General features: G+C 39.8%; 2 protein-coding genes across 2 annotated transcripts; one reads left to right on the top strand and one right to left on the bottom strand.

Moving 5' to 3' along the window:
* Positions 1-44194: 44194 nt before the first annotated feature.
* On the bottom strand, positions 44195-103913 carry TRRAP (transformation/transcription domain associated protein). Its single transcript, XM_053470894.1, has 71 exons — positions 103755-103913; positions 101024-101169; positions 99619-99668; positions 99122-99232; positions 98909-99013; positions 98632-98715; positions 98396-98452; positions 98086-98211; positions 97372-97449; positions 97091-97179; positions 96833-96929; positions 96603-96741; positions 95997-96075; positions 95619-95853; positions 94972-95290; positions 94779-94876; positions 94433-94627; positions 93692-93883; positions 93214-93379; positions 92871-93127; positions 92286-92486; positions 91835-91986; positions 89956-90155; positions 88960-89177; positions 88098-88295; positions 87156-87416; positions 86896-87057; positions 86135-86231; positions 85619-85740; positions 85136-85306; positions 84614-84682; positions 82818-82937; positions 82606-82725; positions 81874-82038; positions 81374-81555; positions 80691-80889; positions 79965-80093; positions 79453-79719; positions 79078-79284; positions 78437-78592; positions 78214-78348; positions 77981-78091; positions 77440-77586; positions 76227-76440; positions 75147-75272; positions 73576-73722; positions 73177-73379; positions 72473-72594; positions 72137-72350; positions 71318-71497; positions 70154-70300; positions 69929-70048; positions 69376-69663; positions 68795-68932; positions 68211-68323; positions 67058-67193; positions 63428-63619; positions 61811-62006; positions 61288-61553; positions 60178-60278; positions 57777-57978; positions 57448-57612; positions 54476-54566; positions 53773-53972; positions 53353-53614; positions 50446-50671; positions 49561-49778; positions 47498-47682; positions 46427-46630; positions 45643-45837; positions 44195-44788 (listed from the first exon to the last, which is right to left on the bottom strand). The coding sequence occupies exons 2-71, from the start codon at positions 101121-101123 to the stop codon at positions 44504-44506; spliced, it is 11502 nt and encodes a 3833-aa protein (XP_053326869.1). The 5' UTR covers positions 101124-101169; positions 103755-103913; the 3' UTR covers positions 44195-44503.
* Positions 103914-105637: 1724 nt separating this feature from the next.
* On the top strand, positions 105638-115701 carry TMEM130 (transmembrane protein 130). The gene is made up of 8 exons (XM_053472004.1): positions 105638-105710; positions 106008-106313; positions 107203-107374; positions 107903-108063; positions 108329-108413; positions 110395-110597; positions 111245-111366; positions 115331-115701. The coding sequence occupies exons 1-8, from the start codon at positions 105638-105640 to the stop codon at positions 115520-115522; spliced, it is 1314 nt and encodes a 437-aa protein (XP_053327979.1). The 3' UTR covers positions 115523-115701.
* The last annotated feature ends 28478 nt before the right edge of the window (positions 115702-144179 follow it).

The following is a 144179-nucleotide window of genomic DNA, read 5'->3' as shown; positions in this document are numbered from 1 at the left end:
AGAAGACATAACAGAAATGTACATAGAGCACTTAATCATCTCCCATAGTCCCAAAGTCAAAAGCACTGCGTAAATGATGGCACTATTAAAAGAAAATAAAACAATAAAAAGTACATAGTGTGTTGGTTAGCGTATCGGATTTTCGATATATAACATGCTAAAACATATCAGTAACATTTACTCACGTACATATGTTTGAACTCTATTCAATTATTTGTATCTTTAAGTAATGAGAAGGCAAGGTTTCCATGAGCACAGGTATTAGAGTCATTTTGTAACACATCTTTATGTCTACTAGCACCAGATCAGCAAACATACCTTAGAGTTCTTGCAGTGCATGAATGTATGAGTTCATAAAGCAGTACTGAATTCATCTTAAAGCACCATTGAAGACGGATATTACCCGCTCTAAAAGGCATTAGGCAGCGTTTCACATTCAGTAACAGATATGATGTCATATCTCGACGCTCCTTGTTGTAAAGCGCCTTTTAATACAGTCTACGGAGGCTGTGCCGATATAAATGGGCCAGTTGAAGAGATCAGAAATTTCCTCTGTAACTGGTCCATTGAGCAAAATCAGAAGAGCATCATCACCCAAGAGACCGGGGGGCTGTCTTCCCCCTAGACCTGTTGTCATAGGGCCAAGGCGGCCTGGGGCAGAAGACATCTTTGGTGATAATAATACATGAGATATGGAAATAAAAGAAGATAGTGGAAATGCCAAATAGGAAATGTGCAATGTAGAGAGGACACTGAGCCGTGGGCAATGAGAAAATTCAAAGACGTTTCTGTCATCAGGAGAAAACTGGAGCAATTTGGGTGCAAAGTACAAACTTAAGAGCAATCTCTCAAGGACGTGCCTCTAGTTTTTTATGTAATGATTGTAGTGGTTTTCCCGCTATGCTATATGTAATGGATTAAAATGTAAGTATAATAATATGCAAGTCAATGATATTGTGTTGTAAAAAGCGCACTTTGAACATTTAATTATAGTACTTTATCAAGAAACAAAGGCATTTCAGGTAATGTTCATACATATTAAAAAGTATCAGTTCAATGGAAGAGTAATTCTAAGAACTACTGTCAGAACACAACGTACACATCAATAATTCATTGACTTATGGACATAATTCATACTCAAAACCTTCCCCTGACCTGTTCATCTGACTATCCTCTGAATATTAATGGAGAAGGATATTCCGGGCGAGGTCCCGGCTTTTACAATATGTGCCGTATGCTATGTCACGGGATGTTAGGAAGTGACTACAATCTCTAACCTACTGAAGAATTTAAACTGGATAGGAAAAAAGTATGGTGACTTTATTATGTAGCCCTTACTTTTAGAACCAGGGCTCTTGGCAACTTGCGCTATGTTGAAGGCCCTGTCCTACACCCATGTCGCATCCATTCTGGAATTGGAGGAGTGTGCATAGGCACCGCCATAGGGTGGCTAAGTGTTACCTTTACCATATTGTTAAGTGTATTGGCTTGTAAGGATAATGGTAAGTGAGGAGAAGGCATCCCTTGATTGCCCATAAGGTACAACGGGTAAATGTCTGGTGGAACAGCCCCCAATGGTGCCTCCCATGTACCTTCATTTCTCAGAAGATCCAATGCTTTAGTGTATCCAGCAGGCAACCACAAGCACATTTATCAGACGTTATATTATTAAAAGGTATTTAGCTAAGGTACCCTTTGGGTAATAACAAGTAAGGACTCCATTGTCTCGCAATGGGCTTGAGACGTTATGATCCAGCGAGCACAGCTTTACCGCAGAGTTACAATTGATTCCAGACCCCCATGAAGGAGATGGGGTTATTCAAGTAAACTATCTCGACCCAGGCTCGTCATATGAGAAAAGGGTGAGTAGCAAGAAGCCAGAAAACTTCTTTCAAAAACTGCACAGCTAGTAATCCATGAAATTCCAGAATCAGCACAAACATCAACAAGAAGATTTCTACAAATTGGCAATTTTTTATGTCACCCTGAGATAACAGGGTTTGGAGTGGATGTATTACAGTAGATTCAGGGGCATTGGACAAGGTCATCGTAACCAAAGGAAATTAGCACACCGGTCAGAATAAAATGTGACAGTTGGAACATATTAACCTTTTTTTCCTGCAAAGAAGACGATGAACGGATCGATGGAGAGACATTTTACTTCTCACTGACATGACAAATATCCTATTTATTTTAAGTTCCGGAATTGAAGGCGCTATTATTTTTTAACAAACACAAATTGTTTGGGATTGAGAACTTACAAGCAATCAACTGTAAAACATTTTCAACTCTATTAACGGGGTGACAACGGTTCTAACATTAATTGGGATAACTACTACTCCCCATAACTCAATACGTTTGTACCTTATAAATAAACAACAATCAGATAATATTTCCTTTTATTGTTTTTTATTATTTTATATATATGTATCATGTCAACAATAAACATTGATTTACGCCATAAACTGTAGAGTTCTCAACAACTAACAACTATTGTCAATGAACTAGAAGGTGTTTGATGCCAGCAAATGAATTCTTGTGAAAATGGAAAAATATTATTTAAAAAAAACCTACATTGGACTATTCAGTTTTTTTTTTTTAAATAACGGTTATTTTTTAAGTAAGTATAAGAATAAATACTGTATGATTGGATGTTTTTGCCAGTTTTTCCATTTCTACTTTATAATGGTAATTGGTTAGTGGCGATATGTTTTCTCAGCTCGGCAGACATGGCACTACCATAGACATGAAGAAGAAAGCCATATCATAATGGATGGGGATGTGTAAAGTATATGGGAGCAACAAGCAAGGTACAATTTGTGTATTTTTAAGATTTTAAGATTATTTTATGTTTGGATACAAAGAAGCACTTCCTTGCCTTACACAAAGGCTCATAGTCACACCCGTGATCTCTTCCAGTTTGCCTTGATGCCAAGCACCAGAAACCATGGCTCACCATTGCTGGAAAGATGCCACTTTTAGTAATACATGAAATTGTATATAATTATCTGTCTACATCATCACTGTTATGCTTTACTCCCTAACCTGTTTTTGGGGGGCATATTACAAATTATGAATGTCAATGTAATAGATCCAAGAGTATTATGGACCACAATGTTCAAATAATGCTATTGTATAATAATAATTGTATTGTTTTTACTTAAAATGTGTTTTTATTGATCCACCTTTTGAAAACGCAATTTCCACTAAATAGAAAAAAAAATAAATTTTTAGGCCATTAGCAGATCATGAATGATTGATTGGCCTAATATGACACCTTTTTGTCTTTGTCTATTTCATTAAAATGTATCATGTCCTGTATTCTTCTTAGATAAATAGCACATCTAATTGCTTCCTTCATTTTGCAGCACAGTTATCAGTGATCCTAAAAAAACAAATATTGAATATTGAAGGGAACAGATACTGAGGCTTTGAAAAGCAAATATTGATGCGTTGAAAAGAAACAGAATGAATGTTGTGCCTCCCGAAATCTGTTGGGCCGTGTAAACCTAACTTGTATCAGTGCCAAGCCATTCAGAACACTGGGGGAAATAATATTTTATTAGAAGACATCTCTTATCCCACATAGCATGTAAACCGAGATCCTGTTGTCAGACAGAAATAATTGACTGATTTGCATGTGCGACCAAGAAGTATATCACTGTTCAAGTGACAAAGTGCAGAGAACTTTCTCAAGAGAGATGTCTAATTGAGACAACATTGTTACGGCTAAGAAGTTATTAGCCACCAAGGCAAATAAAAAGCCTCAACGTACAGATGTTCGTCCAATTATCCAGTGAATGTATTCAAGAGGGATCATTCTTTATATGAATAGTCCTGCTGGAACGTGAATCATTTGAGGTGTAAGAGGATACAAGGAACAGCCTTTTAGACGTAGTGAATAATAGACGGTGTTTTGTTGAAAGTGACAATTAAGTGTCCCACATGCATTCTTTAATATGCATTCTTCAACCTAAATAGGACAAAAATACTCCGGAACCGCAGCGTTCTGTGCCTTCCGTGGTCCCATTGTAGCATTACTCGTATTGTAAGTATTGGGGCTCATTTGAAACCATGGAACTCTCCCACAAGCCAATGTTCACATATTTGAGACACCTGCTATCGTGACAATCATAACGCCGCCTTCTGGGAAACAATAGAATGGCTTTGTCTTGGAAGTATAAAGAGGACAGGACTTAATCAAACAAACAGGACTTCATTAGCCTAGCCATAAAGCAATAACTCAATGTGGTGCTTACAAGAGGGACCTACTGGTCTGCATATCATTTGTTTTTAGGACTAATTAAAGAAGATCTTTTAATACTCAACGTCATCACTTTATACAATACTGTATTTACTGCTCAAAGGAAAATATTCATTTATCGGCGGGACCTCCCTTCAAGCAAACATAGCATAAGCATTCAAGTGTCACTTATGACGCACATGATAGGAAGCCGATCACTAGGTACACAACACTCAGGTGCTTCTAGGAATAGCCGTGTGTATTCTGCTGGTAAAATCACGCAGTTCTCATTGATGTATTATGACAGTTACACGGTTCACGTATACGGCCTTCCCAACGGCCTGCAGACATGATAAAGATTTATTTTTCCCAGCAGTATACTACTTGTCACATTATTTGAGTATGTAATCATGCAAATTGACATTTACTGCATTTTGGAGACGTGCTACTAGAAATGTTCCGTAACCAAATCAAACGAGAACCATTGATTACGATCAACACTGATGATGAAGACGTGACTACAAGTTACAAATAATCGTTGAGTTTCCATTGCCTGGCAAAATGCATTGAATCACTCAACACGAGAGAGTGGTGTGAACTTTACACTGATGTGAATGCCGTGAGATGGAAAACGTGAAGCATCTGCACACGTCGTATTCTTTCCATCACTAATTATTGTCTCTAGGTTAGTGAATTAACGCTGCATCAAAGGGATGACCTGGTGCTTTGCCGATGTGGAAAAAGCAGAGAAGAAGAAGCGGATCGGTGGAGAGAATGAGAGAGAGAGAGAGGGTGGGTGACAACGAATTTATCCCCCCCCCCAAAAAAAAAGCCCTCTGAATTTCATCCGAAAGGGCAGAAAACAAAATTAATTTTCCGAAAACGAATGGACCCAAAAAGAAACCAAAAAATCGTCTGAATTGTTCATCATGTCTATTTTTTGATCCATGTCTTTTAGGTACACAATTTCCTCTGTTTCCATACACATTATTGTGACTTTTAGGGCTCTAAACTTAGGGTATCTACACTGTGATATCCTCATACCCAGCAAATATTCTGAGCTCCTAGAAAAGAGGGCTATCGGGGGGGAAAAGGGACAACATGTTTGGGTCCAAAGAAGGACTATCCATCCTAAACAGGTGGTATGTGTAAATGAGGTTAACGTGACCTTAAACACCCTCACCAAGAAAAGCACACAATATCCTATATTAATAGTTTTAATAGTTTTTTTCCAAGTAGTCTATCCCCTCAACATGCACCTCTTAATTAATAACTGTAATATGCAATTGTTGAATAAACGTTTAAAGCCTCAAACCCGGGAATTGGAGCTGAATTAATATGTTCCATTTCAGTGATTTTAATGAATCCTGAGGATTTTGTCTTTTTTTTTAATTTTTTTTTAAAGCATCCTATATGGCTCATCTTTATAACATGACATTGAAAAGCCATGGAAACTAAAAGCTATTAATGAGGGAAAAAAACGTAAGCTTTAAGGATAAAAAAGGATCTCTGTTTATTTCCTTAATAAATAACAAAAACATAATTTAGAAATGAACGCATCATGCAAGAAAAACATATGTAATCTGCCATATGTATTACAAGACGCCACAGCTCTGCATAGACGGATTACCGAAAGAGGCGTTTGAAGTGATATTATAAATTATTAATATGCGTTTCTTGTAAATTAATAATACCAATTTAAAGCTTAAGGAACAGCTGACATAATTAAATATTTTTTTCTGTGAAAAGGAGAAATTAGTCAAAAACCTGAATTATTTTTCTCCTTTTATATAAAAGAAGATTTTATGTATTATGAAGTGTAGAATTTTTTTGGTCTATGGGCATTATAAATGCAGACGTGTTTGGACTGTTGACTGTCCAAGTAAAACTATGATTCTATTGTTATAATGTTTTATTTAAACTATTTATGCACTGCTTCTTACAGTCCATGCATTGAAGAATATGACAAAACTAGAATTGACAGAGTAAATTTACAGGTTAGACCCAATTCTAGAACCTCAAAATCATCCACAGCACCACTGTAAGCACTTACAGTTCATATGATTTTCTTTTTATGTCGGTGTTGGGAAGGTTAATAAGACAGAGAACATTATGCTTCTTCCAATGCTGGATTCCATTACAATCGTCTCTATGGAGATCTACCGACTCCTTCACCCTCCTTCTCCGAGAACTTGTGAAATAAATAAATAAATTGTTCTTCGGGTGGTGTGTAGGCTCGGGCTGAGTGAAACATTCTTATAATGTGGGCATTCGTTCAAACCTGGTGGATCAGAGATGGAACGGCATTGACACAGAGACACCTCGCATTATTGTCTCACTCTGGTAAAGAGTTACTGTCTTGACCTCATATCCTCATAAAAGTGGGCTCCAGTGGCAAGTCTTACCAAACCAAGTGATATTAGTAGCATATTTGCTCTAATATCACCTTTTTCCCGTATCGGTGCCCATATTCACAGCCTTCTCTTTCAAATACAATAAGTTTTAATTGTTAGTTATCATTAGTTGCGGCTTAGCTACGCCTTTAATGTCTAGTGTGTGATTTATTGCTATTATTATTTAGTATTCCTGACATTGCTTTGCCACTATCTGTCCTGATTTTGGATAGTCTTTATAGACTATAATTTTAGAACTATTCTTTGGGTTGGAGGGGGAGTCACTTTATCGGTAAAGACCACCATTACAGATCTTTAGCATCCCTTTCTGCATTGTAGTTGATAATACATGTTGTGCTTCTATGTAATTTCCAACCAGCTCCAACTCTTGTGTATTAGAGTGTCTAGCAGGGCTGTTGCAAGGATTTTTGCCACCCTAGGCAAAACATAATTTTGCCGCCCCCTGGCTCCACCCCCACAAGCCCCTCCCGCTCCTTCCCATAGTGACCGCGAGCCGCGGGCGCCTATTTTGCCTATGGGTAGCGCCGGCCCTGGTGTCTAGGACAGGGCTAGCCATTTTACATATAACATTGGAGAGATGTACATGCACCAGACATATTATTAATGTACCATTTACGTGTAGGTCTTAGTTGATTGGCTATTTTAGCACCAAGGCTGTAAATTCCCATTCTAATGTTGAATAAAAAGCAAAGTCCTCATCAAGATGTATAAATTGATTTATTTCTTGAAACATGCTTTGATTGGCACAGAATATCCAAATGTGATTAAGCAAGTCAAAACAAATCGAAGGGGATATTGTTCAACAAAATAATCCATTACATCATCTTTGCTGTGCCCTTTCGGTAGTGTATAATCCAATTTAAGGATTATTTTTTTTTTCTTCTTTTGTTTGAAAAGTTCATAGGAGCAAAGAGACCTATACAGTTCCTTAACTGAGGGAAGTAATCAAATTCTAAATTACAGAGTACTCAGCATAGCCAATGTCGTCAAGGTGAAACTGGATTAACATTTAGATGCTTTTATGTTTTGGAAAAACAATATCGTTTCACTGCTATTAGAGCCGGTTTGGAATATGTATGAGCTGATCAGTCATGTTGCTAGAATCGGGTGAGCCAGGGTGGGCTTGAAAAAGAAAAAAATATAGCGTTTCCCGGCTATTCAGAAATGTTAAAGCGCAAGCCAAAGTGGGCAAAACATCTCCACCTCTGTCTTTTCAGGACCGGCGTCTCTCGGGGGGTCATGTTAAATATATTGTCACTCGCTGTATCTAATGTTAAGTTTTTAATGTATGCTGTTTTTTTTATGAAATATGGCTTTTTTCTTGAAAGAAACAGACAGTATTGAGTTCTAGTGTGCCTTTAAAAGCCAACATAGTATATAGCGTAAAGCACTAAGTAATATGGTTAAGAACTATATATATAGGTAAGCTTTGAACGATACTTTATTGTCTAAAATGTGAGTCACTGCGGCTTCCAGTCCTCCTTTGTTGGCAGGTCGGATATTTAACTAATTTGTCTGCTACTAAAACTAAAAACTCTTGGATTAAACATATCAGACTGGACTCTGCTGTGAGCAGATGGAGCTTCCTTTTCCCATTGCGGTATCAATCTATTTTTGCGTGAATGGATTATTGGGAATAAAGTTTTACTACTTTGAATACGTCTATCTAACAGATGTGCCAAGAGCTGTGCTTTGTTAAAAGGTTGCAAAGATTCAAAAGTTACAGCGTGTACAAATTCCCCTCATAAATATGTTCTGTATGGGAGAAAAATAATAATATTACTTTTATAAATAGAAAATAATTTATATAAACAGAATCAATCATCACACCGTGGTGACCGATACTTTTTTGTATCACAATATACTTCACATTCCCACCACATTTTTACTTTACTGAGATGGTGGTAGAAAGAACAGCTTCCCAACAGAAGTGGTAAAGGCTAACAAAACCATTTAAACATGCATCGGGTAGGCATATGGCTATTCTGAATGTAGGACTAATTCAGTGTTTATTGCGGGAAAAATGAGAAAACCATATGGGCCGAATGGGTCTTATCTGCTGGCAAATTCTATGTTACCTGTAAAAAAACCCCACATTATTCCCAATTAACTATTTATCATTATTTTTATATTCTATGTCGCTAAGCAATTATATTAAGGGCTGGCGATACAAGGCAGCGCTGGCACTTTAAGGCCAGAGGCCACCTGGTTACCTTTTTATGCTCACAAAGTGTGCGGCCAGGCATCTGTGTGTCAGGTGGCCGGTCCGGGCCTGCTTGGTGTCTGCTTATAGTTAAAAAGCTAGACAAAGACAGAAAGTCTTCTCATTTAAAGGATTTTGTAAATCGTTTTATACTTTCCTTTTCTTACAAGAATCTGCAAGTTTTTGTCTTCATTATAACCTTCCTTCCATTTATCTTATTTGCCAAAACAAAATGTTTCATTCAGAAAAAAGTATTGAAGCAACATAACATTTTGTTTTTACCATAGCTCTGAATATGAAAAATAAAAAGCGGCCAAAAAAAAATATTTAAGAAAATAAAAATTTGAGCCAAGAAAATGCAAAAATCGCAAGTTCATAGATTGTGGACTTGTGATTTTTGCATTTTCTTGGCTCAAATTTTTATTTTCTTAAAAACAAAAAGAGACAGCAGCACGTAAAAAGATGATAGATTAAACGCATCATGTCCTTTTTATTTTTGTTGAAAGTCTTCCAGAATTTTAATAACTTTCAAGGTTTCTTCTGAGATTTCAAAAGTAAGTCAAAAGTGTTTCTTTCATGAGAATTTCTGAAAGATGAATGCCGAAATTCTAAAGAGCTCACAGTGTCAGGGAAATCTATTTCTGGTGGGTATGTTTACAACGTTTCAAAAATAAAAAACAATATAACCACTTCACAAAGGCGAAATAAATGAATATAACACTTAGGGATAAAAGATCCGTAAGAACTGGTCAAATTCCGGTCACGCAAATGATATGTGTTTCTCGAGAAATCGGCTCTGATTTACATAAGAAAGATGACTGTAAATACTTGGCTATTCACTGTTAACGTTAATAAGCATTTACGAAACTGTGACTCACATCATCATTATTCATTTTTCATATATTCGCCACACAGCGAAACCCAGTTCTATGTTACAATTCCCTAAAGACAAGTTCTGTATTTTTACCAAAGGAGGAGAAATTGGACAAAAGGTCATTGTCTAAAACTTCACTTTCACTTCGAGGGTAGTAGATATATAGATTAACCTCCTTACAAAGGTTTAATACAATGAGGTCCAGTACATATAGAATGCAGCTATGTAATTTTGTGGACAGATCTGCGATGCACGATGCGAAGGTCTACAGGTACTCTTTATGGATTTGGACTACGAGCAATAATTTCCTTCATCATTATATTACATTTATTAATAGAGCACCAGCAGATATTGTACCGCTATCTGTTTGGAGGTTAAAAGTAAATGCTACAGGAGACGAGGGACTGCTTCTTTAAGGATAGCTTGATTGTAGTGAGAAAGCCCCCCCCCCCAGATGGTTATGAAAGAGGTAGTTGACTCCTAACATTGGTGGGTGCAACAATGTCATAGATCTGCAGGGGTTAAAAGGTGGCTGAGGAAAGGGTCATACTTATTTTTGCCTGGCTTCTTCCGGACAGGAATTGCCACCCACCCCGTTATTGTTTGTTTATGTATTATTGTTGCTGTTTTCCGCCTCTTATCATTATGTTATAATAGCAGAGGAGATCCCGCTTGGCCAGCGTGTGATGGAGGGTACCTGTAAGCAGCAGCCAACAGGGCTAGGGCAGGCAGGCAGGCCCATGGCACTTGCTGGGACAGGGCTCTTGGAAGTTAGTGGTAGAACCGCCTGCTGGGCATGGCTGAGCAGCTAGCCGGTCGTTTTATGGTTTTACCCACATATCGGGGTCATGTCGTTATGATAGGAATCTGTTAAGGGGTTAGGATGCAGGGCTCTAGACCTAGGCAGTTATGATATAGAGACATCAGTGGCCTGGACATCCCAAAGGTGAGGATAATGGATGGTTTGTTGCAGGTTGAGGGGTATGGAGGATACTTTGCAAGCTTCCGTGAATAGATGTTCCGTGAGTAGTGAACGTTTCATGTTAGAAGTCTCCGTGTAAGAGTAGATTTTCTGAAGGTTATCCACCACTGTGGTTTAAAACTAAGAGTACAATATAACTGTATTCCCACCAGGGTTACGTGTATTAAAATCTTTATACTCTCTATAAAGTGTCTTTCATTCAAAGTGTTAAAAACACAGAATATAATGATTTTATATTACTTACTTATTGCTTTACTTCCTCTTAAACACATTTTCAGGCTATAAAATTGTTTTAGATCGATATTGATGCAATAACCTATTTTATAGCCCAAACACATCCATTCTGGGCCGTATTTCTTGTTAAGATATACAATCTCTTTTATTTTGTAGAATAAATAAATAAATAAATCAAACCTTATTTTACTGCAATGTCTGGTTGCATCCAGAAAACATCTTGATAGTTAGACGTGGGATTTATTTGCTAAAGCACAAATTTGCAGGTACATTAAAGCTTTTGAACTGACACACGGAGGTGGGTGAAAACTTTCAGCCATGCTCTAAAAGTAATGGCACATAGCACTTTCCACCTCACTCCCTAGAAACTTTTGCAGCTGTTTACTTCATCGCCTATGCAATAAATAGACATTGTGTGTATGACCTCATCCAATGGCCTCATCACAGGTGTCGGCATTCTTGCTAGAGTTACGGCGGAATAAGGTAATTGATATTCCTGGTAACCCGTGAACAAAATCTCGTTTTTATACCTGGGAACTTTCTAAATGAGCTGAGATTCTTTAAATATTAACTCTTTGATGGCCACTAATACCTGACCTAATACTAAAACTTAACTTGCCATAATTTAAAGATACACTTAATTGACCAAAATGCAGTTAAACAGGGATATCCACCATGTTAGTAGCAAAAATGGCTGGTTAGGAGTCTCATATATCATCAGATCAATGTATATGAGTATGGGTCAGCTCCAGACTGTGTGACCCTGACATTGGAGCCAAAACCCTGACATTGGAGCCAAAACCCGTTGGGGCCAAACTCCAACCCTGAGAGTTCTCAAGTATGCTCATTATCCACCCAGCTCTACTCATGAACATGATCGCTCATTAGAAGGGAGAGCTCTAGCCAGATTCTCGTTCAATAAAGACCAAGCTGTTCCTTTATAATATTTTTATTGTAGAACATCCAATATATAAATGTGCAATACACAAGATGGTCTTTCTTTAACAAATAAATCTTCTGGATATCCCGTGAAACATTTTTTTTTATAAAAAGGCAGTTGTTATTTGAATGGCTGTAACACATGCTGAGCTAAGATGAATCCTTTCTGCTGTCACTTGAAATACTTTTAGTTGCTTTATAACCTTAGAGACTATTTGACCCTTCACATTCAGTATCATACATCCTAACTTTCAACTCATGCATCTCCAAACTCCTTCTAGGTGAATATGAGAAAATGCCATATTACTGAAATTGTTCTGGCTTTATACAAAAGCCCTTCAGGTCGACCTAGTTAAAACCCGTGGGACATTCTGACAGCTGGGGAAAGAGGAACAATGGAGATAGGAAAGCTCATATACCAGTGCAGTACATCCATCAAAATGATGTTGCATTAAGGCATCCCTTCAGCCTCGGCTAGCAGAGTGGATGGAAGTATTCTGTTTCAGAAAAAATGAATACTCTGCAACACGTCCAATGTGCTAAGAAAGACTTTCTATCTGATATTAAATGAATATAGAGTCACATTCAGTGGGATATAGTTTCCACTTCAATTGGAACTTTCAATGTCCCAAATCCTACAATTTGGTACGCTTAGCTAAACAAAATAAGGATATTTACAGATTAAAATTAGCACTATGTGTATTAGATGCCTACCCTTACACCGTGATTTTCTTCTCCCCCTATTGAGTTAATCATGGCCATCCACTTAACAAGCTTTGCTCAAATCAGCTCATTAGGAAGGGAAGAACTTTTGCAGGACACTAGGTGGCTTAAAATAAAACCATACCCCTCTTTGGGTCCTCCACCTTATTTTGCTTAGTCAAAGTTTGACTCACGCTGACTCATCCTCCTCAAACCAAAAACAGAAGGCTACATTATACAGATTGTGTTAAGATGGCCCAGATCATGATATTATGTGTTCTAGATACATAAAATGGAGACAACACTGGCTACATTGTGTTTCCTCTTGACCCCAGACTTGCATGGTTTCACCTGTCTTCATATGCTTAGGTCTGGGCTCTCCAAAAGCCCTACTTGGCTTTGAGACAAACATGTATCTGTTAGAAGTGACTCTGGCAATCCCTGCACATACAGGTCACACGTGTGACCTTGTTTTTTCCCCTCCTTTTCCAATTATACCCTACAAAGTTGCGTGAATTTTACACAAAGTGGAAGAGTGGCAGTAGTTGTGCTCTTTGGGGCAATTGTGGATATAAAACCAGCCTCAAACCATTTGTGCTAACACAGTCATTCTCCTGTTTGTCTCGATTGTTTCAGTGACGCTGTAAATTCCACTTAAAATGCCTGTTATTAGACACCCTCTTTGAGGGTAGCCTAGCATTTTCCAATGCCCCCATACTCTCCTAGTCAGCCTTTCTATATTAGATCCTCTGTTACAAGTAATTTGTGTTGCACCAGACAGAAAACAACTTGTTTTGTTCCTAATTGTCTTAAAAAAAGTAATCCTGAGAAAGCCAAATTTTAATTAAGACACCAATCCTCAAATAACAAATAATTACTATTTTAAAGCTGACAATGTGCAAAGTATTTATTTTTATTTAAAATTTTAAGTCATGTATTTTCTGAGATGCCTACAGGGAATTGAGGGGATTAAATTAGATCATTCATTAAAATTATAAAATTAGAGTCCAAATATAAATATGTTTAAGTATATACATGCATATGTATATACCTACTATATATATATATATATATATATATATATATGTATATATATATATATATATATGTATATATATATATATATATAATAGCTACAGTATCGTTCAACTTTGAGGTCACTTAGCTGTTTTCAAGAAGATTTGTAGCTAATAATAACAGAATTACAAAAGGGTCTTCTAACAATCAATTAGCTTTTTAACTTAAACTTGGATTAGCAAACACAACGTGCCATTATTTAATAAAAATCTTGTTCTCTACCTTTCTACACTCCATCTTGCAAAGGCTGCATGAACTAATCAACAAGAAAACAATACATTTAACGAGGAGGAATAATCAGAGAACACGAAGCTGAGAAGGCTGGTCCCAGAAAAGGTGATTTTGTCTATGTATGTATAAATATATATATATATATACACAGTATATATATATATATCGCTTATATATGTCGCCAAGTAACATGAGTTAATTTAGTGTACAGAACTATAAAATGTAGAATGTGTTAACTTTCCCCTATGTTAATGGATCCTCACCAGTGACAACTGGTGGGGCGGAATAACTCCAATAGAAAGCTAAAATAATTATAGTCACATACAATATAATAAGGGGCATTGTCCATGTAGACATATTTGGTCAGTCTCATAAAAGAGGGATTAGCATAAAACCCAGTGATATTTCTAAGCAGTTAATCTTTTAATAGTTTATTCGATTGGAACGGAAAACGCGAGACAAACCTTCCTTTTTATCACTGTTTTTCTCCCTTACATTATTACAATTAAGCTGATTATTCTTTTTGGATCGTTGCTATGTCAGTCCTGGCATTCTTTAGTATTTTCTAATATTTATAACCTTTATGGTAATATTAGAAGCAGTGGCTTATGAAAGTCGATTCTTCTCAAAATAGTGATTTCACATGGCGGAAATCTGTACGCCCCCCGTTCACAATGTCCTGGTGGCCCGTGTGCAATATTTAATAACATTTGCAAATGGTCTCATAAACACACATGCATTGGTGGTCCTACGTATGCGATAGCAACATACGCGAGCACAAATTAGCTTTTCCCCCCTCTGCGGCCATGTCTTAAATCCATGCAGCCCCTTTTAACGCTCGGCACCCCCTGCATAGCATAAACGGGCCTCTTGGGGAGATCAGAGACCCCATTAAGCACCATTACACAGTGGCCTCGATAACCTATGTTTTCGTGCTGATCCCACAGACCACTAATTAATTTTGGACCAAAAAAAAAAGACCCCCCCCACACCAAAACTTCATAGTGATTTAATTTGGTATTTTTTCTGCAGTAAAAGAGATGATTTATAGCATAAGGAAATGCAGCATTTAATTAATCAACAATTATCTTTCAGTCATTTGCAACTAATTACGGACAAATTAATCAGGATCGAAACACTGATAAATGCGGTTTTGTGCATAATGTTTAAGCAGTAGACGATGAGATATTGAGCAAATGATAAAAAACACTTTATTTCCAATTATTTTAAGACTTTTTCTTCTGTTCATTGTGAACAAGTAGAGAAGGGCTGGCACCTTTTGACCTGGGGGGGGGCAAGAAAAGCCCAAGTAGCCAAGTATCATCATGCTAAAACATATGATAGTGTTATTTTGCGACTTATTGTACTTTCTTTTTACTTGGAAAAGCCTTGTTTTGATTCATTTGATACAGACGATGTTTTATGAGTGCTTTGAGATGCATGCTGTGTAAGATATCACTCATGCAAACACAATGTTACTCTGACGGTCTCCTAAGTGATAGAAGTTCCCAAAAGTGTTTAATAATCATTAACATCTATGATGTAGAACTGGGATTACAGTCCCATCTGTATATCAACTGCCGCAGCACATAAAGTATCCTTTTCTATAATTATGCAATAGCAACATGCTGTTTATCATGCTAGATGGAGAAAAACAAACTACCATAAGGTGCTTATTTGTCATTACAGACATACCATTCACATCCTCCTTGGAGAGTTGACCCATTCCACCCAATTTAACATAGATATCTCCCACATTCCCCACGCGCAGAATTCAAGCAACCATTCGCATTTAGCTCACAGCAGAAACCAGATTCCTGTGGATTTGGGGTTTTGTATTTGAATATTTTGATGATGAGTGCCACGCTGTTTTCCCAGGGTAATACTTTCCTGTGGTTGGAGCAGTCAGCAAGACTTGACGTTAAAGATAAAGCTCCCTGATCGACATTTCCTAGAAACTAAGATTTTGATACTTGCAATTAATTCCCATGCTGTGCTACTGATGCATAAGCTGATCATGAGAATGCTACAGAAGGCTTTAATTTCGGTCTCAGGCTTCTGCTGTTCAATAGAAGACTCCGTGCATCAACAAGGAGCTAAATGAGTTCAACTCAATATTTTAAATCGACCTGGTCTTCATTAGGAGATACCTAAATGTTTTTTGCTGCTGGTAACATCTGAGAGTTAATGGATCACGGGTACATGTTCACACAATGATAAAGTAGATTATTATTTTAAATTCTACTTACGGAACATTGTGATACATTTTTTGAGAGATAATTTTAAATGATTATCTGGTTCTGCTGCCATAATAAGACAACTTTTTTGTTTGAGTCACTGATATTTTTTGCACTGAAAACGCCACCATAGAATTGGGTACGCAAAGACTCTTTTGGTGTGTGTGTGTGGAGGGGGGTCATGCCTTTTGGCCATCATCTCAAGACATCTTTGAGTCCCCTTTTTGGGGAGGGGGCCTTAGAAGGATTGCCATCCCTTGGTTTCAGCCATGGAGGGAAGGAGGGGGCTACATATAAGGGGGTGCAGCCCCAGAGGAATTAGATTGGGGACCACGATTCATCGTAAACCAATATATAAGCCAATCAGAATCTCCATATGAAAGTCTAACCATACATTTTAATATTTTCCTATGAGCCAGCATAAATAATGAAATAAATAGATCCATACAGTACATTAATATGTATGTCAAAAATATAAAACATGGGGTGCACATTATAGCATGTCTACAATAGATACATTATTACATCTACATTCTTATTACAAATACCTATAGACTGTAGGGTGAAAAAAGAAAGAAGAGGGCCACAAAACCAGTCCTATAGCAAATTCAATGTACCTGAACTTGGAGTTACATAGACTTGTTATTTACCACACCACATTCATTCTCCATAAGGATGGCTTCTTTCATATTCATGACAATATTTGACACATAAATGTAATTGATTGATACCAATTATTATCATCTGCAAAAGTTTTTTTAAAAAAAAACCTGTACCACACTGGCTATAATGAGCTTCTGCAGTGGCAACACCTTGAAATAAAATCAATTAAGGCTTTGGATGCAGAATAAGTGTGTGTTGTGTTGTAATAATGAGATAGCTTAGTTAAATGGATACATGCGTTGAGCAATTAGTAATCTTTTTTTGTGCCCCGCGAGTCAAATTTGTTACTCATGAATATGGTTTTATTCTGTAATCTTCATTTTCAGCAAAATCCTAACTGTGTGACTGATCATTGAAATAAGTCTGTTGACTTTAAATAATTTACTAAAAAAAAAACACTTTATTTAGACATTTCATCAAAGTCATAAATTCTCACAGACTCCTCAATCTCAATTCTCGGTTGCAGCCAGGTCTCTGGGACATTCTTTCAATCTCTGAATGGAGGAATGGCTCGTATGTCCGTTCAGAATTGCTTATGTAGTCATTTACAGAGCAGCAGAAATCAATAAATATTTAAATTACCTAAAAATCTTTCTGTTTAACAATAATATACGCAACTCATAACAATTATGTAAATTATACCATATAAAAATATGCAATGATTCTAAATATTTTATTTAAGTGTTAATAAATTAGTAGCAAATAAAAACATTGATGATTCAGCTCTGCAATGGACATGTACAAGAAAAAAAAGAAGAGGAAGAGGTGTATTTTTAAATCTATATGATAGGCGCCTATGGTTTAATAAAAAAATAAGCCTCCGGGGAGTTTTATGGTTTTGAGTATTAGATTGTATCTGGGCACTTGGAGACCCTGTGTAATTATTCATTGTTATGAGTGGAAGTCATATCACAGATATATAGAAGTAAATTTAGAAAGATCATTTTTCTCCACTGTTGTATATCAAATTGCTTTCCAATGAGAATCCATCTCCCGAAAATGAAATACTATAGATATGGCTACCTTTTTTTTTTTGCTCTGGTTAGTATATTTTTGGAAAACACTTATAAAGAAAGGAATCCTTTGAATGTTAGTATTTTCCATTTTTTTGCCAAAATATTATTGCAAACATACTTGTCATTAAAGCCAGAATCATACAGCTTTCTTGTACCTTAAGGAAAAATGTTTCTAATGTTAGCAAATCAAGTGATAATAGAAGCTTATATATCTCACACACATAAGGCTAGCTGGGCATCAATAGAGTTTTCTTCTTCGGGCAAATACGGTATTATCGATTAGTTGTTGTAGTGCTAAACAGGATGTACACTATTGTATACAGTTGTCACACAGACACGCACACTTGAATGGGAGAATATTTTGTGTTACATTGCTCAAAAGGTATTAATAGTAGAAACAGAAAATCCGTGTTATGTGTGCAGTGTGTGTTATTTGTTACACATGGTAAATGAGGATATCTACTTCTACACGTGTTAAAGGAGAACAGTCACTTACATGCAGGTTCGGACTGGGGGTGAAAAGTAGGCCTAGCCACTTTAAGGCCCACGGCCAAGCGACGTATATGTGGCCATACGTTTTACGCTCTTACAGTATGCAAATGTAGCTCTCCGCTCCCTGTTGCCATAGAGACAGGTCAATCTATGGATGGGATAGAGTTAGCCTTCAATGAGTTGAAGATCCCTGGTCAAGGGCCAGCGATGTTTTTCTCACAAGCCTTACTCCCCATTATACCCCACCATCTAAGAGATGGATAAACAATAACATCACAATATAACAAGGTTCTCTTTCCTCGGTAAAGCTGAATGCCTGGATTTCTATAAAGACATTTTCCGTTCCTTCGATAAGATGCTTTCTGTTACAGAGCGCTGACTTTTGCTCCCATTGGGGGAGAATCATTTTCTGCTCAGAAGTTTACAAGAATATTATCAATGCAATTGGGTTGGCACATAGAGTTTCCTTTTTAAAAGCATCTACTTCTTCATGTTGCGAGCGAAGGCCGTGATACACAGAGAGAAGGCCAGAGCCTACGGGCTGCTCAGCTTCCTAATTAGAAATGATTGTGTATGCAGATTGAATTCAAGGGCAATACAAGTACACAACCATACGTAAACTCTGTAACAAAGCAGAGAAAAGAACATTATCATGACAAATGTGAATTGTATTTCATTTTCTACATGCAAACTAAGTGCTAAGTGAAGATCACACTATAAAATTCAGGTCTATTTAGAAATAGGTATGGATGAAAATACACGAGGGTGTTTTCTTGGCCCCTCAACCATTTATATTTTATGAACTGACTTTTCTGTGCTTCCTTTTGTTAATACTACTCAAGGCCGCCATCAGAAATCTTGGGGCTCAATACATGCTTAGCACCTGGGTCCTTATGCCACTCCCATCAGCCAGCCCGATGTCCATTAAACTTTCCCACTTGTCCCATCGCTCCCCCTTAAGATCTTCCCGTAAGCACGCCTTATGAGAACAGGGGTAAGCCTAGGGTAAGTGACGGCTGGGTGCAGTATTTCTTCAAGGCCCCTATAACTAACACACATACATACTAATACATAACACTCACTTACTCTACCACTGTACACTTACATACACACACACATTCTCTCCTCTAATCCTCTCCTCCCCCCTTCCAGGTGCCACTAACCACTAACTCTAGGCTCACCCCCGACACTCCAACACCATATGCTCGTGCACAAACTCATGATAACATCTTATGCTGACACCCACATACACATTCGAACACCAAATACTAACAGACATAAGCTCATGCTAACACCATGCCGTTACAGGTACACTCATGCACACGCATGCTAACCTCATACAACAATACATACACACTCTCACACTACATGGGGAGATACACAGTAATGATAATGCCATACAGAAACACACACAACACCCTCTTATATACATGCCCACACTATACAACAACATACACTAACACACACCCACTGACCCTAGCACTATACACACACTTATATAGTATATATATATATATATATCTACCATATTATGGCTGTCACTAGTCATATATCCATAGCCAGATTTCTCATCCTACTAATAATCCACCCATCTCAGTGGCTACTTCCCAGGTTGAAGGATTATATTAAGATTATTGCTACCACTGTCTAGAGGCTAGATTCCCCGCAAGAAAAATAAGGTCATGGCTTGGTCCAATCTTCACTTCACACCTATATTCCTACCTGCAAAGTCTTACTTTTTAGGTAATATGGGGGATTTCATAATTCCTGTATTTGGGATGAAGAAACAGATCTAAAGTGCCTTCAACAGAGGAGCCTCTGAAGGCCACTTCCCAATTCCCATCCATAGTTCCAGTCCTGTGATTTTTGGCAACTAAGTATATTACATAAATTATAGTGGTTTTGTGTTGTACAAAAAGTATATATATTTGTCATAATATTTAAAAATAAAAAACACGTACCCCATGATACAGGGGCCTGATTGTACTTTCTTTGGGAGAAGAAATAAAATTATTTTATACCAAAATACTCTTTCTTAAAAATATGACATTTTTATATAGGGAAAGGATATGTTACAGTTGACATGCATCCATTCATAAAGATCACCTGTACAAGGATATTAAATAAGTCATCGAGACTCTGTCCCTCTCTACGGTAGATATTCTTCTAAGTTATTATGAACCACAAAGCAATTTTTCACCTGTGTCACAGACCTGATTATCTAGAAGAAAGTTAAACGGGTTCTTTGCCTTTAGCCACAAGCTAGTCACATAAAATTGGCTAATATTTTTTAATGTAATTTATTTTACTGAATAGGAGAACATTTTGTGTCAAATTATTCCTTCTTCTTTATGACTTTGCCTCCTGCTTTCTTAAGAGCACCCGGTGCTCTAAGTTATATATATAATCATGCAAGAATTATATTACTGGAAGCTCGCACTGGGAAGAAATTTAAAATAGGTTTAAAATGACATTGCTGGTTTCAGCAGTGATTGAGTTATAACAAGGTATGATAGAGAGAAATTGCAACTAATATCACCTTCGGTAACGGGGGATTCCAGTGACTTCACTTAAATGTTTAGCAGAAACTCATTGTATTGAGTAATATAATATTGCTTAGTGTTCTAGCATTTTATTTCTCCTACATAATGTTCCGGTTCTATGTTTTGATCTATATAATTTAGAGAGAACCTTCCTTTGAATAATAATAAGAAAATTGTTGGGTTCTCTGGGGACTTTCTCTTTTAAGGGAATTTTTGCCCTTACGCATCTATGAATTTGTCGTAGGACTACGTGTGTTGCAGCAAACATTAACAATTTACACTCTCAGGAGTAAAAAATATGCTGTAAAGTAAGAATGCTTTAAAAAAATAGACATGTTAATAGATTATTTCTATTATTTAACAAAATGCAAAGTGAATGAACAGAAGAAAAATCTAAATCAGAGCGAGATTTGGTATGACCACCCTTTCCTTTAAAACAGCATCAATTATTCTAGGCTTACTTGCAGACGATGTTTTAAGGAACTCGACAGGTAGGTTGTTCCTTCTCCTGCCCAAATGGCAAATGATTTAAGCAAATTAGAAGAATGATTGAGAGTGTGGCAGCTGCAGTTTATGATTGATAAATGTAAGATAATGCACTTGGGATGTAAAAAACCAATGGCAGAATATAGTGGCAACAAGAGAGAGAGAGAAAGAGACTTAGGAACAATAATGTTTTTGTTATTTTTGAGTATTTTGACTTAAAGCTAAACAGACATTAAATAAAGGGTGGAAAAAGCTAACAGAGTGATGGGTTGTATTGCTAGAGGAATTTGTAGAGGTGGTTTGGCCACTTCACAGATTTCCGGCCAGACTTCACTTAGCGCGTTCTGTTGGTATTGGATACCCAATAGGCTCCCTGTTATATGGAAGAATACGCCACTGAATGGAGATGTTGATATCTACACCCAATAGCTCAGGTGTTTCCTTCTTAATAGCCACCCTTAAAAATAAAGAGGCCAACGCTTGCGAATTTGAATTCTAATCAGAACTCAAGCTTGACTAAAGGTTTACTGCCGCACAGACCTCCAACCCAGCTTACAGGTGGCCACCTTGTGATCCTCTGAAGCTGAGCACTGCGAGGTGGCGCTTGCCTAAAGGCAGGCTGATGACCACGTCTGGCCTGTCCATTTCTGTGACTGACACGGCAGGGGCAGGGGCAGGGTCATCCTCATCCTTCAACACAGATGTCCCAATTTCTTAAACGAATGCTTTAGCTCCCTGTAACCTGAGGACTCCTTAGGGGAAGGAATTCAAAGAACACTTTCTAAGAATTTGCGCGCTGAAATATGAGTGTCATATTATTCCCCATTCTACCTGCTTCAACTCATTAAGGATTTTATGTTAAAAAAAGACATTTGATGCCAGTGTTACGAGCAGAGTCATAATGACATAATGATTTTAGAATTACATATTGACACGTTTGACAGTTTAAGTTCTAAATATAGAACCTGCAGCAGATTTTTTTTTTTTGGGCAAGGAAATGATTTGGATTGCTGAGAAAAAATGTAAGTGCATAATCACTCAAACTGTTCTCTTCTAGTTAGTCAAATGATTTACAAAAAAATGTATGAAGCCGTAAAGAAAGAACATTAAATCATATAAGAGCTGCTAAAATGGTGAATAGATTACAGCATAAAATTTTCCATAAAAGATTGAAACGCTTTAAGACGCTCCTTGCGCGTTAAAAGAAAGAAAGATGAGTAAGTTAAACGAAAATGTCTTCCTTGTTTACATTCCTTAAAGAGGCAGTAACAAGTTTAATAAATTTGCCATTTTTGACTTTATTATGTGCAAAACTAGTTTAATGCTTTGAATAGCATTTTTTACTTTATTACTTTTTTATGTTTATCCATTTTAAGATGAACAGGAGATTTAGTTATTGCATCCAAAATGTTACCGTTTCATAGCCCCAAAATACAGCATACCTCCAAAGCCTAGGAAGGATGGTATCTGTTTGGGACCCAGGTCCCTCTGGCCCTGGATGATTGTGAGGATGGATTATTTGAGAGCAATTTGTTCTGGACTGGCCAATTGGCACACTCTACAAATGCCAGGTGGGCCACTGGCCAACAGAGCCACACACTTACCCGATATACTCCAGCAGCAGATTGGGCTGGACGTGCCTGCCCGCATACTACATGAGCATAAAGACGTAGCATGCGGCCGTACATATCCAACTCTCGGCCGAATTCATGCCATCGGGCAGCCCTGATAGCAATATATGGTTTTACTTATTGAAATCATTAATAAAATATAGATTGGGGGAGAAACATTTTCCATCCCTACTGTCAAAATAAGATATATCTATGTCTTGTATGGGACATGGTGCCAGTCAAATAATGTATCTTCCAGGAATTCCGTTTCCTTCACATTTTTTTCAGAGATTTATTGCTATCTGTGCTTTAAATCAAATACTTGCATGTTACAAAATGTTCTCTTTCCTTTTCCTTTATGTACTTATTTCTGCCAAAGGCCATTTTAAAAAGCTATTAATGTGGTATAGGCATTTTTTTTCTACCTCATTTTGACACTCTGACACTCTTATTCTTGGAAGGAGTGGAGCGAGTTGCGTCTGCAGAACTTGGAAGATTTTAAGGACTGCAAGCTGGATCCACCCTAAAATAAATTGAATGCCTGTCATTGTTTAATCGCTTTGGCAAAAGTCCAATATAGGTTTGAACATTCAATTGAAGATCTTTCATGATGTAGAACCAGTAGACCTTTTTCAACAATCCAAGAGGGACCTATAGCTTTATGACAATGGGTTAAAGGCATAAGTTATGTTTGGGACATTGCCTACATATATTTATCACAAGAAAGCATAAATAGATACATTTGAGGAGTGTAGAAAAGGGACGGACCAGTCCTGGCAGTGGAGAAGCCTGACCACTTGCCCACCTTGCCCAAATGGCTACCTTATGACGCTAGCACATACCTCTATTGCTTTTTCACCTCCTTGGGTGAGCCAGAGGAACTCAGAGGATCTCCCCATCTTTCTGGGACAGTGAGACACTGCCTGAAAATCACAAGAGCCAGGACTGTGGGGAAGAATGTATTCCCCTTCCCAAAATAAGTTTGAAAGCAACTATTCCATAAATGTCCCTTGTATTTATATATATTTACCATAGGCTTTCTTACATCTTCTACAGTATAATAACACACAGTTTACAAAGTATCATGAGATGGGTTTTTTCCAGTTAAAGCTGCAGGGACCTATGCTATATAAAAGCATTGTACTTCAAAACATCATTCACCTTATATTTATCCCCACACGTTTTATTCCATTTTTGCTATGTTGACTGTTGTTGTTGTTTGATGTTTTTACTTCTTTGGATCCAAAATAAAGCTAACTCATAAATATAAGTTTTCCACATTATGAGTCAGGTAACCCACCAGCCCACTGAAAACCTTTAATGAGCTCATACACTGCATTCTTTCAACCAACATTAAATTTAATGAGAAATCATCCCACTTCCGTGTCTATTAAAACATATATATATATAGCTTCGCTTCTTGTTTTTTTGCATTTTTCTTTCTTCGTGTTCTTAACATCTTTACCTTTCTACTCCAGTGATCCACATCACCATGGCCACCTGGATACCTTCCAGATCAGGGTGGAGCCTAATTTTTAATGACATTTGCATATTTTGTCAATTTCTACGAATCTCTGAAAATGAGACAAGACCCCCACAAATCATACACTCATTCATGCTCTCTCACACTCTCATTCACTCACGCTCTCTGACTGTCTCCTTACCTTTGCCAACCATTTCCATCTTTCTTGATCTGCGTCCCTGTAGCTGCACCCTCCCGGGCTCTCACTTGAAGCTTTGTCATTTTGGGTAGAGTTTCTGGTGACGTTCTTTTCCCCCATTAGAGGGTTCACCAGACGCCCAGTCTGTTTTTGCAGAAGTTCACTGGGAGGTCAAGTCTGCAGAGATGTGGATGAAGAAGGAAGACAGAAGAGAAAAAAACAAGAATATATAAAGAGGATGCATAAAAAACAAATGAATGGGTAGGGAACAGAATCCATTGTCTGAAAATAAATGGGCCAACAAACCAAAATATTTGACTGAAAAGTTTTTGATCCATTTGTACGTCTGTGAAAAAAATAGCAAAAAAAAAAAAGTACTGTAATGTTAACCTCACACATCTATACATAATTAAGATCATAGCAGGTCATGCAGGTCAGGCGTCATGAACAAATGGGAAAATAAAATGTACAAATTTTGCATAGAAAGGTGTGGGGATGAATCATTTACACGTCACAGACAGAATCGTAGGAAAACCACAAATATAAGCAATAACAGTAAACTTGTTTTTCTCTTTTGGTTACAGAAGTAACCACCATAAAAACCTCAAATTACTGTTTTCATGAGCCTCTTTTCTTCAGGGCAAAACAGGGTGGCAACGGAAACTGTGGGAAGAGTTATATCTGGGGGGAAACAATTAAGTTTGAGTATATAAGATTATTTCTGATGACACTTTTTTATTAGACATATATTTCTTATGGACACAGTACACTTCCTGCTCTCTGAAAGACGTACAGTATAAAAAATAGCAAATATATATATTCTATGTAAATACTTGTTATCTTGTTATCTAGTTAGTTAAAGTTGCGCAAACAACTTAAATAGCTTTATTTACCCCCTAAGCACCATTTGTCAATGCATGCATTACAGCAAGCAGTAGGACTTCTAGAATAAGCTATCCCAGTGTATATTGTCTTTTTTTACATGTCCGTATCTATGGTCATTGGGGAGGATTCAAAGAATGCCTCTGATTTCACATATCAATCTACAAAAGCACTAACCAGTTCTTGTGTATATCTATGGGGGAAACTACATAGAAAAGGCTTATGCAAATGTCATGTATTCTGGACTGCCCTTTTGGGTGGGACTGATATGCAGATGAAGATTTTTACTGTGTAACGTCAGAAGAGAGCTAAAGATGCTGAGATGCTCCCAAGCTGGAATGCACAATAAGAGAGGCTAAGAAGTGGCTGTCATGTTCTTTATGCATGGCATTTCACCCTTGGGGGGGGAATCTCTTGGGGTTCAGCCCAAGTATAAAGGTGAGTGTAGACTTTCTTGGTCTTTCCAACATGCAGGTATTCCAACCGTACTCTACTCAAAAGGCCAATGATTGAGGGTCTGTATGTTTCAGCCTCTCATAGGACTCGTTGGAATGTTATGGGTGGTATCTGTCTAGGTGTGCCCCAAATAACCCAAGGTCTTGGGTGAGTCTCCCATTTAGTTTTTTTTCTCACCTTAGGTTATTCAGGGTGTGCCTAGATGTGGTTATTTGGCTCACAGCACCTAGAGATGCTACCCATGCTATGTTGATAGGGCCTATGAGAGGCTGAGATGTATGTTTGTGGTATATGTGCTCTTTGCACAGATGAGGCATTCTGTGTATTTAGGTTCTGGACTGCCCTTATGGTTGGGATCCGTCTCAAATGCTAATGGGAACTGTAATAATATCTCTGTAGTGGTGTAACAGGCCAGGATATTTCAGAAATGTCTGTTCTGGGATGGTGCTACCATTTTGGGGTTTTTACCTTAGGTCCTAGGGGAGACCTTATTGCCCCAGAGGAGCACCTTTACTCTAAGAACTAGAGTGGTTGCCAATCTTGTAGCCACTATTAGGAAGGCAGCACCGACAGACAGAGATGTCTCAAAGATCACCTGGATCCCGTTACAGGTCCCTTTAAAACATGTTGATTAGGATATATTTTTTTTATTAAAACTATTGACCCACTGTGGCAAGATGGTTTATTTCCAAACATTTCAAATTACCAAAAAATGAAAATGTCAAGGAAAATGTTGAATAATCCGATACTTTTTTGTGTAATAGGGAACACTTGTAACAATACCTGCAATAAATCACTCTAAAAAAAATGACACTCTGGGTGGAAGCATACAAAAGGAAAATAATATGAAATTGCTATGTCGTTCCTGTATGTTCAGTAAAAGAATGATTCTTTTATACTTTTTACATAAAGTACAGATTTGAATTGGGAATAGAACTTTCATTACTCGGAAGTGGAAAGGTGACTTTGCTTTCACTGAAGGTCAGTGTCAGCTCTTCTGATAAAATGCCTGTACCTTGCATCTGTCTTGTCTGTCTTTTCAATTTGGATTACTCAGCCTATTGAAAATGACAAGGCTTAGTTAAAACGCCATACGGTAGAGTTTAAGATGAAGCAAAGTTTGTTGCATGAAGTAGCTCCATTTGGGGTGCAGAAATGGTCCTTCAATGAATACATTTCAATAAAAAAATTCCAAACGAAAAATGCTTGGGTTACATTGTGGTGGGGTATGAAACTAAGACAGATAATATGGATGGGGTGGGTGATAGGGAAAACTGAACCAGGTACCCTGAAAAATGTAGGTTCCGTATGTGCACGTGAGAAAATAAGCTTCCATAAGAGAATGACTACATTGGGATTTGCCAGGTCTTCTAACCACAAGAACTTAGCTGAGAGCAGGCAGTTTTTAATAATAGTCTAACCTACCAGAGCATCGCACGTTTTAGCTGAGGGTTACTAAAGCAATAAAGATCTCCAATAATACAACTGATGCTGCCTGTAAGGACAATCTAGAACCAAAACACAAGGCAAATAACCTCTGCATGAAGACACCAACAACCCCAGATGTCTATACCGGCCTTTACAGACATCATCAAGAAGGTGCTGCTGAGATCCCAGTAAACACAAGTGAGTGAGAAGGTTCACATCGGGACTCACGTTTACACTAGGTGGACCAAAAGTGGACCTCCTTGCTCACCTGTGCCTAGTGTGATATCTGACATATCTTGCTGATGAGGTCCTTCCCTCCTCCCCTCCTCCCCTCCTCCCGTGAAAACAGAAATCTATGCAATCACCATCAAAGAGAACAAAACTAATTTGTATTTTAGAAAGTATATATTCACAAACTGTGTAGTCATGGCAAACACCATGGTGATGGCATAAGCATGATATATGGAAGTTCAGAAGATCAGTGGATAATTGGTTATTTTAAGCAAAAAGTTAATGGATGTTCTTCTTTACTCTCTTGATCACTCTTGATTTAATATATTATACGCAGGTAATTTTTGGTGGCATATCTTAGCAGGTACATTTTTTTGTGTTTCTGCTTCCTCCATTATGAGGATCTAAAGATCTCACCGTCAGAAAGGGAGAAGATACATTTTCCAATGGAATAGTCTACTATTTTCTCGTTATTTAATTGAAAATACCCCAATGCTGAACTGTCCAGTCTGCTGTCAAATTCCAAGAGGGGAACACCTTGAATATTATAGCAAATATGAAATTTTACATTTAAATGTTAACCAGATGCTTAATGGGTTGGCATGCAAACCTGCTGGCACGACTCTTGTCTCAAAGCATTGGATAATGGGTCATTTCTTACAAGTATAAACCAATTATGCATAACCCAAATAATTTTACTTCCCATACATAATGAACCACTGAGTATAACTGGCAAGATTTAGCTGCACTGACATATGGTTTATGGCAAAATTTCCACGCACTTATATCTTGTCGCTGCCCACCTGCTTGCAATTGAAAAGCTAGGGAGACATATTCAAAACACAATTATGTATAATAGCAGAAATAAAAGTGAAATGTATCATGGAAATACATAAATAATTAACTGTGGACGGGAATACATACTTCACAAAAATAAATATTCAAGCAAGCACGGGATCACTGAAGGCAATCATTTAAGCCCAAAGGCAAAGGAAATTTGTAAGGACCGTTTACTTTACTGAGTAGATAAATGGAACAGCTTCCTATCCAAAGTGGTAGAGGCTAATACAGTGAGAGAATGGAAACATGTATGGGATATCCATAAAGATATCCTGAATCTTGAAAGGAAAGACCAAGGACTAATTAACATCAAGAAAAATGGGCCGATTAAATGGACTGAATAGTTCTTATCTGCTATCAAATTCAAGCTTATCCACCCATAGAATTTCAGCCCCAGATAGAGATGGGTGAAACATTCTAACCAAATTCTAAAATAGGGTGAAATGCTACTTTCTGTCCTTCTGGAAAAGGTTGGCCAACTGCATCAGTTGAAGAACAATGTCAGTGAGCAAATACTCTCTTTCTATTTGTGGCTGTGTACATAGTTCTTGTTACATAAGTTATGGTGGGTAAAGGTGATTGAAACCCTTCCACTTAAATTTAAGGGGCTATGTAGAAGCATTATTAAACACTCATCTACAGACACCAGACAAGCCAGAAGGCCTGTTTTTCCCTTAGAAATCTCATGGTGCTGCCACAACCACAGGGGATTCTGGGTAGGCGCATGCAAATAAGGTTAACAATTATAAGGCTACATAGTTCTTGGACAATGGACAACCTATAAGGCTGAATATTGTAAAGAAACATAGATCAATGGTTTTTCAAGTGAACGAGAGGGTGTTTGGAGGCAAAGCATCACTACACCTTTCTAAACCATAAAATACTTCCTAGAGAAAAAAATATATAAAAGTTATTTAACTTAGTTAACCTTGTTCTCTTCTTTTACCCCCAAAAATCCAATGTCTTCTATGTACATTGAAACCCTAAGCAAAAAGGTTTGGGACGAACTTGCTGAGTACCCCACAGGTACCTCAAGCTTTTGGTCGTTTGTGCCATTGCAGAGATGGGTTAACCTCAAACCTTTTTCCCATAGCATTTCAACTGTGGAGGGATTGTCTCTTGGGGTTCACCCCAAGTGTAAAGGTGAGTTTAGCTATGAACATCCTTGCTCACTTGTGCTTAGATGGTAGGGTTTATGAATTGGACACCTGGGGTTGTTGCGTCATTTATGTAGAAATAAATGTTGCTCTTTAATGGTGCAAACAAGCACCACAATGCTACAGTTTATTTATAGAGAGTCAGAAGATTCTGTAACACTAAACACATAGATACAAGCACGTTAAAAAGGAAGCAGGGGAATGAATCTCCCAGCGCTACATTCAAACCAGAGACGGGCAATGGAAACATGAAGCTTGCAACCTTCAAGCAGTGGAGATGGTTGGGGATAATGGGCATGGTAGTCACACATCAGATGTTATTCTACTTGCTGCCTACCACCAACTGAAAATCCGTCAGACATAGATGTAGTTAACTTATTAGGACTGACCTTTTCTGCTGAAAGATGAGGGGCTGATGTTTAAATGAGAAGCGGTGGATTGCTTCCTTTTTTGTCTGTGTAAATAAAAGGACTCTTTCAAGGTAGAATGATGGTCACTTCAGGAACCAGAACAAGTCTTTTTCAGTTGCTTTCAGGAACCAACCAATGAGCTTGTCATGATCTTACAAAAGACTCAAAAAAAATGGCTGTTAGAGCTGAGATTTTAATTATTTTCCAAACTACCCTGCTGGAAGCCAAGGAGTGGAATGGAAGTTTCTTGTTATCCAAGTTTCTTTTTTTCTCTGTGCACTAGGCAAAGGAAAAAATGTCTTTGTTCAGTAATAAATCGACATCTGGTATTTTCAGTGTTTTGTTTGCTAAAGCTGTGAATGTACTTCATGTGAGGTGCTCCGTGTGGCCATTATTCTGCCTGCCATGGACATTCTGCTTACTCAAAGCACCTTTCACTGTCACAGATCTTACATTTCACAATTCATTCTATATAAAAGTAAACCACGTTGTATGCATTTCACCAAGATCATGTAACTGAAATACTTTGCATGGAATCTGCATAGTTAGTTTTTCCTCCCCTTTGGTGGAATCTGATTGCTTCTGGCAGCCTTAGAAAGAGGTGAGGGAAGAAAGAAGGTAGTTTCGCAATAGAGTAATCATTGGTAATACTTTGCCCCGCATACCATGGATTGCTAAAAAAAGTGTCTTTGGAATCTTATGTCTCTATAAAAATTACACAAATTAGGGTTTAACCATATAGGGTAATACAGAATGAGATACACTATAGGTGAAAACATGTTTTTTTCTTTTACATCCACTGGTTGTATTTTATTAAAAGAGTAATAATAATAATAATAATAATAATAATATTAATAATAATAATTAATAATAATAAAGGAGTAGCTTTCTACCAAATAATAGTTAAATGCTCGTTATATGTGTTTAATACCATTTTGAGCTTTATCTTTTTATTTTACCTTTTTCTTTTCATTTGAACAAATCTCACAGGAACCTCAGGCATGAGCTGGTAGAGTATATACAAAAAAAGAATGGGACTAACTCAACTGAGAATGTATATCGTTCATATCGCCTGCCCTACAGTGAATCACTGAAACTGAAATACAAGATTTCTCTGCACATTAAAAACAAAACCTCAGACTTACATTTTGTTTTCATATTTTTTTTTCTGAAAGACCAAGGTGTCATGCTTTGCATTGTCAAGTGAAGAAGGGGACTGGGCCTTGTAGAGCCACAGAAGATCACCTGGTCCCCAGTCTTCTTCCCCAAGCCTACATGGGGAATTCGGTGATGGAAGAGGAAGAATGGGGGTCTTGTCTTCACTGTGGTCCTACTGCTTTTGGGGAACTTTTTTGACATGATGAGTAGAAGCATGTGGGATTCTAGGGGGAAACATGCTTATTTGTATTGTTTTCTGCCAATGTATTCTTGATTATTGGTGTTGTGCTATGTTACAGTACAGCACTTACAAATCTGTTTTGATACCTTGGTGTACCAAACTATTATCGACTGTACATGCACCATGTCTTTATATACTTGGTTGTGATCTGCTGTGTTCTGTAACATGCATTAAATAAACCCGACTGTTCCAAATCGCCCCTAAAAGGAACCGAGTTGACCTGGCATGACTTTGTTAGAACTAACCAGTTTACTGTTCTTTTTCAGCTGAGTTAAACTTAATTGTACCAATAATGTATCTCTGGCTTAGTAAGATTGAATCTTTTCGCCTTAGGGAGTGAGTAAATTTATGAAACAACAAGATAAGCAACAATAAGAGCATATTTTATTGTTTTGGCTTTTCTGAACAATAGTCTTATGTTTATTAACCTCGTTCCTCTCTAGCTGTAGGGGATTATATTATCTAAAACAAAATGCGCAAACCGCTGAAATGATACGTTCTACCAACAGGATACATTTAGTACTGGGAATAACAGCTGAAAATATAATGATATAAGGGGAGTATTCATGTATTAAGGCACATTTGTGTAATTTAGTATATGTCATCTAACATAATTACTGTAATTCTATTGATACAATAAAACAGCTGTCGGTGTTATACAGGGTAGCATAGCATAGGCTTAAAGGGGAACTCGCACCATTTTTTAGGACTAGTATAGTCATAGAAATATGTTTTCTAAATATCGTCCTTTTTTTTTTTTTTCTTTAAAACAGTTCTAGGTTTGTTATCCTAGCCCAATCTACTACACAAATATCCTTAATTCGTATTATTATACGACCTATGGAAAGAATGACTCAGTGTTAATCACACAGCTGGACTCTCTGACTCTATTGAGCAGTGATGACGAATGTTTTTGGACCACACACACACACACACGGCATTATGTTTAACCCTTCTTTTTCTCACATCCTAAGGAAGAAAAGGGCAGTGGCAACAGCACATGGGTTCCATCTGAGAAGCCACCAAACCCCTTTATAGGAGATATTCCAGCCATATTGGATATAGCAGCTCCAATGAAGATAGGGCTTGAGTGCCAGCAGTGGGCCATGTTTTCTAACTAGATTCATCATTATTTTTCACGGGAAGTAGGTTTCCATTTTTACAGATAATTTGCCTGGAAAATGTTTTTGCATAAGATACTTTAATATTAGTATTACATGTTGGACATCTAATATAATATAATGAGTTTGTGATGACAACACAGCTGGCGGCTTTCTTGGCTATTCTCTTCCTTAAATTAACGTTACGCTACCACGGTGGGAATTTACCATGGTCTCCTCTAATTTAATTAAATTTGTCTATGAAGAGTGAGTTTTTACTTGTAGATCTGCATTATGTAGGCCAACACTGTGTCCATTCCTAGGTCCTTCAGTGGGTTTCCTCTTATGGGTGTTAATATGTGTTGTGTTGGAGTGCGTTGTCCAGTACCAATGTTATCAATCCTCTCTCACAACTGAATACAGCTTTATTTTTCTTTTTTCAAGCTATTTTGTAGAAGTAAAGCTTTTCTGATTAATAGCATTTTGTACAAAGAATTACAAAGATTTATTCGTGGAGGAGGGGGAAAGTTTCCAGGCTTGCGTTTAATTCTTATCAAGAAATAAAATGTTTTTTTGGTTTTTTTTTATTCCAAATGAGTTGTCTATAATGATGGTGGCATATAATACATTCACATTACCTCCCTATCACTGTCCTGTTTAGTTAATTTCCTGCTCTGTATTTCCCACTTCACACGCAGACAAGTATAATTAAATGTTCTATTGTTTTTTTCCCATCAAGCTTCCCCGCTCACTAGAAAAAAAGACTTCTAAAATCGCAACAGGAAAAATAGCTTAAGCTGTTTTTCTTTTTAAACGTTCCTGACACGAAATAATAAAACCAGTATGTATGTAAGTGTTTGCCTCAAATAATGGAAATCATTAATTGCATTCCCCATACAACGCAGGGTGGAGTGGAATTATTTTAAAGGAAAAACAGTGGGGCAGGAAAATCATAATTATATAGTATATAGTATGCATAGCAGGGAACTTCCCAGGGCAGGCTACCCGGGGCTCTCACTTTTCTTACTTAGTAAGACCTGGGCTAGGTGTATGGAGGCGGGTCTACTCATGTATGGGGTGGGGCTAGCCATACATATGGACTGGGCCCAGAGAGCCATAAATGGGCAGGGAGCAGGGGGCAATTTAGAGGGCAATGGGCATGGCTAAATGCCAGTCCCCTGTGAAGAGAAACTAAAAACTGACCCAGAGATTCTGGGAAGCAATACTTCACCTGCAGACTCCTGGGCAGAATCAGAGCATTCCCAGGAACTATAGTGCCATGTCCGCCATCACCAAAAGTAGTTGAGCCCTAAGCTAAGAGGACAGAAATGTAAACAATCCCCCTGCCCTTATCCACTTGCCCTCTCTCCTGCCTTGTTTCTGCCACTCACCTTCTACAGCTATTGTCTGGTCTCCTCTGACCGCTCTGTGCAGCTGCAGAGATGATACTGACAGTAAAAATGGGAGGGGGGGGTGGAGGCGGTGATGGAGGGGAATCAGTCTGTGAGAGAATGCACAGACTTAGAGAAGATACTGACAGGAAAGGGGGAGACAGAGCATGTAACATACACAGTTCATGCAATAGAAGCCCTATATTATAACATAATCCTTGCTTGTCTGTAGAGGTAAATTAATGCACAGCTTTCCTTACAGGCACTGATATGGTTAATTGTCATTTGGGTATCAAATATGCTCTGTTAGGTAGTTTTTATGAAATGTATTAGTTTGATAACCTTTGTTCCCTTGCCCATAAAGTGTGTGTTTAGCTCTAGTACCCAGTATTATAGAAAGATGTGCCTACTTAGTGGAATTCATTTTCTTTATTTTTGTAGAGAAATATAAAAGAAGAATCTGACCGCAGGTAAGAGTCATTTAGCACATCTAGCCTGCCTTTTTTATCTGCTCTAAAGGTTCCAACTTGTCTTAGTTAAGGAGCCATATACTTATCCTATGTTTAAATTCCCTATTTAAGCCTCTACAACTTCTGTTGGGAGGCTGGTTCACTTATCCACTGCCCTCGTAGTTAAGTAAATCTTCCAGATATTAAGGTCTGAATCTTTACATCAAATTCTATGTAGCTATGTAAAGTGGGTCTTTTTATTTGGAAAAAATAAAATTACAGAATTAGAAATAAAATAAATAAATTAAAAATAGAAGTGAATTTGGGGGTAGAATAAATAAAGTAAATAGAGTCAAAGCTGGGACAGGATATGTCCACATCCTACCAACTCCGTATCCAAAATGTGCCTACATCCACTTTATAAAGGTTTTTTAAGGTCTATTTATTAGCAGGACTAGCGCAGTGAGTGTTGCCTCTTTTAATTCTATGATTACAGATGCCAAAGATACTTACTGCTTTTTAGACGGTTAAATAAGCTCGCAGAGAGATTTATTGAAGAAGCCTGAACAGAATTGCAAACCATTCCTCGCGGAGATCTCGATTCCAATAATACAACAGTCAAAACGAAGACTTTTTATGCAACCTGACACGTATATGAAAAAGAAAATTACTCCAACGCTAAAAGCCGTGTTTAGGAGTAAATATGATTATGGCACATTTTGATGATAGATTACCTATTTTCGCAGAAACAAAAAGTATTTCGTGTCAATTATGTATGACTTTGCGAATGGTTAGCTAAGTAACAGAGGGACGAGTCGAGTTAGCATAAATATCATTTATATGGAAGAATTAAAGATATGATTAGCTTTCTCTCATGTATAATTCTACAGCGTGTGCATTTGCTTTGCTTCACCAACACACAGATATGAAGTTAAATCTTTCCATAATACGGTAATAATGAGCTTCTCAGCAGTCATTATGTCTCTGTCAGACAGTAATAAAAAAATCGGGCATTTGTCTTCTTCTCAATTCGCATTGGAGGCCATGCAAATATGCCAGTCCTCATTATGTCTTGATGGAAACAAAACCCATTAACACAGGTGCTGTAGATGTGTAACGAGAGAGACAAGTAGAAACAGATCCTGGTCAATTACATTAAAGGCAATGCACCCTACTTATGCAGATAAAAATATTATTACGCATGCTGGGGTTTTTTTTTAATAGCGCCGCAGGCCTGGACCGGCCATCTGGCACACAAGGAAAATGCCCGTTGGGCCGCTGGTCGATAGCCCCCCGTGCTTACCCAAACGGCTGCTCCAGTAGCAGTGTATAGGACACGGTAGGATATGAGTATAAAAACGTATATATCCAGCCGGCGGCATTTATGTCACTTGGCAGCCACTGACCTTAAAGTGCCGGGACCGCTTAGTGATCCCCAGCTCCTACCCCGTAGTACAGTGATTGTTAAACTAATTTCAGGCATGGCGGAGGAATGTTTCAATTGATTAGACACAATTTGGTGTCTAACAGAACCTTAATTCCTTCTGCGTTAGTAGTCTAATGGTACTTTTGCGTTATATAAAATTGGACTGGGTATTAAATAGCATTGTTTACGAGAAGGATATTTACTAGACACCCTTGCATTAAACGGTTTACATTTTACTTATAGGAGTAGCCAGAAACTCTCCCCCGATCATACCTGTGAACGCTCCAGGTTTGACATGGAGTCTCCAGGTAGAGAGCTGCTTCACGGAGTCTCAGGGTCAGTTTCTTCTGACAAGGGAGCCGTTTTTTGACCATGCCCTCTCCCCACCGCTTACTACATGCCCAAATCCCCTGATCCTCAGCCAGTGTTTACGCACACCCTTTCCACCCACTCGTCAGAATAGGGAGAGCTCCAGGTAGCCCACTCTGGGAAGTTCCCATGTATGAGTATAACGTTCCACTAGTCCAGCAAGGAACAAAAAACTGAAAAAAATGATGTATGTAACAAAATTGAGATATGCGAAAAACTTTGCATTCCATTACGTTCTATCAGGGTAGGACTCGGAACGACAAGACCGGCTACTGCTAAATAACGCAGCCGCCGGCTAGATATACGCGATGTGCTAGATGACCGGCCCGGGCCTGCGTTCTACACTCATAGCGTTAGCGAGCTTAACTCACCTATATATACAGCTGTGAACTTTCAGTACAATGAACAGCTATATATGTTGGCGTTATTCACACATTTAATCTTCAAAAGGCTACTCCAGCTCTTTGATCATCTTTATAAAGCTATTTCAGCTCTCCTCGATTGTTTAATTGTGATTGGAAGATAATGACTATGTGCTCCTGTGACACCGCAATCCTCCCTCCGCCAACGCCATCCGTCTACGGTATTTAAGCCGACCTCCTGACTGAAGTGCCCGGTGCTCTTTGTCCGCGCGCCGCTCTCCGAAATGAGATAATCGCAGCGCTTTGTGGCTGCCGTGGTTCTTTTGCACCTGGAGATTGCATCTCAATATTTCCATCGGTTCCCATTGAGATTGAGATTAAATTTTTTTTTCCTTATCATTTCACAGCCTTTCAAAAACATTTATTCCAAAAGAAAGCTTAGCCGCCGATTGTTATAATATATCTATTACGGCTTTTCACACCCGGTGAATGAGCCCATGGATTTATTCAACGCAGCATTTTATTAGACTTCAGTGATCTTAAACAAAAAAAAAAAAGAGAAAGTTCTTGTCTTCTTTTATCAAAAGGTAAAAAGCTTTTTTTTTTTTTCCCTCTCTTTTTCTGCGCAAATAACGCATTCGCCGCTGTAATTGTGTGAAACCCTTTCCTTTTTCAAAGCATTTGGTATTTTCACCTTCAAAAGAGATTTGCATCCAAAGGTGAAGGCAATTTTAGACCTCCGTGAGGAATATACCTGGGCTTGGTACTTCAAATTTTTATCAGACGCTTGCAGTGTCTATTGAACTGAGATAACACTTTAATTTTCTATGAACATCAACCCTAAAGAATTGAGCATTGTTCTCCTGCGATATCAGCTTCGTGTAGTGCCATCAGGACTCTCTCCCCATCTAGAGACAAATGGGATGTATAACAAGGTGATTGGAAAAGCAAATACAATCTATTTCGGTTTAATGAACTTGCAATGGGCGGATAACTTAACCTGTTCACAACCCCAGATAGTGGGCTCGTTCGAGTAGGACCCTCTACCACGTTATGTCCTGTTTAGCCATTGTACAGCGCCGAGGGATATGATGGGGTTATATAGACCAATAAATAATAATAACAGGGATACACAACATGTGAAAGACGAACAATGCTGCCATTTTGTGTAAAGTGCATTTCAAGAAGGATCTGAAAAATTCGGAAAAAATAAGGCAGACCTGATAACATCGGGTCAACATCAAACCCAAGGAGCCATTGGTAGAGGGTTGGTTTGATTTTTCATCCAACTCCTTGGGGTCTCTTGGAAGGAAGGAGATGCTCTTTTCTTGTGATGACACAGATACCTCATCCATGATCCCCTTCTGATGCGGATGAGCTTAGAACGAGGGTTTTGGGTTATAATATCATATTAAACAAGCTCTTCATAAGAACCAGGGGATGGTCTCCTGCTCCCTCCAGCTAGACCACCCAATAATTGGTGGTCTAGCTGGAGGGACCTTAGTTACATTCATGTCACTTTCCCCTACCGCCATGTCCTCGAATGGGCCACACAGACGGATTCACTGCTTTAACCAGACGGTAAGCCAAGTGAGTTTTTGTCAGAAGGCAAACCACCCAGCGTCCACCCTACTACGAGGATAATTCGGCAGATAATACGTATAATCGTTGCTGCCTTCATTTTTCACTGACATGGACCATGGCTTCCGAGTTCCATTGACATTAATGAGGAACTTGGCACGCACCCTGACAGCTTCTTTTCTCACAGTCTGGCAGTTTCATTTTTCACTTCTGCTGTTCAGTAAATTAGGCGAAATTTATCCGAAATGAACTTATGAGCAAAGTGAATCCATCGTGACAGCTGATCCCACTGGATTTTAGAAAATTGACCTCTGCGTCCTACCTGAGATTAAGCGAACTGAAATTCAGATTTATTTTTTAACCCTTAGTAGTTATAAGTACTTTTTAAGTGAACTGCAATTATTATTTTTTATTAATATATCTATTTTTTTCCGCAAGTATCTGGCAACGTTTGATAACATTTGATGACATTCTGTGGTATTCAGATCTCCGTCTTCAAACGCAGGCAGGATTTCATTACACTAAAAGGAAATTGGATAAAAAAAAATATCTGAGGAGGACTAAGAGGGAGAAAAAAAATAATTTAAGGCACTTTTAAAGCATTCATGCAAAAACCCCCCACTATTTTACCTAATTCTTAAATATTTAAAGGCGGATGTTATTAGAATAAGTACCTGTGCTTGAAATGTTGTTCCTACTGAATAACCAAAGAATAATATTATTTAAACTCCAAGATAATTGCCATGATCCAAATCCTACAGACATAACCACCCAGCCATCCAATATGCTTTGTTCTTTTTAATAGCGAAGGCAATTATACATGCGCCTTAAGGTTCCGATAGAACACAAGTGTGACAAATTAAAACGGCAACTGTTTAAAATAAGAAGGTGCTATTTCATGCCTCACTTCATACCTTTAACAAAAAAAAGACTCATAGATTGAGATTTCAGTTAATTTAGGGTTTTTGTCTTAACGCGATCGGGCTACACAAAATTAGATGGCATATAAGAACCATTCGGCCCATCTAGTCTCCCCTGGGTCAATAATGCTTTTCCTACTATACATTCATAATAAGTGTCCCATTTTACGTGGGACAGTCCTAATTTTCACGCTGTGTAACGCTGCCCATTCGAGTAGCCTTTTTCCCCACTTTTTCCCAAAAATGGGATCATGGCCCAGCTGGGGAGATCATATTGAGTGTAAAACTGAGTGAGGCTGGTGCTGTTGTAACACATACCTCAATCACATCCAACCGTGTGGCCTCCTCACAGCGCAATGAAGCTACGTGCCGGCATATGATGTCATACCTCGAGAGGAGTCAGGCAGGTATCCCTGGCACCTGCTAAGAAAAATATCATTTTAATATCTATCCCCGGGAACTAGAATGCTGTTTATCTCACACAATCCCACATATTATTCTGTGTGAGCGCGCAGGCTGGATATGGGAGGGCAGAGACATGCGCAGCCCGGCCAGCATCCAGATAGCATAAATGATTAACTTAATGCCTTATTTGATAATAACTTTAATCGATATCTTAAATATATCAATGTATATAATTGCATACCTCCCAAGTGCCCCTGTTTGGGAAGGACATTCCCTCCGTTTCTTCCCTTGGTGTCCTTGAATACATAAGCATATTACAGATTGAGCGATGAGCTCTGCGTCCTCATTAATGCTCCCGTCACCCTGACCGGACCCAGAATAATAATTCCCAGTATCTCTTTCCGATGTCGCAGCTTTTTCCCCCCTCCAGCGATTGTGTCATTTAAATATAGCTGTCAGCCCAACATTTCTGGGCTATAAAAACACTTCTCTGTGTGGCCGCGAAATAAATGAGATCTTTCCATAACACAGAATTTGGCGGCCTTATAACTATAACATTATCTGTGTAATATTTAAACGGCCCCCGAGGCAAAACCTATACTTAGACATCCCAAAAGCCTCCAAAATATATGGTTACAATGTAACAGAGGGAGGCAATGAACACAACGGATGGAGAGGACATTATACTGATATATATATACTTAGTATAATTGGGGATTTCAGTAGCCGGGGGCCACTAATCTTTAGAAGAAAGAAAACCAGCAGATCATGTTAACAGCTTCTTTGAAAACGCACGCCATTCAAACATCGCTCCCGGTCTTCTTGCCGAACGATATGTCTTTATGTTACGACTCGCTTGGATTTGGAAAAACGGCATCCATATTGCATTGTCACGGGAGGTTAAGAGATATTGGCGGGAACTTTAAGGCGGCCATTAACCCCTCCACCTCTCGTCACTTCAGGTTTTTGCTAAAACTTGCTGGATCCCCTGGCAAAGAAAAGGTTAAAACTTTACATTTTTGGTCCCTTGAGACGTTGAAGATGGAGGGAGTCCAAGGCTTTAAGCTGAAGTCACATATTGAACGGTTTGAACAGGGCCCGGCCGGACCCAAAATAGATGTCCTCCTATTATGAATGACAAGGTGTTTTCTAAATGAATAGAACGCCCCCCCCCCCCCCGCTACCAAATTACATTCCGGTTAAACCCGGCGGAGCTGCGGCGAGAACGAGAGATTCCTCTATTTTTTTATGAATTTTATCAGTTTTCTGTATATTTGAAACAATTTATCCAGCACTGCTTTGCGTATTTATACAACCAAATGTTTGTTTTATCTTAGATATTGTTTCGAGGAAAGGGACATATTACATTTTGTCGCTGCATCATAGAAAGTAGCTGGCGGGAAAATCCTCCAAATCACATTTATGTCCGTGTTCAAACTGCTCAGTCAAAAAGCTGATTGATTGATGGGAAGATGACTGGGTCAGAGCATCTCCAAAACTGCACGTCTTGGGGGGTGTTCCCGGTCTGCAGTGGTCCAACGAAGGAAAAGCGTTGAAATGGCAACAGGTTGATGGGCAGCCAAGGCTCATCGATGCACATGGGGGGCGAAGGCTGGTCAAATCCAACAGAAGAGCTACTGTAGATTAAATTGCTGAAAGAGTTAATGCTGGTTTTGATAGAAAGGTGTTAGAACACACAGAGCATCGCAGTTTGTTGCGTATGGGGCCACGTAGCTGCAGACCAGTCTTTGGCAGCTGTGCCACCAATAACCACTGCTTCTCGATGACAGTGGAATGATCAGAGGACTAACTTACTCCCTGTAACTGCACCAGGCTGTGACATCATACCCCCATCACTCTGGGACTCGAGGGAACGTAGTTTTAATACCAAAACACCATCCATAAAGGGACACTCCAATAGTAAAATCATAGAGGGAATTCTTCATTTACTCCATACAGCAGCAGAATTACCTTGGACGGTGTCTGAGGCTTGACCAAGGGCAGAACGCCCAGCCTTTCCCTCTGTAGCCACCATCCTCAAAGCAGAGTGCTGAGATATGATGTCATATCCCAGCACTGTCTTACCTGCATGCAGTGCCTTGTAATGCATACCATGGAGGATGCCGACACTGCCCTCCATAGTGTAAGTGGGCCGGGGAGACCCAAGAAAATACTTGGGTTAGGAAACCTTTCCAATCCTGTTCACAACTCATATGATCTGAGAGCTTGACGGCAACACAGATACAAGTCCCGTATCAATCTGCCAGAATCTATGGGTGACGCCGTACGTGCCACGTGGCTGACTCTTCACAGCACTGTGGAAATATAAGTGCGTCAACTGAAAAGCTTTATAAAATTAACCGCATGGGGCTGGCAGTCAGCACGAGTGCGGTGAGCGATGAATGCTGACATCAACTAACACAATCTTATTTATACATTTTATCTAATTAAAACAATCAATTGTAAAGTATTCATTTTTTTCCCCACTCTCCCTGCACATTTAACCCTGCAGTTACCAGAAGCTGAAGCCAGAATAACGGCATTCACTAAACATATATAACAATAAAAAAGGACTGCTTTGTGATATCACTGTACTACACAATTCTTTAAATTTACATACGGCACCACACAGTGACATCACAAAAGGGGGCGGAGCAAACGTTTTTAAACACTTTCTTGACTTTGTGTAGATATTTTACGTGCGATTCCCCTAGCACGCGGCGTAATTAGCTTTCTATGCTTCGTCTCACTGTAAATGCAGTATAGGTGAAAGTGGCTCTTAAGGGGTTACCTCGATTCGAGAAAATAAAGATTTTTAGTTCCGCATCATAAAACTGGTTCAGATGGATGGATAGGCATTATGCATCAGCCTGGGACACATACAAAGGTCAGGGGAATACAATGATTATTTGGAACACATAGAATATGCAAAACACTCTGAAAATAAAACGAGCGGGCTAAATATTTAAAATGTGCTTTATTTATTTAAAAGCTACCAAATGGTCCGCATGCGTTCAACACGGCTTTCTTTTTCAATAGTCTTTTTTAGTCTGTTTTAGCTTTTCTAGGGGTGCTGTTTCCTTCAGAGCTTTTTACATTCCTATCACTTATTTTTGAGATCTTTCGTTTAACGGTAAGGGGTTCGTTTATCTGAGGGATGCTGCCAAAACCAACATTTTCTGATCAATTTCCTGTCCTTTTGGCCAATCCTACAGCTTACACCGTTGTACACTAAATATTAAGTTTTTATGTAAAACCAGAAGGTCAGAGGCTTTGATACAATGCAGTTAAGGTGCACTTTACTGAAAGGATGGTGGGTAAACGGAACAGCCTCCCATTATTGGTGGTAGAGGCAAATACAGTAAGGGAATTAAAACATGCATGAGATAGTCATAAAGCCATCCTGAACCCAAGGCTTGAGTATTAACAGGGAAAATGGGCAGACTAGATGGGCTGAATGGTTCTTATCTGCCGTCAAACTCTATATTTCTAAATAAATCGTGTGATTGTTAACATGAGTGACCTGCGTCAATCATCACACTCATAGTCAGGATCAATGGGGTCCCAGGTGGTCAGCATGACAAGCGTTCATTTTGAAGTGGACCTTATGCAGACCTTTAGTTGATAAACCTGGTTAGACTCATATTGACTACTAACAGTTCACTTGGTTTTATATTAACCCCTTAAGGACAATGGGTTGTCCTTAAACCCATTAAAAACAATGCATTGTCAGCCTGTACATGTATGGGCTGTCATGAAGGGGTTAAGCTAGACTACGCAGGTGTGTAGGGAGACACTGGTTTTACTGGTTCCCATTCTATACCCACTTTGGATTATATTCCATACTTATCACCATTCCAAAAAAAAATTAAAATCCCATCATCTGATTTTAAATTAAAACCAGAGAAAGAGTCCTGTTCCACTTGTCATTTTCCAAAATATTTATTCTGAAAACCAAAATGTACAAATACATAAGACTGATCTCTCTTAACACTGGTTTTATAAAACAGCTTATGGCAAAGAACGTCCAAAGCACAGCCATTTTTTTTTCTTTAAAGAACACGTAAATTGTCATAATTTCTCCCAGAACAGAGTCGGAAAAATGTAAAGAGGAAATACAATAAAAGTCCATGTTTCACAACTCTGTCGATGTTTGTGCGGGCTTGGCTAGAGGCACTGGGCTGCGCATACATTCATTTCATAAACTTCATCTTCATTTTGTTATGAAGAGTGGAGCAATTGTTCTAGAATTTCATGTAACAAACAGAAAAACAAAAAATCTATACACGTTATATTATTTTGTACAGCTTGGCTCTCGCTTAAAATTAACAGTCCGTGTTCCGGTATCAGAATGTAACAAAGTTGAGAGGGCTAAAACCAAGGGAGATACAGACGAGCCATTGTTAAAAAGTATAAAAATGTTACATCTGCTTAAGATTTTTCTGCTTTATACAATTCAAGAACACAAAAGAAAGGGAAGGAAAATCATTATGTGTCTGTACATTGCTCTCTTTGTATTTTGTTTTCTTTTACTACCTCTGCTATTTGAAACGTTTTGTGATGTCTTTGAACTTTTGAAAATCAATATTACTTTTTTTTTTTCTAAAAAAATAAACAAAAAAAATGTACCACTTAATGACATCAGCAGAAAGAAAAATTTGTTCTGTAAACATGATTAGTGTCCTTCTTGGCTTAGAAGTTGGCCTTGAGGGGAAATTTTTTTTACATTACCCGAAAGATTGCAGTCAAAGCACATGGATTATATATATAATATATATATATTATATATATTTTATATTATATGTGTGTGTGTTCTTAATGTTCACAATATTGTTTTAGCCACCTGAGGACCAGTTGTTCAGTTGTTGGTCCCTAGACGGCTGGCAGCGGTTAATGCACAAAAACGTACATATAGTTTATGGGTAGACCAGGACCACTGCATGGTCAAGAGCAGCTGTTGGAAAAGGTACTTGTTCTTCACAGCTTGGAGAAACTCCCGATTGCATCCGTATTAAACGAACCCTTCTCTGCCAGGAGTTTAATCTGGACTTCCAGGAGCCAGACCTCGAAGAAGGCTCTGAAGAAATAGTCTATAACCAGGGGTGCCATGCAGGATCCATGCGGCATAAATTATCCAGGCTGTTTGCCGCGGCCACCAGAGTATTGACTTTGCTTTCCCCTCCGTCGAACTGGGCGAGGTTGTGTAGTCTGGTGACAATGGCCGTGACCGCTTTCTGAACCAGTGAAACTAGTTGCTGGCTGTCCATGTTTTCCGGCTGCCCAGCTGGCGAGAGAGGTGAAGAAGTGTCCTCTTGTGTTTTTTTGTGCCAAGCGATGATTTCGTCCCGAAGAACCGTTTTCAAAATGCCATCAACCTGAGCGGAAAGGGAAAATGGATAATTAGGATCAACAGGAAGAGCGGTTGTGGGATGGAAGCTCTGGCTAATTGCGGTGATGGAACATCCAAAACAATTAACTTCATCCAGTCATCTCACGAAGACATCTGTAAGTAAGAACCTTCTGAGGTCCTGAAATCTTACGTAATTTTACATTTTTTCTATGTTGGCCCAATAAAAGGTTATCAACTTCAACTGAAGACTCTACATCTTTTTGGAGAGACAGCATGGGGCTAGTATGACTGGGTGGTTGCAACTCATCTGTCCAGATCTACACTTTTTCCCCTCACTATGCCTGAAGAAGGGACTTCAGTGTCCTGAATGTACGTGTTAAGTACTAGCCTACTAGTAAGCCATTAAAAGGTATCATTTTTAGTCCATCTTTGCGATTTCTTTATTAGAAAAACACATTGACTCTATTCGAACGACTAAAGCGGTAAGATCGTTTTATTATGGAAAACATGCGCAGAACAGCCTACATTTACTGGTTCAGCTGCACCAGGTTCTAGCATTAAAATCAATAAATCATAAGGCTTAATTGGCTATATTCGGAGGTTGACATAATTTTAGTGTATGAATGTGCTGATTTTGTAAAAAAAAGCTTACTTCTAAGCTCTCCTAATTAGCAATAAAATCCTTGGGATTTAGTGAAAGCATTAAATATAAATACCTTTATTTTCGACACATAAAAATATGCATCTCTGCCAACAGAGCTTAAGAAGGTAAAATATGAAGGTTTTGGCTGTTAAAAGGGAACCATTTCTGAAATTTACGCTGGCATTGTATTCTTTATGTGCAGTGGAAGGGGTTAATGTGTATTTTAGTTACCGTACCTTGAAATTTGGTTGGGCAAAGCAACGAGCGACAGCAATCATGGAAGCCGTGAGCGGGCCGGATACGCCGATTGTCGTGAGGAACTCGGAAATGTTTGGTGTTAGCCGGAAAGGCACAGGGCGGTTTGCGTCCAGATCCCCCGTGGCGTCATTGATGTCAAATCGGAAGTAAGCAACATTGAGCTTGCCGGTATCCTGAAGGTTTGAAAGATATTTATATTACATATAAAGCTATGTCATCGTTACAAAAACACCTGCACAACGATTCTTTCTGCATGGTCTGTTGACTAATTGTACAGATTTCTGTTTTCTTTATTACAGGATTTAGGGAGCTGGACACGCTCCAAAATCACAGCGGGGAGGAATGACAAGCCACGGCAGGAGGGTCCCGAGAACAGGACCCCCGCTGCGTCGACACACTTCTACGAGGATGACAGACTGACGTGGTTAATAGATGCAGTCAGGGAGAATGTGTACTGTTTCTGCTGCAAGCAAACAGGGGGGTGCGTGTCAAATCATTACCTAACATTACCCGGGAGCTTTGCGGGCTCAGGTATGATTTTAACTGAATTTGGAAAATGTATCTGATTGCATTTCCATCGAGATATGCCCCTCCCCCCGAAAAAAATCAAAATACAATATTGCTTTAGATGTCGTTTCCCTTGCTGGCACCGAAAGGGTTAAGTCCGCAACGCAATTAAAGGAGGATTTGTGCAGTTATGTTCTGCTAGAGTGGTTTGATCACCGGCAGAAGCTCTCCTGCTTCTTCAAACACCGGACGCACCTGCGCAATCTGCAGCATCTCCGGATTCAGCCTGTTCAAATGAAAGACAAATTCCGCAAAGCCGATCAAAGCCAGCTGGATGGTAAACATCTTCCGGAAAGTCCAGTAGTCCGTGGCGTTGGGGAAGGTGTGCAGCGCCCACTCCTTCAGCATGCTGCGGGGCACCATATTACTCTGAACCTCCTTCAGGATGTCCCGGAGAACCTAGAAAGAGAAACCGCACTTTTATTTAAACAACATTCATTGTTTTGTGTTTTTTGTCTTCTCCTTTTAACCCGTTTCCGCAGAAGGCCCCCAAATCCAGACAAGGAGGGCGCCTGCCATTTGTAGAGTTCTCAGTAGCCCCGGGCTACCTCTAGGAGACTCCTGTTGCATATCTCCATCACTCTATGTAAGTTGCTCTAGCTTGGACTAATGTGCTAAACATACCTTATTAAACTCCCTTTAAAGTGTCTTACTATAAATACTTAAACTCTGATTTTAATGTATTCATACTAAGATAAGTTGAATTCACCAAAAAAGCAATCAAGGCAAATAGCACACTGGAATGCTTTAGTGAATAAATCATCATAAGTCACTTCAGCTCCGACCATCATGGAGCAAACAAGAGAAGAAATCTCCCCATTACTGGCCCACTGGCCTCTCACCCCATTTATACAGAGGTAAGAAAACACGTTGGCCCCTTTAAAATATGTAGTACCCCCTAGACGGCTGGTTGGTCCAGCGAGATGTGCGAAGGGGGATCATAACGTTAATAACCCCCATTGTATTTACTTCATTTCACAAAACCCTGGCCTTTGGATGGTTAATTGAACTGTTATACAGACGTATGAGATGGGGGGAAGGGGAAGAAAATGTAATTCTTCCAAGTAGCAGATGACCGTATGAACATCCAACAGAACAGTCCAGCTGCGGAGAATGACCGAGCTTATCATCATCTTCTGTTCAACTAATTTAGAGCGAAATGACAAACTTGTACAGAAACGCAAAGCGCAGAATGATTAAAACAAGGGAGGGTGCCGAGCGCTTCCACAGTAACGCTTCCAAATTCATTAATCAAGGATTCCGTACCTGATGACTGGCTTGCGTCCCTCGTGCTTGGACGGTGGCCAATCTGTCATAGTAACGTGAAATAGGGTTGTCATGCTCAATGCCTTTCTTGGCGCACCGCTGCTTATAGATCTCCACCAAGGAGAGAGAAGAAGGATTGTCTTCTACCAGACGCATCTGCGGTGAGACAGCCACAACACGGGGGACTGGAAGCGATTGTTTGAAGAGGGAGACAGAAGTGGGAGGTAAATTGATTAGTGCTATGAGAAAGTAATGTAGACACTCAGCCCTCGACCGGCTCGACGGCGAGAGATTAGCGGGATTCACTAGAGCAGATGCACACACCTGGCCCCGCAGAGTCCCTTCCCAACGCAGAGCAATCATCCTTTACTGGAAGCTAGGAAAACAAATAACTAGTAGAGCGTGACTGCGGATCTCACGCCGTGTATGCTTCATACTTTCGGGAATCCAAAAATTCTAGCAGTGTGTTAACTATTAAAATGCCAGAGGGCATTAACTGAACGCCTATTAAAGCGTGATACACTTTACAATTGTTCCATACACCATGCCAGTAGGATGGTAAGCAAGTGTACAGATTAAGCGTGTTTACTCTCCCACCCCCAAGACATCACCTTTTACGATGATGTCAAAAGGATTAAAAGTCAGCACATTTAAAAGGAAAGTTCATGGCTCCATTAGTTTTTTAATTGAACTGTTAATTTTATTTGTATTGAATATTGGAGCGCATAGACAACAATGCACTTTACAGCATGCAAACCGGGGAGGGAGTGAGGAATGGATGTGTGTGAATGTGTGTGTGTATGAATGTGTGTGTGTGTATGAATGTGTGTGTATAACATTAGTTATTGGGATCTACTGAAAGCAAATGCACTTTACGCTCTCTTAAAACCAAGCAAGAAGCTTCAGCCAAACACAGCATTCTGCTAGCATCGGTACGACTGATCAGTAGAGGAAGTTGAGGGAGGAGAAAATATATTGTATTTGATTTACTGCAATGGCAGAAGTTTGCATTCACACCACAGAATCAAGATCTTTATAGTAAGTACTCCACAAGTTAGCTGCATTAAGTAACTACAAAACATACAAGTTAACCCAATGCAGAGACCCTAACCCAGTGGCGGACAACGCGCTGTTCTTTTGCCGATGAACTATAATTCCCATGATGCGTAGCTGGCTGGATACGTACTTGCTACAAAAGCAAAGCTTTTTCTTTTTTTTTCCCATAGAACAGAGATTGAAAGTCTTGATTAAATGTTTTATGACGTGCCTGCTATCTGTCTGATAATTACAGACTCATTAACACGATATGCGTCACGCGAGGCCTCCTCATTAGTATGCCGCATCTTCTGTTTGCTTCCATTTAACGCTTTGGGGGGATACACGTAACCTCCTATGCTTGCCAGCTCTGGCATAGAGAAGTATAAATAACCCAACAGGAGATGAGGAATTCCAATTAATTCCATCGTAAACAGGAACATGGCAGATTGAACAAAAATAATCTTTCGTACACTACACATCAGGCATATTTCAAGCTGTTTGGAGTTTGTATGGGTTAAATCCAGTTCCCTAAATGTATAGTGGCTATCCCGACTAATGCATAGCAGGCCTATGTCCAGGATGGGAAGAGCTTTCTAAAACTCAAATTCTAACATCCCAAAAATACAGCATAAAACAACCTGTATATTGCTGGCTGGAATGCCAACATATGTTTGACTCTTACATACACTCAGATATGTAAATGAGTTTAACATGATTACTATGCAATCCGGTATGCAAATCAGTCACAATGTGGGCAGTGCCAACAAAGTGCTTTGATACATGCATTTGCTTGCACGTTTTGTGTATAGACAACTTCCGTTATGCACTACACACCAATTCTATACACTAAGGAGTTCATTTGAAAGCAGCTCGATCTATACATCTAAGCTACTATAACGGATAAATCATTGTACATTTCCACACACATACTGTTAAGAAGAAGAAATAAAAAAAAATTCCAGCATTGGTTGCTTGCCAAACTTATCTATCAGCTGAATATTTATTAAAATATAATTTATATGTACCGGTGAAGAAAAGGTGGCGTTTTGTAGTCTCCTTTCTCTTCTCCAAGCAAGGGTTCAACAAGCGAAGAAGTTGCAAGACCCGTTCCTCTCGACGGGACTCCGTCAAACAGGCATCATTCATCACTAGGTAGGGATAGATCTTCCCATTATGGCCCCGGATATAAAGTCTCCGGGCGGCTGTATTGTGCTTCTGAACGATCTCCACTCTAGGCATAAATCTACAGAGAGAAATTTGTTGGTTTCACCATGTAAACACACCATCTACATTGTTGCATTCTGCTGGTCTTACAACATACATATGGGAATGACAGCTGATCTTGTGGAAAACGACAGCAGGGAAGTCTACTCCATGCAAGACGATCATATTCTTACACAGATATATAGAAGATATATAGAAGATATATCGTGACCACCTGACCTCACATAGTCCTAATGCCACCAAAGCAGCTGGCTCATCTTTCATATAATCACTAAGGAACCGATTGACTGTTCCTTCTGATCTTTACACAATTTGCATCAGAAATGCTCTTTATGAATATTTCCATAAATTGTTAAATAATTTGTTTCCTTCCTGCTTTCAGACACAATCAATGAATAAAGTGGGTGTGTTGATTACTATAGCGTGCAAAATGACTATGTATCACTTGCGCTGTAGTGTATGGAGGTGATCGGGAGAATAGGCAACCCATTTCGGTGCAAGGTAAATATGCATCGGCAATAGAGTTTTGATTAAAAAGCTCCTCACCAAAAAGTCTTAAAGGTTTTGTCACTCGGCTTTAGAGCAAATTTGGTATAAAGATGTCTTAATTGCCTAACTGAAGTGTAATAGACTGCAAGCTTTCCAGACTATTTGTTTCCGCCTTTAATAGATGCCATCGACCTTACCTTGCAATTTTGATATAATAATGTGTGGGTTTTGGCATTAGAAACTCGCCAGGAATCTCGACTTCCGCGGTTTGTGCTGAAAAGTTGCTCAGAAATCGACATTTCTCTTCAATGAGGAAAAACTTGGGCAGCTGCTTGGTTTTCGCTTCTAAGATCTTAATCCACTTCTTTAGTTTTGAAATAAGATTGTGGAGTTTGGTTGAGCCGGGGACACTGAAGTCAAAGTCTGAAGAAACAAGTACTGGTTGGGTTAAAATATTATATATATATATATATATATATATATATATATATATAAAATGACATAACTATATAAAACATTATTTCTGTAAACACATTAAATATTAAGCAACACTGAACACAAAGACTATAACATGTGCCCACGTCTTATTAACACAACCTTTGGTGCATAAAACTGAAATCAGAATTGATTTTTAAACAATAAAGACACCATCATGTTTAAGAATTAATGTGCATTTTTTTATTTATATTTATATTATATATATATATATATATATATATATATATATTATATATATATATATATATATTATATATAAAACAGAAAAACAAAACATCTGCTATGATAAACCCTTTTGGGAATGTTAAAGTCCTCACGCACGGCACGTGGTCATTCTTCGGAAGCATGAGAATAGATTTTATGGTTCCCGGGAGCGATAACGCAGAAAAATAAAATATAGATATTTATGAAGTTAAGCAAGCAAGACAAGCATTTTCCCTCCTTTTCTCCCATTGTGACTAGATTGCTGCCAGAGACAGACCCATTGAACAGAAGCAGGGAGGAGAGGAGGTAGATAAAAACGCAGGGCATTAACTACAATTGAGTTTCCGATAGTGTGCAAACAATCACAGCAACCAGAAGAGACGGCAGCGATGCCTTTTAGCCTGGTGGCCTTCATCCATTAAATTTAATCATATGGTTCAGAACTTCCATTATCTACTGTCATGCAACTGTTGTGCCTCACAGACTAAATCATGAAATACTTAATGGGCGCAAGATATGTAGGTCATATTTAAAGCTGGAAGCTACTTTAAAATGAATCCCATCAGCCAATTTCCCAATCACAGTCACTGAACTGCTTGAGAAGCCACTATGCCACTAACCGCACAGCAATTTGAAGAAGTGCTTCGGCGTTGACCTTGGCTGCCCAAAATAATTTATTGTATAAGAGCGGCTGAGAGCTGTATCACGGCATGAGGGAGAGGCACCCCCCACTAACATCAAAAAGCCATCAACGTGCCAAGCGCGTTAGGGTTTAGCGGTGGATGAACTACAACGCCTGTGCCCCTGCCCTGAGCCTGGGGTAAGTTAAAGTTGGATCGGGCCATGGCAGCAGAAGGATCGAGGAGATTTGGCCAACCCATGGAATGTCAACAAAAAAAACCCATAGTTTTAGCTTACATAACAGTTACCGGTTGCCACCAAAGTTCCATATAAGAACATTCCGGAAAGTAGCTGAAAACATATGGAATTCATATTTAATAACTAAGCCACCACAATCCAGAGGAACATGTGAGAAACAGGTAGCGCTGACAAGAAAGTTCACGGCTCAGACAACACTATACAATAACCCCAAAAAATGTTTTGTTGCTTTTTTTCCCCCACAGACTAAAGCAACATATTTTGGAAGATGGTCATTAATTATAAATACGAACATCTTGCCGGGTAATATTAAATTATAGATGGGGACCATCTTTGAGATGCCAGATTAGCGTCAGAAAACCACCTTTCAAACAATGATAAATATTTATAACCACTTGACAGCCGTGAACTGCCCTAAAACTCAACTGAATCCGCTCCAAACCGCCAGGAACTCTACAAAAGTCACTCGCTGACTCTCCCATAGCTGGGGGGGGATTATTCACGCTTTCTGCATTGTTACATATTCTCTCACGTTGATTTTGGCCAGAGCGTGGCAGGATTATATGTTTAATGATCTTCGTAAAGAATCAAGCCTGATTTGGACCAGCCTGGTCGGATATCAATCTAACGTTTTCCCGTGCGATCAGAACATTAGGTTCCAAAGACATTTCTGAACCCCTTTGGGGATTGTTGATGTCTACGTGTCCGGGGCGGCCAGCATGGCTTTTTCCAAGGCTCTGATCCACTTCAAATGATTCCATCAGGCTTCACATTTACATTAGAATTAATCCAGATGATGAAAGGTTTAAGAACCGGCTCGTGTAAAGGTTCCTGAGCTTTAATCAATACGTGGACACAACAGTGAGGTATTAATAAAGGTGTGGGGGGGGATAAAAAATAAATGTCTTATTTCGCTTCTGAATTGTTTTTATGAAAACACACAGGTGGAACAGCACCATGACGCAAAAGTGTTTAAAGTAAAGCGTAGCAGAGCATTGTGAAGCCATAAAATGACATGTTGCTTTTCCAGACTTCTCTCTGTAGTCAAAATGTTATTTTCTTTAGACTGCAGAAATGTCACAGTTGGAAGTATCATTAGCAGAAGGGAGATTATCAACCATATGAAATACACAGCTCACAGAGAGACTGCTGCTTAAAAAGAGGAATTCTAACATTTTAGATTTTTTTTTAAATTGACTCAATTATTGATTTTATGTGCTGATCCTATTCGAATACCAACCCTTCACGCTGTGCTGCTTTAGGTAATATAAAAGTGCAATAATGCTAAAGACTAAAGGACTGGTGCCCAGCTACACGTTCCTTATTAAAAATAATGAAAACCATACAGGTAAATCAGCACTAACCCCCAGGAAGCCCACAAGATTAACAAAGCGTTAAGAAAAATGGGCAGGGCATAGGTGGGAGGAGCAATCATTAAGACCACACCTCTGGGTGGTGTTAGGAATCCGGTCCTGAAAGCAGCAATCCCATGACAAAGTTGGGACCGGTCCCAAAGCACGTACCTGTCGTAAACTGGCTTTTCAGCTTCTGAAAGACGGGATCCGCTGCCGTGGCCTGGGCCCTTCTAGCGAGGGACTCCGACGCCGCGCTTGAAAACATGTTTGAAACATTGGACACGTTCTCAAGTCCCACACCAAAGGTGCTGACCAGTTTCTTCACAAAGTTCAGGGTGTGAGGGGTAATTTTGGCATCGGATACCGCTCCACTCTTCTCAAACGCCACTGAATAGCATTTCGCCAGACCCTGCTGCAGTTGCCTTAAGACCTAGAAGGATAAGATTATGAGCCGTAAGCATCCTGCCAACCCACAGCATCAGAAAGGAGTTGGCCATAGACTGCGGACTTCTTAACTTCAAAAACACCTGATGTTCCCAAAGCCGAGATGACCCAATGAGTGAAATTTGATTTGAATACAACACTTGCCTCTTCGTGCCAGTTCTCCCGGAACCAAACCATCTGGTCTACGATGCCTTCCAAAGACGACAGGAGAGTGGGATGCAACTCCCTCTGCATGTGCATAATCCGGCTGCATCTCCACATCGGCGCCGTGGCTCTTATCGGCCCTGGATCAGAGGCAGAATGCGACTGAGTTCCTACTGAACTTGGCTGGTGCTGGCCAGAGTCTATAAGAAAATTAACACGGTAAAACTATACATTATCTTGGCTCCTTTAAGTTATAAAAAATGGGTCAGCAGTACCCGCATTACATTCATCTTACGATCCGCCGGCAGTTTGGGTCCAACGGAAGAGCTTAGCTAAGGAGACTCCCAGCGCTGACGTAAGATGTGTAGAACATGTGACCTTGATGACCAATGCTAATTTTACATTCATACCGATCATATAACAACCGGAACAACTTGGAAAAAGAACGTCTAAATCGCATATGGGTGGCTTGGCAGAGACGCCTATAACAGAGGCTTCTCGTTTCCAGCTAAGATCTGGATGTATAAAAACTGAGATAGAGTTGGGGGATGTCGGTAACAATAATCCGCTACAAAACCTTTTTTTCCCATCAAATTTACACTTTTTCACACCGTGGCAGCAAATAAAAAAGCCATAAAACGATTTCTATTTCATGGTGTAAAATCATAGTTTTTTTTTTTCCTCTCGGAGGTATGAATCTCACCACTTTTGTAACGCTCTCGCTGCTCGATCTTCAGTGTTAAATAGAGAGTCCGGATAGGGAAATATACGGCTTGCGGATACACTCGCCCAACCTGATAATAGACGGGAAAAAACAACGTTATTAGGAAGTCCGCTCACCCGAGGGGATACACAGAGATAACGCCGTGGGCTAATAAAATATGCGTTAGCCATGCAATCGCAATTAACAGATTTTCCATAAAATCTTCAATAACGGCCGTGACACGCGGTTTACAAGGTTGGCAAAACTATCGGCTCTCTGGCAGCTTAACGACAGACGAAGACGGTCAAGGACACTCGACGTATCACAGCACATATGCCATTCACCAATATCTTTTACCTTCTGGCATATATAATAAAAAAAAACGTTCCAATCTTTACGAGATCAGACAGAATCGATCGTCAGCGTATTGAACACTTGGGTGCTTTATGAATACAGAGACAACAAAATTATTATACTGAGCTTTTACACCATCTGAACATTGTTTTGCAAATGTTACTTCACCAAATATTTGGGAGTATTCTTGGAAATCGGAGCTTTTTGAAGGGCACTAATTGTTCACACAAAGGCGGGCTTTTATTTGAAGAACAAAATAGGAAATAAAACATATAAAAAAGTTTTTAAACTTTTTATGTTATGTTTTTTATAACATAACATAGCACTGAAATGCGAAAGGTGTTCTCCGCCGAACGTAACAGGTATATTGCCTAAAAAATTCTGCGCTGATGTAATTAGTCTGCAAGACTCGGGAAGAACCGCTGATACGGCAGGTTTCTGACACTTAGAGCCAACGGTCAATTAAAGAGCATCCTTTAGATCATCTTTCTGGATAAAACCAAGAGGCAGCATAATTTGATCATCACCGCAAGATAGCAGCTATGGAGGCAGCATGGGGGAGGAATAATGACTCCAGCTAGTCTCTAAATAAGGCCACAATTCCCCGTGCGCCCGGTGGCGCATGCTGGCAATGCCCATTAGAGAGTAACCTTACTCTGCACAATTCAACCACCGAGACCAAGAAACATCCTTACTGTAAAAAGAAACCACTTTGCCATACCGGAGTTCCTCGGCTATTAGGAGGGGATAAGCAGATCCCGATTAAAGGGTCTCTCTTTTGCACTAAGATGCGTTTCATGGTCCATTAGAGTTAGGGAGCGGCGCTTGTAACACGATTGCCTTTAGCAGCCTGATAAAGACCTGAGATTCGTGCAACGGAGACACCGAGGCAGGAAAAAGTCTCCTCTGCACTGGAACCGAAATATCCTCTAATGTTTTATTGATCGAATTATCTCAATAACACGCGCCCCGTTCAATGCCGCTTAAGGACGCAAATCAAAAAGAGAGGAAAGATGCCACGGCAACTTACTGCATCATACAGACAACTGCACTAGGATTTCAATCATAATAATATTATTGCATGGAGAGAGTCAGATAACACTCGCGTTTGAGTATTCGTTCATGTCTTTGTGCTTGTAGGTTACAATGACGTTCTTCAAGGGGTATCCAAGCGTAACCTTTCCAATTACCACAATATAAAAGATCTTATAGCGCATCGCCTTTTGAACGCTACGCATTTTTAAAGTATCCCATTGAGAACGTTGACTCTTCTGGGTCTCTTTGAAGCGCTATTTCATCTTTTTGGTGACCTAAGGCTTAATTCTTAGCTCCTAGGGTGGGTGTCAAAAGCATATTTTTTAATAAATAAATAAATAAAAGGTATACAGGGTATAAATAAAGTCCCATCATATTCAACGGGCACTCTCAGCTGAATTTACTAGGAACTATTCAATATTTTCACTATTGTTTTGAAATGTTATTTTTTTCCCCCAAAGCCGCCTCGTAGAAACCTTTTAATGTGTGTTATGATCTGGTAAAGGGCTCCTAATTAATTGTTTTTAAAACAGTATTTTTCCATTAAACCACGCATTATAAATACACACACACACGTTCTTATTATAAACTCTGCCTATATAGATACAAACGTTATCTAAACACTCGCACTCGTGTATGCTAAGACGGCGGCGTAGAAGTCATTTGGAAAATTATTTTTCCATCTTTAGTATTCAACGCAATTCACAGAACAATTACTGTGAAAGATGAGGCAATCGGCGCTCATTACCATTTGCCGTTATGAAATAATTATCAGGCAGTTATGCACAATAATAAAGGTATAACCTACAATTTAACTAAATCTAGTTACAAGCCGCTTTAAGGCGAAAGCTTGAAGTCATAAGCCAAAGAAAAATATATATTATATATATATATATATATTTTATTTTTACTATTATTTTTTTTTTAAATAGCTGGAAATGCCTTCCAAGTGTGAAGATTATTAAAACTCAAAGACACAACAGACTGTCGACATGATGGAAGGTCATATGGATTATAACATCCATGTGAATTTATGTCCCATTTAATAATGTTACCTTTTCATGGTGACGAAAACAGTAATAACGCATAGGCTTATTTATCACTATAGATAGGTAGGTATGAGCACACACATGAATCGGATCCACACATAGATTTATAGATAAGGAGATTGATTGGTGTTGTCAGATAAAACAGCCCATGGAACCAGGAAGCTTTGGATTTCTTTGTATCGATTAAATAATCTATAAATATCCAGATTCTATAAACAGCCCAAGACCTGACCTTAAGAAGTAACAAGCATGGATGTAAATGTTAACTGCTTGGGTGCCGAGAGACTGAGCATTGTAAACAGCAGATATACTAATGGTGATTATATTATATATATATATATATATATATATATATATATAGATAGATAGATATATAGATAGATAGATATATAGATAGATAGATATTTAGACAGATATATAAAGGTGGACGAGGCAGGGTCCTGGTAGCATTGGATAAGCCTTTCATCTCACCAACTTCAATTGCTATCAAAGAGGACACACGTGTTCCGGCACCACCAATAAATGGGTTCTCACCTGGCTGATGAGGTTCAGTAGCAGCTTGCCCTCGGAACCAACCAGACAGGTCAGCAGCTGCGGGATCCACGCCAGCCACTGGATCGGCGGCACTCCAATGCAATATTTGTCCACCGCGTCGGCCAGCGTGTTCTTATCATCATCAAAACTCAGAAGCCAAAGGACCTGCAATTATCAGATATAATTACATTTCTAAAGGACACTGACTTATAAATCCAGGATTATAAGTAATAAATTGGATATCTACAAATCATGCTTTTATTAAAATAAAAAAAAAAAAAAAAAAAAGAGAGGAATATTAAGCCCGTTTCCCCCAATTTCACACTTACTTTTGCCAAATATTTTCTTGACTTGCTCTCGTTCTGGTGTCGGCACGCGTGGAGGTAGCAGGTGATGGCCGATACGCCCAGGTGCAGCTGCCGCTCTTTAACAAAGATATTCTCCAAATAGTCACCCCACATTGCCCAGGCCTTGACAAGAACATCATGCATTTGAACAGCTGCAGAAAATGCCTTATTTGCATCTTCCGATCTGGATGAAAAGAGTGAAAAAATGATAAATAAAAAAATAAAAAAGTTTTTACCATTTTTTTTAATAAACATTTATTTACAAAATAAACATCTTATTGTGATTATTTCAATAAAATTACTGCTGTTTTGAAATCACCTAAAATGTGTAAAACAAGAAAAAAATACGCACGCAATCGCTCAATACGGGAGATATGGAAAAGTTTAGTGTGCCTATATAATCGTCTTAGAATTTGCGCAATTTAGAGGAATCTGAGAACATTTTTCTTCCAGGAAAAAAAAAAATTAAAATATATAAAAACCATAAACAAAAATTACTCAGAGACGTGGAGGCTCATTTAAAGCTCGTTATAATGCTACATTACTAATTATCTTGCGGCTACGACATGAGGCCAAAACTACGCTGAAATCTTTTAATGTTCTCCATGGTTTGTCTGCTTTCCATGGCTGATTAATTGAGGCCATTATTAAATAATTTATGAATCCAGAATAATGATTACACCAAATATATACATACGCATATTTGCTCTCTAAATTAAAAATAATAACGGGCTATAAAGGCGGTAAACACTTTGGGGGAATTTGCACATTCAATCTACAGGGATGATTTTTGTTTTTTTTTAATAATTTTATAATACTTTTGAGTATTAATTGTTATTGCTATGTTTTACCACCGGCCTTTATATCTCCTAATCAGCCGCTTATATACATCTGGGTACATGCATTGCGGAGCATCTATGGGGGCATGGCTGGGTGGACACTCCTTGGGTTGGAAAGTGTTATAATATAAAATAAAAAGATCTTCATTCTTCAGAAAGAAGTGGTGTTTGGCCCTGGCCCCCATCCTAATGATTGGATCCTTCCATAGTTGCTATGGCGATAAGACTATTTTTTTCTGCATCAGAACCGCTTTTTATATAAAACCCCCAACATATGTATTTAATTAGGAAGGCGATAACTCTTTTCCTTCCATAATTAACAGAAGACGGCAAGCTCAGTAATTATCAAGGAAAGGTAAACGAGATCTGGTGAAACAGTTTTGTGTTTTTCCTCCCCATCCTCCTGCTAAAGCTACTTAAACAAGCATCATACATAAGCTAATAACTCTAATTGACGGTTTGTTAGGAGACTAATTAAACCTAATACTGAAGAGGCTTTATTTGTTCCTACTGCACTTCCCCGGACCGGGCAGCTGAAGAGCGTCATTACTAGGGGTGCAGGCTGATAAATGACCTACTTTATCAACGCTTCTCCTTTAACCAGATTTGTCCCGAAACCTCCCTTCTTTGTTTACTGCTGCGCGATCGATCATAATGACATGTCTGATGGCTTTTTCCATACTCCTATCACCTTGTTCACAAAGTAGAAGGCAAAGAGGAGTGTAGAGCCTCCAATAGCCCTTAGGGGGACCGAACATACAGACCGCCCTCGTATCACGCCTGTGACGGCATAAAGAACATATCCCGGGGTCATTTCTGCGTCATAAAAAATGATCACACGCGTTGGACGTTATTTACAAAGAACATTTCCAGTATGAAAAGTAGCAACCAGCAGAATTGTTGCTTCTGATTGGACTGTTCTGTTGGTTGCTATGGCAATGAGACCATTTTAATACAAGGCCTAACTGCTGGCAACCTGTAGGGGGTGCAGTATACTGAAGTGTCAGAAGCCCTTCATTACATATATTACCTTTTATTTATTAGGTGCCATTTTTATATATATATATATATATATATATATATATATATATATATATATATATATATATATATATATATATATATATATATATATATATATATATATATATATATATATATATATTTTTTTTTTTTTTACTAGGGTTTATATTAGTCTTTCTGTCAATCATGGATTGGTCTATAGTGGAAAGTGCATAGCGGACCGGCTTTATAATACGAAGGAGTAGTTTATGATGGGTAGCATACTACATGCAGCTAAATGTTATTCACAAAAGCACTTCATACTCTAATCATCTCTCTTAAAAATAGCACTGGAAATATATTTAGCACACACCGATGACATTTAATGCTACGAAAGGTTTTTTCTTTAATTATGGAATTCAGAAACTAACGATTAACACTTTGAATGCCCCGAGGTGAGCAAGAGATCACCTGCCTTCCAAAAATGTCAACAAGACATGAAAGGGTTACAAACAGAGACCCCGAGCACACTTTGTACCCACTTGTTAATCTGAGCGAGAAACATTCCCTTCAAAGCGTAAAACTCGGCTGTCATCTCCTTGGTGAAATATTTCAAGTTGGTGGATTCAATCACCTCCAAACCCTAATGGGAAAAAAAGCACAAGCTTAATTGAAATTATATATATATATTACATGAATGTATTTAACCCCCACCCATTTCACTAGGGCCAGTAAAATGTGTTATCTCAGATGGAATCCCAAAGCGACATAAGTAATAATAATATTGTTCTAAGCCACTCATTATCTCATATGTGTTTGCTCATTCAGGGAACACTGAAAACTTTTTCTATAAAAATAACAAAACGGGTCTACAGAGTTGACCCAGCATCTAATGGGTTAAGCCACGCTCAGCCTAATAACGCTTGAGGGTGCAGTAATTGTGGAAATCTTTTTACAATGTTCCCTACTGCTTGACCTCGCTCCATCTTCTGACCCCGGCCAAGTCATTGTTTGGGTTTGGAATGGATAAGCTCCCCAAAATGTTCTGAGCGGTTTCTCCACTTTCTCCGCTAATCTCCTTAGTGATATCAAAAGGCACACTACTGATTTGATCCCTTTCATCTTTTGGGTACTCATCTTACACGGCAGTCCTTTATCCATCATTGAACCTTATCTTGAGACAAATTGGTGATAGCGATGATTAAAAGTACTGAGCTAATCGCGCTATGACCAATTAGTCTCTATCCTCCTGTACTCTTCTAAGGTCACTGGGGACGGCCTTTTCTTTGGCGATTATCGCCGCTGATTTTTCTTCCTCCTTTACCGGATTTCCCATTGAACTTTATTCGGCATTATTACTTTAGCTCACAGATCCACACCCAAAAGGGGAATTGTTGGCTCTACAACTTTTCAGCAACCTAAAGCCAATTGTGGGGGGGCATAGAGTAATAGACACAGAATCAAAATGTACCTGCCATTTTTATCCTAAACCAATGTAATGATGTTTACAGACAACCCCATTCATTTATATATGTTCTCAAACATATCTTAAAGTAGGGTTTATTGGGGCGCCATCTTAATCTGCGTGACTACACGTCTGGAGACCTCAGTAGGAAAGGTGAGGGAATTGAGAACTTGTCATCGACGTTTACCTGCATGCATTCATTCTTTCCCATGACGCCGGCCAACTGAAGATAGCATTTCACTTGCTGGCGGATCTTCTGAAAGCAATCGACAATGGGCACCGTGGGGATGGTGTGAATCCTGCTTAGTATGTCCAGCGCCACGTTAACCAGGCCCTGCTTCCGAGCAATCTTGCCGTACTGGATAATAGCGGAGGCCGACGCGTGGACACCCAGCATTGCATTGTTTGAGCTTGGGTCGTGCTGAGTGCTGTTGTCATAAGCATTTACAATTGCTGCAGGAAAGGAAAGGTATAAGTCAAGGAACAAACTGATGATGAGGGCCATCAAACAATAGACAAGACAGTAGAAGGTCGGCCCTCGTTGTATCTAATTGCAAAAAGCTACTTTGTTATATCTGTATCATAATTGAATAGCACTCCTGTAAACCCCAGTGGGATTGGGGTCCCAACTGTCTGCTGAGGATGCACGGTAACACTTAAGGTGCACCATCAGAGTCGTTCCTGAAGATGTGGCCAAATGGGAAGAATACCTTGGTAATGATGCTGTCGCCACATAAAAATGCTGCTCCAGTGGGAGAGATCATCGGAAACAATGGGGAGTCTGTTCCTCCATGTCTTCACCACTGTTTTCATGTCGTGGAGGCTGTTGTTCCTACCCAAATTGGTTGGCTGAAGGCCTGCGTTTATCTGAGCTGCCTCTTGAAGCTCAATGATCTGCTGCGCTGCCTGAAATGATGAAAAGACACGAGGTTTTTATTGCCTGGCAAAGGTGTATGTTCGACTTCATGACTGTAGACAAGGTACGCTTCTTCCCCTCTATAAACAGAGTCCTAGAACCTGCTGCAAGAAGAACCCAAGGCACAAGGAGGGATCTTCATCAACGGAGCTGAACTAGTCCCTAGAGGGAACTTTTCTACTTTGGCCTATAGTCTTGCCATCATCACCCTTCACAACCCTTGGGAATTATTAAAGATTACACTTGGTACACTGATCACCAAGCAGCATGGGAACTTCAGTTAAACCCTTTGTGCCGAGGCCATTAACACAACCATCGAAGAAGAAACGGACTTCTGTGGTCTCCAAGCAACCGAAAGACACAGATAACATTTGTATTTGCTGCTAATCAACTAAATAAGATAAATGCCTGAAGACCCTGCTCACGTTCACAAAGTCAAATCTGCCGAAACAAAATAAATTAAGCAAAGTAATATTTTTCACAATTATCGCAGTATCGGCTCGCACAAAACCTTAACCTCCATCCTTCCCCCATTCATCATGTAAATGTAATTTTCCTGCAGGTATTTAATCACATGTTATCTGATATATAAAAAAGTAATTACTGTGGCTGCAAAGCCACAGCTCGGTTCGTACTTTTGTCATTCACTTTTCCTATGCTAATACCTGTGTTAGTGAAAGGGATAGAAGCTTATATTTAAAGTGAAAGTGCTTCGGGAAAAAACATTCCTCCTTGAACACAAAATCAAGGGCTGTATACAGCGACGTATGTTAGCACTGGGGGAAAAAAACCTGGTTTTAACCCATTGTGTTCCAATAAACTCCTTTTTATCTGTGGACCTGGAGGCTGCTGTCAATCATGCTAAATTCTGGGTGACTCGTCCTGCACAATGGCCGCACTGAGACGATTCTTTATGGAAAGGCTGAAGTCCGTTCCTCTATAGACTTTTACTAGTCAGTGAGTCGGGATAGGTGATTGAGACCGAGTCTTTCTATTGTTTCCACAAGACAGTATAATGAATCAAGGTGTTTGTCTAATAGATTGGACTAAGATAACACATACAAGAACGTATACAAATGGCTATTACATTATATACACAGCTTTTAGTAGTAAGTGGGGGGTCCCAATACACTAAAAGAAGTTAATAGATGGGCACATATATGTGGATCATTCTGGCTCTGCCAACTGTGCCCCAGAAAAAGCTATAATTATGTATTATTTAAAAGAATTTTATTTAGAACATAAGATCTTTACAACTGGGTTGGGCATTTCTAGATAATTAAGCCCCTACTATTTAATTGGACCAATTATCTATTGCCTGTTAATAGGACTAACGAATAACTTGTGAACGCACGGACAAGTGATCTTGCTGAACTTCAAATCATTGTATATCATACGTCAAAGCTCTCACCTGTAAGAGTGGCGTGTGAACATGAGACACGACATACGGAAGCCTCCTCCATTCCCGGATTGCCAGGCTGCTCGCCATTTCAACCAATCGCTCGATGAAATTCAGTTGCTGCTCCTCAGGGTGGCAAATTGCCAAGTAACCCCGATACATGTTCACTTTCCACGCCATCTCCTTAGGGCAACTCAGCTCCACCTGTGGGAGAGAACGAGTCATTCGGTTACATCGAACTGATGGAACGGGTTCCTTCAGGGAGTCCAACGTTCCTCTTCATTTACCTAGACATTGTCTCTGGTTCTAAAAGATGTGATGACTAAATATGTGTCTTTTGATCAACAACGAGGCTCAGGACAGAAACGTTGCCCTTTTTGTGAAAGAAAAAATGTAAAAAGACCTCAATGCGCCAACAACACAGCCCTACACTAAGTCACAACACAAAATGAAAAGACTGAAGTGCTAAAATATACCCGTACTTTATGAATAGTTAAATATGAAAGTGCTAAAATATGAGCGTGACCACAAAATGGGTATCAATATTTGATAAGGCGGAAGTGTTGACGATGCTAGCTAGAGGACCTGATAACCATCTGCGTAGGTTTCTAACGCGATTCAACCTATTCCTGGAAAACAAAACCTTCACAAAAGAGAACATGAAATATTAACATCCGCTTCCATGGCCGAGGGTTTATACACACGGGTAAAGAAGCCATACCTTTACCATATGAATATATAGCTAGCAGCAGTAACGCTTTCTAAAAACCATACGAAGAACGCAGATACCGAAGAATAAGAGGTTAAAGGAAAGTAAGGCTTTAGACGGCGGTAATGCTGAATACATTATCAGCGCAATCCGATTGGATAAAATGTGGACCGGATGCTAGTCCCGTTGGAACAGGAAAAAAAATATATATATTCTCTGACATTATCAAGACCATCATTAGGGTTTTTTGGCTAGAAGGGATCATTCATCTGAGCTGCTTATTACAAAAAATAAATATATATTAAAATAAATGGAAATATATATTCTATAGAAAATATGTTTAAAAGCGATCATTACTAATATCCTATAAATAGCTAGAAAAGTAGTAATTAATCTTGAAAATCACCGCCGTCACTTTTGACACGCACGCTCGCAGCACGCATTTCCGAGAACCCCGGTTATTAAAGTTGTGCATCTTAACTGAACGGCGGTTACATTTCCGCCTGGTGGTTTATAGCTGCCCGATATATTATAAACGGGGGGTGTTCTAGAGAACAGCGTATAAGGGCGATGCTAAACGCCGGCTTATATACAGTCACCTGTTCAGAGCGTGTAACGAATCTATAGAGACCCGCGGTCGCCTGACCGTTAGAACAGGCCGGAGTCTTGCTTGAAGGCAAACACATGACACCATTGTAAATAAATACATTCAATACAACATAATATGGATTGGCCTACATCACTGCCTGGAAGGCCAATACGCGCAGGTTTCTATAGGAGGAACACGTGTTAAAAGGTTGTTATAAACTAAAAGATTATTTGATGCTCTGAAACACATTGGGATTAATGTATCAGGAGCAAAGTGTAGACACCGGAGCAATCAGCGGTATATTCCACCAGTTGCTACGGTGATCACCTTTACCATTATTATTATACCATTAATGGTATACCTGAAATGCATACAGAGAAAATACACCCAGGGGCTGCAGGGGAGAAAAGAGGGACAAAAAAAAAAAAAAAGGGAGGAAAGAGGGACAAAAAAGGAGGAAAGAGGGGCAGAAGGTCTGGGGTACCAAAGAGGGTTTGTTTAGTGGTACGTACGCGTAAAAAGAGAGAGAGATGGGGAAAAGAGACTTTTTTGTTTAGCGGACCATTAGAATATGCCTCATTACGGAAAATATCTTTCAATATAAGGCTTAGCCTACAGTGACTGGTGGCTGTCACTTCTGCTCAAAGTGCCAGCCATCACACGGAAAGCCTGTCACGCATGATCAATTCTCTCAGTTTCAACTCAAGGCTTAAAGCCCTACCGTACAATTTATCTGATCTTCTATCTAAATAGGGGAAAATAAAATACGGCCCCGTGAAATGACTAATGTACGTATTAATCCCGGGATTATTTATAGCGAGTTCCTCAATGACACACAAGGAGATGTGGCTAGAAATAAATGTAAAAAAATAAATAAATAAAATATAGGGATATTCTGCAGTGCACTGAATTTTTACAGCCCCTTCTAGCAGAGAAGGGGTTAAACGTCTGGCTGCGGTTGTAATTTGTTACTTGACATTAAACCGATCACTGATGGACACAGGCAGCTGTATAATAGGGGGTTTAAACTTTACCAAGATGGTGGTAGATTAGTGGAATAGTCTTTCAGCAGAAGTGGTTGAGAGCAATACAGTGAGGTGATTTAAACAAGCATGGGGTCGGCATAAAGCTATACAGAATCTAAGACAAGACCAAGGACCGATTAACGTCCTTACATCATGAACAATGGGCAGACGAGATGGGCAAAATTATTATTATCTGCTGTCAAATTCTATGTTTCTATGCAGTAGCTGGCTGGCCAAGTTGTATGAAACAGATGCGTGATTTGCATTGTTTGGGGGACAGGAAAATATACCGATGGAAATTAATAGTTATCTGCCATCTGTAATCTTGAAAGCCAAGGCTACCAGGCTACCAGGTAATTGTCCTGCCTTGTATGGTGGATGTGAGTGTGTGGATAGGTATGTGTGTGTGTGGGGGGGTGGATAGGTGTGTGTGTGGGGGGTGTATATATTTATTTATCTAATACATACAGTGGTGAGAAAAAGTAAGTGACCCCTTCTTTTGGAATTACCCGCTTTTCTGTATTAATTGTTCATAAAATGTGATACGCACAATTTCAGTACATAGATTTAGCTATTCTAAAAGCTGTGACTACAACAATTCTCCTCGTCAGGAAGCTAAAGGGATATTTTGCTTTCACGAGTGTTAGAAGAAGCTGTTAAAAAAAAAAACATAAAAGAAAGAAAGAAAAAGAAATTCTAGCCACGGTAATGTGGTCTTCAATTACTGTGCATTTATCTGGAGAAAGTCAGACATTTCCTAATCAGGATTAATAATTTGGAACAGTTATAGATTAAGAGACGGTCCCATTATGGGCAAAACTAGGCTTTCTTGAAATCTTGGGTAAACTCGAACAAAAAGTGATATATATTTCTCATTTGCAGTACGAAACTAGGCCGTAGTCCAAGCTATCATACAACTGAAAAATGACTTCTACTACCACACAGAAAAAGGAGCACACTTAATCATTTTACCCCTGAAGGGGTTTTGTAGCAGATTCAATAGAAAGAAGGAAAAAAAGGAACCACGGCAGATGAAAGGAATATACAAATTAAATAAAGAAAATACTAGCCGTGTATTTTCCACTAAGAAAAAAAATTCTTAAAAAAAGCACAAAATAATAAAAAAAACAACAAAAAAAATGCGGTATTCTTCTTGGTTGCCAGGACCCGCAGCTGTTCTAAATCAAAGATGTTCCCTGAAGAGTCATTGATTATCTGTGAAACGAACGCTAAGGCTGAGTGTACAAACATAAGTTAGAGCTAAAAAACAAAATAATCCTAATATAAAAAAAATAATAATAAAAATAAAGGATTCTCACCTGCACAAGGGCTTCTTTCATGGCTGCCCAATTAGATACTCTCCACGAGCATTCAAGGACGAGGTAGGGATTGATGTGGCCTTTTGATTGGCCGTAGTCTGTCAACGCCTCCCATTGGTTCAATTCTTTCGAGCATCTGAGGACAAAGAGCGGGGACAGCGTGTATTATATCTGAGGCATTACGAGCAGAATATTAAACGCGTCAATAGAGTCTATACATGGATTTCCAAAAGCTTAAAACGCAGAATCATTTTTTTTTGGATGAAAGGATAATTACAGGCAGGCTTTATCACACTAAAGAGGTAATTCATCTCATTAATGGTTCAGGCTCCGTACTGATCTGCAGTTTAACATGTTGTGCTGGCAAATTTTATGCGGGAATAACAAAGGCATGCTGCAAAAATACAAAGAATGAAGGATGATTTTATTAAGTCAGTAAGAAAATAGTTATGCATTGAGGTGCATGATGGGAAGGCAGGTGTGTAAGAGAAAACACTGTGTTCTAAGCACAAATTCAACAGCCAATCAGAAAAAAGAAGTTAGGTGCATGAAGGGAAGGCGGGGGGGGGCAAAAAACAGTGTTCTAAGCGCAAATTCAACAGCCAATCAGAAAGAAGTTAGGTGCATGATGGGAAGGCAGGTGCTGTGTTCTAAGAGCAAATTCAACAGCCAATCAGAAAGTTAGGTGCATGATGGGAAGGCAGGTGTGTAAGAGAAAACACTGTTCTAAGAACAAATTTAGCAGCCAATCAGAAAGAAGATAGGTGCATGATAGGAAGGCAGGCGCTGTGTTCTAAGCATAAATTGCACAGCCAATCAAAAAAAAAAAACAGAAGTGAGGTGCATGATGGGAAGGCAGGTGTATAATTATTCTCTAAAATATAAAAAACAGATAGCCCAACATAACAATTTTTGATTCCCTGCTGATTCAAAGGGATGTACAAAGCTTACAAATGTGTCCTATAAACATTATAAAATAATAAAAAAAAGAATCAGGTTGTTTTTTGTATCTGTCAGTTCCGGGGGCTAAATTATACACAAGTGCCTATTATAAACACAATTTAATGGAACATGAAGGAGCCTAAAAAGTAGATTAAAAAAACCTCAAGGAAAGGAAAGAAAGCCACTAGAAACCAGGCGGCGTCTTCCTTACCGAATCCAATGGTCTTCCCACAGCTGATACTCCGGAAACACAGCAGGGGACGCGCTGCTTCTTTCATGTTCCTTTTTGGCTTTCTCCATTGCTTTTTCATATGTTTCTTGAGCCTAAAAAAAAGCCAAAAGGAATCAATAGCTTTTCATCTTCACAATCTGCGCGCTCGCATTCTGCGCCAGGAAACAAATCGATACAAATCACGGGGAAAATACGCTGTAGAGGATCTCTGGCTGGTGCATAATATGATTTGTTTAGTAAAATAAAGGAAATTGCTCAGGTTTGCTGTAGACATGATATCAAGATCTACTTACTAGCAAGTTTGGGGCAAGAAGACAAATACCAGCCCTGCTGAAGACACAGTCCATAAAGGATTGCATAGCAATCATGTAAGAGGAGCAGATAAATGATCCAGCCAGGATGTAACTGCTGCCTAAACTTTTGTTACTCTGCAGAACCTGATGGCTTTAGTTGGACAGCAGGTAAAAAAATCTACTTTTTAAGTGGTTGCCCAGCTTCCTCAAGTGAGAGGCCATCGCTGTCTGGTGTATCATCCCTAACAGTGACCGAGACAAAACCCTTACCTGCTCAAAGAAGCCATGTTGTTCATACGCAATAGCTGTAGCAGTTTCTGGGAATTTGCAACGCTTCTGCCACAAGCCGGCCCACATGTCCTCCTCTTGGAGAAGAGAATATAACTCTGCCAACGAGTCCAGGATCTCCTAAAAAAAAAATAAAAAGGTAAGCGAATACACGTATTTGACTTAAAAAGGTATGGCAAGACTTCAAAGGTCTTCGAGAAAAAGAATGTAGGTTGGCAGGGAGTAATTCCCATCAAGCACACACTTTCCTGCACAGAACAGATCTTTAGAATATTAGGTTAAACAGTACAGTTTAAAAAGTATTTTTGCGGAAAGGGAATTTTGTGGCTCTTCCATTAAGTTTTTAATTTTTTTTTTTTTTTTTTTTTTTTTTTTTCTGTCCTGATAAACGAAGCCAGAAGGAAATATTTTAAAGGCTATAACGGGCAGGAATTCTTATTAGCAGTGCACTTGACAATAAAAACAAAGAACATTCTGTAACTGCAATAAAAGATTACTTTCACTGTGTGCAGCAGCCAAAATGTACATTTATATCTAGAAGAAAAGCGCTTGGGCACACTTACTTGTTGCGGTGGGGTGATGCTCTCTTGTTCGTAAAACTCGCTGGTCTGCTTGGGCTTGATCTGAAGACTTAAGCCTTTCTCGAAAGCCTGATGTTCTAGCATGAGGGTAGAGCGGAACCAGAGGTTGTGAGTCTTCCCCAAGTATTTCAGGACGCAGGGCCTGATGGGGATCGGCGGGACGCACTGAGACATGGCTTCCACGAAGCAGTTCAGAGCACTCGGCTGGCAATCCCTCTGCACCTGGTGGCTCCCGCTGCACAGGAACGGGCTGATTTCCCCGGCGAGTGCCTGAAATTGGAGCAGAAAAGCAATGACTGCAAGCGCAAGTGAGCAGAGATCTCCGTGTCACCTGTAATCTGCACACAACATGTTTGATGCTGATATAAATCGTGTTAGCAATGAGAAAAAAATATATAGAAAATGCATAATCTGCGGCAATGCTCGTACATGATGGCTAAAAGCGATTAGCAAAGTCCATCAAAAGGAGGACTTCAACAGTTGAGGTGGATATTATGCGTCACCTGATTGAGAACCTGGCATGAAATCTACTTACATGCTGTTGTCGGTCAGTGAGAATCTTCCATAATCTGGGGAAAAGTTGGATCCAAACCTTTTCGGCTAGCGGCGTGGAAATGTGGCACAGCTGGACAAAGGCACCGAGGAGCGCTCCCGTCTGCGAGACAAGAATCGTTCAATATCACGCACGAAGCAGTCCTAACACAACATGGTAACTATACAATTACCCCAGCTCACCCCGCACAGTAACCCTTTCACTGACCTTGACCTCTCGCAGAGAGTCCAGGAACTTGTCGTGTCGGTTAGTGAGCATGTGCAGCTGGTTTCCCATGTCCTTCTCCGACTGCTCTTTAGTCTTGGGGTTGGAGCTCTGATCTCCAGGCGCCAGTTCAATATCAATCTCCACATCCTTAAGACAAGAATATTTAAATGACCATCTCGTACTTAATGTCACGTCCTAAACAAAACCTTTAATGCTAATTAGACCACAGACAGTCCTCTCTTGGAGTATAATCAATCACACATTGCTGCATAGTCTTTAGAGCCAGCTGCGGGGATTAAAGCTGCTGGGCACATCAAGCCCAACCTTTCAAGTCCCGCATCTTTTTCGTGGCAGGTACTGAATAACTGGTTCCGAATTCTAGTTCAGCCGATGGTTTGAGGAGATCACCAGACACGTCGAGGAAGACCTGTAGCTCATATAGGCGTATGAGGAAGACCAAATGTCTCTTTCGATACGAGGGGTTGGTGGGTACATGTACTTTGTTTATGTGATCCCTCATCACCCTTCTAGAGAACAGGAGCAGGATCCTTGGATATTACCAAACTCTGGGCTAAACGTTTGCAGGCTTGGAGCTGTCCTTACAAAACAACCATCACTTTCTAATCTTTTATAACTTACATTTAATTCTATATAGATTTTTGGCTGGTTTAGCTATAGATAACCGTCTAGTCTGATGGAATCCCCATATTTATGCCTCAGATTGGTACTTTTGCTGGGTATGCGCAGATATATATAATGTTTAAAATCTGTAAAATGTGGTGGGACCTATGGCTACATACGGGTTAAATCCTCACCACGCTCTATTCGCTATATAACCATCGCCTAGGAGACAGAGAACTTCATAGAAATGTTCTCACACTTGGAGCAAGACATATAACAGATGATGGGTATGTGCAGACATGGATCTTCAAAGAAGCCAAAACAAGAGGTTTAGACAGTAAAAAAAAAACAGAAAGCGAACAGAATACGATCTGATCGCGTAAACATGCCGAAAGAGAACGGATGAAGAAAACCCACGCTCTGAAAGCGATACCGTAACTTTCCAGAGTCAAAAACCACACAGAACGCCTTTAATCGGAACGTCAAATTTGCTTAAGTTTTAATAGCGAAGATTGTTCGAATTCCTTGAAAAACAAATATTACCTCTTCCTTAGACTCGCTGTTCTCCCTCTCCCTGGGCTCTTGTTTGACGTGGGTTACCATGGCGAAGGCCGCGCGATCGTGACTGTCTGCTAGATTGATGACATTAGTGATAGATGGAAGTATGGCACCCTGACAGCTTGTGCCAATTGTAGTGCTGCGCTCGCAGACGGCCAGCAGGAGCTAGACGGAACAAAGTGAGATTTTCTTTTTTAAAGTGTTGTTAACAGGATGATGGCTTAGTTTCTTCTTATAAACAGAATATATTATACACGGGAGAAAAAGGATCCAGCGAGCAAGCTGCGTGTGAAACAAATTCCGCTTCAACTCTTAAAATGTAAGCGGTGACCAAAACCAGAAAAACTATTATTAATAACTCTTAGAAAAACCATATTTCCCTTGAAATGGTATTGCTCAATCTATTAGGCACAACCAGTTATCATAGTGCCTTGTGGTGAAAGATTGGTGGACTGTGTCTTAACGTACCATTGATTAATGAAGGTATATGGGGACAATTAAGTAATAAGGACTTGATCTGCTCAGCCAAAAATCCGTAGGCACACTGTGGGGTGGGGGAAGGGGATGTTGTCCAAATATTATATTACCGGTTATATAGGCAACATCCAGGTCTACAGAAAAAGCATTTTTTCCATAAAAATAGAGATACATGCTTCCCATAATGTCTGATCTAACTCCATACAGTCATTTGTCAGCATTCAGCTATATTCTCTGGTTCACTAATGCAGTAACTGACAACTCCAAAGCAATGACAGACGGCAGATTTTAACGAGCGATCGATTCTTAATGCAGCACCAAGCCTACCTCAATGCACTGCTTCATCCAGAAATGGTTTCCCATCGCCTCCCAGTTCTGCGAGCACGTCAGGTAAAGCAGGCGGTCGTAAACCCGTCGCTTCATAGAGGTGTCAAACACCTCGAAGAATCGCGTCCGGATGTGTGGCTGAGTGCAGCGCAGCCCCGAGAGGAAAGCTGGCTCCAACTTGGCAGTCAGCTCGCTTCCAGAAAGGTTCTCATCCCTACGGGGAGAACTGGTGTTAACCATAATCCATCAAAAATATAGGAACCGGGGGACGGAGGTATAGAAAGAACAAAAAACAAACAAACAAAAAAACCCACGGACATTTCTTCTTCTAGTTACCTGTACACGTAATTCACAAGCTCCAGGAACTGCGCGTTCAGTTCGAGATCTTCCGGAAAGCGTTTCTCTATGTAGGTCATCATTTTCACCAACAAAATGGATTTTTCCCGTAGCGTCGGCGTCTAGAAAAGAAAAAAGGTGTGAAAGTCAGCAAGTGACTGTTACGATAAATGCTTCATTAAGGTGAATCGCACCCGCTACTTTGTAACCCACACGCCGTGGGTTCTAAGAGCGCGAGGAACGCTTATTCAAAACCTGAGTTCTGCTAAGCTGGGGAGGAACATCTGGTAGGCCAGAAAATCCAGACCCCTACATTAAAAATTATCAACACTCTGATATGTTTAGCTGTGGAAAGTTGGGTTTACTGAACTATCCCCCATTCGTTTTCCAGGTGCTGCCGATCTATGGCTCCCACTTGTGGCTGGGCGCACTACGGACAGGTCATTCTTGGCCAAGATGCTCATGGATAAAACCAAATGGTCATAACATTTAAATCTATTCTCATTATTTGGCGTCTCTAGTAAACAAGGATTTACTTTTCAAGAGAACGAGGTCTCACGCTGGAGGTGAGGTTAATACTTTAATACAGTGCTGTTTAATTCCGGCTCAGTGTCTGATCACTGTCCCTTTAAGAGGCAGCATTCTGGAACTTACGATTTCATTCTTACCCAGTCATTCTCACAAAGGCCCTTTCTATAGCTCACCTGATTCGCTGCCATGGGCGTGTTATTTTTCAGCCACTCTTCCACTATTTTAACTACCGCTCGGAGGATTTTGGCGTCCGGAGATTTTTCAATCAGAGACGTCAGGATGGTCTGAATGAAGTTCTTCCTCATTTCCATGCTCATGACTGCCAAGCGGGTCTTCACCAGGTCCAAGCTCAGCATTACCAGCTCACTTGTGCCTGCTGGAGAAGAGACAGAAAAAGCCCATTGAAGAGGAAAGACAAAAAAAAGCACAGATGGCCCCCTCTATCCCACCTGGCACAAGCACGCCGCATCCGCCAAAAGCAGTAATTGGACTCATTTAACCAAACCGTTAGGAATTAGACTCTTGGACGAAGTGGAAGCGTGGGAGTTTGCCGTGGGTTATTAAAGTATTACCTGGGTTGGCTTCTGCTGCTCCTGGATTAGGTTGAGGGTTCAAATGCTCCCTTACCATCTTCTGGAGGGACCGCATGAAGACGGATATCAGTCTGTCTATGTAGCTTGGGTTATTGCTGCAGGCGGACTTCAAAATCATTAAAGTACCTGCGGAATCCAAACACGGGCTATTAGCAGCCTTTCCCAACGTCAAACGCAGACAGAATGCACTTTATGGAAGAAACCCTTTTACGTCCAAACTTTAATCCCTTACATATTAAACGGCATACCTGGCATCTGCCGAGCTGTTCTGTGTTATTTTACCGTTTAATATAAATGGCATATTTTATGCACTTGAAAGCTTGATATATAAACCAGACCAGAAATTTAAATCTGGGCAAGTAATCTAACAAGAGGCCATAACTAATGAAATGATTAACCCTTTCTAATCAACTGTTAAAAAGGACCGTTAACGAGAACCAGTATAACTCAGAATGAATAAAATTGACAGGCGAGCATGTTACAAGATGAATTCTCATACATACTTTAGGAAACAACGTTCCCTTTTTTTTTAGCATCAACTAAAGGCTGTTCTATACTATTTGACCTTGAATCACTTTGGAGGAAAAAAAAAACCCCTCTTAAATTAAATAAAAAGTACCGCCTGTTGTAGTGGTTACGCATTATATCCTGACACCTGCCAAGCAGGCAATTCCTAGGTTAAAATTGCACCTGTCTGTAGAGATTACAAAGTAGGATAGTGACGGACGGCTAGCATTTAAAAAGCACATGCTGGCACGAGCCCTTTGTAATATTCTGCCTGTTTTATTGACAGAACCAATTCAATGCCGGAGATCCTATGGGCAGCGCTGGCAAAAAAAAAATGTAATAACTGCTGCATTAAGACTTTCGGGGGGATTTGTAAGAAAAAAGTAGAAGAAAAGACAGCTGGCTTAAAGTTTTATAAAGCTTAACTAACAGCCCACATTGCTGTTAACCATATAAATATAAAAATGTTTTGTTTTTTTAAATCTATACATCTCATTCATTCTGAAGACATCTTTATGGGATGATCCCAGGGATAAGGGGAATCTGCATTAAAAAGGTTTGTGCGTTTCAAGGCAGGGGTGACAGGGTGGAGAGAGCCATCAGATGTAGGGTCTAATTCTCAAGGGTTATATAGGCGTTTTGAAACAAAAGCAGTGTTTCTACTAAGGACCCTTCCCTGTTAGTGAGGTTGTAAAAATGGCTCGTGTCATCTCTGCATTATCACTGGACCTCAATTTTGGGGCAGTTTTGTCCATAGAAGTACGGATCAAACCCATAATTGTTCTCAAGACAAAAAATGAACTTGTTTCCAAAAGTCCCCATATACAGTGCTTTACCCCCGACCTGATCCAGGGCTGCCATTATAAATATTTCTGCACTTAAACTTAATTACTGCAATCAGGGACACAGTAATACTAGAGTCAGTCACACTATCCTCCTCAAAGCAAAACGTCCATTTAACTATTTTGGGTACAAAGTCTGAGACTTTGGGGAACTTGTCTTTCTTGCAGGAACTTGCCACCATCCCCAGCATGTGATCTCACCAAATATTTGCGATGGATTGGCGCTTGTTGCCTTTTCATAGTTAGTGAGCCCTTCATATATAACCTTTCCAACCGCAGCGTATAAGCATTCCAGTTCTTCGTACTTTGATGCAACGCTCGATGTACCTAGAATGAAACACAAAGCTAAGTTGTTCATATTCATAGACCGATTGTGAAATACAAACGAAAAATTGTCCTTTTATTGTAACGCTAAGAAAAACCACTTTTTCTCATTAAAAGTGGAACATTATTAAAGATCTGAAATGGCTGAATGCATTCGGTATTCCAATTTGGTAAAGTTATACAGTCAAATTAATTGCACTCTATAAGAGGATTAAGACAGAAATCACGAACTGAACTTTAAAATCCCCCAAAAATTCACATTTTCTGAAAAGGATACATGTTCTGGGTCCTTGGATTTCTAAACCAGACAACTGGGAATTGTCTGTATATTAATGTATTTCGGGAAAATGAGTCCATAGAGGAGCAGGCCAGACAGTATGAGATGTCAAGAACCCCCCCCCCAAATGACTCCAAGATAAAGAGAGAAGCATTTGAACAAGTCACTCGTTTTTATTTGTGAGAGTATCCAATGAGTACTCTTTATTGTGCCTTTAAATAGACAATACGATGTAAAAATTATTGGATTTTCTGAAAGAGGCCAAAAGTTCTTTTAAAAGCTGCATACGTTTGTTTTTTTTAATCTATTAAGAAGTGCCCAAAAGACAAAAAACTTAAGCATCCCTTGACCTAGGAGGACTTCCAGAAGAGGACCTTGTTGCCAAGAGTGTCATTTCACACCAAGCATCTTCCATTCATCCCCATAATATAACGTAACATTATTTTTATTTCTATTCCATGTAATACATATTTGTCCAATGATGCACTTAAGTGTACGCACCTTGGAGATTTCCTCTTCTGCAAGATTAAAAATGATGACGATGCCAATGATCTAGGACTGAGGACCGTCACTGACCAGATTACCGTCTGCTTGCAAGCAGCGGTTGTCAGTCTGGGAAATCAGCTTGAAGCTATTATTATTATAATCTTTTTATAGTAACCGGGAATGGACTGACTTACTGGGTTCAGTAGGAAAGATGCTCATCAGCCGGGACAGAAGAGTGTGGACGGCTCTGAGGACCTTGGTGTTGGCACAGGTCATGCAGGCAGAGATCCCTCTCTGGAGAGGCTTGAAGCTGCTGAGGATGGCCGGGTTTTGGAGTACAGTTAACAAGAAGCTCAAGACCTCCAGTCCAGTGCAGATGTTTGCAAAGTTGGCTTGGTTGGGTTGTTCCTAAAACGCGCATAAAAACAAGAAGTGAAAAAACTAAAATGAGAATAAAAGACTAAATGAAGAAGAAAACGACATTAACTTAATGAAAGATTCAAACTGTACCATCTGCCTCTCCAAATATCATGGCATTGCTGGTGCCCCTATACCCTGCCTGATTTGTGAAGTGTGTACATCTCATACCTTTAAACAGTCTGTATGCTCAAAAAGGCCTCCATGAGCAAAATATCACTGCAATAAAAGCTGAAAAGAATCATTACGATTTCAGGCCTCGCTGGAAGTTATTAATTCATCAGAGCTTAATTAATCAGCATCAGATGAATAATAATTTAGCATTTGGGAATTACTTATAAAGGTCCTTTACAAGTAGGATTTGTGAAATGCTGTAATTAGGACATGTAATAATATGAGATGGAAGTAAGAACAAAAAGCTGTGCGGCAAGCATTTTTTAAACGCAGAATATGCGGTCATTAAATTATAATTAATGGCAAAATCAGAAGCATGGGGTTGCACATATTTTTAAGTCTGAAAATCAGTAGATGAGCAAATTAACAAAAAATGTCAATCTGAGCATCCAGTACACCAAGGCCTCGGCTCCCACTTTCTGTGGAATTCCACTCAGACCTACAAAGTTGGGCAGCCACTGGCAGAGACCCCTGTGTGAACCAGCGCCGGAGCTGGCCGGCGGGGAGTATACCCCTTCCCTGTTTCGGTAAGGAGGAAATGTTGTTGGCCAAGTGCATCTCCTCCAATGTAAACCGGTGGAGCGAGAGGAAAGAGCAAAAGCATTCCCAATAGAGGTGACACTCGGCTACCATATGCATTAGACCAACTGGTCCATTTAATGGCCTGGTCGGGTTCAATATTTTGTAACAAAGGTGCTAAAATGTTTACTGTATTACAGAAAGTGGTTATATTAACATGAGGAACTAGAAAAGAGCATGTGTGCATTTTCAAGTCTGAACGGACATGTCTATGATCGCCTTGATCGGGACACTCACCACCGTCATGAGAAGTTTATCAAACCACTGCAGCTTCAGCTCGGACTTAGGCCACATATCGGGGCGTAGGGCAGTCTTCAAAAGGCTAACGCAGCGACGGGAAAGCAGTTCCCCCGGAGAGCCAGCCGTGTTTGAGTTGTCATTCACCTGAAGGGGTAAAAAGCGATGTTAGTTAATAAGCTACACACATGTATGTGTATGCATTCACACAGAAAAATGACATGCAATACATACATTGTATACAGACTGTATCATTTAAATAGATCTGAATATCTTGGATCAGTAGGATAGAACACATTTAAAATGATATGCTTTTTTCAAGCTATTGGCATTGAACATTGCATATACATACTTCAAAAACGCAGATTAAAAAACAAGGTTTTTCACTTTACTAGTAATGTAAAGTTGTGGTTGGTAACCATTTCAATAAGTAAGACTGGTTACTTCCACTCTATTTTACAAACTGGCAAAATATGCATCTCCCTCATCGATCCGTCAGGTTCCTGTCCAACGTATGAAGATAACATGTGGCTTATCGTACCTGACATGCTATCCTGATGAGGAAATTCACCACGGTGTCAGTGTGCTGCTTCTCGATAGCCTTGGACTGCACGGCCTCGGCCCCCGGAAGTGACTGGCTGCGGCCGAATACCTACATACACACGAAGAAACATGGGCTGAAACTCAAGGTTACTGAAGCCAAAAAAAGTGTACTTGTAGTGTGAAGACACAAATACAGATCATACGATCTCTTTCAGAAAAACAATATCTTACGGTGCTAATTCCTCCGGTGGTGGTTCTGAAGCGCTTCACCTCCTGGCTGGCATCCACCGCTAGTCCCCTCTTCACGCCACTCACGGCAGAGCTCCCACCCTCTCCGCTGCCATTTGGGTCTGCCTCGGAATCGGGCTAAAAGGTAGCAGGGATACAAGAACATATTTAGCTTTGTTTGATTCACACAATCAACCAGTTAACCAGTAAACAAATTAACATTTACCTGTTCTTTTAGCCTTTGCAGTTCCCACTTGATGACTACTTCTGCCAGGTCCACGGCCAGCTTCCGCTGCTCAATGGTGACGCTAGGAGTGAAGCCCAGGCGCTGCATTGCGCTGACCATATGCTGGACCAAATTGTGCCTCACTGGGTAATAAACCTAAGCCCAAAAATACGAGAAGTCATTAGGTATAGCATCTCCCTGAGAGATGCAATACGCTCTAACGGGCAGCGGTTGGATGCACCTCATCAATCCACCTGTAAAAAAGGAGAACTGGGGGATTTAAGCGTTTAAGTGGACCAAAATGTTTTGTGGCAGCTATTTTGGAATTCCCTTTTTGGGTATTATATATACACCTCATGCAATCAACTTGTGTTTCATATTTATGTTTGGAACCCTGCTATACGCATTTACACAAATGAGAAAGCATATACTTAAAGGCATAGATTGGCTGCCTTTCTGTGGGTCAAGAAAAGGGGTTATGGAAAATAGTTCATGTTTTGGACATGTACCCGAAAAACAGGAAGGCCAAATGTGAAACCGTTTTAAGGCAGCAGTCAACAACCGTGTTATTAGCCACAACGCGAGGTCAGGAAGACTTTTGCCTAAAAAGCAATAGCTTTCACGGTACCTTAATAACCTACCTTAAAATGCTGCACAATTAAATGAAGTATGTGCACCAGCTGAGGGACAGTGTGACCTTCCTCCACAATGATCTTCCGCGTCCAGTGGGTAAGCATCTGGTGCCCGTCCTCCATTCGCGCAGGTACAGCAGGGGTAAGTATTGCCATAGCTTGCCGTACAATGGCTCTGGCTTCCATAGCATGGGCTTTAAGCAAGCTGTGGAACACCTAGCATCCAATATAAGACAGGAACATGAGAAGATGCCCCATCCACATTTCAGAATAGCTTTAAGCAATGAAATATTAAAAAGTTACATAAACAGGCCTGCCATATTATAGTCCCTTTAAGTTAAAATTGAGAGAAACTCAAAATGACTTTGGACAATAGTCAGTTACCTGTAAGACGATTTTCTTATGTATCGCAAACTTGGCGATAATGTGGGCCAGAAGAAGGTGGCCACTATACTTGCAAGCTGGGTCCACGCAAGCTTTGGAAAGCAGACAAGGCCAAGCAAACGTCATGAGGCGTCTTAGTTTGCTGTTTCGGTTCTTATTATTGTCATGAATGTGATGGGGAGCGTGCTCAACCAAAAGCGTGGCAAACTGCAGGAGGTAGATCCTGAGCGAGTCCAGCATGTCCGTCTGCTTCTCCGGGTCTAGCACCTACCAAGTGGAAATAATGAAATCAGAAAGGTTGTTTATGAAGCTTCAACACGCCAAGCCTGCAACAATCCTTAGTAGTACACAATCAGATATTTTTTGTGTGTAAAGTTTAAGCACATTTAATGTAAAACTGCAAGACCTCCAAAGTCTAAAAGGTGGACATTCGATAAGTAATAAAATTATCTTTCCGTGCCCTTTAATTTGATACTTTGTACTCACATTAAGAAAGGTGGTTAATTTGTTACCTTTGTTATAAACACACTTGTGATGCTCTCCTGGTTGTCTCCTTCAGGGTTTGGAGGCCCTAAAAGCTGTTCTCCTTCATTCTTCTCAAAGCTGTATAAAAATGCTGGGTTCAAAATGTGCTGCAGTACCTGTGGGGAGTCATAAAAACAAAAAGGTGGTGAACTCCTTGAATGGTGACCTATAACAATCAGAATATTCTGGCAAGAAAGCCCTTCTGAAAACCAAAGTGGTAAACCAGGGAGAGCTTGTACTTTAAAAAGACCATTTTCAATGCAATTGACGTGGACAATACGATTGTGTTTTGATCAGTGTAATAGAATAATGTTATATGATAATTAGGAACAAGCAAGATCACAGTCACCATGATGGACTTTACCATGATGCAATGCAACACTAACATTTGGGAACTTTAAATATCCTCATCAAATGTAACGTAACTTTAGCAAGACGATGAATCCACAGCGCACCGTAAAGCACAAATTTTCAGTTGTGATCTCGTTCAAACCTGGTGGTTACTTAATGTCAACAAAACAAGGCTATTTTCAAGGTAACACAACAGGTGAGATTTCCAAATGCTTATCGCGAGCAATTTCTAAAACCTTGTCCAACAGATGACTGAAGTTTAATCTACCTCCCCAAGTAAGGGATTTTGCAATACTTGCTATGCGTGCACAAAAGTCTAAAATCAATGTTCCCTAAAGCCCCCTGTCCTGATGTAATCTCACCTTAGCTTTCAGTTCATCCCCAAAGTTGGAATCGTTGAATTCAACAAAGCGGAAGAAGAGCGCTCTCTTCTGAGCAATGCTGTAGGTTTTGGGAATCTCTTCCTCCATGTATTCTTTTAGGAAGGTCATGTTGCAGAGGAATCGGCCCGTGAAAGCCCGGAGAAGCTGGAAAAGCAGTTCAATGTCTCCGAAATTTCGCCTACACGTGAAAGGGAAAATAGTATTTATTTAAAGGGGAACTGTCACAATTACATCTTTTAGCAATCAGCTAATCAAAGCTACCTATAGAAATGTTGGGGGATTTTTTTTTATTAGTGTATTATATTTGGAGCCTTGATTTATTTTCTTTACTTGATGTTTTATCTTGTACCAGTCAACCTACAAAGACTTCATCTTAAAGCACTGTGGTTAACACTGTAGCAGTTGAACCACCACACACACCAAGCCAATAGGTGTGCATATATTAAATATACGGAAGCCAACTAGCCCGTGACACAATACACCAATGGGCAGGCAACAGGCCTTGTGATGGCAATCTGACCGAATATCTCATTTAAAGAAATGACTTCAGGCTGTGTATGGACATGTCCCTATCCCTGCAAGTCTGCCGGTGAAAGCTAGAAGAGGGGAAAATGTCACTGCCAATTTTCTGCCTCAATGTCAGTAATGACTTAGAGTCTTACTTGCAGTAGTTGAGGAGGCAGAACGCCAGCAGCTTGGGTTCCTTCCAGTTTGATGCCACCATGTTATCCTTACGATGTCGCTCCTGAAAGGCTTCACTCACCCAAACCCGTCTCAAGTGGCTGACCAGCGAGTGCTGGTTTGCCAGCCAAGAGTCGTCATTCTTAACGATAATGCTGATTATCTAAACCAAAAAAAAGAAGCAGACGCTAACTGTGTGTGACATTATAAATACATCATTTATAGGGAAGCGACATGAAAACGAACAATATAAATAAAACCAATTTCTAGATGCAAGCCGAGCACTGAAGTGTCGTAACTACCATAATTCATGCTAAGCAGGGAATACGGCCAACTACATCAGTAACAACAAATGTGTGTAACGGTCGAGCGAGCTGCTCTAAACAAACCCTTCGTTTCCGTTCATGCTTCCAGAAATGTTTGCTGGGTCCATTTAGAAATCACAAGCATGAAAGCATTTAGTCGGATGATTCCAAGTTACCTTAATAGCCTGGAACTGCAGATCGAGACGCATGGTGTTGGTGCTGGGGGAACTTGGTCGGACAGAGGTCTGCGTCACGCTAGGCAACAGCAGCGTAATGAACCGGTTGGGGTTGGCGGCCAGCACGTCCCGTAACGGTTTGGCGTCTTTATGTTTTAAAAAGCTCTGGAGGCAAGCAGGAGAGAAGAAAAACTAGCGTGAGAAAAAAAATGCATCAAAAGGATCCTACTGATTAATGTAAAAAAAGCACTTTTAACTAATTGACAGCCTTAATCCGCTCTGGCACGCCAAGGTTTTAAAACATGTAAGCATGAATACACACAATATATATATAAAAATTATATAATATATATATATATATATATATATATATATATATATATATATATATATATATATATATATATATATATACACACACACATATACATATATATATATATACACACACACACATACATACATATATATATATATATATATATATATGTGTGTGTGTGTTAATCCACTATGGCAGTCTTAAAGGCTCTGTACCTTTAAGATGACCAAAAATTGCACTCTTTAATAGTTTAAGTAAATAAACCTTGATAATACCCATAATCTATCATTGTATTATACCGTCTTAAATGTCTCTATGACTAAATGTGAGCAATTTTCAACATAGAACATATTCTTAGTTATATAAACAAAGCCAATCCTTTTTTCCATCATTTGTATTAGAATCCTACCTACCATGAACATTCGACTCCACTGCGGGTCGTTCAGAGTAGCCTCCATCATGAAGAGCTCCACCGTCTGAGATGGGTGCCGCGTCAAAAACTTTATCAGAGGTTCTCTGAAGGGGCTTCCCGCCTGCGAACGTCGAGAGCCATTAGTCTGGATACATTTCCATTAGGCTTTTGTAAGATACCAAAGACAGTAACAGCCATCAAAAGCAGGAATACCTCGATTAGCATCGCCCGTTCAGTTTTCATCACGACCTCGAGCAACGGCTTCACCAGGGTTTGGGGGGCAGCGGGAATTAGGTGGAAGAGATTTATAATTGCGGAGCAAATTTTCATCTCCTATTTACAGAGCAAAAAAAGATAGAAATGGTTAATATTTAAAAAAAAATAAAATAAACAGCTTAAGGGAAATGCATGGACACAAAAACACCCCTTTCCTTTAAAAATAAAAACTTTTCAAACTATAAGTTTTAAAAAAAATAAAAAATACTTAGTTTGATGGATTTTTTTTTATTTTTTTTTTTTTTTTTTTTTTTTTACAGTTTGAGAACGTTTTTCTTTATGACAAAATAGATCTGCATTTTGCAAACGCAATCCCCAATCATTTAGGAATCCTTGATTCAATCTGCGTGTGCGTTTAGGTCTCTTTGCATCATAGGGGACAGGAAGATAAGATTTTCCAATGGACAAAACTGTTTTGTTAAAAAGGCTTCCATACCAAGAAAACTGAATTATCCGGACAACTGCAACTTTGAAAGAAACCACTTATCTACAGCCAGAGTGGAAAAAAAATCAAATCTAAAATTACATGGACCCCATCTCACCGGCGAGCCCAAGGAAGAGCTGAATTTTGAATTAGACATGGGAAATAGAATTCGGCATAAAAGCTTCAAACTTTGCCAATAATAAAAAGTTTTGATGTATACATTTAGTATAAACCGATTTGGAAACTCGGAAATGCTGAGACGCCTGGACGCTGACAAGCCCATGCAGGATCTTCGGCGCTACATGCGTGACACCCCCTCCGCTACCGAGAGGGACTTACACATGAAGCATCGCCCGTATCCCTGGCACAAACAAACATTTAAGGACGGAACACAGAACTTGAAGTCACAAAAATCACGTGGCCAGCGTCACAACACGTTACAGTCTCCTACCCAACGCCAGAGCGAAAACGGGGGTGGGGGGGAGAAATAAAATTAACACCATGAACAACACAACTTCTCCGGTTCTCACCTCTACCCCTTCCATGGCAGGCTGGACCAAAGAAAGATTACAGTAAGATTTTAAGAGGTGGAAGGATACGAACTGTGTGTATTAATATATTTAGCTTTTTTCCCCCCAAAATATTTTGTTTGCCTTCCATCAGTCTGTTTAGTACTTAAAACACCAACATTATGATCCGTCTAAAGTCAGCCGCCCAGTGCCGAAACCATTAAGGTTTTATAAGACATTTTCCAGTTACGAGCCCTTTTAACTGTGTACACGCTGGACTGAAAGGAAGCACCGAACAGAGAACACCATCATTCTTCTGTTCTTAGGATCAGGAAAGAGTACACATTACAGCGGAGTTTATATAAAGTATATACCCATCTGCTGTTTGGATTATCGTGGGAAAAGTGGTTCTAAATATTTAAATTTAATAACACAAACAAGTCATTGGATCGACATAGCTATCCTATAAACCAATCTTACTTTTTTTTTAATGCAAGTAAATGTAAACATCTTAACGGAAAGGCATTCAAACCCAACTAGCAAGCCCTAACTTAAAAGCAGATGGGAAATAGCATTTTTGGTACATGATAGGAGCTTTGTTCTATATTTAATATATAGATTTTGTTGTAGGAGTGTAATTCATTTCATGCAAGAGGCGAAGCTTTTTTTCCCAGAGGAGAGGGGGCGCCAAGCCAGGCCGGCGGGAGAACAAAGACGTTCTAACGTCACTTTTTGCCCTTTATACTTAACACAGCCCTGAAATTCAAGGAGACGACATATTAAACGTAAATGCCACTCACGTTGCCTTCACCCCTCTGTCCTCCTTTGTGCGTGATCACAACCACTTCCATCCACTTGCGCAGGTGTTGCTGTTGGAACAAAGATCATCGCAGATCAGAATAACACGCGCATCCTATGTCAATTAGATCGAGCACGGTTCATGATTTGCCACAATAACACTTTAAGAAACGGAAATGTTTGACACGGTGATGGTCACGTACACTACAGTTCCATAGTCTGAGGTCACTTAGAAATGTCCTTGTTTATGAAAGAAAAGCAAGTTGTGTCCATTAAAACCAAATGAAAGGGATTAGAAATACAGTGCGGACGTTAATGTTGTAGTTGGAAGCGGCTATAATACATATTATAGGTAAACATGGAAGAGCAGGGCCCTCTTCTTCTTTTGTATCAGTGTCTTGCTTGTGTTAACATTGTTTACTTTAGCTTTTATTGTATTATTGCATAGATGACAGCTCCACATATATTTCAAGGTCCCACCCAATAGCTTAACTTGAGACGTTAAACGTTCATTGATCTCTTACCATCATCTGATCACAGAATTTATCATTGAAGGAGTTGGGGAAAAGCCGCGTGACGGAGGTCAGGCGGTTAACGACATTGAGGGTCAGGCTGCGATAGTCGCCCAGCATCATCAGAAGCGGCCTCATGTGAGTGTGGATCTGGTCGACCTCTATAGTGGCGCCTTCCAAAAACTGTAGAGATTTAAACACAGAGCTTATTATCCCCCACGAGAAGTCCAGGGACCTTACTACCGCACATAACCATGTCAAAAAGATGTTAAAAACACACAAGCGGGGATGGAAACTAGGTCTACACCGGTTAGCCTCGTCCATTAGTGCTGCGTGTTAACCTTGGCTGGAAAAGGTTAAAGTTCTGCCGATTAACGCAATGCGGTTCCCACAGGTTGGTCTCAACAGACGAAAATCAATGGAATTGCTCAATAAACGGCGGACGGTAAACACAGACGTGAAACTGGGCAGTAAATCCAGATGTCTTCTCCTCACCTTTCTCATGCATGCTTCTCCAGCCTCCTGAAGTTCATTATTTGTAGAGTTAAGTGCCTTAAACAGGGCCGCGATGATTTTCTCCCTTGACTGAGGCAAATAGTTACAAGCTGCCAGAGCGTCTGTAATTGCAAGAAAGATAACGAAAACTTGTATCAAACACTTTCACGGCGAACATTGCGTAAACAAGCAGGAAATCTACAACAAAGAGCCTGTCCTAAAGCGTTAAAAAGAATCAGTCACCCTTACACCTTCTTTACACCTTCATAACCAAATGAGTGTAGATCAGTGTATTAAAACAAGTAATAAATATACATTATCTAATGAGCTTCTTATCGTGTTCATTCTCCTACCCCACCATGACAAAGGCAGCCTGAACCAATCAACAAGGAACAAGCTCAGATCTAATGGTTCAACCACTTCTTTACTTCATCTCTAATTCATATTTCTTTTACGGCTTACTGGGTGCTAAAGAATATGAGGTTTTTTGTTGGGAACGGGTCTCCATTTACTCACTCAAAGCTGCAATTCTCAGCGGTACCAAAGAGGAGAGGCTTTTGTAGCAAGGGAGCTTCATGAGGGTAGCATCCTCTGCTTCGCATAAGTTTAAGAGCTGCGGAAGGAAGAGAAAACGGTTTGTGCAAATACCCCAAAACTGCCAAAGAACACGCTGCCTTCGCCAACATACACACAATATGTTCTGGGAAACAGGAGCAAATGAAACCAAGGAAGGTGAGAACTGCATACATTATTCCATGTCTAAAGGATCCGGAAAGGATGAGAGCTCGTTTGTTTTTTTCTCTAAAATCATATGAAAAGTTAAAAACATGGGAATATATATACAGCTCACAATATATAATGGGGCCCAATGAACAATAAAGATTACCCAGTTAAAAACCTGTATCCATAATACAAAAGGTACGTTTTAATCAATGAAATTATATGAAGAACTTGGTGTCCAGTTCACATTCGGGTTGAACCGGCCAAAAATATACATCCCCGCCAATGTGATCAGCCGCCAATGCTCTCACCCTGTTTTATATCAAATAGGTAACTAGGAGGGGGTAACTGTTTATATGGGTTCCCTGAGACAATGGATCAGACTAAAATGCAAAATAAATGTATAACTTGCTTTACAACCTTAAAAAAGTACACGAACATCAAGCAACCCGCTTAAGCTGGTTAAAGAGCTTGCTTCCGAGAATCTGTTATAATGTGACGCTTTAAATATCTGTAATAGTAAGTGGCCAGAAACACAGAAGTGCTTTCACAGATACCTCAGAATAGAAGACTTTATGCTCTACAACGTTTAGGTCCATGGTGAACAGTCTAGGTTGCAGGGTGGTGCAGAAAGTGTTCCCTTCCATCAGCCCAATCTGGGCATTTGCCGGCTGATGGCGAAGTAAATGTTTTTTGGGTGGGACCATGTCTTGCAAGACCTGAAGCAAGAAAGCGCGGGTTAATATTTCCATCCGGTCAATAAAAGAACGTGGGAAAAAAAAAAAAAAGAAAAAAGACAAAGGTGTAAAAAGATCACCTCTTTGTGAGGCTCCATGATCACGGTGACACCCTTTCCGGTCACCTGTGCGAGGACCTGCAGCGAGTGCATGGCCTGCTTCCTCACGGTGGGGTTTGGAGAGGTCACTTCTCGTACTAAGTCATGAGTCACGTGATGGAAGGACTTCTCTTGGGCGGCGAGGATCTCTTCTGTTTTCTCCTCGTCTTTTAATGGGGTTGCGCAGCGGATTAAAAGCTGCTCCAGTGTGGTTTTCGCCATCGCGACTGCTCCGTTGGAAACCTAAACAAACACGTGTTAGTGAATAGTTAAGGGAGAAGTAATGGATTTAAATGTGGGGTGTAGCAGTATATAAGGAGAAAATCAAGAAATATGGACAGACTAGAAGGAGCGGATGGGTTCTCATCTGCCTCTATGATTTCACACCATCAATGGGCCTCTACAATATTCACACAAGCGATAGCCCAGGGTAATGGGTGCTATTTTCATTAACCTCATGGAGTTTGATGGGTGAAGCTATTTCCATATTGAACACCACAGAGATGCCCCATTTTGCCACAACTCTATGGTATTTACCCATGAAAAGGCAACAGGACAGGCTATGATCAATAGTTACACTCTGCGAGGGCTAGGAATATATATATTCTGTGGACATTATAATGTTACCATGACGATGAAATAAAAAATACGGACTACGGCTATGGGGTTTAAAACCAAACAAAAGAAAAAAGTAGCAAGAGTAGCACAAAAAATATTAAAGCTGCTGGTACCGCCAAGTGACAAATGCTTTCAGTAGTCTAAGTAGCCCACGTAAAATAAAAAATAATGCAAATTGATACTCAAAGGACAATGCACCATAACACAACGAGGCTTTTCTCTGCATGTGTTCTTGGTGCGGAACGATCACAAGGGTCTAACGAGAATGCATCGCCAGGCACGTGGAAATCTGCACATATTAAATACCTCTCCAGTTAAGTCCATCATGACGAAGAGAAGGGCTTTGAGAAACGTTTGCTGATTCTGAAGCACCCAAATCAGAGGTAGGCGTTCCATCAGGAACTTAATAGACACCACTCCACCGAGTTTGGCGTACCAGGCCTGCTCGTAGCAACAGGAACACAGACGCTCGACAATGTAGGAGAACAAGGGAAGCTGGCATGCCTGAAAACCAATGAAAAACGCATTTTAATTTCAGCGATTACAGAAAAAATAAATAAAAAACTGTCGAATTGTTTCATTTAATGAGAATTTCAGATCTTGGTATGGACATTGCCCATGTTTATGCATCATTCCCTCCCACGGCACTCAGTATGCGTCTCACTCCGACTATTTACAGAGTTTCATTAAAAACCAAGAGGCTTTGACATTTCAGCTCGTAATTAAAGCTTCACCCTTGGCTAGAGTCAGCAGGCGTAGTTAATAAAATATACCATATCAGTTATGAAGATGTAAAATGGCACGCAAATGAATTCAAATTAAAAGGCCAACAAACTTTAATTTTTTCACTTGAGAAAACTATACGGGTGAAAAAAAAGAAGGCCCTCGACTGATCACTTTCTGACGTGTGCTCTCTTCCGTAGGTCTACAGGTGGCCAGTGGTGTCCATTATATGCTATGGGAACCCAACAGAGCGTATGGATACTACACACAGGGGTCAAGAGAAAGCAGCCGGAAGTGGTTGGTGGATGGGTAAGACTGCATGGATCACCCATTTTCTCAATGAACTATCAAGGGTTGAATGGTGTCGCCAAGCAAAGTCCATTTTCAGACTTTTTGACCCCATGCAGGAGCCTATCGTACACAACAAGCCACCCAAAAACCGTACCCTTTCTTTAGAGCCAAGGATAATGCTGGCGACATCGAATATCACAGCCAATGCCACTTCTCCAATCTTGCACAGTTCCTTCTCTTCGTACGCCATACAAATGGCTATGGCATCAATGAGCACCAGAGGATCCATCCCTTTTGAACCGTTCTCCTCGCTATGGAACATGGCCGTGCTCGGCTGGCTTCCAACCTGGTAACACTGCAGAAGGAAGGGTCCTAAAGGACAAAGAAAGAGCCCGAATAAATATTAAAGGCCTACTAATGGGGGGTGCAGATATGGGGGTGGTGTTCAATAACTCTGTGCTTAACTATTACCATGATGACAAATTGCCTTATTTGCTAATTTGAATCCATTATGAAAAATATCACAGAAAAAACTATTCCACATCGGAAACAATTTTAAATTTGTCCAATCTGCCCAGTTGCACTCTTAAATTACTACTAGGATTAAAGTATAGGCCCATTACCATAGCAACCAGCAGAATATTACTGGACCAGTCCATTGGTCTCTATGGCGATATACTTTTGATGTGCAGCCACGTCACTTTTTCGGGCCTACCATGCACAAGCAAAAGAAGGCCAGCGTCTGCTAAGGCGTAGTTAGCACACAGACACAGAAACCTGCGTCGTAGCTTTCGGTTTCAAAGTTCCCCGTCATCTGCTAACAACTAAGAACTTTTCAAATTGGACGTGTTCTGCGAAAAATCCCACGTTATAAATTTACAACGCTTGAAAATGACATCGCTCCAACCTTTCCCCATCGAAACAGAAAGAACTCATTTACCACAGAATAGAGATTTCCAGGTAAACGATGAAAATTTAAAGGTGGGAACATAAAGGAGCAAGGCCAGGCAGCCTCCTCTGAGTCAGGTTAAATACTTTAATAGCCATTTACCTAAAGTAGGGTGTCAGGGACATTAAATAGTTAAATATTTTGGTTTCTTGCTATATATATATAATAATCTATGTATTAAGGCAGGTACAGGTTACTCACCACACTGCTGTGCGACAGCTACCATTGTGTAATGGCGTATAAGGCTGGCTACAAACGGCAGAGCGCTCGGCCTCAGGTCCTTGATAACAGCAGACATGAACGCCCCGGTCAGGGCTTGTTCGAACGTTTTACGGGCCGGGGTGTCCTGAGCTTTGTACCGGTGTGAAATAATGACACTGGGGATCGCCTTCTCTGTGAAACTGGAGAAAAGAGAGAGAGAAAAGTCTTACCACCGCTGCAAAAAGTCATACTACGGCATTAGCCACTGAGCTTAACGGCCATAAATATCTACAAACCAGCCGTTATTTCACCAACCCTGATGGAAGGTCTGGTTTTAGAGCCCATTCGATGCTTTTATCCATCTAGGTATTCATATTCTACAGAACCTTTTGTACTTTTTTTATGATATGAAATTGAATGATGTGTTTCATAAAGAAGGGAATGGATACAGTAACACGTAATATTTCTATATACCTGTAGAACGTTTTGTCGTTTTCTACAGCTATTTAAATGAACCAGATATCCCCTTTAGAGGAACACTGGTGGGAAAATAAGACATCAGCGACCGGTTTAATGATTGAATGTTGTATCCTGATGTCTGCTCCCACGAGCCTCGTTCTTTTACTACGGGAAGCGATATTAAACCCCCAGACGCTTTTTCCTAGCTGTAGGGATCAAATACGTATTGTGCAAAAAAACTACAAGGATGAAAACGCATTTAATGAAAAATGCCTTCTTATCAAAAATACTTTTCCCGATAATGCTTGCCAATGGCCACAAAATACTGGCGAAGAGGGCAGAAGGAATCCGGCCGGGTTTTGCCCCAGGATCATTATATTTTAGCCTCAAAACAGGTTACTTTAAATAGAAAACGTGTTCTCTTCCATTCCCTATGCCACCGTATTCCTGCAGCCATTATAAATAACCAGCGCTTTGTTCGATGGTTAAAATGTTGCCAAGAAGCCAATTTTAAAGAATGTATCACGGAATTTAATGGATTCTGCGAAACGTATACTTTAAACCTTTAAAACGCCAGAGACGGGAATAAGGCGTTATAAGACAAAGTAGCAGATTGTGGCCATGTTTGCTGTTGCATTCCCCAGACAGATGTTACGCAGTTACTGCCGTCTCTTCTTTTCAATGTTTATGCCACGGCGAATGCTTCTTTTCTTGCCTGGTAAATCGTGTTTGCGATGAGCTCAACTCCCAACTGGCAGTAATAGGATTAGAAAAGATTGGCTTCCCAAAATACACTGGGAGACCGAATAAGGACCCCCGCTTTAAGGACACCCATCATCACGCAGTCAAAATAGAAGGTAAAATGAAATGTAAAAGTAAGATTTAGATTAAACCTTAAGGTTTCCAGTATTTTGGCATAAACTATCCGCATTAAAAAGAAATACTAAATACGGCTGCCTTGTGGGTCACAACCAAGCAAGCGACAGAGGGGTCTATTCACTAAAAGGAGTTGTGGTTTGAACACTCTCAAACTATTCATTATAAAGGGCCAATACTTGCAGAACGCTTGCGTGTGAAGAGCTGGCCCCGTATAATGCATAATTCAATAGGCGAGGAGACTGAAGAACTTTTACTCATCGGACTATACATTAAACAGGGCCAGCCAAGCCCGTCCTAATGTATAGTGAGGTCAAAGAGCTTAAAACCCAAACTTTCCTGCAAACTCTTCTGACAACTGTCTAGGGTGGTTTATTTACTAAAGAAAGAGTTTGCAGGGCAGTTGCGTTTAACTGAGAAAGGTTTTTTTTTTGCGAAATACATGAGAAAACGGAAAAGCCGAATACGAAGCTGAATTAAGTCAAACGTTATCACAACCGGTATATACAGTCACACATATATAAATACACAGTATGAGTCTTACTTGGGATGTGCTAGCAGCTGGTATAAAGCATGCTTGTTATCATCCAGGCTCATCATAGCCACCAGGAAACATTTGATGACCTCCCATGCCTGCCTCCGATAGTACGGCTCTGTATTTGCACTTTTCAAGCAATCCAAGGCCGTCTCAATAGCCTAAAAACAACAAAAAATATAATATAGACAGAAATTCTGCAATAGGGGAAAATGGCAGCTACTTAGCTTTCATATAAAAGGGATAGCAGTGCTTATAGGTTTTAATGGATCTGAAATAAAACCTTGGTCCCCAACCAATAGAAGGGAATGGGTTTAGCCTACGTGTGGGTTTTATCATATAAAAGCACCATGGAAAAAAAGAACCAGCTCTGTGTGTATCTAGGGTGGCAAATTGCCTTTCAATCCATAGTGATCACACATCAGAATTATACCGGGGAGATTATAGACTAGTATGTCACCTTTTCCATGGGAAGCTGGATAGAAGCTTTGCAGTCTGCAAACTCCACGGTGATGCTCGGTCCTTGTATCTCAGTGACCACATACTGCAGCTTCTGGGATTCTTTCAGCATTTTCCGGTTGCTTCCACCAAATTTACCCAGGACCCGGTATGCCACATGGGAGATGCTGTCTGCTGGATTCCTCAGCGTCCGCCACAAAGCCTGATCCAAAAAATAAATAAATCAAAGTTATCCCTTTAACCGCATGGCAAGCTAGTGGCATTAACCCCTTTGCTGCCAAGCATCTGCAGCAAGTGAATGCATAACAGGAACCTTTGAGAATTGAGGAAAGAACGGTCAACTATTTTCTACTTTGTCATAATTGCACATGCGTGTAAATGAGCGTTAAAAAAATCTGATTAACCTTTACTGCACTAAAAATTATATATATATATATATATATATACACTAAAGTAACAATTTCTATTAAACATAGAAATTATAATATAGAAGTAGAAACTTACAGCAAACTGTCCATCTATAGTACAGATTTCACTAAAGCAATACTGCCCCCTAGTGGAATATATCTATTATAATCAGCCTTACCTGCATGAGCTCAGCACGAACCGGCTGGATGTGATCGTAGAGGAAGTCTGGCTGAAGGTTGTCCACACACAGCTCCAGTGTCCTCAGACCCTGACTCACTAACGTCTGGGACCCATTGAGAGCAGACACCAATGGATCCATCAGCATGGGGAGATAGGGTAATAACGAACTCAGACGGACAGGCACGGTGAGGCACAGCTCCACAAAAAGGTCCTTCATATGCTGTTTGTGCAAGCCGCTCTGCAACATGTTGAGACCTACAAGAGATGAGAGTTGTCAAAGAGGCAGCCTCAGACACAAGCCTGGAGAAAGGGTACAATGATGGCGGCACTTAGGCGCTGACCTTGCAGGAGATTTGGAAGCAAGGGCAGGAACTCCTGATACAGGAGGTCATGGCTGCCTCCACCAATCGATCGGAAGAGAGCTCGGAGAAGAAGGAAGTAGTTGTAGGGTTCCTTGGCCGTCTGGGCAAGGTCCATCGAGCTGTTCACTATTTTGTGCAAATGGGGCTGAGGATAAAGAAGAAAGTAATGCATCTTCAGAACTACTCTACCATAGATACCAGCGGGCACCACACACTGCTTTTCACGATCAATATGCATTGTGAAGTTCAGACTTCATGCTATACACCATACAGAAATAACCAAAGAGCAGCTAGAAAAATACATAGAGATTCTCTTAATAAACATAACCTTTTCATGTATATTAAACTAATCAAAGTGCTTTAATATGCACTCCTCTTTGGTGAGGCTATCTGGGACATGAAACTGCCCCCAAAAACAAAAGCGAACATCTATTCCAATTTGTCACGGCTTTTTTACCTTAAGCATTTGCTCGTTATCCGCAGCGAAGAGGGAAACAGAGCCAAAAACCAGCTTGAACAGCTTGAGGTACAAGTTGGACAGCTCCACGTTGGATCCCATTTCTGGAAGCCTCTCCAACAAGTACTCCACCAGGATCGTAGCAAAGAGGGCTGATGTGGTGGGGTTCGCCAAGAAGGAATTGGCAACAATCTGAAAAAGAGCAGCTTGACCAAATTAAACAGTCCTGAACAAAAAGAGGCGAAAAGCATCCTCTGCCCAAAGCCTGATTCTTACAGACCTATCTAGCCTGGTGCGGAAGTAATATGTCAGAAAAGGGAGCAGTCTGTATTAAATCTCATTTAACTCTTTGTGTTTAAACCATAAGATATTAAAACAGTAAAATGCAACAACACTGCTATATCTCTGAGCGCATTATGCAAGCAAGTCTACTCCTTCCTCAAAGATATGGATCTCAACTAAGGCCCTTAAAAACACTAAAAATTACGCAAAATTTGGGAGTTTTAACTACTCTGGTTTACAATTTAAATCATTACAAATATAATCTGTTGATGAAACAATGTTATAATATATGTATTAAATGCTTAGATTTGTAAACTATCTATAGAACTGTAAGGAGATCCAAAGAGCAAGACATTAAATTGTTGCGACTTGTTATGCAATCGTAGCAATCGAATCGCCTTTTGTCATTTTCTGCATGTATTATATGATGCGGGTGCTTCATTAGCGAACACATAATACCTGGAGTGCGTAGTTCTTGGATATTCTCTCCACCATGTAGGGGACGGTGGTCTGGAAGATTTCTTTAAAAGTCAACGGATTCATCATTGTGAAGACGCCAGCAAAGTGCTCCAACACCTCCTTCTCTTCTTTCATTCGCACCGTCTGGCAGTTGGCAACTCGGATGTACGTTTGTCCATTGCCAGCAATCTGGACCTGATGAGAAACAAACGTCACAATGTAAAAATAATGGCATATGACGCACATCTATTTCTATTAGGGACACTGCAAGAAATAAAAAATTTAGCTTCATCTGAAATTTCTCCATGGGTCCGATCCACTTTAAACACGTTTGCTATGGAAATACCTGATAAATATCCAGTGCTTGCATCGCATACTTCACTAGCTTAATGTAAATCTGCGTTTCTTTGGGTTGCAGTTGCTTGTTGGGTACAAACTGAGCCTCTGAAAGATAAGAGCAATAAAAAAAGGTCCTGAAATAAAAGAAAGGGAAAGCAACTCAACCGAAGGGAAGGAACGGAGTAGGAGTCCTGTGCTACCTCCAGGTGCTTTACACGACGTAATGCCCCACGTTATCGTCTTGACTCCACAGACCAAGGTTTTCACCAAGCTCCGGCAGTCGGTGACTTGGAAAGTCTGCTTGTCCTCTTTGTCTTTTTCCCCTTGCTTGTCGAACACCGAGAGCGGCACTTGCGTGAGCGGAGTGGTGGGGGCGGCAGGCAGAGCGCTGTTGGGGGTGGCAGCCGGGACGCTGGGTATGATGGTGTCGGCAGCGCAGAGCTCTGACTGCGGCTTGCACTTCTTGAAGATAGCAGATAACTGATAGCGAGCTATGGTGTGAAACTTCAGGACAAACACCTGGAGAAGGGAGAGCAAAGACATGCAAAAAGACGCAGAGAGATATTAGCGCCCATTGGCTGTGATGTATTTATTATTACAACGTATAATGACAGGACTGCCCCGGCACCTAATTGCACAGGACCTTTTTTAGTATGTACCATCTACTTGTGCCACAACTCCTTCTCCATGCCCTTGTAGTATACACCCATGGGTTTATATATATATATATATATATATATATATATATATATATATATATATATATATATATATATATATAATGTATTTAATAAACAACTCATTAATCTGATCTAAAAAATGAATGAAAATAGATTACAAAACTGACCTCAAGCATTCTCATCAAAATATCCCGTCCATTCCCATTTTCCTGTTCGCTTTTGGAGCGGATACAATCCACAAGGTTGAGGAGAAGCTTGCAGGACATGGTCTGGATGCTGCTCGGTATTGATTCATCGTCGATATTCTTTGCAAACAGTTGGACAGCGAGGGAAAGGTCATTGAGGGGGAGATGCTGCCTCACGTGATGCACGAGATCCGCAAGCGTGCTGTACGCCAGGGGCCTGTCGGCAAGATAGTAAAGAGACGAGCGCATGGGTCTTTGCAAACATGGAACCATCAAATAGCTCTAACGGATAAAAGCAACCTAACTCAACGTATGGCTTGGACTCGGCAAGCAGAGTCGTCTATACAAACTCAGCCATACCTTAGCGTCTCCCGGGCTGTGTATCCAGAGCCGATCAGGATAGATTCATCAAACAGTTTGTCCATGCACGGGATGAATTCTAAAGTTGAAGAATAAGACAGCTTTATAATACACTGAGAAATACTTCCATCCTTATAACACACAGATAATGGAAAGCATGTGGCCATACAGCGCAGGACGGGGAGAGGGCCACACATCTTGGAATAAAAGTTAACTCTACCAAGGTTATTTCTTTTTCTTTCAATCTGCCGTGTTAACAAATAAAAGTTGCTGATAAACCGTAGCAAAACTCCAAAACATTCTTCACCCTATGCAGACCATGCGATTGCAGTAAGGGTTATATGCAAAGTTCCAGTGCAAAGTTTGAAAAGTGGTCTTATTACCATAGCAACAAATGAAAACTGGATCATTGCACCAAATTGTGATATTCCATTTGTTGCTACAGTGCGGTCGTAAACCCGCTCTTACCATCTTGCATTAGGGTAGCAGTCTATATCTATTCACCTATATTAATAAGCTCTTTTTCCAAACGCACCCCCGATTGTATTAATAGTAGACCTACTGTGTCATCGCATAACAGAATAAAAGAAACATTAAAGTACTCACGGCTTCTTAAGTCGGTGCTGAGGATGTGCTTGGCAGCGATGAGCAGCTCCTTGCGGAGGTGTGCGGTTTCCGGCGGGCAGTTGGTCAGAAGCTGCAGCATGCCCTTCACCATCTGCTGAGAATGCTTTGCAACCGTGTCCTTTAAAAGAAGTCAGAGACGGAAGATGAATCAATACGAGCCATTCATACACTGTACATTGTACTCCATCGGTTACCGCTGATACTATTACCTGATAAATTCTTATGATGTACGCCAAAAAGGACAAGGTTTTGATCTGAGCCGCTATGAAGTCAGCGTAGAGCTCCTTATTATACAGTTTATGCTGCCTGCAATACACAGAGACAGATCAGTGATCTTATTAATGATCCCTGACAACATTGAGATTGTGATTGTATATTACATCAGAAAATGACATCACACAGGAAGAAATCAGATGAAAAATACAAAAAGTACAAACACAATGTGAGTTACGATGTACAGATCTTACCTGGCATTGCTGGAAACCTGCGTCACGATTGTGTTCATGATGAGCGGAACAAATTCTGACACCATGTTGTGTATGTTCAGCTTGTAGAGCTGGGAACAAAGTAAAAATATTAGCTTAAGAATAAAAGTTGGATTAAAGCACCACTGGGAAATGGGGAGCTACTCTATGCAAATGATCATGTCTGGCAGAGGAAAAAGAGTTAAAGGCTCGGAGACACGATGTCATTATATACACACACATTAGGAATAGTCGAATAAGACGGCTACACATCACCTGCTTACCTGATACATAAGGACAACTATTATAGGTAGTTCAGCCAGAACCTTCAAGGAAAGCGAGCCCTTTGGGATGATGGTATGCTGCAAGAAGAAAAACAGAACGATGATTGCCATTTGTATTATTCACCCAATACACACACAGTCTGTAAAGATACCGTCATGGGGAGTGGGGAGAACTACACATTTTAGATGAGAAAAAAACTGATGCAGTTTTCAGAACAGAATAAACCCAACTGAACAGAAAGACCATCATCCTACATTTCAGTAAAAGCCTCTGGGTTCAAGGTGCCCTTTCTGCCAATTAACTAAATGCAGTAATAGAAACTTCATGCCTAGTACTGTGAATTCCCAAACCCATCCCAGAATTCATTTTTTATTCAAGCAAAATTTGGCCCCGTTCATCATTTTTGTAGGGAATGCTTGTCACGTGACACAAAAGCAGGCAAGGTTTGGTTGTTGCTATAGAAACTGAAAAAAAAATCTTAAAAGCTTTTTTATGCAACTAAACATTCAGAGGAAACACTAAAAATTACATCTGCTGAGGTTTAGCTGCTTACAAAGCCAGAGCAACTAAAATGTTGTCTAAGTGGAACAGTGCCTTTAATGTTAGAACATACCAGCACAGTATATAACACATAGTTTGCCATGAGGATTAACAACAATGCCAACCAGGCCAGAGAACAGGGAAGGACTCTACGGTACAGACGCTGGACCTACCGTTCTAGTCTCGCTGTCCTCGCGTTCGGGGTTCACTTTCACCACAATAGTGGAAATCATGCCGACCATTTCAGGAGACGGAATGGTGTTCTCAGCGATCACAGGTGGGTTCTCAAAGTAGCGATTCTTAGAGGTAGAAGAAAGACAGAAGAAAAATAATTCATAAGTAGAATATAATCACGGCGACTTCCTTACAAAGCTTCAGAGCATAACAAAGTGCATTAAAGTCGTAAGAATTTGATGGCGCTATATAAAACAATAAATAATAATAAAGAAAGAACACACCAAAAAGAAACATATGAATACTTACCACAACCTTTCCAAGCTCCTTATAAATCTGTCGCACAAAGTCCAGGAAATGGTGTATCTAGAAAACGTGAAATAAAGTATTTATATAAAAAAAAAAAAAAAAAAAATCAACATAGAATAGTTTTTTCTTTAAATTGGTCACTCCTGATTTTTGATGCTAACATTTAAAGAGTGGCCACCCTAAGACCTGTCCGAGCCAATGTTGGCATAATCGTAGAAACCACGGGAGCCGCTTACCTCTTGGGTTATGGGCGGCCTGAATTGTTTGTGCAGCTCAATGATGATTCTCAGGCAGATCAAAACATTCTCTTCATTCTCCGTCTACCAGAAAATCACAACGTTAATAAAGACGCACAGGCGGGTTGGGTAAACGCGCTAAACGGGTTACCCGACGCGGGTGGCCCCCTACAGAACATCGACTAAACAGAGTTTGGTAGCCACCGTTTGTGACAATCAATAAATCGATGCCATGGTGACCTCGACACACAACAGATGGATGAGAACATGCCGATACCTCAAGGAAACGGAACATCACGGACAGGATGTTTTTGGTATGAGGCCGCAGGTGTTCATTGGTAGGAATCCGGTGAATTATTTCCAAGACCAGCTTCCGCAGTTGCTAAAAATAATAAAAAAGGAATTAAATGAATTAACGTGGACGCGGAAATATTCAAAAACTTTGACTTTCTGAATTCGTTTTTAAGCGTTTACTTGGTATTCGGGTTACCTGCGCAGGTTTCTCCTGGAGGAACTGAACTTCCCCATCTTGCAGAAACGTAAGAAAGCGAGGGATGATGTGCTCCAGAAAAGTGGAGTATTGGGCCGAGGTGGTGACATTCTAGAAGAAAATGAAGATATAAACTAGGTTATCAGCCTTCACATAAGTAAAATGCCTTTCTTGGGCTTTTGGTGACAGCGGCAGTCTTTTTAGGGACCAAAAGAATTGTTATTCCCCCGGTTTTAACAAAAACTGGCTGCTTTCATGTAAAATAGCCAGTCATTTAAAGTAATCAGACTGTTGGACATGCAAACATATCTCCCAACTTTTGACTCTCATGGGAAGATCACCTAAGCCATAAATGTCTAATGACACGACAGACCATCATGCCATAACAAGTAGAAGCAACGCCGTTGTCTCTTCTTGGCTACAATACTCCACTAAATTTCACTATTCAGCCTTTTAATGCAAAAAGCCTTGTTTTAGGGCTTTCTTGAAGAGCGTACCTCAAAATTCTCGCTGACCTCCTGCATCATTTTTAGCTTGGTTTCATCAGCTGGAGACGGCAGAAGAAGAAAGGAAAAAAGACGTGAAGAAGCAGAACAGGTAGAGGGAAAAAATCCCCAATACATTAAACCTCCTTAAAACATAATCCTAAAGCATCGTATTAACCAAAAAGGAAGATAAAAGTAAAAAAAAAACAAAACCGTACATTTCACCGGATACAGTTAAAATAAACATAATCTTCACTCATAAAGCGGAGGATGCAAATAATGTTTCATCTACGCGAAACAGCAGCGGGGGTATATACTCTGGGGTACTTAGTCCGGACCCCTCCTGATTTATTTGGCACTATTCCTTTCCATAGACATCTCAGATAATTATTGCGCACCGTATAGAATACGACACGTCGGTAACAGATCCTACAGCGAGGGGATTCCTGAGGTTGGAACAGAGGCCAGCGTTTTACGTGATGTCAGGATTGTTTAGGTTTATTGTTCCTAATACCAGTCAGGTTTCCGCTCATCTTCCTTAAGCGTTGAACATGTTTACACGGAGGAAAAGGAAGCAATCAGATCTTATCAGTTTAGCTCTCAGCGCCACATGTGAACTGTATGTACTTTCATGCGCGCACACACCACATGCGCACACACACCACATGCGCACACACACACACCACAAGCATATCCTGCACACAACACAAAACTCACATCTTTGAGGCTCAAGACTGAAGGTTTCATCATCTTGGATTCAGATCTTATCAGTTTAGCTCTCAGTGCCCTTTGTGAGTTGTATAAACACATACATCCACGCAAATACATCCACAAACACACACGCACACGCACGCATACATACACACGTACACACAGGCCACATGTTTTAGGCTCGAGACTGAAAGTTTCATCATCTTGCTTAAAAGATCTCCTGTTTCTTATGGCATTTTAAGAAATGGATGTTCCAAAACTGAAGGAACCTCCTAACAATTAATACAAGGACCACCGCTGACAGGACCAATGCTGTCTGAAAGGCTTGGGGCAAGAAGGGGGCATATTTCAGAACAAGAGACCATAATCTAAAACTAGACGGTCAGAGTGTAAAGAAACTCTCAGAAATGGTAGATTTAACTTAAGACAGCGACATCCTAAGGAAATTGGATATTTGGGGAAAATGTCGCATCTTTTTAATATCATGAAGGTAGTATGTAAGGTTTTAAGCGAGTCTTGCTACATCGCTTAAACACCTTGAAGTGGAGCCCGCCAGCGCACATCCATAATGACGAACACTTGGGAAAACTGAAATCAAAAAGGGGAGCTTCATGGGGCATCCATACTGTCTTCCAAAGACTCCGGACAAATTAAATAGAGTTAGACTGTCAGACAGTGACTGCTGCTGGGGAATCATGAAACATACGTGTGTTGACATCAGTAAGCGCAGCGACGAACTGGAGGTATTTCTTCATCAGTGTGGTCTGATCGACCACAGTCGGCCCCGGCGGAGGCACGAACGCCATTTTTCTTCCTTGTTTAGATCACAGCTTTATGAAGAAGTCATTCCACCTACAGAACCAAGAGAAAGGTCATGGAACATCGTCAGGGGTTATGTCCACAACTGCGACTGCTCCAGCCAACAAAGCACAGACGGATCTTCGCATATTAGAGGGACAGTTTTGAAAACACATTTGTGCGTCGAGTTATGTCTCTTGTGTTTAGAACATTAGCCATGGTTTTTCGTCATTGTAAAGGTCAAACAGTCACTAAATGTAGGCAATTCTGTAATAATTCCGATCGTCAGGTCAGACCATCCCATCCCACAGAAGCTGTAAATGCCCCCAGGAATGACTTATAGAGGGAATAAAGTAAGGGCAGTTAATATGTGGAGTTCACCGACATTCAATGGCTCCATACGGGCGGATCAGGGGTTATCGGCTATTTATGTTATTGAGGAGAACGTTGCTAAACAAGCACAAGGCCTAATAAAAGGAGATTTCTCCAGCCACATCAGCACGTAACTAATGTCTTAAGAGTGATGTCTCTTAGGTTCTGCTGGCGCCGATATATAAAGGTTATAGTATGAACGGGTGGAGGAATGGTGGAGGGACAGCCAGGATTTCACAGCTCTTCTACTTTTAGAGGCATCTGAACGATTCAATGTATGAAGATGTCTGGGTAGATGTATCACGCACCCCGATACACACATTATCTCGAGGCCTCACCTAGGGCAGAACCGCCAATCACTCATTACGAGTCCCCAAAGATATGATGTCATACCCCAACACTCCGTTTCTTAAAGGTACGAAGGGTCTATGAATGCAGTGTATAGTCCCAGTCCATGGGGGAAAAGGGCCGTAACTGGCCAATTGAGGAGCAGCACAATGGGGTGGTCTGATCAGCCAAGAGGGCAATCTATCCCCTAACAGTTTTTTTTTTTTTATATATTTTAGATATTTTTTTTTAAATATTCCCTACATACCCAGGATACTTTTTTGAGCTCCTACACATAGAAAGACCCTCTCAATGCCTGACAGTATGGCACCCCTGGGACGTAAATAGAATTAACATATAGTGGAAGGGAGAGACGGGCTGCGGATGCATTCTGCTCTTAATGTTTGCCGTCATAATTCAGAAGAAAACGTCTTCCATTTAAATGCACGAGGCGAAGCGCAGCACCATTCCCGCCATCAAACAATTACAGCAGCTTTCTATACAGCGCACCAAGTGATTCCAAAGTTTTGAATGGCAGCGTATACGTCGTATACATAACAAACATACATTTACACATATAGATCCAACAGGAGCTGTAGCCATGTACACCGAACGTCCCGACACAAGACAGCAAAAACAACAGAACAACAGGCGTCCGTCAACCCTGATGGGAGACGCATCTACCCCAAAAAACACGCCGGCCAAGCACATCACTACCCGCTCAGACAGTAACAGCGCAGGCATTGGGGAGACGGGTCTGTTAATACCCCTGTAGGGGTAAATTAGGGGTTCTAATAAAGACAGAAGTACAGAAAGTCTCTAGGCGAGGCTCATAGCTACAAATACTTTCACTTATATGTTTTATACCAAATTGTCAACGCATACATTTGGTTAACCCTTAAATTGCAAAAACCCTCAATATCACATCCAATTAACTCCTGCCTTCCCCAAATAACTCCTGCATCAAATCCAACCACAGCTATCAATATCTCATCTACTTAACCCTTCCCGCCATGAAACACATTTAATAACTACAGGCCAAAGATATGTACAGTTCTGGAGACCCCATCACCAGAAGGATATTGACACATTGGAGAGATCAGAGGACTGAGAATAAAACGGTAAACGGTTTGCAGGATAATAACGATCGGGAAAGACAGAGGGATCTCAATATGTATAGCGTGCGGCGGAAAGGAGAGAAAGAGAGGGGACAGAAACATTTAAAGGCATTTATCAAGGCACAGGGGAAACATCAGAACAAGAGATCCTGATCGAAAACCTGAGGCTCAGAGGTTTAGATGTAACGGAAGGAAGTTTTAATTTACCGAGTGGCGGATAAATGGAACAGCCTCCCAGCAGAAGTGGTAGAGGTTTATACAGTGAGGGGATTTAAACATGCGTGGGATAGGTATAAAGCTATCCTGAATCTAAGACGAGATCAAGGACTGGGTCTACCTCAGGAGAAATGAGCAGAATATTCTATGTAGCGGATAGAACCTTTATGTTAAACGGGGGCAATATAACTCATTTAACCCCCAGAATGAAAGAAGGCTCAAACTATCCCACACCGGCAGATCACCTGCATCTCACTCCATATCAGATTAACCCTTAGACTGCCAGCATAAGAGTACCCAGCTTTCACTTGCAATGGTGCCGCTAATGAAAGTGAGCACTTTAGCAGAATACAGACCTCACCCCGCTATTAAAACGAGCCGTTATAGGCTGCATGAATACCGAGTACAATCACCGGAGCACCGCAACCAATGCAGCATTTGATGCAATGAAGCTGCCTAAGCCAGGCCCTTATTCCAGCCCCCTTTTGTCGGGCCCGAGTTCACACACATGATCCGATGTATAAAGCACCGATCACAGGCTGCCCCAAACGGGTAATCGGTACCCCCAGAACCTCTTACCCCTATACCTTCATCAGACACACACACCTTCCATTCACACGGTACCGCCGAACCGGCATCGGCGATCTGCAGACACTCACCGCATCCACCGCCGCCTCCCGCTCTGCACAGGCTCAGGGTCCCGTCCCGTCAGCCTTTGCGCGAATGAACAGGCCCCAAACGCAAATGTGTGAAAACACAAATCCGACCGAGAGAAACATATCTTTGTAAATCAGGCAGCCTTTACAATTGAGTTTAACGTTCCTATTGTGTAGGAAAAAAAGGCATAAAAATAAAATAATTATTAGAAATGATGGGGACTATATTTTAGCGCGGAGTGATATCTGTATATGACCATCGTTTTGGATGGTCTTCATACGTCACGTTCTAGCGACGGCGGCTGAACATGCGTCACTTAAAGAGGCAGCCGTTTACCCTGTTGTGATTGGTCGAGCGTTACATGTTTGAATGCATGCTTTAGGTGAATATGGTATTTGCTGTTTGCTACTCTTATATGTTTTACATATTCAGACATGTGAACTGAGAGAGCCGTATTGTCAGCTTTAAACATATTTTCCTTTTATTTATATAAAATAACGTTTTATTGTAAATTAAAATAAAGACAGGACATAACTTGAAACCAAAGGAACTCTATATGTGCTTTTTCTAGAAAAAACAAGTTATTAAATAAATGTAGTGATTATAGAACAAAATATAGACAGTATAATCACAAAAAGACAAAAAGGTTTATTTGTAGTGTGCTGGGAAATGTGATCTTCTCTGCAGTTATTGCTGATTGTGGTGAACCTGGTTAGGAATAATTAATCATTAACTATTATTAATAATCATTAATTACTATTTTTTCAACTGAAGGGTATCCATCTTGAAAGATAAAGAAACCACATGAGTTGTGAGTGGAATTGGCTTCAAACATTGGTGTTGAGTAGCCTAGCCCCGAATTTCAAGGCCTTCAAATAAGGTGGACAGCCTCTGGAGGATTCCCGGGGGTTGCCGCAGTCCTACACCGCTGTATTTCCATCACATGTCATCTAAAGCACGGGTTTTATAGGGAGTTGTGACATGGGATGGGCTTTTTTCTTTAACATCTTGGGGGTCATCATTATAACGCATGATAAGCTGTGACTGGGACAGGTAATGATGGGTTAAAGAATTTCTAATTGCGGTGGTGTCTTCAAGAAATCATATTGTCCATCAATCTACAGCGATCAATTCCAAAAGCGGATAATCTCCATCTCTCCCAGACAGACGTCCTCAAGATCTCAAACAACATCCAAATTCATTCAATGTATTAACTCTGTGTCATTGTGCTCGGATGCCCTCGGTGCAGTCGTTTCTCTCTGGTCTTCCACTTTTCTCTGAGATCTGGGTGTCACTTTTTTAGATTAAGGCTATTAGGAGATATAACGACCCTTTATTGCAAAATTTGTCAGTAATCAGAATGTCGCAGGTCACATCTATTACAGTGTGGCCAATTACGTTTCTGTAGTGCAACGGTATTTGACTAGGGACGTTTAATATCAAATGCGTTTTATCGTAAACTGGTTAATTAAAATAAAGTAATGTGATGGGAGTTGCGTTACAAAATCATTAGATTCACACACAATTGCTGCTTTTGTTTCGGGCTGCGACTCCCATAGTGTTGTGCTAGCCGGTGCTGGATATCAGTGTTACTGTCACATATATTTGAGGCTTTGCTTTCTTTCAGCACTGAGCAAACAAAAGCACAGGGCAGTTAAATTGTGCTTCAGTAACGCGTGTGGCCCACTAGAGGGCAGCACCATGTTCTCTCAAATGCATCTGCATGGAAGGAAGGTGATTGGGACACAGAGCAGCTGACAGAGCAGGACAGACAGCACAGGACAGACAGCACAGGGCAGCATCAGATCGTCTCCCTTCCCTGACCAGATCAGATGGCCCTTGGCTTCCCCCAAAGGACCCAGCTTCTTCTTCTAATACCTGCTTTTATCAGTGTGGCGTGTGGAAGTAAGTAGCCTGTGTATGCATCACCAAGGCAGATACATTAATGAACTGTCAGACCCTGCATTTTATAGTATTTACATATTCTATCTATCTATCTATCTATCTATCTATCTATCTATCCATCTATCTTTCTATCAGATTTCTATATTCCTCCCTTTCTCTTTATTAAAGCAATTTTTATACCCCCTTTGAATTATTAACTTGGGCTCTTGCTGATGGGTTTTTCAGTTGTCAATCAAAATACATTTAAAAAAATATATATTTTCAAAATGACTTATTTTTCCTGTTTTGGGGTTCTAGATACATTCTACACCCTAAAGTTTGCTACAGACAGCCCCGTAACGTCCGGTGCCCAGGCAACTGTGAATAGCAGTTTATTTTTCAGAAAAGACAGTGTGACCCAAACACTCAATCCTAGTCTGTATCAGTTCCATTGGATCTACACACCTTTGCTCCTAACTCACCAGTCTGAGAATGAATCCTGCGCAGGTATTAAAGTACTGGCCAAAGCCCCCGGAAATTATACAGTTTCAGTACAAGTGACCGAAGGACACTGTCGTTCTTGCGAGGTGGTGGCAAGAGGCGCAACGCACCTCTACGTTACAAGTGAGTGATGTCTCATCTGAGAATGCTGTTAGTACATCGTACATTATACCTTCGTTTATTGGTTCATCTAGTCATTTACTCGAACCTTGGTCCTTGTTCTCGTCTTAAATTCAGGATAGCTTTATACATATCCAATGCGTATTTAAATTCCCTCGCTGTATTAGCCTTTACCACTTCGGTTGGGAGGCTGTTCCATTTACCCCCAACCCTCTCAGTAAAGGAAAACTTCCTTACGTAGCATCTATATGTGAAACAGTATGATGGGACATTCCCTCGCTTTCCTCGGTAGGTGCTGGATATTTAGGACTTTGCTCTGGATAAACATGTCCCTGAGTGCAATCAAGAAGAGCAAACAGTTAATTAGGAATTCGCTGAATGCTGTTCATCTAATCTGTGTGAAATCAGCCTAAAATCAGCTAATTCTACGCGTCTGGTAATTCGACTTCCCTGTTTACCTGATACGACACTCCACCAAGGCCAAGCCAGTAGTATAATGTCTATGTTTTGTATTTCACTGATAAAGATTGCATAGATTACAGTTAAAAATGTGAACTGGATTTTCCCTTTAATATCACCAATGCTCATTAGATCTAAGCAGGGACCATAAACACAATACTTGGATTCCAGGCGGCTGAGAGTCATTTCAACCTCTCAGGGGCTTTGACCAAAGTAGAGCTTGATAAAAAATATTTCCCAGTTGTGGTCATAACCCAGACTTTTGTGCTAAATGTTATGAAATTTCTAGCTTTTTGTAGCTTAAATAATCAGCTCAATATAAAATATATGGCTTTTTGATAGATGGTAATTTTTGTGACAATAGTCATTTTCAGGCAAAGCGTAAGACTGGTCTCCAGAGAGTGACCTTGGCCCCCATTATTGTATTCTGCAGAGTCTATAGTTGGGGATCTAACAGCCACACAAAGAGATGGAAACACGACATCCATCAGACGTGGCTCCTCGTTTGCCACCAACGACGAACTCCACTTATCCTTTATCATCCGAGATCCAAGTGACTTCTTTAAAGCAGCTGTCTTCACCTACGTGTGGAGTTTCGGAGATGGGTAAAGTTACTAAAAAGAAAAACGCTGTTCCCGGATTGGGAATTGGACAGACTGGGCAAATGTCCATTGGGCCCAATGTTATCTCCTTTATACGTTCATAGGCGTTCATGCTTCAGGTCCCATACGTTTGTGCCTGTCTGCTGGCTCGATTCATGTACAAGTATAAGAGTGTGTAAGAGTGTAACCATGTGTATCCAGCCAGGGGCTGCATGTACTTTATTTAGTGGCCGATTTTCAACCTCATTTGTTAGGGAATCATGCACTTTTTATAAATAACCCCCTTTGTGTTGTAGAATTCACATACAGTTTTAGTGATTGATATGAATTTGCTAACGTGATAGAACCTCTTTAAGGAAGCATTTGCATGTAAATAATTACCCAGTGCTGTTATAATAGTATTTATTCCTTTGGGGAATCAGCCCTCTCGTGTCTATTCTACCTTATAATAATCACAGATTATAATAATCCTGCTTTGTTTTTATTTGATTATTATAATAGATGTTTACTTCTATTTATTTTTCATTTCAGGGCAGAAATAGTCACATCGGAGCCTTCTGTAAGTCATAAATATCCAATACCCGGGAGATATAAAGCAAATGTCCAAGTATCTGCTCATCTGCAAAGTTCAAGGCACAGAAGAAGCCCGTGGCAGAAAACAGGACGTTTCGAAGCTCCGTTAACCTTGCGAGGTACAAACCCAAATAATCGGTATTATGAAGAATTCTTGTAGAATGCGCCGATAGGTGTTTTATAAATTGCGCTATTATGGTTTATCAGGATTAAAGATATCATAAGAATGGTACAGTTTGGGGAATATTAAGGATGGAAAAAGGGACATGGAGATCTAAAAGAGGGACTGTTCTTCTTAATGGGACACTTTTAATGCATAGCTGAGAGGTCCCTTTAAATTTCCTTGGTTTTGCAAATGTGTTTATTTATTTTTTTAATTTCCAGATGTCTTAAAAAATATAACAGTTGCTGGTCCGTCACAGACCGCTGTTGGGGAAAGGTTCCATATAACCCTGCACTTCTTTGGCAGGTAAGAATTATTAACTGCGATCTCAGAGTTCCTTTTTTTATTTTGTCCTTTGATTGACAATGTACAGTGCTGTACACACCTGTATTTGCGCATGGTTGTATACGCACCCAGCCACAGTACCATCTGGGCGGTCACTTAGCGTAGCACACAGCGAGAGAATTTAAATACAAGAGGGGATATATGGCACTATTTAAACTATTTTATTGGACAGCACTGTGGCATTATATAAATCAACAAATTATAATATTTGTGACTGTAACAGGATTTGAGTCACCATCAAAGCAGGAAGTATGACATAAAAATGCACAGCACGAGGTCATGTGATATCATGCTTCCTGTTTCGCTTCTGTCATTCATTCAGCACATGGTTTAGGCAATAAAGTCATCAGATTTTGAAAGAGTATCGACAATTTATTTGCATCTCCAGAGTTTTTGTCACTAAGGGTGACCAAATGATTCCTTTTTTTTTTTTTTTTTTTTTTTTTACATATAAACAGTTAATCGTTTATATGTATCATTTCTATGATCTTTCAAATCATGTATTAATCCTTAAAATCCTCACCGAAAGTCATTATTAAAAATATATGAACACATAAATAAGCTGAACATATATATATATATATATATATATATACATGTGTCTGACTAGCAGGGGGCAACAGGTGGCAGGTATACTCTTCGCTGCATCACCTCCCAAATGTCCCGGTTTTCACAGAACAGGCATGAGTTTTGTCATTATATGACAATAATCATTTTCTTCTCAAATCTGAGGGTGAACAAGAAGAACTTTAAGGTCATCCAATTTGGAGTTTATCTCATATCTCATAATAGATGCTTTTATTAACTTCATTCCATAGTAGTTGACATCCCTACTTAAATACAAGTGAATCAGTTACTGAGAGGGTTAATTATATCTGTCGGCAGAAAAATCCCCGCAGCTATTCCAAAGCCCTAACCGCTCGCATGGACCTGGCTGATGTGGCCAAGATTCCCGACCCTTTCACTGTGTTTACCCGGAATACAGACTCATTGAGATGATCAGGGCCATACATGAGGTTCACCAACCCATGGCAATTCAGCAGCTATTTCGGAAATACGTTCCATCCCCCTTAGACCTTTCTCCAGCCATTTCAAACTTCCCTACAATCATATCAATTCAGATATGGTCCTATAAACAAAGACATTAATATTTGGATGTTTAGGTCCATGGTCTTTAACTCTGGTCCTCAAAGAGCCCCAACATCTCATGTTTTCCCTATTCCATCAGCATAGGCATTTAATCAGTCACAGAATTAAAAAGATGACCAGTGCATCTGTAAAAATGCTGTGAATATACACTTAGAGCTTAGTCTTTTGGAAGACCTAGTTAAAAAGCGATTTCTGTGTTGATGGTGACATCCAGTGGTCCATTTGCTTTAAGTAACTGGTATTGCTCAGTTATTTTACATGAATTTCCATATGACAGGGGAGTCCAACCCGCGGCCCTCCAGCTGCTGCATGACTACATCTCCCATAATGCTCTTTCACCTAAGGGGCTGGCTGACGAGTATGGGAGATGTAGTCCTGCAGCAGCTGGACGGCGGCAGGTTGGACACCCCTGCCATATGAGATAACAAATGCCACACCCTAGTACCTCCAATCACTGTTTTGGGGTCTGAGTACAAAACAGAAGGAGAGAGATAGACATGGAGCTCTTGTTGCTTTGGCACAACTCACACCTGGAAAAAGACCTGAAGGCAGAATAACACGGAGACGTAAGAAACAGGTGTCGGAGGGTTGGATGGCACGATGGCCCCACTCTCCTGGCAGCAGTTCCTTATAAATCATTACAAGTATGGGTAAGATATGTATATCTCGCATGGAGTCCTAATTGTATCCTTCTGTTGGCATCGTTCAGCCTGTAAGAAGTACGTGGCTTTTCATCCATGTACACAAATGCTGCTTAATAATATTATTCAGGGTTCCTTCTTTTTCTTTTCAGCCCTCCACTGTCTGTTTGCTACCTAATAAAACCAGAATGCGTGTCTCTGGACGGAGATGAATGCCACGCGGTGGAAATAAATGACAACACCTACAGTATAAGCCACGTCTTCAATAAGACAGGACTTTATTGTTTGAGTGTCAAAGCCAAAAATGACATCAGCATGCTGAGGAATTATCACGCTATTACTGCATACGCTACAGGTGAGGATTGATTTCTTCTACATACTGCTAAGAACTGAAAGTGCCTCTGAGCCAAAAAAAAATCCCAACAAAATAATGTATTTCTTACCAGTCAAAATAGTTCCTTTTGAGTGTTTTTCCATCAATGCAAACTCTTTATCTAACCGTGTTCTAATGGTTTAAGAAAAAGAAATCAGGGATAATGTTGAACCTGATTTTTAGTCTATTCACATATCTGGGGTCTCACCAGAATTGATGCAGATGTTCCAGGTATGGCTACTAATCTCCAGGGTTCCAGGTAGTCTTTTGATCTCTGGGTGGTGGGAACATCTGCTGTCTTTGCTTACCTTCTGCCTACTTCTACCAATGTTCTACCATAAACCCTTCTGCCCTTCTCCAAAGTAAAATGGTCTTGTGCCACCCTAGATCCTTCTTCCCAAGGTGTCTTATTCAGAGGAAACTAACAGGCACTTGGGCTCCACTGAACTCTTCTCTTCCAGGGTTAAAAGAGTTCCTGATTACCATATCATATATTTATAAAACAATTACACTGATTCTGTTTTAGTATTTTAGGATTCTGAGTGAAACACCTTCTATCTGAATATTGTGCTTAATATACAGGTGTCTCATCTGGATAGTAAAAGTAAATGTAATTTATTTGCTCTCAGGCGTACACCAGATATGGTTCATTTTGCCATCCTGTGCCTTCATTTTGATTGTCCTTGGGATTATCGTCTTCATCATCTACAAATCTAGCAGCTGCGCGTCACACCAGAATTCACTGGTAGAGGTGAGTTACCGACAATCATCAGATTTAGCTCTCAAACCATACTCAAAAACGTGAAAAGAAAAGAAAAACGTGAACACAAACACAAATGTTTATGAGTGACAGTTCTTGACTCCTAAAGGTGCTGTGGACTTTAACTATCCATAGCGTGGTGGACATGCAAGCTGTTGACATCCACAAGCTGTTTTCTAATCCTTTTTGCATGTTGTACCTAAAATTCCTACCACACAAGGTTCCTAAATACAACGACTCTGACAACTGTTCTTAGTTTAACCTTCACTATTTGTAAAATTGTAGTTATTAAAGCAAATCTGTCACTTTTCCAAACCCCTCAAGCCCTCTTGTTAAGTCGCTGATTGTTGTGTATTGGTTCAGACAGTCTTTGTAAGGGATGATGAGGAGAAGAAGTCTTGTGTCCATCAGGACAGGAGATTCATAGTCTTGCCAACCTTTCCCAAACATCTGAGAAATTAGCATATTTATTTATATTATTGATCACGCGATGAATCCTTTCAGTGTTCTGAATTGGAAGTAAGACCCTCGAGCAATCTGATTAAATATTAAACGGATACATTACTAATTTACATGGAATATTTCAAAGCACTTCATTCACTCTTTACGCTTTGCAGACATGATAGATATAAGGCTGCCTGTATATTGCTTTCCTTTCCGCTTTACGCATCTTGGCTCACTGATGTGACACAACGGGAAAACAAAAAGCTTTGAATGGGGAAATAATAATACGTTGACTACCATGGACCGAATTCACAAATTATAGCGAATTACTGCCATGCTTTGAAATTTCCGTGCATGCTCTCTGCCTCGTCCCTTCTGCTTCTGCCCAGGAGCCAAGTAATGACTTCAGCGTTTGCTTTGTGTGAAGGGAACCCGCTGCTATCTGTACAAATTACACTCACTGATGTTTTGGGATCAGAATGTACCAATTACAACTTAAATGTCAGCACAGAAAAGCGACCAGATTCTGGAGATGTGAGGCAGTCGCACAAATTGGGGCAATTACCAGCAATATTTTTTTACATTTGACCAAAGACACTATATGTAGATGTACCACCGCTAACCACCTCTAACCACCACTAACCACCTCTAACCACCGCTAACCACCACTAACCACTGCTAACCACCACTAACCACCGCTAACCACCACTAACCACTGCTAACCACCGCTAACCACCACTAACCACCACTAACCACTGCTAACCACCTCTAACCACCTCTAACCACCGCTAACCACCGCTAACCACCGCTAACCACCTCTAACCAGCACTAACCACCGCTAACCACTGCTAACCACCGCTAACCACCACTAACCACCGCTAACCACCACTCACCACCGCTAACCACTGCTAACCACCACTAACCACCACTAACCACCGCTAACCACCTCTAACCACCACTAACCACCGCTAACCACCACTAACCACCACTAACCACCGCTAACCACCACTAACCACCGCTAACCACCACTAACCACCACTAACCACCACTAAGCATTCTGTGCATTCACTCCTTGTTTCAACCCAGTTATATGCCGTACATTAAATAAATCTATTGTATGGTGTCTACTGATTAACATAACCAATATATATATCTATATATAAACATAGAAAAGTAACCAAAATATGGTCAATATAAATATATACAATACAATATAAAGTGTGTCTTAACCAGAATCCCCAGTTGAATACAGGCGACCTAGTATTTATTTGCTGATAAATGCCTCCTTGAGGACTAGCATTAGGGCAGTTTATATAAAATACACGGGATCCTTATACCCTACGATCGGGTAAATTCTTCTTTTCAAAGAAGTTTTTTAAGACTATGATGACGTTTAAAAGGTTTCAGATCGTATATGTTTTTATGACTTAAAAAGTGCCCTCTTAGAATGACATAAAACGTGTTTCACAGGGTTTAGATACATTTATAAGTGTGATTTTTTCAGTGTGAAGTGGAGTAGGAATGAAGCCCTGCCACCTTTTCTTATTATGTTGCAGGGAAGGGGTGATGTAATACCCTGCTTTCCTCCTGTGTTTGTTATGTCACTAACACCATTTAAAGTTCAGTTCTATAATCTGATTTGTTATTGCTGCTCATTAACCCACCCGCTGGTGCTTTAAAAAAATCTATAGTCATTCTAAAAAAGTTAAAATGATTATGGATTGCTTAGCAATTAAGATTTCTTTGTTCCAGCACTATCACTAAAAACATTTCTTAACTTGATTTTCGTAGTATCTGCATGGTTATTTTCCTCCATGTAGTTATATATCCCACATGCCTCACAACCATCTTAATATAAGCGTCCTGCTTATCCTGGTGCCCCATTGTCCCACTTTTGTGGGCAGTGGGTATCATGGAGCAGTCATGGAGATCAGAGCACCTTTCGCCATCTAGTAAGAGAATAAGAATGATGAGGACGATGATAGGATTGGACAGTTGATGGAATGTGGTTTGGGGAGCTCTAGGGTCTTGAGTGAAGTGTCAAATATGGTAAAGATTGTAAAAAAAAGTGAGTAGAGCTTACACTGTCCATGTCCAGATGAGAGGGAACTACTCCAGATGCTGGAGCCTTGGTGTAGTTCAGTAATACGTCCTTTATTCACTGAAACTGCCCTTTGATTACGTTATTAGAGCCCTGACCACACCATACCCCCACATTTTAGGTGTCCAAATCAGGACCCCTCTGAGGGGGTGACAGGTGGGGTGGAGGGGCAGGCATAGAGCTAGAAGAGACCATGGCCGGAGGCTTGGCCACGCGTCCACCGTGCCTGAAATGGTAGGTAGATTGGGACAGTGACCAAAACCAGGACTGTTGGTAGGTATGCTGTATAAATTATTGTAAAGATGAGACATGCAGTTTTCAAAAGATGAATATGTGGTCAATAATAGTACTACTGCTGCTTACCAACCTTATGAAGCTGACATAACCCATGGAAAGATCAGAACATGACTTTCATTTACCGCTACGGAGCGTCAGCGCAGAAGGGAATTGTTACTTAGTATCTATGAAGGTGATGAATCACAGATTGAACAGGGAGAAGCAATGTGTCAGATTTGCTAAAATAACCAAACTCACAGCTGTGTGCTTAGACCTCGTGTTCTATAACGAGCACAGAAAGTTCCAAACCTCACATTTGCAGCATGATAGAGGTGTGTGGAGGGAGGGAGGATTGTTATTTCTTTTTTTCCAACCATTTGTTAGCTCTGGAACTGTTAGAAGTGACAATTATCGTAGGCTGGAAAAAAAGATGGTTTTGTAGCAAAAAAATAATTACACTTGCTATATTTTCTGTGCTTTGTCATAAACTCTTTAACTGCTAGTGGGACTGCATGAGAAAAGATGAACTGAGAAATTATCTGGAATGTACGTTCTTCAAAAGAAATGGAGACACCTAGGAACTCCAGAATATCTACTTTTTTTAGAAGGTGGATTCAGAGAGGCCGATCAGTTCTTTTAAATAGTCCTGATTTTCTGCAGGGTCATTACACGCTGGCAGTCTGGTTCCTTAAGTGGAGTCCATGATAAAGAAAATAACTTATTCACTAAAGAGAGAGTTTGACCAACCAAATGCATTATGAGGGACCAAACCCAATAACGTTCTGCTGCAAGGAGCACTGAGGTGGCCCTGTATAAAACATAGTTAAGTCTGTAATGTGCAGGTTAGGTTGACTGGCACTGGTCCCTTGTGAGACATGGTGATCAGGGCACGGGTGAAGCTTGTATCCGGCAGCACGTGGTTGTGTTTATTCACCCAACAGGCACACGCTAACGGTCCAGATCTGCCATACGAGTGGCCATAAAGGTGATCGGCACCATCTTGCACTGTCCCACCGGCCTGAGAGTAAAGTTCGTGAACTGAAACAAGAACTCTCCTCCCAATCCTTGCTTTATAAACAAATCCTAGAGAGAGAGTGTATATTATATATTATCTTTTTTTTTGTTTCTTTGCAGGTGGCAGATTTTGACTTTTCTCCGCGAGCTGAGAATTATCAGCCTCTCCCACCCTATAAGGAAGTCTCCGCTAGAAATTTCAGCTGCACTTTGTGTACCGGAGATATATCCAAGAATGAAAGCGAGACGCGCGTAGAAGAGCAGCCGCTGTTACCGCCATCGTCTCAATCCGCCAGGAGTTACATGCTGTGACATTCTGCTTTAATAAAGCATTCATACTTTTCATAAAATTAGCAAGTTTTAGAGACACTTTGTGAAACCTGACATTATTGGGGATATTGTCTCCATCCGTGGAAGGACTTGCAACTTTGAGCTGAATGATTATCAGCTTCTGAGATGTTTTGCAAGAACACACATTATGAGCTCCATGGGAGCGTCCCATGTAGGCCACCTGGAGGTCTCCCTATTCTGGATAATTGGAAACTTTAAGTAGAAATCCATCTAAAGTTCTCTTCACCTGGACAACCTTAAAAAGCATGCATGCCTTTAAGACATGAAGTGCTTGAATATGATGTCATATCGATGCATCACCGAGCCTGCAGTACTCATAGATATCATAAGATACCTTGTGAGACTTATCTATACCTAAAAGGAGCCAAATTAAGTGGTGATAGCTATTTTTTGGTTATTTTAATTGTCATTGTTTCTCTGCAATCTGACCATTGACCTGTAATTTCAGCATGAGGAACAGTAATTTAAAAAAGAAAATTAGTATCGGAAGTTGAGAAACAATGGTTTTATTTACACAAACCAAATATTTCCTTTCTGCCGGCCTTCTGCTGGATTCCACATACCCTCCAAACATGTGTGATTAAGACATAAGTACCGTGACTCCGATAAGTGTTTACTCACTAGCTGAGCTAAGACGAGACATTCCATTCTCACCTTCTTGTTTAGAGTAAATGAAGGTTAAAATGAGTGATTCTGCTAATGATCTTTACGACCTCGCGAATAAGAACCTTTAGCAGTAAATGTAACCAGGAATACCATCAGGGCTAGATTGTTAAAGTAGAAGAAGCTGTGGCTGGATGTGAGCGCAGGATAGAAACGTAGAACTCGATGGGGGAAATGAACCATTCAGCCCATCTAGTCTCCGATTATTAGCAATCGGGGTGAAAAAAAATACAACATTTTGAAGGCACAATGGCCATACCTGGAAATTCTCAGAGTTTCACCTGGAGACTCCGGGAGAAGCATTGGTCATGGGGGCTTTTTAACACTAAAAATGTTGCTTTATATTTTTTATCGGGTTTAAACGTTACATGTTTTCACATTGTCTTGTATTTTCAAATAGTCCACCTCCATAACTTTTTGTTTTACACATGAAGTGTCCTTTGCTTATAAAGTTCTTAATGAAATGTATCTTTTGGGGGTTGTTAACCTTTAAAAACTTTCTCTCAAGTACAGACAGGCTAATTTATTTCGAAGGAACACCTAATGGGGTTAACCATGCAGGTATTACTTACCCTCCTGGCGCTGGAAGAATTTCCTTCATATTAATAACAGTGCAAATGAGAAAAGAAACCCTATTTTGCGGGTTTTCCCGACACATTAGGCTAAGTGTAGGCACACCTATCGAACAGCGTTCACTTCCATCCTAGGTTTCTTAATGAACAGTGATAATACTTAGAATAAAATATGAGTATAGTAGTTCCTCTGCATAATAACCCTTAAATGCATGCTTTATCGTAACTGTTCTCCCAATTAAATGTGCTACTTTATATAGAAATTTCAGGATAGAGCAGTACTCAGGATTAGAATGTTGGCCTTAAGTGTTTAATGAGTGCGGTTTATTAGAGAAATACTAAATGCATTAGAACACAGTAGCCCTAGTCTGTATATGAGTAGCGCATGTACTTAATACAGTAAGGGGACGTAAACATGCATGGGATAGGCATAGGGCTGTCCTGAATCTAAAACAAATCCAAGGACCGATAAAGACCTGAGTCTTTCCATGGGCAGACTAGACGGGCCGAATGGGTCTTATCTGCCATCAAATTCTATGTTAATGCAATAACAGTCTCTACAGTGTGTTCACCATCCATGGGTCATACCACCCTAGCTCTTAGCTGACAGAACTGTTACTTATATACTAAGGTATGTAATTCCTATATATAATATAAGTGAGCGGTGGTCTAGTGATATGACGGCACACCAGCGGGCCCAATTTAAATCCTATTAAGCGGCATGTGCATCTTCAGCCTTTCTCTACAGGTAACATGGAGTGAGAAGATCTGTGTCTTTGATGTGCCTTTCTTCCTTGTTCCTTTGGTGACTGATGTCAGACAGCGTCTTTTTTTAATTTTAGTTTTATTGAAAATATAATGCAATTTACAGAAAATATACCACGGCGTCTTAAAACTTGAATAAAGTTAACCAAAGTTGAAGTAAATGGTTTTGGTATAGGAAAGCTGCAGGAGTGTCGCCATGAAAAGACATCATTATCTGTTGAACGTTATGCATAACACCTGGGTGAGGCAACCATGCGAGAGATTTGCATGGTCTATCACCATCTCACGATACAGCGTCCAGAGACACCAAATGATGTTTGTTTCACCAGACTACAAGTATAAAAGATTAGCCCTCGCAGCAGCACGTATCGAGATGACTTGGTACCTAATATTTTGGAAAACCGACCATTGCACCCGATTCAAAAGTAGGGGTTTGTGTCCGCTTACCTACCTGGTTTCTTTGCCAAGATAGAACTTCGGGATATCAAAGACGATCACGTTTTCCAAATATGCCATCGGGATCTGTCTGGGAAATGTTTGTATCCCCAATTCTTTTGCTTTTTTTGGACTCTCGGCGAGATGATTGCTTGTAGTAGTTACCACCTCCAGGAGATGGCTCTCCGTGCACATGCTCTGAACAGGTTCAATCGACACAGGGTTTGTTTCATTCTCACCAGCACTTTATTCCTTAAAAAAAAATGATTTCCTATTTCTCAGGGGCCTTGCCAAGTGGTTATATGAATACATATAATATAATTACGTGAACTAAAGTGTTTACTGAATCCCTTGATGATAAAACTAATGTTCCTCAGGTTGAGTAAAATATTGAGAATGAATTGCTGCTTTTTATTGCTTTTATTCAGTGACATGTTATTGGCCGGACAAACAAAGCTGTGACTCTGGGGTTGCTGGCACTTGACGGAAAGTAACAGCTGGAGTAATGAAATAATGAAGATGGCAGTCTCTGTGCCCCGTTCTCTTTAGCTTATTCAGGTCTCCCTTTAATGCCAATGAAGGCACGGGCAAACATAAGCTGGCCATCTTTGGACTTACCAAGTCAAAGGAAAGCTAACATTTTTTATAAGATATTGAAACTAAGAGTAATTTGATCTTTGTAGACATAAAATTACAGGTCTAGAGCAGGGAAGAAAAGTATCCCTGGCACTTTAAGGCCAGCTGCCTTAAGGACATAGGTGGAGGGTAACGCTACGCTCTTACACCATGCAACTGCATGTATGCAGCCTGCACATTAAAGGGCTAAATCTTCCGAGCGAGCAGCAGCAGAGGTAAGAGACCCGTGCCAGATGGCCAGCCCTGGCTTAAAAGACCCTCTATGTACCTGACCCTGGCTCTGTAAACATTACTGGAACTTTTAGGGTGTCATGGTGCGAGAAAAGAGGGACAGCCCTATAGAGGGACATTTTGGAGATTTGGCTCTGTGTCAGCCAGCCTGGGAAGCTCCCAAGTATATTCACTCACTCCCAAGTCTTCCAACCGATGTAGATGGTGTCGCATAGGTGGTTTAGGAAGCTGCAGCAGAGTAAGGGTGGGTTCTGGTACACGGTACCACGTTCATTAGGCTGCCTGATAACTACATCCTTACATCCATTTGCCGATGCATACGTTGTGTGCTTAGGTGCTTAATTGTTCTTAAATAACATATCCTACTAAATCAAATCCTACTTATTTGTGTCGTACTGTTTTGAAATAGTGCTATTTGAAAATTAAATACACTTCAGTAAATATGGGCCATAGTTTAAAATAATAATAAAAAAAACTAAATAGTGGAAGTACTTCTTTCTTATGCTGTTCTTAAAAATGGAGATTTCCAAAAGAAAGATACTTCTTGTCAGTGCTGTTCCAATGATTTTTCTTTAGATTAAAACTATAATTGGCCAAAGGACAAAAATGCATTTTCTGGAGCATGCCATGGACAGGACATCAAAATGTCTCTTTCTGAGGCCCATCTGGTCGTAGGCTGCTAATTGGATCATTCTGTCTATTTAAAAGATTTGGTAAAATGCTAGAAAATAAGATTGTAGAAAAATAATTAAAAAATGCAATGGAAAGGCACATAATTATAATTCTACAATATTCCTTCCATCTGCAGGTACACAGATCCCAATACACAATATGGCAGACTTGACAACGGCTAATTTTAGGAGAACATATGGGTTGGACTTCAATTGCTGGTTCCTTGGTTTTCCTGATGAGTCCAACCGTACTTGATCCCAGAGACTACATGATGCACAATCAAGGCAAATAAATACTATCAGCAGACAAAAGGCCAAGTCGGGCAATCTGAGTTCCGTGATTATAGAATGTTTTAGATTAGCACAAGGTAGGGATCACAAGGTAAGCAGTCAAAACAAAGAAGTCTAATTGGATTATCCAACAAAGAGAAATATCAAAATGGCAGCACGAGCCAAGCTCTGTCAGGTCTGTTTACTCAAGAGTAGTTCCATTATAGTTAAGGTAGCCAATGTGTTTTGCAATTCATCCTTTAACCTCTTAATCTTGATTTAGCAGAAGTCAAAACTCTCCTGTGAAACTGCTGCTGCCATCTTGCATGGCCCACCAGATTACCTCTTTCTTTTTTTTTCTTCCTTACTTCACATTTTTTTTTGGTCGGCCTGTGTTATTGACTTTCCTTGGCCCATGCATGAGGACCAAATGCTTTGATGATTGTTTATGGATGCCATCTTTCTTTCTTTCTGTAACAGGATGCAGCCTTTGGATGCCATCAGGTGGACAATGATTTTCCAGTGACGACTGGATGGACCTCATCCCCCTAGACTTAGAGGTGATAGATATAGATTACATACACAACAAAGAAGTCTGCAACGGTGGCTGTTTCCTTCAGATTACATGGGTCATCAGTTATTACACTCACACCTTGTTGCTCAAGACCACTAGCAACCAACACCTGCCTTGAAACTCTTGGCGACCTCCCACTTTGATGGCACCTGGTACCTTTCTTTTTAAAAAAGTCACCATTGTCCTCTTCTTGCTCAAGACTACGTGTACTTCATGAGAATCACTGTCCATGACAGCCGCTAATGCCGGCTGCAGCCTACCCCAGTTTCCATTTACATTGGCGTTGGTACTTCTTTTCAAAACGACAACATATCTAAATTTAGATTTTGCGTTGACAGATCCCCCTTGAAGATGGCTTTGAGCTTTCAGTGATATCGCTCCACCGTTTGATGTTGTTTTTTTTTATTTAAATTGAAAGAGAGCTGTTGTGAGATCTGTCATACCAATATCGTCTAGACGGAGCATAATAGCACATAATAACCCTCATCCATTAGCAGGTATCATAGAACCGGGAAGCATAAGCGAAGTAACCATTGCATTTTAAATTATTTGCGATCACTGCAAATCTCAAGTGGAAGGGCAGGCAATCGACCTACTCCCTGTCTTACTTCCACCTCTTTCAATGTGTTGTAAAAGAATTAGGTATGTTCCCTCCACCGCGTGCGGCTTACCTCCCCTCCCTTACCTGGCTACATTTCACCCCTTTTGCTCTCCCATATTGAGTAAAAACTTGAGGCTCCATTAGACTCACCTGAACGCTCCTTTAAAGTGTCCAGGGCTCCCATTCATGACCTAGTTTACTAAACCTAATATAAAAAGTGTTATAAACACAAATACACTTTTTTTTCCGCACTCACTGCTGCCATAGTAACCGAGAACATCACTGACGAGCTATCGAACAGAGCTTCAAAGGGTCTTCCTTGGCACGAGGCGAGCGGATACTTTGCTAGAGCTTGAATTAAGTGCTGCTGCCAAAATATTGTCACAGACGATCCTATGCGCTTCTTTCACATCTCAAAGAAATGCTTTATATGCAGAAAACAAGCGGAAAACTGAAAAACAAAGGGAAAAAAACAGAAATGAGGTTACTGTGAGAAATGTGGAATACGGAGCATGTGAAAACAGAACATTTTTCATTTACTGAATATTGTCAAATAACTGAAAAAAAGAGCGATAATGAAATATTTTTTTGGAACATGCATACCTCCCAAAAGTTTTTCGTGGGACAGTCATAATAATAAGAACATATTACACCATTTCACCCGCTCCTCTTCCCAATGCCTCCCCTTTATCTATGGAGTTTGCTATATTTTTTAGCAGAAATTGTTCAGTTTATGTTTGTTGATAGTTTACGGAAAGTTATAAACCATATCCAAGCAAGAAACCCCTTTGTTGCCCCACAGCAGTGCACCCCATGTCTTTTAGAATGCCGGTGTAGGCATATACTAAGCACTAATGGAAGTGTGACTCCACTGTGAGGTTCATTCCCGTGATGGAACGTTCTAGAAATATCATATGGCTATAGTGTATTATCGAAGAGATAACTATATCTACTATGTTTATTAATTTGGTAGCAGTTAAATATATTACTTGTGGTAAAGGTTGATTAGGGCCTATAAAACCTGTAGATACGTCAAAATGTAATAACATGAAGTCTCTAAAGTCAAAGAGTAGATATTTAATACGCTACTAATGAATGGAGATATTCATATAAACTTATTGTATGGAATACTACCAAGCGTGTGACAGACGCAGTTCTATTCATTATGTCACTGTGTGAAAAATCTTCTCTTTACAAAAATGTAGCGCCATTAAAAACATAATGCTAATTAAAAGGAGAGCAATTACGTTGTAGTATCCAAATGTTATTACAGGCAACGTGATAAGGGCTGTTAGGCCTTGGCATGGCTTTAGATGAGAAGGGATTAAATAACGTCCCACTGAGCCGCGTGGTCTTCGTCTTGACTGAGGTGGAAGTTGAAGGGGTCAGGTTAGGCCCAGCTCACACTCTCCTCTACACAAGATGTAGCTTGAGGTCCGCTTGGCCAGTTCTACTACATAAACCAACAATCTAACATGAAAATTAGGTTGGATATATATAGAGAGAGCATTCGGAAGATGTAAAAGTCCAGGAGCATAAAGTATTAGCTCCCGAGCTTCCCTCGCTGCTTGTTGCCCCACGACTTGTCCCTGAATGAGTCTAAAAAATTCAGCACGTGTTTAGCTTGCACCCAGAGGCTGGCGCTACCTCTCTCGCCGAAGCAACAACTTCATGTTACTAATGAGTCCCGGAGAGACGGCAGTACATCCGCGATTTCAGCTCTTGAAAACCAAAAGAATTAAAATGCTTCTGGCATCTTGTGTTGGCTTCACAGAATCATCATACTTCTTATTGCTTCTGTTAGGTTGACATTGCATTTTTCATTTTAACTCCTATTCTGCTAAAAGACAACATATATTATACATGCAAATGTAATGATTATACCGTCCCCAAAGCCAGAAATACATAAAAAAAACAGGGCTTGGTACATATGGCTCTGCAAAAAAAAAAAAAAAGGTATTCTTTCATTGAGTGTTGAAAATAAATTCATCTATGTACATTTCTGTAAAAAATACGCTTTGTTATGGGTATCTACAAGTATAGAGGTGTTAAGGAGCAAACCACTAGTCAAATGACTATACAAACTATAGATGTCACACAAATAAATCGCGTGTTTTCAGTTTCCATGGCCTATAGAAGAAGCCCATGAAAAACAATTATAATGGAACACATCTTTGTATAGAGTAATGTGGGTTACCATTGACAGAAAACGTATTTTATCTCTTTCATTAAACGTCCTTTATCTGCAGACCTGGAGGCCGCCATTCTTGTCAGTCATGTGATATTTTGAATGGCTTTCCTGGCTGACGCACCACACTGAGCTGATTCTTTATGGCGATGCTAATGAAGTCCGTTCATCTATAGGTTCACAAGGCAGGATGTACAGCTGGGTGATTGAGACTGAGCCATTCTATTCTTTCCCACAGGCAGTATGATAAGGAGTCTGGGTGTTTGGCTAATAGATTGGGCTAACATAACAGAGCGAGAATACAAATGGCTAGCATGCAGCTACCTGAAAAAATGATACTGTTTACACCATTTTTTATACCCCCAATCTATGTGTAATTCAGTGATTCCAAATGTTTATAAATACCCTACTTTTAATTTTTATAACCCCTTTTTACATAAATACTTTTTATTATGTAACGCTGTTTGGCGGTATAAATAGGCTCGTATATCAAGACTATACAACATATTAACAAAGACTAAATTATGCATCGTTTCCATCAATTTAAGAGAAAATCTACTTGCTTTGTCTGACATAAAATATCAAATATTAGTGCAATGCTGGTGACAGCAGCCATCAACTCTGATTCAATGTTCAGTCAATTCTGATATTTTCAGTTAATCGCTGCCAAAAATGAGAAACATTTTCCATGCAAATAGGACGCAGAGAACGGGGAGAAAAATCTGATCCTCTGTGGCTAAACATTATAATAGTTTCCTATTCTTAAATCCAGGGTGTTATAGAACATGTGAATGGGTTCCTCAATGGGTTTTTCAAGGGGCCAAAAGGAGTTTAAGTAACTAGGTACTAGTCCAAATACCATATTTAAATTTATAGCAGGTCCAGTATTTTGCGTGGGGGGTTCTCCAAAAACGTATTTATTAATTAGTACAGCGCCATCATATCCTATAGCTCATTACAATGGCTAAACAGTACAAGTAACAAGTAGGGTATCAGATTTTTTATTTACAGAAACAAGAAAATGAGGGCCCTGCTCAAAGGAAGGACATTGGGCCAGCTGGCCTAGGCCTAAATTGTTCTTGGTTCTTGGTCTCGTCTTAGATTCGGGAGCCATATGCTTATCCCATGCCTGTTTAAATTCCCTCACTGTATTAGCCTCTACCACTTCGACTGGGAGTCTGTTCCTCTCAGTAAAGTACAATTTCCTTACATTTTCTTACATACATGAGCTTATCCCCCGGTTTCACTGCCTCTAAACTGTGGTATTATTGAATAGACCCTAAAATCTAGCGACGCTGACACATAAAAATAACTGTAGAGCTCCAATGCACTATACATTACGCTGGGGCTCCAGGTTCCTCTTCAAATAAAGAATGGAAGCCTTGAGGCGTTCAGATTCCAATCCTTTTTATTAGCTTCTATAAGGAGTCCACTTGAAGCATGACCTTTCCCTTTAATCTTGGGTAGCTTTGCCCAGGGGTGTCAGAGAAGGAAGCAGGTATTAAAACTTGGTAACTACTCCATCACGTGCACCACGCTATGATCTTTCCACTTCCAAAAAGCCTGGTCAAGTAGAAGAAAATTAAGTTTCCGTTGGAGATATTTTGAACATCTCCTGTCAATCACAGGGGGTGGCTGATGAGTATCTGAACGACACAGGTCAAGTTATACCGGAGACTTCTGGAATCCAGGGCAACCTAACCCAACATCCATCGTACAATGGAAGCCCAAGGCGTTTCTTAGGTCACTCGACAATAGTTTTTTGGCACATGTATCAATTCATGTGATTGCTGAATATCTCTTTTAAATTAAGACGTTTGCAAATGACTTCTTTCGCTGCCTCAGAGCACCTGTGGCTTGCAAGAGATGTGTTTGCCGAGCACTTCTCCTACTTGCCATTGTGAATGTGCATTGGACTCACCAGTCTCTGACCTCATGCGCGGAAAGTGCTCCCATTGATTGCTTGAGGTAGTGAAAACCAGACCACAGAGGGGCTCTGCAGCACTGGAGCTTCAGCTTCTCCTAAAGGTAAACAGGACTTTTATTTTAAGGAACACAAAATATTGTTTTCATTACTTTTTTTTTTATAGAAGAGGTCTCTCCCCATGTAGTGTAAACCAATTCATAAAATAAATTTAATTTTAGAAACTATATTTAAAATTCAAGCACCAAAGCAATCTAAACACAAACATACAGGATATAAATATATAACGGTAAATATATATATATAAATAGATATATATATATATATATATATATATATATATATAAAGCAATGTACTACATTCGTTTTTTTAATATTGTTTGGATTTAGTGATTTTGCATCCCATTTGAATCTTCGAAGCAGAATGGGATAAAAGTGCATCACAATTGCTTTTTAATCATAAAGATATTCTCTGGAAATATTATTTTTACTGAAATAATATGAAAGATAGATTAAAGTAGTGATACCACAAGAGACCTAGTAAGTCTTTCTGGACGGTTTTCCACTATGTTAATAAATTCGACTGTCGTTATACTGTTCATTATTATAAATCCTGCAATACCCCGAGTTATACCCCAAGTTATATTTAGAATGTAATAGTTTGAATAAATTGAAAGATCGCTCATTATAACAGCCATGTTTATTTCATGTAGGTGTGTTTAGCTGATGATAAAACAATATAATAATACATAATAATAATAATAATAAAAAATAATAATAATTACACATAAATAATAATGATACATAATAATAATAATAATAAAAAATAATAATAATAACATAATAATAATAATAATAATAAAAAATAATAATAATAACACATAATAAATAATAATTATACATAATAATAATAATAATAATAATAATAATAATAATAATAATAAAAATAATAATAATAATAACACAAAATAATAATAATAAAAAATAATAATAACACATAATAATAATAATAATAATAAAAAAATAATAATAACACATAATAAATAATAATAACATATAATAATAATAATAATTATTATTATTATTATAATTACTTTCCTTTACTAGATTTATTCCATTGACCACCTTATACGTATGAGCCTTACCCTCTGTGATAAAAGTATGCATTATGAAGCTAATTAATTGACCTAATTAATTATGAAATGTCATTTACATATATTTTTTGAGCTGTATTAGAAATAATATTGTTGTGTTTGTTAATTGTGTTAACAAAGGCGATAAAACACATAAGGCGATATGTTCATAAACGCAGCGCAGATAGCTCGGTAAACATTAACGCAAATGCATCTGAAAGCCCCAAGGACTGAGATCCTTCCGTAAGCTTTTAAATCCGAAAAATCAGAATTAAATTATTATGAGCCACGACGTCACCAGCAGCTGACAAAGATACAAACACCCAGATAATGCGCTTACTGGGAGATCTGCCCAAAACCTGAGAAATCCACCGCAGCTGTTATTTTACTACGCTCCCTCAAATATTTTCTTTACAAACTGCAGGGATCTATAACGGAGATTTGTATCACAAGAAAAGGTTTTTTTAAGCAAGATCTCATCTTGTGCTACAGAGAAAAATATGCGTTCTTGACCCCAAAGTCTAAAATTCTCCTATTTTTTTCTTCTTGCTTTTTCTATAAAAGAGATGAAATCATTATTCTGTTCCACTGGTTCTGTGCTGTGTGATATAATCCCTCTCGGTGTGTATGATACATTCTTCCCTTACTAGACACACACATCATTTCTGATAATGTAAAAGCTCCTCTACCTCTAGGACCTCTGAGATAGCAGGTTATGGAGTCAATCCATTAACTAGCGTATAGAAAGTCCTTCACTAGCCGGTACATGTAAAAAAAAAACGAGGAATTGGACTGACCCAGCTACAACGCGATAGCGAGGTGTTTTTTATAAAAACAGATGTATCACTTTATTGCCAACATCGTTTTAATTTGTATTTAATGCATTCATCTGCAGGGTTGCGTGACCTTAGGAATATTTACCCCCCTGTTTCACATTGTGCAGGCCTAACAGGAGAGTACAAGGAGCTGCCTTTTGGTTATTTGTGTTTTGGCTGTAATTCCACAAATAGCCACCAGGTTGTGTAGTGAGGCAAGGACTTGTAGGTGATGTTTACTCCCTGACTGGATTCTTTCTGTGCACCCTTCACATGGTTTGTATGCCCTTTCTGGACAGGGTTGGCTAGTGAGCACCGAGAGTGCTGTCTTCCTAACGTACCTTGGTGCTAAGTCAATTTGCTGGACATGGCCTCTTGATCATTGCCAGCTATCCACTATTCCTAATTCATTTCCCCCTCAATCCCTAAGATTGATACAAATATTATGCAAGCATTTAAATGTCAGTTTATTTTTAGTTACTAGCCATGGGGGATTTATAATCCCACAATTTCAAGCGGATAGACCCAAGATGCGTTCTATCATCATTGATGCGGCTAACCTGCGCACTACCACCCTGATGGACGCATTGGTAACTAATGTTGTCTTAGAACCGTGATGGAGGATGTTATAAGAAAAGAAAAGGTATAACAAACTAAATAAAGAATCCAAGAACTGTAAAGCAGATTTAAAGATCTAAGACAAAGCTTAAATATTAATGTGCTCCAGATGTGAAAGAGAGATCCAAGGAGCTTTCAATCTTTTCTTGGGATGGTCTTCCAGCCGTTGTTATGCCAGAAATGTAGATGAGATGAAGAAGTAGACACCATTGCCCATCTTGGGTATCTATACTACAATTTACTGTGCAGTTACAAGCAGATTGTAGCAGGTTGATTCATTCTGTCGGGGAGATAATGCTTCTTTAAGGCAAAGATCCAGAATGAGTAGGATGTCAGAAATGTCATTTGCGATGACTGATGAGCAGGCCTGTGTCAGGAGATAAATCTGCTTCTCCTTCTGGTAAAATGCTCTTTTACTTTCTGGAATTTTATTTCCCTTTAGCAATTTTTATTTTTTTTTTATTTTCCCACGGCGCTGCATGCTAAAATCACATGGCAGACACAGGCAACATAAATTAATGTAAGATCAGGGGAACTCGCCAGAACAATCTGTCTCCCCGCAGAAATGTCCTCAATGAATCCTCTTGATTATTTGTTCTTCACATCTGTCAAACAATTACCGAGAAAGAGATAAATTCACAAATCCTGCCTTATCCTTGATCAGCCCTTCAGGTCTTTCACAGCAGTAAAGTTAAAAGGAAACTTTCATCATTGTTTTAAAGGTTAGAAGCCGTCTAAAAAGGATAAGCATCAAGTGGTATTCCAGCTGCTGTAATTTACATCTCCCACCTGACCAGAGCATCATGGGAACCATACTACAGTGCAGCAACTGAAATGCATACCTGCCAAGTGTCCTGATTTCCATGGGCTTGTCATGATTTTCAGGCACTGTCACATGTAACTGCCCCACTCTTCTGCTTTTGTGGGCGCGAGGTATTGTTGGCTAGTTGTGGGAGATCTTTTGGTCTCCCTGGCCTGCTCAGGGAGCTGTAAAATGAATGGAGGGCTGTGCTGTTGGTCAACTTGAGAGACGTTTACAACTACAAGTTGTGCTTCTCAGTTATGGTAATAGAAGTCAATATTGTGAATGGCAATTGCAATGAACGCCTACCTGCAAGCTGCTGGGAGTCTTCTGTGGGGTAAAAACACAGGAGTTAGTGATGTCCTACCTATTAATTCTCCATTGTCTGGAGTCAACTCCAACCTTAAATGGTGTTTGAGGAACAAGTCTGATCTAAATATATTCTACCTGACTCTCCACCCCCCTCGCCCATCATCAAGGTAATAGCTTTCCAAGAGAACTGAGAGAGTCTTAATCTGGCTCTAACCATATGAAAGGTCATCCTAAACACTTGAGATTTCTTGTATGGTTCAGAAGGTCTTGAATTTGTAGCAACTAGTCATTCAATCCCAATGGAGTCCTTCATCAGATTCATCCTTATTCACAATCCTTTTCTTGTGATGAATTATGCCACCAGTAGCATAGATTGGGGTGGTGTAATAACAATATAATCAAATATAATTTAATATTATGCCCCCTCGTGATCTCCAGGTAGAAGGGAGATGTAGGTTGCGAGTGAGGAAGACCCAACAGTTGGTGAAACGTGTCTTAATAACTCATTCCATTGTTTGCAAATGGTTAAAACGCTGGGTGAACCATTCCTTGGTTCTAATATTGTAACATTAAACCACAAAGGTTTTTGACAGAAGTGAATTAATTATGCCACTTTTGTGTTGCTGTAGCTTAGATCAGATCCAAAAGGAACGTACAGTGGCGTGCGGAGTCTTGATTGACTTCAGATATGCCAACAAAGAATTCAGAGAAAGAGAACAGATCCCAGTTCTGAAACGAAGGAGCTTTAATTAAAAACCATGAAAGCCTGATATGTAAATGATCTATCAATGCGGGAAGAGCAGCAAGAACCAACCATGCAATGCATGAAAGTCGAATCGGGGGAGGGGGGTATACCCACATGCATAGGCAACAATATTTCTGAGCATGAAATTGATAATCTGTGGCATTAAAAAAGGAAATGTCGGAAATGTTTCAAGGAACATAAAATAATAATAATAAAAAAATGTTGGGTGACTATTTTTCTTATATATGTTATATTTATTATTACAGGCATGGACTCCCTGGTGGGCTTATAAGGGACGGTAAACAAAGGAAAGCTAAATAACAAATACGTTCTAATATATTTTCTATATATGCTATCACTGCAGCACACACGTCATTCATCTTGAGGAATACAACAGGGGGGATATTCAAAGCATTGTTCAACAAAACCTATGTATTTTATTATTAATTTGGGCGAAATCACTGTGATTTAGCATGATATATCAATGCTTAAGGGGTCCTGATGCATTGCAGTATTGCAATTCTATTTGTATCCAATTATCATAATTATAGAGCCAGATTTATTACATGTACGGGCTCAAAATGCATTGTTTTCAATGGGTTTGATATAAAAAAAATATCAAAACACCTTTCAGAAGCTTCTATAGCAATAACCATCATTCCCGGTCAAATGGCAATTATGCGTTCCTGGTAAAAAAAAAAAAAAAAAAAAAATTCAGAACGAAGCAAACTTCACCTGATTAAAGAATTATTGTAGAAAAGGTTTGGGTATTGAACGATGGTGGAATGATGTTTCTAATGGTGCATTTTATTACAAAAGTGTTGAATTCTATAGGCGGCCATTTAAGGCACGTCCTCTGTGTCTTTATGGGTAATGTATCCTTACAGAAAACAAACACCATGTTGTATGCTATAAATGACATTTACATAAACTCATAATATTGTTTAGTTATATAATATATGATATAAAAAGATTCTTTATAAATATAAGATAATTAGTTGTTTGCAGCAAACCATGCAGGCGGTAAGGCTTGAGAATGCACGGTTTTATGAATGAGCTGGTGGGGAAGCTTGCATTATTGATGGGGTCTCCCGCTGACCAGAAAAGACAATTTTATAATATTTAAAGCAATAGATGAGCTCTGCATGTACGCTAACCTTTAACCTGACCACAGCCAAATGTATTTAACATTCGAATACCCAACCCTATGTTGCGATGAGCTCTGGCCTTAAGAGCCTTAAGGGTATTCTTTGGTGGTGAGACAAACATCTTTAAACCATTGACTATGTCTTCGGGTAGGTAGTGTAGCTGTAGCTGTTCGTTTAGATGATGCGTGTTTGGAGAGAATCGTAAATAATTTGCATCCAATAAATGCTTCGAAAGTTTCCCTGGGAAAACTAGTGAAAAAAAACTTTTTCCTACATCTGAGATCCACTCGTGTTTATGTCACGAGTGCCGTGAAGTGCATATCACATGACCACTCATGATGCCCGAGTACACCTGACATTTCATTCATGCCCATTAATACTTTCTCAGGAATTACCGCTGAAGTAGGAGGAAAGCCTGCTTCTTATGGCAATTCCAGTAAATACCTTTTTTAAGATATTCTGTCTACCTTTGATCAGGTTACCCTATGTCTGCTATAGTCTACGCAACATGGGGCATAGACTAAAACAGACATAGGGTAACCTGATCATAAGCCCTACCTTTAAATGGTTCCAATCAGGGCCGGCCGCAGACTTAACGCCGCCTGGGGCGAAGTTTAAAATGCCCCCCCCCCCCGCCGACGTCGGGGGGGCGGCATTTTAAACTTCGCCGACCCCATTATCTACCCCCCCCGGGTACTTATCTTTAAACAGTCCTGCGGCGAGTCTCCCTGCTCTGCCACGGTACCGGCTTGTAATGCTGAGCGCCGGAAATTGACGTCACTTCCGGCGCTCTGCATTACAAGCCGGCACCGAGACCGAACAGGGAGACTCGCCGCAGAGGAGAGAGAGAGGGGCGCCGAGCGGGTAAGTGAAAACCACTCGGCGCCCCTCTCTCTCCTCCGCTTAAAAAAACAAAACAAAAAAAAAACGCTTGGGGCGGCAAAGTGCCGCCCCTTCTAAAGTGCCGCCTGGGGCAATTGCCCCAGTCGGCTCCATTGTAGGGCCGGCCCTGGTTCCAATGCTCTTTACCTGAGGTCCACAGCCGGACTCCAATATGGCTTCAGAACTTCAGTCCTAGCCAAGGATCATCCAATAACTCTACAGTTATAGTGATATTTTCTTAGAACTAACTATCTTTACTGCCAAATGAATCCGCAGTCTCAGAAATACTCATCTGTTACTCCATTAGAAAAACCCTCTTGTTTCCCTGCCGCCTTCACCTTTATACACAGAATATATTTCCTTTATGTAGCTACTCGTTTTTCATCTATTATTCATGTCCTCAGAAAAATAGCTGGAAACAGCAAGCAAACTTTGTCCTCTCGTACAGATCGTTCTACTTTACGTCGCTGTGATATATCACCTGTTTACCAGCCATACAATATCTCGGCTTACGCATTCCAAATGTCAATGTCGGGAAACAATCGCACACATTTTTTTTTACCCTCATTTGAAGGACTCTCCCGATAAACTTATTCTGTTACCAAAATGTGAAATTCATTTGTTACAAAGTGAGTCATCCTCTTTTCTGCTTTTAGAATGAAGCCGGAGTCATTTCTTTCTGTTGGATCTGATCAATTCAGAGCCAGCTTACCTTGAAACTAATTAGCAAATCTGAAGAACAACATTCAAAAATGTTGCCCTTTGCACACGGGGCTTTTGTAACAGACAGAATGGTTGAAACGTTCCACGTGCAAGCATTATCTAACCACTTGCAATTAGGTTTTGATCACCTGAAGCCATCCAGATATGTATAATATATAGCAAACATGACTTTCTTTATTCAAAGTAGAGCCCAAGAAGAGCCTATCCCAGTGGGGGGTCCCACTCATACCACCCCTGGTGGTGGTGGACAACCTGATGGTGGACTTCAGGATATGATGGTGCATAGACCTCTTCTCACCATTCTCCATGTCCAGACCCTGGTAACTGTTCAGGGGGCCCAAGAGACAGCTGCCATTGACCCCTAAGGTAAATCAGGGCCTTGACCAGCTTCCCCCTTTCCCCCACTTTAAAGATAATATTTATGTGAGCGGAATAATAGAGTTATTAAAGGTACACTCGAGCCATCACATGTATGCTAATGGATTTAATTTGCAGGAAATATTTTCCATTGAATATATCTTCTGCTCATCGGTGTTCATGCAAGGATAGCCGCTGGTTTGCCTGAGAGCCCCAGAGGGCCCAAAGAGTCCTCCAGTGTGCACATAAAGAAAATGCTCCTATGGATTTCAGTAAAGAACTCCTTTAATATGCATTCATTGTTGGTCGAGGCTGTTTGGAGCTGTAGGCCTCACGGTTAATGGTGGTATTAACCACAACCCATGTTTCCCTCCCTGAATTTTCCCTGTCTTTAATCTCTAATGAGGATAAGACAAATGGTGACCCTGTTTCTCGTTAGATTTATCAAATTGCTGCTTACTGGATCTGAACGCAGAGCCAAGGGATTGCAATCTCATTTCGCATGCTGCTTCATTAACATTAGACTATACGTTTGCAATTCAAGCAATAATCAGTCTTTAATATAAGATAAAAAAATATGACAGCTTTCCAAGCACTTCAAATACATAGAATGGGATATATGAATGAATGCAAAAAAAAATCGTTATTGTTTGACAGATGGTGCATTTTCTACCCAATTAAAGCCCCATGAGAGCTGGTTGACCTCAGAGTCCTCCAAAATAAACAGCCCCTCTAATTCAGACAATCTAGTACGTTACATGTGTATCATTAGCAACACAGGTGACATCACATTAATGTCATTTTTCATAATGTGTGTTGGAGTCGTAGACATCTCTGGGTAATATCGCATATAAGGGTGAGATATATTCTTAAATATAGTCAATGATGAATTTAAAGGGTTAAGTCTCATGACTCTCAGTAAAGTGTTGTTGTAAGTAGAGATGCAACAAAGTTCCGATAAGCCTTGTCTCTAGACCTGGAGGCCACCATTGTAGGAAGTCTTGTGACGTTTGGTTGACAGTTCCCTACTCAAGCACCACAATGAGCTGATGGATTAAGGCCGACCTACAATGTCTTGGTTACTTTAAAGCCTTTCACCCCATAGACTTTAAAGGAGAATTGTTGGTATAAGATTTTCACCGTAAATAAATGAATCTATTATCTATCAATCAGTGTATGTGCCTTGTAGATATTTGTTTTAAACGTTCACCTGACGAGATGAGATTGGTAGCAGACAACAAACAGCAACTTAACAACAGGGCACGGATAAGTGACCGGGGAGGAATAACCACACAGAAGCGTAAAAGGTAAGTCCCACAGACAATCATTTTTTGATCATTATATGGAGAGCTGTATACAGTAATGTAGTATAGTGCTGAAGAAAACTTTGTTCCAATAAACTCCCTTTATCTATTCTCAGTTGATATTTTAGGAGACATTTCTCTAGCCACTAAAATGAGAGGACTGGTCATAGCAGCCGTAATGAAGGCCTGTTTGTCCAAAAAAAATCTGTTCCCCAAAAGACTTCCATTAGTCAGGGCGACACAGTCTAGGTGACTAAGACTGAGTCGTTCTTTCCACGCAGCAGTATTATGAGTCAGGGTGTTTGCTTAGTAGATTGGGCTGTAGATGTAGAAAGCTATCATTACTTGGAAAGTGGAATTATTTGAATTTACAGAAATGTTGGTTTTATGTTCATTTTGGTATCTTTTGCATTGGGTAACAGGTTCTTTACAACCTATTGTAGCCAGCTATATGTGTAAATGCTCTTATCTGCTGCGTTCTTGGAATAGCTAAAGAAATTGTCATGAAATAGAACCCGGCTGATTAAATAAACCCCACTAGCCGTTTGGAGAAAGCGTATACCTCTTTTAATCTCATTTTGGGTCTCATGGTCGTCATGTCCGATGTGTGGGCTTTAATGTAAAAGACAACGAAAACATTAACAAAGTCATCTGCATGGACAAGCTGCTGCCCTCTTAAAACCCACAATTTGCATCTTTATAGCAATTTTGTTTCCACTGAAAATGACAGAACAGAGCTCAGTTGTTGCAACAAATCTGTGCAGAATATAGCCTGGTTTCACAAGTTGCTTGGTTTTTTTAAGAGCCAGGAAGGGATCAATATGGTTAAGGACAGAACCTGTGCCATTAGTAAAACTTAAGAAGCCGTGGCTTCCTGGCTCATGGAAATTGCCAAGCGCAGCCCATTGATGGTTTGCCTGCATAACCTGCACTAAAATGCAGATAAAATAGATTTTTTAATTAATTGCTCTTATTTTGGGAATGTGAATAGTGCCAGTGCATCTCTGCATCTACAGAAGTGAAATAAAATGTTTAGCTAATGGGATGAGTAAAGGTAAGTATAGACATGCAAAAAAAAAAAAAAAAAAAAGTATAGACATGGATGAACCTGTACAGACCAGCAACTGTGATCTTGTGCATAAATCAACATTTTTTAAATTATAATAATTTTATAATAGATAAGAATAATGATAATAGATGATTGGTAACAATGAAACATAATAAAAAATAAACTAAAGTCCAGGAAGGTTTGTTCTTTAGGGGATGTGCTACGGAATTAAAAAACGCAAGTGAATGAGTGTAGAAGTATTGTAAGTATTATAAGTATTGATAACAAAATTAGCCCATTGTTATAGTCTAAAAAGTTACAATATTCCAAACATAACACAACAATTATAACAAAATGACATAACATGAACAAACAATAACATGAACTAGTTATGCTCAAGTATGATCTGGGTTATCTCTGCTGAGAGCTAAAGTTTTTATCGGGATCCTCATACTCTTTGGATGAGGCACAGCCATCGGCATAAATCCTCACAGAATGGAGTCTATTCACTAAAAAGTCAAGCAGCCATTGAATACACTACATTTACAACAGCTTATTTAACTAAAGGCAATTTCTATTTTACAATAGCGTACTGTATGTTAAGATAGATTGAAACAGATGTAGAAGAGTTTCTTGCTCTTGCAAGCTTCCAATCCTTTGGGTGGTTGAGGTGGAGATGACACAGTAGAAGAGAGCTATTTAGTTGAGTTGATTGTAGTGAGTATGATATAGAGAACTCTGGGTTAAGATCTTGCAGGTAGGGATAGCAGATGGTTTATTTAGGATACTGGTTGAGTGTACTAGGAGGGTACGTTGTAAGCCTATGTAAATAGGTGATTTTTTTGTTTTTTAAAGGTTTACTTGACTGACCACACTCAACACATCTCATACACAAAGGCACAGATTTGGCAATCAGTCAATGTATTAAATAAAGAAACCATGCTCTAACAGTACAGATCCCAATGTTTCAACCAAATTCTCTTCACCTGGCCACAAATCACAATATACAGGCAACATAAAAATTAAGTGAATTATATGTGAATCTGCAACAGATTCCCATATGGACCAATCTCTGTACCCGATGAACGTTTTCTTCCTTTTGGCCTTTTTTGAGTTTGATTTTGGTGTGCCGCATCAAAGTGTCAGAGGAATCTCCAGGCATAAGCAGCTTCTCTTTAGTTTACAGCCTCGTAGACACGTCTGGAACTGCTGATTGATACTGTTTCATATATGTGACACATTGGTGCATCATTTAATACCCTCTAGTAGTATATTCAAGTGATTTGTCTTCCTACTTGTTGCTAAGAATTTATAAAAGTCTAAACCATAAAAAAGTCTAACCCATAGAGTGATTGTTCGCATCAACCCCCTTTTATATAGCATTTTCTTCAAATCACAGATCAGAGAGAATTAATCTGCTACTAAAATTATTTTTGGAACTGGTGAATAAAACAAAAATATGTCATTCAATTGAGTACAGCTGTATAAGTCTGTAGAAAATGTACTTTGAGTTTGGCTGTCTTGTCCAAGTTTATGAAATTGTTTTGTATATATGTAAATCGATCTGTTCCCCTTTAGTATTCGCGCAGAAGACTTCACTATTGTAAAAAAAAAAAAAAGGTGCTTAATAATGAAAATGAAATTAATATTAAAGCAATCAACATCTGTACATTTTTCAAATCTATTGTATTCTATACACCAATAATACTTTCATACATTTCATTAAAAAGGGGGATCTTCACCTTCTCCTAGTGAACAGAGTAATAATTACATGAGATTTATAGTTCCATGAGTGCTTAAACCTTAAAGCATACTTAAGTACGCTTTGTGCACATGCTCAGTTGCACTTAATGGGCGTAGCAGCATCCAGGTGCATGTGTGCTAGTTAAGCAATGATGTTCAACTACAACACACGTGGTTGGCAGCCGCTGCTCCCATTGACTTCATAGGGTATGCTACAGAAGTGATTGTATATCCATATCCCTTCTGTTTTCATTCACTCTCTCTCCCGCTCTCTAAATGTTTCCCAATCTTCTCTACCGACCACTTCCGCATCTTCTTCATCTTTTATCTACTCTCGTTCAGCTTCCCTCTTTTATCTTGTATCTTATCCTGCATCTCTGCAGACATAACCTTGCGCAAACTCCTGCCGTAATGGTGACGCTTTCAGCGACGTCCTCTCGCCCGATCGTCCAATCAGGGGGGAGGACGGCAGCAAAAGCGCAACAATTTTGGTTTGCATTCACTTTAGAAGCAGAAGTGGTTGGCAGAGACGGAAGGGAAGCATTAAAAAAAGCATGAGAGTAAGAGTGAACGAGATTGTGAGTGAAAGCGCCTGGAAATGGCGGATAAAAATGTGGAGATGTTTGCTTCGTTTTTGCAATTTGTACAAATCCGAATGCAAAAGTCTAATGAATGTTTCACTTATTAATAACGACTTCATGTTGAGAAGTCTTAAAAAAAAAACATATGAACAAATCCATAGTTTGGCTAATTAAATAACTATACAGAATTTGCCAGGAAAGGCACAACAAGGAACAAGGTTGATCTCCACTATGTTCCTTAGCACATATATAAGAAAATAAAGAATATGCTATAAAATATTATTTGTCAAACACACTTTAACGAGATTTAAAAAGATTTTTCAACAAACTGAACTAATGCGAACAAATATTACTAAATATGCTAGATATGCTAAATATGCTTTTCCATCTGAGGGCTTGATAAATGTTCACCATTTCTCCAATTACTTCTGTCTTTTATTCTGAGTGAAGTGTTACATTTTAACAGGTTTGTAAATGTTCTCTTTCTGTGTTGCTATTTCCCTTTTTGATACATGCATAAATATTCACAAGAACCACTCACCATATGCTCCACGCATTGCTCACCGACTTATTTCATTTGCTTGTCATGAGATTGTTAAAAACATATCATTACTTGGGGTGTTGGTTACCCCATCTGTACGCGGCCAGGATCTTGGTCACTGATACTTCTTTGTTTCTTATTATTCTCGATAATACGCCAGATGATAATTGAAGGCAATGATTATTCTTTTTAGCAGGGTCAAACCAGGTTATCAATCGAGTTCCACAAGCTGGAAAGATTTGCTCTCGAGGGACATAGAGCCTCAGCATGTGTCATGTAGGACATCAAAAAGAAGTCATCTCTTTGAAACCCAACATTGAGGGACCTAGTAGCTCCTTTTGTTTTATAAAAGTCCCCGCGCCAAAGTGGTGGGCGAGTGTTCTTAAAGAGCCATTAATGTTCTGCAGCGATAGATACTTAGTTTCACACCAAATCTATAGCTCACTCTATGAGTAGCTGCCAGCCTGCAGGTCTTAAAGCAGCTTGTAATCTTCCATGGTACAAAATGCCATGTTCAATATTCAGATAATTCACTAGATAAAATAAAAATAATATATTAAGATATATTCGGTCAATGAAGCTTTGGGAATATTTTCGTTTTTAAGCAAGTGTTCGAGGATTTGCTTTTCCAGAGTTTAAACACTACTGTATTTTAGAAAGAACAACCTTTTGACAAAAAACAACCTTTTTTGTCAAATGTATCAGAAAATGAGCTTATGATCATTGGAAGGAGCTGATATTCACTTGATGACATGATGGTCTCGAAAGTAACGTTTCCTTGCGGGATCAACACATCATTGTTAATATTTTTCAAGAGCTTTCGTACCGCTTCAGGCTCGTCAGAATAGCAAGAGGGGAGGTCAACAAAGAAAATAAAATCTTCAGTTAAATGCCCAAGAGTTATGATGTGGCAATTTACGAAAGAGGCTGGAAAACATTGTTTGTGTAAAAAACGTAAGTTTGATATACCATCTAAATGTCATCTTGGACTCATACCCCTCTGTCTCGCTTTCCTTTCTGGGGTATGAGTGTACCACTAGGTCAGAGAGGTCAGTCTGCTAGTGGTCTAATGGCACATACAGTACTTTCCCATGTTCCCCTGTGTATTTGGTAGTCATTCTTAATGCAGTTACAAAGTATGACATCACATGTCTGGGTCTTGATCCGCTATCACCAACCATTTGATAATGAACATGACACACATAAGGGCTTTCTCTAAACACAATGGAACCACAGCTAGGTGTATTAATTAACGTGGCACTTTGTAATAGAGGTGAGCATTTAAACTCATGGATATCATTTTGAATTACGAAGGGTCAGTCCCAGTGTGCTTCTACAGCAAGAAATGTCAGGTTTGCGATGTACTGTAAATCTGTGACATATTTTCCAAGAACTCTTTCATAATGCAGGGCCCTTTATGCAGGAGAGAGTCCCTGGAGTTGACCCTTGGTGTACATAATGAAGTCACGGAGTTGCAGTTTGCTTTGCTCATCTCCTTCTCCTAGGTCAATGAATAGTAATGTACCCCGGAGGGGTAAAGAACATCAACTAGAAATCCAGTAAATATTTACAATCATGTTTAATCATATTTTAAGCAATTGGGAAATTAATTCATCTTTGTTCAGAATCCCGTTGTGTAACTTGACAGGTTGTAGATGCCACAAAAACAACCAAGCCATCGGTCACAATATGGAAGGCAGGTCTTCATGTCTGGTCCTACATATTGTGGTCCAGTGATTTGATGTCCCTTCAATAACAGAGACCTCTCTTTCCCTGCTATATTGTCAGCCCGTACTACAAGTGACAGTAAGCCCAGGACATCTGTTTGTACTGATTCCATCGGGGACGTCACCACTTGTTGGGGTGAAGACCATATCTCTATTCATCAGTGAGATTGTAAAAAAAAAAGATTTGCAATGCAACTTTTTTCCACTTCAAGTAAATTTATTCTGAGGCTACATCAGGAGATAGATTTCAATCTGTTCTCTTCTCCTTCTCCCATAGCACTAATCTCCTTTTTTGGATCTAATCCCACTCCACACAAGACTGCTAAACTGTCATCATTAGCATGAATCACAAATGAGATGAGTAGGTGATAAGCGATTAAAACAAAACATGCTCATCTTATTTACATAAGCATGCCCATTCTGTTTTAAGTTAACTACCATTTCTAAAAGCTATTCAGCCGAACTGCTGTGGTCTTCCTTTATAAAGGTGACCCAATGTCACAAGGATGCAGAGCCTTTGATGTTCTAATACTGAAGGAACTTGTGCTGATCTGATCAACTTATTTGTGTAATATTGTTCAATGCCATAGTAATTAATGTGATCGAAAAGTTACAGCTTGAGCAAATGTGTATTTCATATGATGACTAGGAGACATGGTGATAGGACCATTTCATGGTGATAGGACCACTATTTTGTTACTAGAATTCCTTTTGTTTACATGTTGCCCTGAGTGCATACAAGGAGAAAGGGGAAACAGAATTTGACCGTCAAAACCAACCATTGGTCCCATCTAGTCTGCTCGTTTTTCCTGATGCACCTTAATCAGTGCTTGGTCTCATCTTAGATTGATGATAGCTTTATGCATACCATATGTCTTTTTTAGTTTATTCACCGTATAAAATTCATATTCATAAAACTCTCCTTCCTGAAAAGAAATCTATTCAACTCTTACAAGCATCTGCGATGTCTGCTGTCATCATGTCCACCAGTGGCAGATTCCAGAGCTTTACTACCCTCACTCATGTCCCCCTCTAATTGACATAATATGGCAAATCAAACCTGCAGGATCTGTTATATATGTACTGCTTTTATTTGCAGCACAAAAAGAGGGTAAATGGAAGGGAGCAACTTCCACATGAGCTTTGCAATGTACAAATATTTAATTATCATTATTATTATTATTATTAGTTATTGTTTTATATAGCACCATCAAATTCCGTAGCGCTGTACAATGAGTGGACAGGACACAACAAGTAGTATGTAACATAACAAATTGACTTGCAGAGACAACAGGAGAGGAGCTTACAATCAATCCACCAGACATATTTTCATTCATTAGATTCAAACCATTATCAAGTTTAACATCTGCAAAAATAGGTTTGTAACTTATAATGTAATTTAACCAATAAGAGCACAGAAAAAGAAAAAGAAAAGTCCTGTTAGCTATACTGGTCAAAATCAGTGATTGGCTTTACATATTTTTTTTTTTCTCTTTACTCTTTACATTTACATAGAAAGATTTTTATAGGCAGGCTCATAGATAATACCCAGGTGATAGTATTTCATAATTACTTTTAATATAGTTTATTAAGCTTTTGGTTAAACGGCTCGTAAATCTGGCTCAATATTTTGGCTGCAAATATTATTCTGACATTAATGATTTTCTAAGGGCATATCCAAATGATCTGGGTTAAGCCAGAGATTTTAATGCTGGACATGGGTAGCGTGTTAATCATTTTCTGGGAATCTATCCAAATACGCATTAATTAATTGGGAATGGTGGGATCTGGGTACAAGCTGTATACGTCCGGGTTTTGCATTGTAAATTAAAAATAAGCATAATATTATATGTAGTTAATCATGCTCTGAGCTTAGCGTGTCAGCCAGCCTGTGCGTATACATATATATATGCACATGCTAATGGCCACCCACCTGAGAATGTCAGATAAATGGTTTACTTCATTGAGAGGGTGGTAGTTAAGCAGAACAGCCTCCCAGCAGAAGTAGTAGAGGCTAATACAGTAGGAAAAACTAGATTGAATTATCTGCCTTCAAATTCTATGTTTCCTTTTCTTGCCATATTTGGCTACTCTACTTCCTAGCACTCAAAGAGTTAACAGCATCAGAATGCCAAAGAAAAGGCTTTATCTGGTGCATGGAGTTTACATCGCTTTCAAAGCTGAGCAAGGACAAAAAGTTTGAACAATGCATGCGCGGTACTAAACTATTTAAAGTGATTGTAAACAATATCGGGGTTGTGTTTGTGGCTATTATTCACGCGCGCATCTCTAAGTAATTGAGAGAGAACTCAGTGTTCCTAAGTAGACCGGTTCGTAAATAGTTAAAAATAACCCAGTTTAGTAATGGTGATGGAAAACGTATTCCTTACAGCAGCAGCGGCACGTCTGTCTCTGGAAGTTAATTGCCCGGCAAAGCCAATAGATTTTAGGCATAATGATGACCGGCAAGTTAGCTCTGATCCACTGTGGCTTACGAAACCATGCGTTGTATTCTTACGAACTGAAATCTATGATCGGTTACATGAATTCTTGTTCGTAAATAAAAACAGCGTAGAAATAAAGGGGAACTTTCACGCCAACGCATTTAAAATCATTCATCTAATTGTGTCATTGTTTCGGGGATGATTGGGATAAATGAGACTATTTTAACCCTTGAAAACTATACGTGGCAAAAAAAAATTAATAGTATTTTTTTCCCTTCCCTTTTAAACCAATCGACACCAATAAAACCAATAAGAAAGAGCATGGGCCCACAGGTTATGAGATAACTTAAATAATATTCCACCTTTTCATATAACCCTGCGCACATCAGTCGCATGCACATTTCAGAAAGCCCATTGAGGATCACCAATTTGTCAGCAACAGCGTTATGGTTTTTATAGCTTTCATAGGATAAGGGGAAGCCCAAGTGTGGGGAGGAAGAAGGCGCTTAGATGGAGGGGAAAGGGTGCTGAGATGGCGGTAAAGAATATGAGGGAAAGCAGCACCAAGATAAAGAAGGGAAAGAAAGAAATATTGCAATGGTGGATGGTGACGTGATGGATGTAGGAGGCTGAGAATGAAACAGTCGGGGAGAAGTGCGATAGGATAGAGGTACAACGCTGAGAATGATGAGAAGGAGTATATGGTCCCTGTAGAACTTGCCAATATTTATTGTCTCCCAGACAATTGGCCTTCCTCTATGAAGTAAGCCCTTCAACTCACCTACAATACAGAATGAATTCACTAATGATAACAGGCAAAGGAAAGCAAAATTCTGCATGCTCTGCTTGCCGTTTCGTAAGCCCTTTTCTGATGTAGGCCTTATGCTTAAGGCCGAAAGAATCATTGGGGTTTTTTGTTTCTTTATGGGTTTTTGAATAAACACATGCTTTTTAAAGGAAGAGTGTGACATTTTGCTTTCTTTTGCCTGATATCTGGGGCTATTCAGGAGAACCCCATTATTCATGCACCTGGTTGGAAGCACTTCCTTATTCATTCGTATTCTTTTGTTATTTGATGGCGATGTGCGTTCCTACTCTATAACTCAGAACATTTTCTCTGCATCCGTATGCCGTGCTCTTTACACTAAAATAGGGGGGTGTAAACCACGATTCCCTGCTCCCCTGAATAGGGATTTGTTCAGAAGCAGTCTGTCTACTTAACATCTGCGGAGTATATTATGATTATTATTTTATTAGAATGTGTGGTACTCGCAAACAATCACAAGACTAATAGCATTTTGCTTTCTAATAGAAATATTGACAAAATAATCATTTAGCATAAAAAGAGAACTCTATACGCTTTCAGGACCTCTACATACACAATGACGTATTATTTGACGTACTTTTTGTTGCATAATTCGTTTGGACTTGAATATGAATGAAGTTTTCTGTGATGTTTGCTTTTCTATTTTGTTTAGCATTTTTATAAATGTATGCTTGTTTACATGTATTATTGGAAGTGTTTAGATGGTCTTTTGTCTTCTACGTTGTCTTTTGTGTCGTCCCTTTCACAGTCACATCAGAAACATCCCAGAAAAGTGGAGGCTGTTATAGCCACGAAGGGGGGGCAACTTTATATTAATGCCCCTGGTTTTGTAATGGGATGTCCAGCAAGCTCATATATAGGTATGATGGTCAGTTGTTCGCATATAGTGTACATGCTGGTATACCTGTATTATATATATATATATTATATACAAGTATTTTTTTCACATTTCCAATTATTCTGACTTGGAAAACAGCCAAAAAATGTTTAGTGGGAGTGCTCCATCTGTCTATGACAATCACGTGGGTGAGTTATATATATTATATAATTAACACATATTTCCAACATTTACATCTGTCTAGAGGCATATGCTTCATTACATTTGTGATGCAACCTCTGTGAGATCAGATCGAGTGATCAAAACTCATATGGGTGAAAGAATGATAGGATGCCACACAAATAAGTAGAAGAAGAAAAATAAACCGAAATCTATCTAAAGTCTGTAAAATCGCCGTAAAATAACCCTGGTGAAGACGTCAGAGAAGAGCTAATTTTGTTTAATTAACATTTTTGGCCATCTTTTCTAAGTTTAAGTTTTCGTATTAACGGTGGAGCTGCT

Source organism: Spea bombifrons, chromosome 7, assembly GCF_027358695.1.
Source record: "Spea bombifrons isolate aSpeBom1 chromosome 7, aSpeBom1.2.pri, whole genome shotgun sequence".
NCBI lineage: Eukaryota > Metazoa > Chordata > Amphibia > Anura > Pelobatidae > Spea > Spea bombifrons.
The sequence above is the reverse complement of the archived record's forward strand: the minus strand, read 5'-3'. Positions and strand labels throughout refer to the sequence as shown.

What these genes read in the sequence shown, in the direction of transcription:
- TRRAP (XM_053470894.1), bottom strand. Translation starts at nt 101,123, where the DNA reads ATGGCGTTCGTGCCTCCGCCGGGGCCGACTGTGGTCGATCAGACCACA. An exon ending in TGATGTTCCGTTTCCTTGAG is followed by an intron (nt 98,716 to 98,908) that starts GTATCGGCATGT and finishes ATTTTCTGGTAG; the next exon opens with ACGGAGAATGAAGAGAATGT. An exon ending in CAGGTTTCCAGCAATGCCAG is followed by an intron (nt 96,930 to 97,090) that starts GTAAGATCTGTA and finishes TGTGTATTGCAG; the next exon opens with GCAGCATAAACTGTATAATA.
- TMEM130 (XM_053472004.1), top strand. Translation starts at nt 105,638, where the DNA reads ATGGCCCTTGGCTTCCCCCAAAGGACCCAGCTTCTTCTTCTAATACCT. An exon ending in TATCAGTGTGGCGTGTGGAA is followed by an intron (nt 105,711 to 106,007) that starts GTAAGTAGCCTG and finishes TTGGGGTTCTAG; the next exon opens with ATACATTCTACACCCTAAAG. An exon ending in GTGTGGAGTTTCGGAGATGG is followed by an intron (nt 107,375 to 107,902) that starts GTAAAGTTACTA and finishes TTTTCATTTCAG; the next exon opens with GGCAGAAATAGTCACATCGG.